The sequence below is a fragment of the Xiphophorus hellerii genome, chromosome 14, assembly GCF_003331165.1.
Source record: "Xiphophorus hellerii strain 12219 chromosome 14, Xiphophorus_hellerii-4.1, whole genome shotgun sequence".
In the NCBI taxonomy this organism is placed as follows: Eukaryota; Metazoa; Chordata; class Actinopteri; order Cyprinodontiformes; family Poeciliidae; genus Xiphophorus; species Xiphophorus hellerii.
Genome location: NC_045685.1, coordinates 5,747,936 through 5,873,403, shown reverse-complemented (window position 1 = coordinate 5,873,403; position 125,468 = coordinate 5,747,936). Strand labels below are relative to the sequence as shown.

Sequence of the window (125,468 nt, the reverse complement as noted above, 5' to 3'; positions counted from 1 at the left end):
TGAAACCTTTGAGTCACTGCGGGAGGTTTATAAACCCTTCTGATGTACGGGGAATCTTTTTGAACAAACACAACTCTTTGATTTCATTAGTTCTTTGAAATATGATGCTTAAAACAGCCAACACAGTATTGGGTTGAATATGGATCTACCCTGTTGTTGAGTCACACTAGTGTTAGGTTTTCTCACCCAAAAGTGGATTTAATGCTCCTGCGGTCTTAGCACGATACTCAGGTGGAGTGTGGCAGATGTTGCAGTCGGACAGCTGGGAAGTGGCGGGGGTGGGAACGGGGGTGCGTGCGTGATCAATGCGACCCCAGCAGACCACGCACAGGGTAAAAAGCTTGTGGGGTCCAATTGACCCCATCTCTTAAGACAGTGGGCGGGTTACGTGTCTAATGTCCACTGTTAGCATGCAAATCAGCTAGCTTATAATCATCGTTGAGCGTAGGGAGGGGGTTGAACAAAACAGCACGGAGATGTACAGTATGGAAACGACCTGTACTTGTATAGAGCTTCATTAAGTCACAAAGGACTTCAAAGTGCTTCAATAACAAACTGTGAGTCGTTTCTTATGACTGCAAGTTTTAAGCTCATCATTACTAGCTGCTCTGACACTGTGACTTTATCCATGATAAAGGATAAATACTGTATAAAGGATCAGCTTTACGGGCCAAGTTTGTGTGCACAGAGTTTCTTGCACAGCATAAAAATTTCAAGTATGAATACGTAAACTAGGAAGTTAAAAGGGATACAAAGAACAATATGTAAATATATGTGTATACATTCAATAATTTTTCGTTTTTCTTTTTAAAGACAAGTTGCGACAGTACAACTATGCTTTGTTTTTTGCTGAGATGTTTGTAACCTGTTTCTTGATCTCAGACCTGTGAAAGTATTGGATGGAGAAAAAATCAAGCCTGGTAATTTTGTTTGCAGTCTTGATATTATGAAGCCCTGATCTTTAAATTTGTTTATTGTTATTATTATTATTATTATTATTTCTGTTTGGTTCATTTATTTCTAGATTTTCAACTCAGCACATCTAGTTTTAACATCTTTTAATTGAATAGCATACTGTGAAATTATACATTTTCTCCAATAATTCGAGCTACAGGTGAAAGAATAGCTGGGGGGAAAAAATGGCTATTGATTTGTAAAATGTATTTCTATCACTCAAAGACGGTGACTTAACAGCCTTAACAAATCCACCAAATTACTGTTTCTTCCTCTTATTTATGAGATGCAGAGCTATTCTGCTGACTGAAAGCCTTTGAGCGCTCCTACCAACGCTGTATTAAACATTTTGAAACGTGAGGACGGAAGACAGTAGAAGACGGGCTGCGGGATTTGTCAAAGCCTCATCAGGGAACATTCTAGCAGATTTTGACAAGCATTTCGCTCCCAATTCTTTAACAGTCAGCTTCCATCCTCAGTGTATCATCAGTGAGAATGGCTTCATTAGACCGCCGCTGTCACTCACAGCTGCTTTTTTTCCTCTCTCTCTCTCCGTCTCTCTCCTGAACTGCAACAGGCAGGAAGTATCAAAATGCTTTCTTCTGCAGTTGCCCCTCTATGGTGAACAGCTCCCCCCTCTGGCAGAAGCTCCAATTGACCCACATTCGCCCAATTACAGCTCCTTCTTCGTCTCCTCTCCGTGCGTTTTGAAACTCAAGAAGCAAGGTGAGTCTTAATAACATCTGTGTGGTTTTATGTACAGGTCATTAAACGGTGTCTGCTGTTGCTACGGCAACTGGGTCTTGAGTTGTAAGGTAAGAAGAGAAGCAGGGATAAGCACACACTGACTTAAACCGCTGTTTAAGTTGTCTGTGAAAGTTTTGTTCTTTGGCATTTGTCGTAAAAAAATATATAATACAGTATTGAAATTATTATTGCAATGTACATGAAAACTGTCGGAAATTCATCGGCTTTTGGGTTATTAGGCTCACGTGAGTTTTCAGCACTTAATTCGGTCAAACCGCGTTTGAAACAAGGTCGTCCTCCACACCTCCTCTCTCATTTCAGAGTGTGAAAGTGCGACATGCGGCGTCTGGACGCTAACGAGATCTAAAGTCTCTCTCACAGGGACAAAGAGCTGTGGGGGGAGGTGGAAGGTGTCGTGGAAAAAAAAGGAGGAAGAAATATAGTGAGAGAGAATGAAAGGAATGCTAAAAATGATGGTGAACGAGAAATAACAGCCGACTGAAAAATGAAAACAGCTCACCCAATATCCAATTAATTAATTGACAGCATTAGAGAAACACACAGAAACATACGTCATGCACAAAACCATAATGCAGTTAGAAAGTGTTCAAACTTATTCATTTATTAGTACTTTAAAAATGAGGTTAAGTTTTTTTTCTTATCCAAGATATAAATTAAAACTTCACTTAACACAGGTGTTTGCTTCAGAAAACGAAAAAGCCTTAAAATCTCTCCAGCGTTAATGGATTGATAAAAATGAACTAATTAATTGCAAATCTGCTAAAAAAAAAAAAAAAAAGCAATTAATAAAGGTGGATGCAAGCATCAGCTAAACAATGACACGAGGGACTTTTATTGTTTTGTTTTTTTCTCAGACACACTGTTTAAAAGTTTTAAAATAAATTTAGTATGAAAAATATACAGAATGTAACTTAGCGAAAGTGCATAATATATATTCATTTTTTGGCTTGGGACATTCAAAATTACTGTGCGTTTTATTTTGAGATGTTGATTTTTACCCATTGATAGTTTGAATGAGCAAGCAAAAGTGAGATACGGCAACACGGAGGGGACGCCTTTTAAAATAATCGTTGAGTATAACTTATTTCATTGCATCAAAGTAGAAAAAAAATAAATACTACGTAATAACTCAAATGGTGAATATGATCATTTTAACAGCCCTAGTCTTAGCATATTGTCATTTGTTGATGCCTACGAAAAGCATTTGTAATCTTTGAACGTTTTTGTATTTTGTCACGTCATAACCATGAATAATAATCGATTTTCTGTGGTAAATCAACACAAAGCTGTGGATAATTAGGAGGTAGAACAAGAAGTTGATGCATGACATGAACAAGCTCATTGATAACCGAGTCAAAAACCTTTCGTCTCACGTCTCGAGGTATATCTCTGTCAGCTTTCCACGACTTAAGACGTTTTTCTCAACGAATCTCTCAGATTGGACGGCGAGCATCTGCAAACAGAAATATTCAAGTCTTATCACAGATTTTGAGTGGAAATAGGTCTAGAATTTGACTAATCCTTTCTAACACACGAATATGCTCCGATCCAAACCATTGCATTGTAGCTCCAGCTTTATTTTCTGGGTCGTCCACCAGGATATTCGAGTTAATATCCTGAGTTGGTTTTTCTCCACAAACTGTTTTGCCCGGAGACCGAAACGTTTTGATCTCATCGGACCAGAGCTCCAGTTTCCTACGTGTTTGCCATGGAAACAACGTGGCTTGTGGCATACAGGATTTCATTTGGTTTTCTTTCAACAATGTTTTTATCCTGCCTCCCTTTCATAAGGACCAGATTTGAAGTAAATACTAATCTCATTATTTTTGAAGGTTTTACATTACTTTTTTTCTTTAGAATTTCAGAAGACAGACTGAACTGACCTAATGACATGCTGAAAGGTTGAGACGTGTTAAACTCTAACTCTGTTAAACTTTTTCTAAAACCTTTTCCCTGCCTGCTGCCTTCCTTCAATAATCAATTGACTACATTTATTTAAGAATACTGGAGTAAATGGGCATGCACATCCCACTTTTCAGACTTTTATTTGTGAAAAATTACAATTTTTCTTGCACTTCAAAATTATGCACTGCGTTGTGTGGATTGTGTGGCTGTATGTGATGTAAGAAAATGAAAAAATGTTCAAATATAGTGTGAGTAGTTTTGAGACTTTTTTTTACTTTGGTTTGGGGAGAAACAAAATGGAAAAACGACAGAAAGATAAACATACATCTCAACTGCATACATACTTGTTTTTGCTTCCAATTTACAAAGAGAAGATGTAACATGTTCGCTAAAATGTTTACTTGACTCACACTTTTATCAGATCTGAATAATCAGCCAGATCAGGGCTGAAGTCAGTGACCCCCTCCCCCCCCCCACACACACGCACTCCCACCTCCCACTGCGACCGGTCTGGCCTTGGTTGTCGCACCCTCGCTGTCCTACGCCCACGCTCCGTATGCTGTCAGAAATGTTGCTAAGTGTCTCAAGTCACACAGAGCTAACACTGTCATCAGCGCTGACACATGCAAACACAGTAGCCTGTGTCAAAAGTTTGGGAAATTCAAAAACAAGGCAGACGGTTGCTCTAATGTTCATATGTGCATCCATAAAAACAGACACCTAAACATTTGGAGATAATTGCTGCACATCCATTTAGAAATCATGTTCAAGCCACCAAAGAAGGAGGAAGAACACAACAGCAGACTAAAAATTAGTTTCTGTGATATGTCAGTTTGGCCATGACATTTTCTGAAAAGTAATTTTATTTTTTGCAGTGGCTCTGAGTGAGTCAAAAGTCACATTGTTTCTTTAAAAACATAGAATAGGAAAAGAATAGTTTATATTTCCTGACATGGCATATGACCCTCACATATCAATCAATCAATCAATCAATCAATCAATCAATCAATCAATCAATCAATCAATCAATCAATCATTCAAGTTTATTTGTATAGCACATTTTAGCATCAAGGCAGTTCAAAGCTCTTTATATCATAAACACACATAAAGACAGTCATACAGTCACCAATAAAGAAACCAGTAACAAACCTTACAATTTAATGAGTTCCATCGTCAAAATCATCAATACAAATAATATGCTGGTCAATGTTTCATTTATTATGATTCAAAAGCAACTCTGAATACCTTTCAAAGACATAAAAACTGACAAAAGTGACTCAGTTCAGTCCATGCAGCCCTTTGCTATAGTGATGTTGCTCCTTTTTGATTCTGATTAGCTCAAACCTGAGTGTACACGTTACAGGCCTGGGCAATAAAACAATAACGATATCTATCGCAATAGACGTGTGATCAATATCAGTAGGTAATACGGCTGATAGAATGTTTTTCACTGAACTGCTATCCAGAACCGCATGGCATTCTGGGGAATGTAGGCGGGGGAATAGCTTTAGCCGATCGACCTCTTGAGGTCTTGGAAAGGATGACCAGAATCCTGACCAGTGACCTGGAGGTGGCATGTCAAGACTTAGCAAAAAAAATAATAATTCTGGTTGCAGTTAGTGTTTGTGCTGCTGGGTTCAAATTCCCACCTGTCGTTCTTCTCACTGCATATCTATCAGTCCTTAGCGTTAAGCCCCCTTACTCTGGTGAAGATTCATTGCAAAGTGCAAGGAGCCAAAACCTTCGAACTTGGACTTTCGACCAAGGCTAGCTTCTTCAGTTGTGATAAATACCAAGTCGGTGCCATATGGTGCCAATATTTCCGACACAATTTTAATGCAGAATAAACTTTCTGCATACTTTTTCAGTCTTGTCAAAATAAAAATCATACATTGACTGATGCTGAAACTTTAGTGATTATTTATTGTTTATATTCTTGTTTTCTTTCACATATCAAATCTAGAAAACAAATGCCTCCCGAGGAACTGCAGCTGTGCGTTGCCAAGACATCCAACTACTTCAGGCTGCCGACTTTTTCTAAAAAAGCGCATTATTTTTCACAAAAGGCAGCGGTGAAAGGAATCCCTAGTGTCACTTCACCCACACTGGCTCACACTATTTGAATTCACGGGGACCTAGAGAAGGCATGCACATAATTAGAGCCACTGTCGGTTCTGCTCATTTTAAGGACGTTTGATGGCAGATGTCTCTGAACAGAAGAAAGTGGTTCATTTTCTGTTGCAGACGATATGCTCGATTCAGCAGTCTGACAGAATTTACGCTCTGCAAAGAAATGTCAATATGAAGAGACTCTTTGACAGTTGGTCGGCGACTGGAATATGAGATGTTGCTAAGTAACCGAAACGCTGACAGACCGAGGGATAAAGCTTCAGACCGAACAGTTGGTGAGTGTAGGACGTGTATACATGCCGTAGTAAGTGTGTGACTAAAAAAGGTGCGAGTTGACTTGAACCAGAAAGAAAAATGCTGACGTTTAAGTCATGGCCTAATGGCTTTTGGAACCAGGGTGTGTAAAAAAAACACACACACACAGAAAAAAAGAGTCTTAATATGGATAATGATTGTATGTTCTCAGTCGAGGAAGAATACATTGTGGAATAATTTTGCAGTTTTATACTAACACACATAAAAGGTAAAATATCATGTAGAGCCTGTGGTTTAGTAGACTGTAGAACCTTTAGTTAGAAATACTTACTGATGTGGTATTATGCATTTTATGATGTTATTCCCCCATCCAAACTATACCTGGAGTTTTGCTTTGAATCTTTCATAGATGTTTGAGGAATCCTTAAATCTCCTGTGGAGACCATTCTGGGGTACCTAAACACTTGCTCTCGCAAAACTCTGCCTACTTTCATTAATGTCCGCCTCAAAGCTGCAGTCTCCACGCTTAAGCTTCCAATGGCCAGTCTGCCACAACCAGTATCGATATGCTTTACTGAGTCAGTCAGGATCATTTTTAAACTACTGTGAGACATACAAAACGCAGGAACATACATTCTTCGAAGCGTCAGCACAGCTGATGTAAAGTCTGATGGTTTTGATGAGCGTGACCTGAACTGAACTTTGGTTCCCCATAGTGATCCTGAGCGGACCAGTGCATCCATGAATCTGAGGAATCAAAGGTCTAAAGGTCAAAAATGAGGAGCAGTTGATTTTGTAAAATGGTTCAAAAACCAAGCGAACAAGTTATCTAGATGAGTTAGGGGAGACTGGAGTAAGATGAAATGTTTTTCATAATTAGGATCACTACATCAAAGCAACTTTAGTTTGGTCGCTAACTAATATATCTGCATATTTGTCCATTGGCTGTAATAAAGTTGACTTGATCTGTTGTGTTTTAGAGCAGGAAGAAAGAAGCATGAGGGTTATCAAAGTTTTACCGCCTGCAGAACAGAGTAGAGCTGAATATCTAACCTTTGTCTCCTCATTTACAATCAAGAGTTACATATTTACTGATTTTATTCTATGTAATTCTTTCCATATCACATCTTGAAGAAAGCCTCAAACTTCACATTGATCAGTTAATTATTCTGACTTTTAATATTTTCAACATAAATCATGAACTAAATCGGAACAAAAAACATGACCCACATACCTATGGATTAAAAATCCCTGATTGAATTCATATTTGTTTGTATTGACAGATGGACTGATCAGTTCCTGTAATAAATGTTTCTTTCTGTAATCTCTCTGCAGCGGAGCTGGAAGCAGAGTGTTCTTGATGAATATCTGATCTTCTCCAGCATCATGTTAAACACGCTGAAGAAAAATTTGTTAGGAAATTACAATTTATTGGAATAATGAAGAGAAAACTTGACATATTTCTCTGTAATCATTGTGTTTTATTGAAGAAAGGTGAAAAGACAGAACAGGAGACATTTATTTATCTGACCTAAATCTAAAGAATAGAGAAGAAAACATCAGTTCTATGTTGATGTTAGTTCCAGCGTGTCCTGGGTCTTCCCCGGGGCCTCCTCCCGGTGGGACGTGCCCGGAACACCTCACCAGTGAGGCGTCCAGGAGGCATCCTGACCAGATGCCCGAGCCACCTCAACTGGCTCCTCTCGATGTGAAGGAGCAGCGGCTCTACTCTGAGTCCCTCCCGGATGACTGAGCTTCTCACCCTTTCTCTAAGGGAGAGCCCAGACACCCTGCAGAGAAAACCCATTTCGACTGCTTGTATCCTTTTTTTTTCGGTCATGACCCAAAGCTCATGACCATAGATGAGGGTGAGAACGTAGATCGACCGGTAAATCGAGAGCTTCGCTTTTTGAGTCAGCTCTCTCTTCACCACGATGGACCAGTACAGCGCCCACTTGATGGCAGACGTTGCGCCTATCCGCCTGTCGATCTCCCGCTCCCTTCTTCCCTCATTCGTGAACAAAATCCCGAGATACTTGAACTCCTCCACTTGGTTCCACCCAGCTAAAAGGCGAGTTTAAGAGCAGGGAGAGGAGGGAGGAATATCAGACTTTGGTTCCATGAAGAGGAGAGCTGTTAAAGTAATAAAGTTGATCCGTCTTTACAACAGTTTTCTGTTCAGAACAGCTGATTGAGTCACCAAATCTCTGTACTCCAACATCTGATCTCTCCACAGCATCAGATAATGAAATAAGAATCATTGCTGCTAAAGAAACTGGATGTGTTTGGTTGCTCAGAGAAACCTGTTGCCTGTTTTCTTACTGCACTCTAATATCAACAGGACACAGAGAGTCCAATGTTTGCATCATATACTAGTTTGAATATGATGCAGTTTGTTGTTGCTGGTGATGCATCTTTTTAAAAATCTGTAAAACCTTTACTGGACTCTCACCAGACAGAGGCGCTGCAACCAAACATACCTGACAGAGGTCAGAGTCCTTTAACTCCAAACTTCAGCAGAACTTTTCCAGTACGTCTGATTTTAGGTAGAAAACTCTGATTCAACACCAGACTAACCATAAAACCTTCTCAGTTTTAACTTGTGGAACATATTAATATTTCTATTTTGGGGCTTCAAAAAACTCTTGAGTTCTTTTAGAAGTTGTATTTTCTGTGTAAAAACAAAATTAAACAGCAGTTTTATTGTATTTTAAGTAGAGCTGTGTGTCATCTGCATAGGTAGGTGGCTAATGTTGTTACTTGTTGTAGTCTGAGGTAGGAAGAGCATGTAGACATTAAGAGTTAATTAAGAGGAGCCTTAATGAAAAGTTACCTATTGACACAAAGAAGCTCGTGTTCCTTAGGTAAGATTTTAACAATTCAAGAACGGTCCCAGAGAGTTCAACCCAGTCCCGTCAACATTTCATGGTCAACAGTGTCCAATGCTTCACTGAGGTCCAACAGTACCAGCATTATGGTTCATCTACACATTTATGTGGATGTCTCTGAACACTTTGATAAAGGGTCATTTAAATAATGTGAGCACAGAAACCAGACTGAAAGACAACAATCAAAGGCGGTTGGTCATTGTTAGGTAGGTATGCATAGACAGTTAGTGGACCCATGCATAGTTAATTAACTTCTAAGACTTGTGTTATACTAAGAAAATCATGCTTCACTGCTTGTAGTACTGAGCTTTGGTTACCCATTTTTGCCAAAAATCCCTAAATGTCCCAAAACAAGTACCGTATTTTCCGCACTATAAGGTTCACCTAAAAACCTTCAGTTTTCTCAAAAGCATAGAGTGCGCCTTATAATCCGGTGCGCCTTATATATGGACCAATATTGAGCCACAACAGGTCTCGCAACTACGGTAAGCAGCCGCCGACTTCATTTTCCCCGGTAGAAGAAGAAGCGCACGGTGAACGCTGGGTTTTGTGTAAAGACCCCAAATAGACACGCTTACAACGCAGAGTTTAAGCTCAAGGCGATCAGTCACGCAGTAGAACACGGGAATAGAGCAGCAGCGAGAGAATTTAACATGAACGAATCAATGGTGTAGAAGTGGATATATATTGTGATTGCACTAACGTTTGATTTACCGTAACAGTATGAGACTGTTTTTTACGTGTTTATTGAATCAAGGAAAAGTTCCCCCCTCCACTATATGTTATACCTTGCTGTTGTTAAAAGATAAACTGTGTCACGAAAATACCACGTCACTGACTTTACCTCGGGGAAAATAATCAAACAGCTGTTTATTCATTTTGGGAATGAACGGAGTTGTCAGAACGCTGGTTTGTAATCTATTAATAAAGTTTGACTGACCTATCTGACTATTTTGTTGACATTCCCTTTAGCGCAGTTCCATCTAATGGATGCATAACGTAACCCCAGCCTCTACTGTAGAGTCTATTCTATGCGCCTCATAATGCGGTGCGCCTTATATATGAAAAAAGTTTTAAAATAGGCCATTCATTGAAGGTGCGCCTTATAATGTGGTGTGCCTTGTAGTGCGGAAAATACTGTAACTCCATGTCAAAGTAAAGATTTACCCATGTAATCACTGAACAAAGACAGAGCTCATCGCCTGTTCACGTTGAATTTCTGGGTGAATTCAATTCATAGCTTTTAATTTTGTTGTGAAATGATGAACTTAGCATATTTTTCCCCCTGTGTTCATATACCATATATCACTATAAATTGCACTATATTAAGTTTTTGAAGGATTTCTTCTCCTTGCCCTTTTTTAAGCTGTTTTAATATTTTTGGATTTTCCTTGATTTAATGAACAAGAGAGAACGTCATCCTCTATTTGATAGTATGAGATACATTTTGAGAGTAAAACCCAAGTCCCAGACTCCAAGGCCAAGTCAAGTCTTCAGTAGTTAGTCTCAGTAACGAACTTTCGAGACCTCTTTTCCCTTAAGACGCAGCAACTAATTTTGTGCAATGAAAGAAAAACCCCAGAGCATTTCTCCTTTTCAGATTATTGCGTTTCTCACACACCATCTAATATAGCATCTTCTGTCTGTATGACAATTATAAGAACGCATTGGTTTATTCAGTCATTACTCATCACACCGCTCGGCGAAATGCAATAAGCAGACCGTGCGGAGCAGTCACGACCATCTGCAGCGGGATGCATTCAGGCGTCAGGAAACGGCCAAAGTGTTTCATCTGGGGAGCAAACAAAGCCATGAATGAATCACATCAGCCAGAGGAAACCTGGAGCCTGACTCATTTGTTCAAAATGTAAAAAGTACACTTATTAGAAAAAAACCCTTTCTGTTTAGAGAGAGAACTGAGTAACATGAAAGAGGCATAAAATTTCAACGTGAGGTCAAAATGACAGAATGTTTTTTAAGTAAAGACAAGTTGTAAGCAGCAGAGGATCTCAGAGAATTTTTAAATAACCAACTCAATACATGGATAATCGCATCTCTCGTTCCCTTTCTCTCTTGCTCTCGGCAAAGGCGGACGCTTTTTTCCTCTGCTCCCTCCCTGCCCTTACCTGTCCTGCTTGCTCTGTTTTTGTCCTGTCTTTTTCTGTATCTTTGGAGCCTTTCTTTGCACATCCTCCAAATCCACTAATTATGGATCTGGTCAACCGGTCTCTCAATGCAATTGATAAAATTCTCGACGAGAAGTCTGAGCACAGCAGAGCCCTCTTGTCCTGCGGGGACACACCCGGCGGGAGACACCCTGGATTTACTCTTGATAACAGGATTTCTGCTGTTTGGAGCTTGCGTCTTCTTGCCCATCGACAAATTTGTGATGGACTTGGCCGAACTAGCAAACACTCAGACTGTTGGTGTGGACAGAGACGCAAGTTGGATGCGATTCTTGCTGAGACTCGCTGCCCGGCTGAGGACTCTAAAACTCACTAACGGAATGGAATCAATCTTGGACAAGTTGCTAGTTTCGGCTCAGTGGAACGACCAAACTATTTTGGATAATTGGGATGAACTGAGATGTATCAGAGAGACTTTAGGGAAGATTGAAATTTATAACCTACCCGACCTAAGCCGTTCTATATCTGAATTGGCTTTCCCCGTGTTGCTTTGGAATATTTCCAATCTCCTTGAAGATATGTAGACATAACGCTCCTTCCCACCTCAACCCCTCCTGTTATCCTCTAACTTCTGTATCGGACTTCTGCCGGGAGGCTGAGCAACGTGGTTTCATGGCCCTGTGATGTCACCGCCTTCACTCATGTCTTTATTTTATCTGAATGTTGCCATTTGCCCTAATGTGTCCTTCCCTCTTTTTTTAATTTTATTTTGTTAGAAACTGTGTAGTACTCCCTATTTAACCCAGAAAAGGATTATTTTAGTTTATTAGTAATATTAGAAATCGTGGAGTACGCACTATTTAGATCAATATTATACAGCCCAGAAATGGAATCAGAATTAGAATAACTACGAACTTAGAATCCAGAAATACTGAATAGGAACAGTCACTACTTAGTTACTTTTATACTACTACTTTTTAGAAACTGTGACTACTCACTTTTAACCTAGAAAAGGATTTAGAACAAACTTAGAATTTAGCTCATATTTTAGAAACTGCGGAGTATTCACTATCTAGACCAATACTACATCATTATTTAGAAACCATGGAGTACTCACCTTTAACCCAGAAAAGGAATTAGATTAGTCACTCTTTAGTTTATTTTATCAGAAACTGTAGAGTACTCACTATTTAGATGCAGAGACCAGAAGCCCAGAGGACACTTTTGGATCAACATTGTTAGACTATTTTTTTAGACTCCTGTTCTCCCAACCCAGAAACGTAATTAGACCAGAGGATATTTAGTAACTCTGAACAGGAGCACCAGCTTACATACTTTAGATCAACTTTAGATTCTTTTTCTTCTTTTGCTCTTTCCTTTGGTTTGTTATTTTGTTTGTATTTCCTTTTAAATCCTGTAAAGCACTTTGTATTGCCTTGTTGCTGAAAATGTGCTATATAAATAAAATTACCTTTACCTTTATCTTCCGTTTCAGACAGATAGATGATCCACGTAAAGGTATCTTGAAGTGAGTCATAAAATTTATAGAGAATAGACGGCTTGTTTTATTGAGATGCACATGCTAACAGATGATTTCACCTGTAGTTCAAACTTTTGTGGGGCTCTAACTTTAACACTTCAATTCTACCAAAAAAATGTTATTCTTCCACCAGATGGGATTTGATTCTTGATCTTCTGAATCTGCTTACTTTTTAAATTTAAACACAACTCCTGTCTAGGTAAGTCAGTTGGCATGTAAGCTACTTATGTTCGCAAAACAGGCAAATGCTACCCAAATCCTATTTATTTTGCCCATTTCCGACCCATATCCGACTTTTTGATGGCAATCTCAATTACCCAGCTCCAATGTTTTCATCCCCAAAATATTGGTGGAAGTGGCACAAATCGAATTTTCCCCAACCTTTATCTCATTAATCTGAGACCTCCATCGTAATTCTGCATCAGAAGAAGCCAATGCTCAGCAAAAGGTCATTGCTACTAGTTATGCCTTCGTCTTACTGAGCTTCCTTTGTCTTTTTATGATCTTGTGACAAGACTGTTGGCTCCCGTTGCTCAACAACTTTCAAATTAATCCATAGACAGCGACATGACATCCATTTTTACTTTTGTAAACAATGCGCTGTTGAGTGATGTCTATGTTGTTCTTCAAGTTGGTCGCTTCGGAGTCCTAAACTTTTTAGGAATTAAATGCAGTCACATTTAATTTTTTGGTACTAACTACCTAAATAGGTAGGATTTGAACAAAAATAGTACATACATTTCAAATGTTTGTAATATATATATATTTTTTTTACAAAATAAAGAGAAATTTTGAAGTGGTTTGAAGTGCATTAATAATGTGGCTTGTCATTCTTACTTTCTCTCATAAATGATTTGCCTCCAAATATGGTTTAACCAACTTCCGGTTGTGATATCTTTAAAGCTACCATGATGATAACCATTTTTGTATTCTCTATGCTAATGGACACGGTGTTTGTAATGTTACTATTCAGCACAGTAGCACATGACATTAAATGGCAGGCGAGGTGCCTGAGATTGTCTGTCATCAGCGAGCAGATGTGAACCATTTGTCATGTATCGCTCTGAGCTGTCTGTGTCTGGGTTCAAAATGATGTCGGGCGCCCTGGTCTGCTGTAATGACAGTGATTAAAGCTCCGCTCTTCTTTTCCGCTGCCGAGGTCATTCAAAGGCACCAGGTAGGAGACAAAGGAGCTGTAAATTATCTGACACAAAGAGTTGCACATTTAGCCAAAGACATGTTTGACTGTTACCGCGCCATAAAAACTTGTTTCTAAGGGAATATATTGGTAAAATACTAACGAATATGTTTAATATGAGTGGGTTCTCTCACTTAAAATGCTGGAAAATTCCCTGTTCAGTTTCTGTGATCAACGCTACCAATATACTAGTGTAGTCAGAAAAGGTCAGTTTTCATAAATTTTAGACTTTTGAAAGTTTATTTGATGCCATAAATATATCACAGAAACACCTTGTGTACATTAGCAATATGTGGTCATTTCAGATGTTCTAATCAGTCAAAATGGCTTCTCATACACTGTTTTGCCCAGTCTTCACATTAGAGCTAATGCTAGCTGCTTAAGCAACCCAACAGGAGATATTGGCAACATTTGAGGTTTTTTTCCCTCCCAGTGCTAAAAAGTGAGTCATTTACCAAGTTAGCCAGTTCTTTAGCTAGCTGATAAGCTAGCTAGTTAGAATTCCAACAGGACATGTTGGAAACATTTGTCCTTTTTTCCTTCCAGTCTCACAGCTGCTGAAAAATTTGCTAGTTAGCTAGCACTTTACAATTCCATTAAATTCTTCTACCAATAATAATTATTACACATTCCCACATCACGCGTTAGTCGTGACATTATCCTATAGACTGTGTGCTCAGCTACATGCTAGCTCTTCACATTTCTCTGCTTCGTTTCTACTTTCACACACAGAAAACTTTAAAGTTGGGTTTTTACTATGTGGAAATCAAAATATCTGTAAGGCAAGGTAAAGAGTATTTATGGTGAAAAATGATTGCAATACATTTGCCTTTTTTGAAGCTATTAATTGACATTGACAACTGGACATATTTTCAGCTCAACCTAAGTGGCAGTGAGACGTAAGGAAACTCCACAAGCTAATATATTAGTTTTAAGAGAATAAAAGCTTCCAAACAATCAATTCAGTGATTCCTTGTTTTCATTGTTTCCTTTTCCCCCTGATTCATGCCTGTGAATAAGCACATTCACTCACCCTGACACAACAATCCTTGTCTGTCGCCGGAGCGGCTGATCTTTCTCTCTCCTCCTTAACCTCTTCCATCTATTTCTCTACCAATTTCCTCCATCTTTCTCCTCCTTGCCTGCTACTTTTTGTTTTCCTTCTCGGGGCCTGAATCCTCCGACTTGTTTTTGCTCGGAGGGGCTTCCTCTCTGTAGTCCTTTTCATCTCCCCACCAATAAACACACCAGTCTTGTGACGGGAAAACAAGAACTCGCCTATTTTAGACTGCTCTTGGGAAATCAGGAAGACACACAGTGCGATGCTGCATGCACACAAAATCTCACACAAAAACAAAACCGACTTTTTTTTTTTTTTTAAGTATTAAAGTTAGCTGTTTTCTTCCTGCCTCAGAAGTACACAAGCACACTTCCACACCCTCAAGAAGGAAATAGAAATGAACTCCAACGGTGTTTCAATGCGGAAAGCAGACATGATATAGCAAAGTGACATCTGATCAGTAAAATTCCAACATTTCATCATTTTTACACTGAATCTTCACTGAAAACCTTTTGACTGTGATTGAATTTTTGATCGACTCTCAGTTACACAGATAATTTGGTGGGTTGCCATGGTAATGTAGCTATTAATCCAAGTGAACTTTATTACCCAGTTAATCCTTGTTCACATTACAGCTCTTGGGGGAAAAAAAAGGGTGGATTACTTCTTCTGTTGGAAACAGAGAGAGGACTTCGTTTCTTTGTTAGCCTTGATTAAATTAATTATATTAGGGTTGTCAGCGCAGCCTTTCAATCATATATTTTTCCAGTTAATTAGTATGAAAGTATTTTGTTTGTTGTCTCGATGCTGTTTTGAGGATTAAGACAAAAATAAGGTGGGAAATGATGAGGGGAAAAAGGAGAAAAGGTATCTCAACATTAAAGTTGAAATGATTCTGTGAGTAAAGACAACAGCTTTGTGTAAATGAGCAAGGGAACTTTATATTTTAGAAGAATAATTTAAAATAAATATATGGAAAGCATTGGCAAATTGTTTAAGGTTTTATTTCCAATTTGTTCTCTTTTTTTTTTTACTTCAGTCATGAAACAAAATTTTGACTTTTTTCTTAACATTTCAATTTTACTTGACTTTATTCCTAATACTTCAGTTTTATTATCTGACATAAAAACAAAACAAAAAAAATCCACAAAAAATATCCACCATTTTTCTTTCTTGCTTGCTCTTATATGTCAACAAATATCTGCTCTACTGCCAAATTCCCATTAAGCTGGTACTTCTTGGTCACAAAAGACCAATTCTGTTGGTCTAGTACATAAAATTCCAGTATTTGAGGTTTGTGGTTGTAAAATGACCAAATGTGGAACCACGGGTTGTGAATACTGCCATTTGAACTTATTTGTGAGAAGTCCGGGTCTTGATTCTTCTAATAATCGTTCAAAGAAACGATGACTGGACTAATTTTCCCAGAAACGTAACATATTTCACAGATTAGAGAAATGGCTGGAGTTTTTGAGATCTGCAGCAAAGCAGAGTTTGGAATCATTTTTTCTTTTCAGTCATGCTGACTTTTATCTCCACAAATTACAGAACGATAAACAACATATGGCTTCCAAAGATCACCGTCTTTCTCATCCATTTCCCACTGAGAGCTATTTAAACCTCTGACGTGTTCATTTTTATTTTTATCAAGCCGTTTCTGTCAACTTTTGAGAAACGATATGTTAACTTTAGATAGCTTGCTATTTACCAATGCCCAGTGTTACAGGACAAGCAGGAAGAAGGATGTGCGGGAAGGTGAGTTTGCATCTCTGTCAGTCCAAAGAGTTCTTTTGTCTCGTTTGCAAATGACTGCATGTGCATTTGCATGCAATGACAACAGTCTGCCTATTGTACCAGTGAAAGCAGCCAATGAGAAGGCTCTGTTTTAGTTTTTGTAGTGGTAGGTAAAGGAAAGGGTGTGTACGGAAGAGGATTAGAGCCACCGAAAAAAAAGAATTTTGACTTTAAAGTCAGAATTATTTTTTTATTTTTTTTCGGTGGCTCTAATCCTCTTCCGTAGGTGTGCTTTTATTTTATTTGTTCCCATACAAAAAGAGGTTTGCTGATTTCTGGTGATTTTGTTGTTAAATCTGGACCGACAGGTGAGTTACGGTAAACTGGATGGACAATTGGTATCAACAGTGGACAGGAAGTGGGAGGCTCTACAGTGAGGTTTGAAGTACGTTTTGGAAGGTGTTCTAGTACACAAGGAGGCAAAGGTAAGTACAACAAATGACAAGTAGTATATAAAAGTCGCACAATGTGGCAGCACAAAGGAGTGCTGCTGATCATCTCAACCTGTAACGGTTAAGCTTGAAGTGATGGTATTTTACCGGAACGTTTTTTAAAAAGTTTATATTTGGGGGTCTTAAAATGTTTCTATGGTGATGCAAGGTCAAAATGACAACAAAAAAAAATACTCATGAGTATTACATAAAACAATTACCGTGTAGTCAGAGCCTCAGTTAAATCTGCAGTATGTAACTTCTATAAATAAAAAAACTAAAATGTTTCTATATTTGTTAAAACTGTCACCATGTCGTGACACTATGCATCAGATAATCTGTGAAAAAATGAAGCTCCTCCACCTGCTCCTACAGATACTATTGCAATTTGAAGAAACGCACCGCTCCCGGTCTAAAACAACCAATCAGAGCCAGGAGGCGGGTCTTAGCACTGTCAATCATGCTCGTGTACGCACTGCTAAATGTGCTAACGGAAGAGAAATAACCATTTTAGAAAAATTGTTTCTCCACTGTCATCGGTGGCCATGCTATCTAGTGTTAGCCTTCTTAGCAGGCTCTGCTATCAGGAAGAAGCTGTAGCATAGCAGGGAATCATGCTTACGCACATCCCTGCGTATTGACACCGCTAAGACCTTTCTATCTTAACCCGATTCGGGCTACCAGATCGCCGGCGATCTGAGATGCATACATATTTTTCAAATGCCGGTAGAATTCGAACCACGTAAGGTAGAGCAATTTTTTTTTTTTGCATATTAAACTGTAAGAATTGCGCTTCCTTTTCCGACCCTAAACATCCCCACCGAGTTGCTGTGCGCGCGCAGACGAGTTCACAGATTTATAGTAAAAAGGATGGGTCCACAAACATGATGTGGCATCCATCCCTATATTTGTAGATCAGCTCGGGTCTGGCCAATCACTTCCTGTGTTGTTCTGACGTTGACAGAATGAAATACTACGAGATTTCATGAAATGTCACATGACTTCAGGTGAGATTTCATGAAAGTCATTTCCGTTTCCTGCACGTGCTATTTGGCTCTGCTCTTGCAAGGCAAACACCCAAAAAAAAAAAATTATGGAAAGACACGGAGTAAGAAGATTTTACTCTGCGTCCGAAGTCTTGGAGCTCGTCACCGCTCAAGATGGCCAAAATGAGGAGAGGTATTCTTCAGACCCTGATACTGCAGACACTGATGAGGAAGAGGACTTCATCGAAGGGATCGATAAACTTCATGATATGTAAGTGGGCTCTTTTTCGCTCATATATATATATATGTAAAAAATATATAATTTTTTATTTTTTTATTTTTTTTTTACGTAACACAGAACGTGTGATTGAAAACTCTAACTAATCTGTAATGTTACGTCTGTGTGAAGTACAGGCAATATCGTGGAGGAGAAAGATGGCGATCTGAATGAGGATGATGAAGAGGACAATAACGGTGTGGTGGCAGGTGCAAGTAGAGGAAGAAAAAGAAGTCGGGAGGGTCCAGCTAGTAAAAGGAGAGGCAAAAGGTCAGAAACTCATGTGGACACTCAAGTCAAGTGGAAAACAGAGAAGGAGACTGATCATTTGCTGCACCCCCCACTCCATTTCCGTCCAAAGAGGACACCAGGTGTTCAGCTGCCCCTTTCCAATACTGAGATTCCGTCACCTTCAGAGCTATTCAAATTATTTTTTGACCAGGCTACCATAAAGACATTATGTGAAAACACTAACAAAAATGCAGCCAAAAATTTAGCTGCTGGAAAAAAATTTCGTTGGACTGATGTCACAGCTAATGAAATGTATGCATATATTGGACTTACTTTGTACATGGGACTAATGAAACGACCACAATTGAAGGATTTTTGGAGAACCACAACTGCATTTCAGGTTTCATATCCAGGGAAAGTAATGTCCAGAGATCGTTTCCTCAACATCCATACCAATGTCCACATGAGTAACCCAGAGGATGACGCAGTGAACGACCAAAAAAAAGGGACACCTGATTATGACCCACTGCACAGACTGCGCCCCCTGTACGACAGCTTGAGGGTTGCCTGTAAGGCTTTGTACCACCCCCGGAAAAATCTTTCTGTGGATGAAAGAATGGTAGCCACTAAAGCCAAGATTGGGCTAAAACAATATATCAAAAGTAAGCCGACAAAGTGGGGGATCAAACTTTTTGTGTTGTCCGACACCACGGGCTACACTACAGACTTTCACATTTACACTGGAAGGTCCACTCAAAAAACTGGAAAGGGGCTGTCGTTTGACGCTGTAATGTCACTCATAAACAAAGACTATCTTGGCTCTGGATATCACATATACTGTGATAACTTTTATACCAGCCCCGCACTGTTTTGCCACCTTCACAAGCTTGGGTTTGGAGCATGTGGGACGTTCAGAAATTCAAGAGTTGGTGTCCCAAAGACGACCAAGAATGCCCTGACCAAAAAATCACCGCGAGGGTCCATCAGATGGCTCAGAGAGGGACCTCTCATTTTTGTCAAGTGGATGGACACGAGGGAGGTCAGTGTGTGTTCCACCGTGCACACGGCCTTCAAAGGAGATGCAGTCAGACGAGTGGTAAAGGCTGGAGGACAGCATCAAGTCTTGTATGTTCCAGTGCCATCAGCTGTGAGGGATTACAACTGCTTCATGGGGGGAGTGGACTTATCCGACCAGTTGATTGGCTCCTACACTTCATGGCGGAAGTGCAAAAAGTGGTACAAGACGGTCCTGCACCATTTCATAGATATAGCTGTGACAAACAGCTATCTGATTCACAAAGAGATGTGTGCACAGCTGGAGCAGAAGGCTCCAAAACACCAGGCTTTCCAGGAGCAACTGACAGTAGCGCTTTGTGGAGTAGAGCCACAAGCAGCTCCGACTACCAGCTATCGGCACCTGCCTGTTGCAATTTTTGAAGGGGCATCCGTTGAAGACAAAGCAACAAAGGGAAGGAGAAAGTGCAAGCTTTGTGGAAAATGCACTCCATTCATGTGTGAAGCTTGCAAACTTCCTCTCTGTGTTATTGTGGACAGGAACTGCCACAAGGACTTCCACAGCTCCAGTGGGCATGCTAAAAAATAAAGTCCTTGCTCTCATCATGACATTTTGTCATGTGGACAGACATTTTCTCATGTGAATACACAAAGACTGACACACTTTCATTTAAATGTTTGTATTTTATTGTTGATGTACAATGTGCAATGTATCTTCTGCACTTCTTTTTTCTGATTGCACTGATAAAAGCATTTTTTTTATTTTCCCTCGTTTTATTGTTTTTAGAAAATTGGCTGTAACTTTGAAACGAAGCTTTGAAAAAACTCCAAATAAATTGTGTTTGGTTTAGAAGGCTTGTGTGCAACTTTTTTGTATTGGGAACTTTGGTAAATAAAGTTAGGAAACTCTTCATATTTACAAAAATATGTCAAAAAAATTATAAACGGATGGAGTTCTTGTTATTGTTTTGCAAATTTTCTATTTTTAATCAGTTATTATTGATAAATGGCATACAAACTTGGAAAGGAGGACTTATAAGGATTTTATAGATGTAAAGAACATTGGAGTGCTCCTAATAATGACTCTGCAGCATCCAAAAATGTAAAAAGATGCTCATGCGGACTTTTATAATGGTAGTCCTAAAGAGGTTAAACATGTGATGCATAGAAGCAGGATTCAGATTCTATGCAATATGTCATGTATGTTACTGGTTTTCTCGAATCCTGGTTTCGTGGTGTTTTTATGACTTAGTTTGTTTGTGTTTTTATGATGTATAGCACTTTGAACTGCCTTGTTGCTGAAATGTGCTATACAAATAAACTTTATTGAACGATTGACTAAAGACTAAAAGAAAGACGGATGTAAAAAAGAAATGTAGCTTATTTGGATGTTCTTTTGTCAAAAACTTCAAAGCACACCACTAGCTGCACAGTCCGAGATCGAGTCCTTGCCACAACCTTCTTTCTCTTCTTTTTTTTTTTTTTTGGTATATCTAGCAGTTCACATATATGGGTTCAACACATTTTACAATCTTAAATGAAAGACAAATGGCAAACCATGAAATTAATTTTGAGTTTATTTGAAAAAAAAAAAAAGTCAACATTCTCAGAGTTCAAATGCGGTCCAAGTAGAGCTTAGCAAATGCCAAGACCATGTTATGTGTAGATACTTTCCAATGGTTGTTATGGTGGGCTGGTGACCCATAGATGCCACTATTTGCTGCAGAAATCTAACTGCTTAATGTTGTCAGTGATGGCTAGTTGAATTATCCTTAAATTATTTAGAATATTGTATTTAAGGACTTAATCCTGCCAGAAGCGTTGACGATTGAGCAAGATCATAAGACCCACCATAACTCAACCATGAAACCACTTAGAAAAACTCTTCGGTTTCTACTTTATGAAGTCCCAAACAGTCGTTTCTGAAAATATAAACTGCATTTATGTAACTTTATTGTTGTCGTATAGCTTTTTGGCATTAGCTTGTCCTTTTAGAACGTCTCCAAAACATGGATGCAACGTTTAAAAAGTCTAAATATTTGGAACGTTTCCCAATAAGCAGAGTGTGTGGTGCCTGTGTGTGCTTTTGGCAAAAAGGGGGGATTTCATTGTCGCCTCGGGTCAAATGCGTTACAACAAAAGGTTTATTCATGGTCAGAGATTAGATGATCGTCTTTATCACGAGTCACCAACCCAGAGCAGAGTCACAACTCTTTCACTTACCAGGAATAAATGCATTTTTAAAAGACTGACGGTCATGAGACGTAGTGTTTTGGAAATTTCTTGCTCATAAAATTGGACAAACAGTGGCTCTTTCATCTTGCATTAGCGGATCTGCAAACAAAGCAACAGGAAACATTCATCAAAAAGGGGTATCTGATTTGATATGTTTGCTCATCTCTTTGTATTTTATGAATCAACTCTCATAGTGATGCAAACCTACAACTGCTGTATTGTTCTTATCGAGTCTCTTAACTCCTTTGGTATTTTCAGTGGTTCACCAATAAAGTCTTTAAAAGGATACTTTCCTTTCAATATGCTCATAATTTAGTCACAGTTTTTACACAACCAGTAGAGCGCATGCTCTCTTGAAATATTTCTATATGGACATAACTGGTCTATTAGCAGTGTTAACAAAAACACATCAAGCGCATTGCAACTGTCTTGATGTGATTGTCATTATATGAAGTAATCCAATATCGTCCGACGACAATCTTAAAATCGCCTCTCCTATGCTATCTCTATATCTATATCTTCTCTTACAATAATTCTTCTCAGAGCTGCAGTTTCCAAGCTTCACAGAGAACCCATTCACCCTGAAGCCCCCATTCAGCTCCTTCAGACTAGCAGTTAGCTAGTCTGCTAACTGCTAGTTAGCAGACTAGCAGTTAGCAAACACCTGGTGGAACTGCGCACTGGCAGAGCTCATTATACAAGCTACTTCTCAGTGAAATGCTGTTAAAATTTTTTGTTAAAGGGTTAATAGAGGAGCCATGTGGTGATGACTTCCTGAAGGCAGAGTTTCAGAAAGAGTCTGAGTTTTTAAAGAGACAGAGAGAGAGGCCCAATTTGAAGCCATTAAATTGCAAAGTCCTATTTCTTTCAAGTCATATTTGACATATGTAGCATTTTTGTAGCAGCTGAAGTAGTTGATTAATTGTGCTGTAAAATGGCAAACTGTGCCTGAAAAGTACATAACGCTGCCCCTTTAAATAGACACAAATCTGAGTCACATGCGTTATCCTACATGCAAATTGTGCTGCTGCGAGGTGTAGCTCAAACGTTTTTGCGAGCTCTGCTATTAGGATGCGAATAAAAGATTTAAAAAATGTGATGACTTTATATTAACTTCAAATAGTAAACTTGTGGTTGCTTCTATGTCTTTCAAACCACAGGCGTCCTGTTTTCAGTCACACATCTAAATTACGATAATCTTTTTCTAGATATGTAGCTAGAAAGAGATAGTTGACATACGTATTAATTGTGCCACGTGGTGATCTTTCTTCCTGGACGCCAGGGGAGGGAAACCAATGAATGACTTAACCACATTTTGAAGGGATCAACTCCCAGCCGCACAATTCCTGCTGTCTGGCTCTCACTTTTCAAAGAATGGAGTTTGTGTTGACTGATGGAGACGCGATGGAGAGAAAAAGAAACAGGAGGAGGGACTGGCCTGGCCCGGGCAGCGCAGTGACATCAGCTTTGAAAAATGTGTATGCGTGATGGTGTGTGTGTGAAACCAGACAGATGCAAACTGAGAGAGGGCTCACTCTGCTGCTTTTTATTAAAACCTGAAAACTGGACAGAAATGACAATGAAATAAAACACATGAATTAATTTTTATGACATTTAGAGCAGAAAATGCAGCTCTCATAGTTGATTTACAAGTTCATTGTTTCATGTTTTGGATTTTCATCCATCCATCCATCCATCCATTCATTCATTCATTCATTCATTTATTTTCTAGGCGGGGTTCACCCTGGACAGGTTGCCAGTCTGTCGCAGGGCTACAGTGAAACAAATATACCCAAATATTATGCTGGGGGAAAAAAAACAATATATTATACACATGTTTAAGCTGGCTCAGCCAACACTTTAGCAGAGAAAAAAAGAAGTTGAAAACTGGGTTTTGGCTGTTTTTTTTTCTGTCTTCTTCGGTAACAGTGATAAAAATTTTTAAGAGTCCTTTTCCATGACTACACAGTGTTATTGTCTTTAGTTTTAAGGCGTAGAGTTTCTGTTGAGTTGATGTACTCTTTCATAGTTTGAAAAGTTTAGAACATTCAGAAATATTCCTTCTACAAAGGAAAAGTACTGCATTTACTTTAGAAATGTGAATGTGTGAAAAAGTGCTCTTCATCGTGCATACATAAAGTGGAATACCATAAAGTGATGCATTGACATTACTTTACAACATTATAATCATAATTTACTCTAATCCACAATGTAACTTAACCAAGTAATTTTATTGTCAAAACAGTGAAAGGGCAAACATCAAAGCTAAGTTGGCACAATTTTAAACTCCATATTTGTTCATAAAGTCGATATTTTACAGTGTTACAGCTGCATTCAGAATATAATTGAATCAAATTATTTATCCCCCAAACCAATTAAAGAAGTAAAAAAAACCTATATTACATAGATTTATCACATTTTTCATGTTTAATTTTTATGATTATAAAAAGTCAAAAACCACAATAAATGTTAATGTTACTGTAACATTGTTATAGTAACATTAAAATAATATTAATAATAGTAGTTGTAATTATTATTATTAGTCTTATTTACGCGTCTAATAGATATTTTTTCCATCGACAAAGTGAAAAATGACACTTTATCCCTCAGAGTGAACCGTCTCTCTGGATAGACAATCTCCGAATGAATCTAGACAGCGTGTTTAGCCGTGACCGAAAGAAAGAGAGAGAGAGAGAGAGAGAGAGAGAGAGAGAGAGAGAGAGAGAGAGAGAGAGAGAGAGAGGAAAAGGCGTTTCCACGTTTCAGCAGCCGGTCACACAGTACCAGACTTCAGCGCGCGCAGATTCTCCGAGAGATCACGACCAAATCCGAACCCAACATTCCTCCGTTATCACCCACCAGCTCAGACTGACAGCTGACCTGACCCGTGTCCCCTTCACGGCAGCGGCTCCCTCTGACTAAAAAAAAAAAAAAAAAAACAAGAACATTGACCCATCACTCGAAGCCGTAAAACTGAACCAGACGAGGTGTGCTTAATTCCCCCCACCTTCCCCCAGCACCACGTCCGTGCTCTCTGAGGCCGACACCGACACCGACACATTCCGAGGAAAGATTTTCGTCCCGCTGCTCCCCGTCATCTCTGCCTTGTCTGTAGCCGACTCATTTTGCTGCGCCCGGGGTGAGTACGTCTCCGTTCTTTCTGCTTTTATTCCCGCTTCGGGGTTGTTACTTTAAAACGCAGCTCCCTGGAGCGTCCTTCATTCATTTGTCTGAGCTGGGAGTCGAACCGGCTCCTTCATTCATGGACACGGTTCGCCTCTCCGCGTGCATACCATTGCATGATGTCGATGGGGAAGAGTACTTCACATTCATTCTGGAAAATGTAGTTTTCAGTGTGTTTTTTGCCAAATATAAGACATGTGTCATATAATTTAGATTAAGGACATTTCTTTTCCCCAGTATACAGTTGATCTTTACAATTGCGTGGCAAATTGGGTTTTCCCCCCACATTCCCTTGGGGGCTTTTAGTCCATCATTAGTTAAAGTAATTGCATTGGAATAGTTGAGGCTGCTAGTTCACATGTATCCAGTGTCCTTTCATTTCCCAGCGTCCTCATGGTGCTGTTATTCTGACTTTACCCAGCCACAGCACTCATGTTCTACAGCGGAACCACAACAGGTTACAATATTACATAACCCTTATAAGTTGGTGTTTAATTTGTTTATGGTATCTCCAGTCGCTTCTAAAGTATTGCGACTGTAATAATAAGCCTCTGGTGGCTGGCAATTTGAGTTTGAGTGGAAGGAGATGGATTTTTTTCTTCTTTTTTTTATGAATGGATGGGAGAGCACAGCCAATAGGGAATGATGGGAATTATTCTCCCCAGCTGAAGCTACACTTTATGAGCCTGTGTTACATCCATATATATTTTAACGTGCGTCTGTAGGATAGTGAGCTAACATGGAGTAAAAATGTGGTAGTTTTACAATATCTCACCGTTTAAACCAAAATGTATAACTTTTGTTTTATACAAAACAAAAAAAGCAACAATTATTCCTACTGCTGCTAAAACAATTCAACGTGTTAATTGTTGAATTTTTATATAGTGTAATGTAAGTGTAATTGTTAGTTTCGGCTGTTACAACTATGAAATTATATAAATTATGTTATCTGTTTTTGCTCTTTAGACTGTAACAGGTTTTTAGTCCGGCTACTTGCGCAGGTACCCAACCAGCAGTAAGCTATTTTAACAGAGCTTCTATCTTTCTAAGGGCATTCTGAGTAAATATAACCAAACAAACATATATATATATATATATATATATATATATATATATATATATATATATATATATACTTAAAAAAAGAATTGACTTATTTGCTTATTTCTATCATTTAATTTATGTCTAGTACTGCGTAGAAAAGGCTTTCGTACTTTAAAGAAAAATTTGCAGAATGTGCCAATTTTTTTTCATCCGATTAACCAATGAATTGTTGATAGATTAATTGAATACTAAAATAATTGTTAGTTGCAGCCTTACCCGGCTGTTGATTGCAGTGGAGGTGAACAATTCGGAGGCAAGTCTTCCTCCTTCGCTATTCTGTCCACTTTGGATTCAATGGGATTGAAACAAGCCCGCAGCATGTTGGTGCAACCACCGTGCTTGATAGTTGGCGCAAAGTTTCTAGCTTCCAGTGCCTCACCTCGACCACACCAAATGTACTTAGCGGTCCAATAGATCTTAAATTTTCGTCATGTTTAAGCTCTGCCTCGTACATGTGACCAGCTGCAATTTTCAGTTGCGCGATCTTAGGGTTTCCCTTCTACAAAAACAGAACCTTCGATTTTCTAAAGAAAAAAAAAAGACATTAATTACCACGAAAACGAACACTGCTAATATACTGTATTTTTGCGTACGTCGTACCTCAAAACCATTTGAATGTGTTGGGAGTTTTTTTTAGGGGTGTTTAAGAAAGGGTCTCAACAAGCTTTTTGAACTTTGCATCAGAAGTTCATCAGGATGAAGCTGGGTTATAGATCCAACGGACCAAGTCTCGATCCTTTCAGAAATGTGTTTGCCATTTTGTGTGTGTGAGCCTTGACTCAGCTTTTTGGGAGCTTGTCTCCTCTCTGTGATATTCATCGATCCGTCTGCTTAAACAGAGGGGGGAGAAAAAAAATCTGGGCAGCACAGCAGAAATGTGCTTCCTCTCTCGGGTTCACTTCCTCTGTGTGTGTGTGTGTGTGTATGTGCGTGTGGGGGTGGGTGTGTGTGTGTGGTTTCGGATGTCCCCCCCCGCCCCCATCCTCTTCTCTTCCCTCCCACCACCGCCGCCGCGGCCGCCGGGGGAATGTTTGTGGTTGACTGTTTGCAGGCTCAGAGTCAAACACAGATTTCGGGAAGATCAGTGTTAAACTGGTGGAGCTCGAAACAGTCAAAACAAAAGAGGAAATGCGTCAGTCATTTTTTTTCTTTTTGTTTTTTTTGTGACTTGGACTTCAAGTGCCTGGTCTGCAAGCTGCTTGTCGACACACATTTAGACTTAAGAAAACTTCACCATAACCACAAGACAAGGAAATAAAACAAACTTTGTTGGCATCCTTCCTCGTATTATTTATACCTTTAAAGGAAGACGTCGCTCACAGTAAGCTGAAACCCATTTAGTTACTGCATTTTTTTTTTTACCAAAGCTGACTCACCAAAGATAATTAGGGTCACTTCTGCAACCACAGGAAATGAGGAATTGAAAGGTGGGTTAGTAAAAAAAGCAACCAAAAAAAAGCCTGTACTTTAAATTTAAAAAGAAAATGTACCATTTCCTCTCGGAGTTCAGTGCATTACCAACACCAAATAATAACTTGTATTCTTAGAACTGAAATAAAATAGGTTACCTGTGTATAACTACAACTAGATCCTATCATCATGTCAAAGCATAATGCATCGGGAACTGGTCAAAAAGGAATATTAAAGGGAGGCGCCGTCAAAGTCAACTGACTTTATTGAAGCTCTGTTAAGAAAAATGTACTTAAGTATTGAAAGAAAACAGTGACTGAATATGACCAGTCATACCTTGAACACCATGCTAGTCCATCCTGCAGAGTAAAGACTGTTAGTAAAGATTAGGGTTGGGTGTTGCTAAGAACCTCACAATTCAGTTGCAGATTTTTAGGCCACAGTTCGATTCAATAACAATTATATCAATATTGATTTAAATACTTTGCGAAACACGTTGATCGTTGATTTAACCATTAAAGATATGAGGTAATGATGACTAAAACTTTCACACAAACATGTTGTAGTTGTACAATTGATTTGTATAATCTATCTATATCTAGGCATTTATATGTCTTTTACTTTTGTCTAGACCCTATTTGAGTTTTGGAAATGTAATAAACTGTTTTCCGTGCTCTACATGCTCTGGGTTATGAGATTGACAAAGTTTAACAAAATCTTGCGCTTGTTTTCCACCCAATCACTTTGAGCTCAGCACATTGGTAATGATAACTCTCAACATTTTGTCAGAGAGGTTCAATTCCTCCAGGAAAGGGACATTTACTTTGGGACAAATTACGACCACTGATTGGTCAGTTGCTGGCAAACCCACTGGATTGATTTGACAGGTGGGTGTCAAGTCAATTCCACTCATGAAAGTTGGACGTAGGAATAAATAACTTCTAAACACATCTCTGTGCATTAGTGACGAAAAAGAGAAAGATATTGATGAGGCACTGGCAGCAAAGGATTCACTTGCGCGTTAATCAAAGTGGACATGCAGTTGTAAATATGCACCATCAACGCCTTCATGATAATGGCAAAAAATATGTCCATCTTGTGGCCTTTTTTCTAGATATTTGGATACGTCGGTTCATCTATGGAGTGTGGACCTACTGTACTCTATTCTCCGGTTTTTAGGTTGCTTAGATTGAATCTAAAAATGTCTCCAGTCTCCAATTTATAATTTGAGTGTCAGGAGAGCCTGATATTTGGAAAAGCCTTCACATCACCATGGGATCTGCCATGCGATATTCAGTGAAACCTAGCCTCCGCCGGATTCAACAACAAAGGATGTCATCACAGAACACAAGGTAATTACGGTCACATCATTAATGAAGACCCACAGAGATCTTTGTGATCTTAAAGGATGTTCTTGGATATCATGGATCGTCTAACAGGTCCACTGATGTGCAGCCTGGTCTCCCAGGAAGATATGAATTACAGAGTCACCGTCTTTGTGGGGTGTTACATTCCTACCTGGAGTCTGTTTCCATGATCTGCTCTGAACTATGTTTCTCTTTGCTGTATAGCATGCAGAGATGACAACATGTTTCACCATATCATAATCAAAATATATTGGCAAATATTATTATAGCCAATATATTGTGTTCCTACAAAGTGATGCTGTATGCATATATTGCTGAATAGTGCTGAATAGTGTGCATATATTGGGATAAAGGATGTACAATTCACAGTGGTAAAGGTACATTAGTTTTAGTAAAGGAATTAAACTATCTTAAGATTTTTTGCTACACAAAATGGAGATCACAAATATGTTCTTTGTATTAGTCATAAAACAACATCAAAACACACTTAAGTTTGTGTTTTCAGTACAACAAGGGGTATGAATACCTTTGCAAGGCACTGTGCAGATAAAGAGAGCGGTGACTTCTGCTCGTGGTAGAGCTGAGCTCCATGGGTCTGATGTCCCAGTCATTTGGGTCACTGGAAGTGATACCGCCTGCAGGACAGAGTCTGTGTGGACAAGAGTGAGAACCAGCACTAAGAGCCAGGCTCACGCCCCCACTGAAGTAAAAATGTCTATAGCCAACTCTTATTTGTTGTGTTTAAGCATATCCAGAGGAGTGGACATTCTCCTTGTGGCCAAACAGGAAGTGATCCCCCCCTCCCCACCTCCCTGTTACATCACAGCTTGGTTGCAGTTTTTGAGTACCTGCCATATTTGATGTTTTCCCACTTGCAATGAACAAGAATCTAAATTTATCATTTATGTGAGCTAAAAATAAAGATTCACCTTGATTCAGTGTGTATCTGAAACATGTGCAGTGATTTATTGTAAACCGCCACAGAGGTTAAGCCTCTCCCTCTGATGCTTGTGCAGATTTAATCCCTCTGGCAACTGCTCATGATCTCTCGTCGTCTGCATGTTTTTGTTTCTTCTGCTGTTGTAGAGCTCCGGTTTGTTGACTAGGTTTGGAAAAGTTCTGCATTGTTTATATATACTGTATATTTATTTATTTATTTTTTTGTGATTGTTTTTTCATGTACTGCGTGAGGAGCAAATGTGCAGCGATGATTGCATGAGCCCAGCTGTGGAATCATTCCATAAATCCAATCTGTCTGTATTTCACAGTGGCCAAAATAGTGGATAAAATGACCCAAACACGCAGGCTGGCTGAACAACACAAACAGCATTGAAAATTCACTGTACTTTCACACACACACACACACGTACACACACAACGATTGCACAATTTGATTTAGGACACTCATCTTTCCCCCCGGTGGGCATAATCTGCTCTGCAGCTTGCCTCTGAATGAAACGCCTCGGTGGGCCTGATTGGATTTGATAAGACCTGATTCAACTGAGGCAGGAGGGAAAGGACGCAAATGCATGCTTGCATTGTGCTTGCAGGCGTGCGTGTGTGTGTGTGTCTCTTTTAGATGCTACAGGATATTATCAGGGGTCAGCTCAAGGTGTTAGCCGCTTGTCTGTCTTTCACACACACACACACACACCCTCAAATACATTCTGCACGTTAATGTCTGACAGCATGCACCAAAAGCTCCAAATCAGCAATGCTGCAAACTAAATGCAAATAACAATAATAATGTTTTTAAAAAGTTGGTTTTGTTCAGCTGTCAGCCCCAGTTCAACAAAAGTGCCGGCATCCCTCTTAGTGCTGGTTATATAATGGATTTCACATCTGCTACTGACTTTTTTTTTTTTTCCCCCTCACTGACCTGCATGTTGCTCTCCATTCACTTAGCTACGTTGAGGTATTAATATCAACAGGAAAACAGTCACCAGGGAGCCTCGTCTTCTATTTTTAACAGGCTGGAAGCAAAACACAATGACTTCCACTGCATACCTTTTCTATCATGTCTTGCGCTGACAGGAGGTGCCTTTACTTTACGTTCCAGTGGCGAGGTGAAGTCATTGAAACAGAACTGTGAAAAGCGCAGGTGCAGAAGAACATGAGTGATAAAAGATTTTGCTGTAATTATATGGTATCTATTAGCAGAAATGACATTGGCTAAAAAGCTAACATTGCTAACATGAGGTTTAGCATTGCTAACCTCATGCTGTGCTAATCATGACATGCTTAAAACTACAGTACTTTACCATCGATTTTGTTAATAATTATAAACATTTGGATGAAGTTAAAACACTAATTCATTCCCAGATGAAAATGATTTTCTTTTTTCCATTTTCTGCTGGGTGCCATTTTAATTTATTCTCCCTTAGTAACATGACACAGTAACATTAGATACCACATTTCAAATACACTTTGTACTTCCTAAGATGTATTAAGTTAATTTCAAATATGTCTCTCATAGAGAGGCAAAGGGTTCAAGAGGTTAAATATGATTAATTTTCTTTTACACATATTAAAGGGTAAACTCACATTATGACAAAACTACTACTATTGTTTTGCAGAACACTTCCACACCATTGATCCCAAAAACCACACACTATTCAGAATGGTAGCCCATCTAAAATCACATATGCTTGAAAAATGTGACAGGACTTGATTTTCCAGAGAAATTGCTTACTTCCATGGCATTTAGACTGGTATAACATTCATTTTCAATATGCAAGATATTAAACTAGAGTTTAAAGCAGCTTAAAGTTAGGTAATTATTCAGGTTTTGGTCTATAAGGTTGCATACATACTTGACAAACTTAGTTGTAGATTTAAAACAATAACATCGCACCGTTATTTCTGTTGACCTACAATGACTTTATGCGATAAGTAAAGTAAGGAAGCTATTGCAATGTATTAATGTATCTAAAATCAAGGCCTTAAAATGTCTTAAATTCATAAACAAATGTAGGTTGGCCTTAGGTCTGTTAACCACATACACATCATGTTTTTTTTTCTTGCAGGATGAGCTGCTAACATACCCTTGCTAGCTACCTATATAGCAAGTTTTTGTTTACATCTATCATCGGTAAGTGGAAATTTATTGCCATTTAGCTGGATGATGCTCATTTTCACCACTTGCTCACTTCTGTTGCCAACCCATATGAGGCTAAGTTCATTTGGTGCAAAAAACTTTGGACACTATGGAGGTTAAAGAGAGCATTCAGAGAGCCATATACAGTGTGAGAAGCACAAAGCTACTGCCAAGAGCAGCAAGCAGACCCCAGAAATTTCACAGTGTTTGCTATGCCTGATTGTTAACAGCAGGTTACCCTCCATCCCTATCTTAAAGAGTCTTAAATTTGACTTGCTAAAACATGCAGGTGCACTTACAGATGTTTTTAGCTGCCTCATTGCGTCGTGTTAGCCACTTCTCTAATAATCTTATCTCTGGTCATAATATTTATTCCATGATCCATCATCTGCCCTTTGTAGAGCGCCCACTCTAATTCTTATCAACAACGCTTTACAAGCTTGACATTTTTTTGCAGTTCATTAGCAATTTATGCTAATGGTTCCTTAACCATTGATGTTTCAATGCTTTAACCAACATTATTAATACCACAATAAACTACAACAGCCTCACTAAATGCGTGCACAAGCGTGTGTGTGTGTGTGTGTTTTAGACAACTTTTTGGCCAGTCTTTGTCATCGTAACAGATGACGAGCCAGCATGCGGCACAGTGGAGAATCTTGCAGTGCCCATAGAGGTGGGGGGGCTGTGTCTTTGCGCTTCTTCATCTGCTCGTTGGATGATGATGTTGGATCTTTGTGTCTGTATTTGTGTGTGCCAGTGTGTGTGTGATTGTGAGTGAAGGTTGGGGTGTGGGCGGAAAGCATGGCTTTGGAACAGTTGGACTTGATGAGCAATGCATGCACTGATGGGACTCTTTGTGTTGGTGAGGTGATTCAGAGCTGTGGCCGCTTATTTCTGGTGCTCTGAATTGGACGTGACCTGCACCAAATGTTTGCATGGTTTCACTAACGGCATTTGTTTTCTGCTCCACGCAGCTGTCTCAGCTAGGAGCGACCATCCATGTCGACGGGGAACATTTGCTTTCTGAAATAACGTGTTAAAAGTCCGTATGTGTGAGTTCATTTCTGGTATGGGTTGGAAACAAGACATGCAATGAAACACACCAGCATCTAAACACGCATACACACACATGCTCGCAACGTCTCCTCGCTTCAGAACAAATTCAGGCGTCAAACTTGTTTGACGTTGTTTATATAACCCTCAGGGGACCCGAGTACCCATATAGCAGTCGAGGTACGGCGACTTGCACTAATGCATTGTACCGTCACACAAAGGCCCGCCTGGAAGCTTTTATGTAACACCTCGCGCCAAGATTTCTGAGAATTTAAATGCAAGGTGGACAGCAAGCAGCAACCCTAACCACATCTGCTCTTGTTGTTCTCTTACATGCAGTCTGAACCCGTCTTTTAGAGCATCTGGGCGTCAATGGGTTATGTGAGATTCTCTGAAAGCATCAAAAGAAAATCATTCAGTAAGTGCACAGAGCCTCTCTGTTCGTAGAAAACATGTCTCTAAATCAGACTTAGTCTAGTTTTCATCTAGACATATGAATGTAGACACACTCAGTCACTAATTATGGCGTTTTGGGCTTTGGGTGCAAACCACGGGATCTGGTATGTCACACATCCACGGAGATAACATGTAAACTCACCTGAGATAGGATAGAAACTATTCAATTGTTACACGTTTAAATATGAAAATGAAATTAATGTTTGTTTTTGATGTTTATGCAGACCTATAAACTCATAAAAAATGACACATTAGAAGCCCTGGTTGCAAAAATCAGTGGAAAATCAGTGGAAATCTGAATCAGTGCAACAGGTTCTCCTGCTGCACTGATTCTATTCTTTGACTAATAACTTACAAATAAATCTTTGCTAACCATGCTAAATGGAAAGCGTCACTCAGTTTCCATACAAAAGAAGCATTTCTCAGATTTGTTCAACAGTTTAAGTGTCCTTCCAGCAGTAAAATATTTAAGACTTTATTGTGTGCACACCATTACTGCTAAAACCCTTCCAGTCATCACAGCCATGCGTCACTGCTTTATGCTGCACACTTTACCACAGAGGTTTAGACAAAATAAATATTGAGAGGCTGTCCATGTTAGGAGAAAAAACCAGCGCTCATCCAGAATGAGAAGAAAATGGTCAATACTTCCACTGTTTCCCTTGTTCCGTAGCTCCTGGGCTGACATCAGGGAGCCGTGTAGCTAAAACAAATAGGAGTTCAAGGCTTGTATTACATGAGCAGTAATTGAATTTGTGCAATTGTGGTGATGAAAGTTGCTTTTTACCCATGCTGGTAATTACTGCTGGGAGACAGAGCATAGAGCTTTGCTGGTTGCTAAGGCAGGTTTGGTTACTAAGAAACTAATTAGAAATGTGTCAAATTATTGCTGCTGGTGCTTTCCAGCGTTACCATGATACAGTGGGGACGATAAAGTGAAAAGAACGGCAAAATGCCTTAAGGTTTTGCTCTGCGTGTTTATCCCCAGAGCGATGGACTTTGTTGGTTCATTTGTCTCTTGCTCAGGGTCAGAATCTAGATCTTCATCACATCCTTGTCAATCAACAAGTCGCCTGCACATTAGGCCAGAAATGTTGTTCTGCCAACAGAAGCAGTCGTTTAACTGAGTTATTACCACGGCAACATCAAGGATAGCAGCCTGGACTGTCTCGCAGGGAATTCATCTGAAGTTGGGTTGTTACAGAAATCCATAAAGAGAGGCTGTGATGTGCATATGAAGTGCGGCTGCTACCTGATGCAGGATGATGGACGGAGTTTCATTTCCTGTGAACAGTACCTACCTTCCTCCCCCGGTGCTGGTGCGCTCAATCCGCTAATGGAGCAACAGGGAGGACTCAGTGACGGCGGCAAGAGAGCTAGAGTGTAATAAAGGAGAGCAGGTTTTTAAGTCTTGCCTGGAGTCTAACACAGACTGAACAAGTTGTTTAATCTCTAATGGACTCTTAGGGGGTCTGTGAATGTGTGTGCGTGTTGGGCCGCTTCCCCTTACAGTCCCTGATCGTTTGACTCCACTCCGCTGCAAGTGTGTCTGCGCTCCTTTCCCTCTCCCCATTCAGCAACCAATGATGACTCATACTAGCACCCCTCCGCCCCACATCCTTCTCTTCTTCCTCGCCGTCCTGTTTTTGTCGCCGCCTCTTCCTCTCTTCCTTGTTCCCGTCCCTCCTCTTTCAGAGGCTCAGAGCAGCAGATGTGCCTTGGGCTGGTAACCGTAGATGAAAACTTCGGGTGTGGAGGTAGTAACGGCCCACGTCCTTTAGATTTTGTTAGTCACTGACAAATAAGTGGTTATTATTGTGCAATTAATAACTGTTTACAGTGTTAAAGGTCTTCATTTTGGTGCTGGCTCAATAGAAACAAATAATAAAACAAATGAAGACACAATGTGGAGATTGTGTTTTGCAACAGGGATTTGAACTCAGGACAAAGACAGGCAGTCGTGGCCTGCCTTCACTAGGCCTGTCACGATACAAAATTTTGTTGGATGATAAATTGTCCAGGAAATTATTGCGATAAATTTTTTATTTTGAGACCATTTTCAACTAATATAATAGTAATAGTAAAGGCTTATTAACCCTCCCACCATGCTCAGGAGGAGCGCGGTAGATGTTACTGTCAAACGGTGGGGAGGTGAGGAGGTTGTCCCGTCAGACCATCAGTTCCCGAAACCACACATTTTCAAAAAAAATTGTAAAAATGCACGTGGCGTCAAAGTGACTCCAAGGGAACGCACACAAGGTAAAAAGCTTGTGGGGTCCAAATGACCCTGTTTCTTGAGAATATGAGAGCAAGAAAGCAAGAATATTCACCGAAAGATTAAAAAAAAACCTTTAATTTCGAAAGTTTTTTAGAAATGAATCGATTTCATTCAACACTGGAACTGAAAAACATTTTACATGTCCAAAATAAAACAAACAACCGAAACAACTATTAAAATTAATTATGACATCTCTGTAACAAAATGATAATCATTCAGTTTAGGCAAGGAAAATATTCAAACGTGGCAGGTAGTGCAAAGTAACTACTTTGTCTTGGGTGTCATATGTTTGCAAGATTTTTCAAAATGCTGCTTTTTTTCAACTATATTAAAAGACAGCGTCTCTTTCATGACTTGTCCAAATGAAAGTTATTGCGCTCATTTTAATTTCATGTTAATTGATTTCTTGGTTGTGACTCTTATTAAGCTAGTTTAAAAACTACAGCTCGTTAAACACTCAACCTATAGCTCTACTGTACTAGCAGATAGCGGGACTATTTTTCCAACTATTCTTTGCTTGTATATTTAGTTGGTGCGTTTTGTAATGTTTTGCTTAAATGTTTAACATAATGACTAAATATACAGTATAGATAACATGATAAACATTTTTGAAAAAGTAGGAATTACTGTTGTATCTCTGTTTTAAATCAAAGCGGTTAGGTCATGTTACACGTTTTTGTTTTCAGTTATTCTGTGGTGGTTTTATGGAAGGGTAGGGTATCGTTATATCGTGAGTTTCATTCTCCAAAACAACTTTTTTCCCCTGTTTTTAAAGGCGCGGCTCAAAGCTCTTGGTAAAATATCAATGGTTGTATCCTGTGTTTGCAAAAGAGTTAACCAGCAGATACAGTCCAAACACGAAGACGTTGGGAAAGAAAATCTTGGCTCCCTTCGCCTCTCTTCTTGCAGAGATGGAAAGTACAACAAAGGCAGCTTTTCCTCCTCCCAGTTCTGTGCTGCTTCCAACTCCTCCACCTCCTCTACTAACTCCTTCTTGTCTCGCAGCAGAGCTGCACGGCTGCAGACGGCACTCTTTTTCAGCTTTCCGTAGGGGATGCAAATCTGTGTTCAACGAGTTCATTTCTGCTGTTTTCATGATGTGTTACTGCACATCGAACAGTAGTGCTGATATTTGTGTACGGCTTAAGTTATGTGTGGGTGTGTTATCCGTGCATCTCTGCAATCTGTCATGTAGAATGTTACAGGCATGGATGCGTGGCCTATTTCCCTACGTGTGTGTGTGTGAATTGTGTATATGCGTGTGTGTGTGTGTGTGTGTCTACAGCTGTGGCCTCTGCCCTCTATGTAAAGCGAGGTTATGGCATCCTGTTCCTCTTCCTCGCTGCCTCCATCTGGAGTTGATCCAGGCTCAGTAAACTCTGCTTTACAGTGGGATACAGCTCCATTATCTCAGTGGAGAGCGTGGGCATCCGGACCAAGGCTTGCTGTGTTAGTGCATGGATGTGTGTGTGTGTGTCTTCTTGTTAGTGCTGTTTAATTTAACAAACTGGCATAACTTATTTTTCTGTTAACAATTTTGCTATTGTATTTTATTTGTTTATTTTTTTTAAAAAGCTACAAAATAAAATAAAACGTTGAGCCGCCATGTTGGACGGCGGATGACCTACCTGCTTTTTCGGGCCTAGTAGACTCTCATCAAAATTTACAATAAAATGACAAGTTTGCTTAGCGTCGTTGTCCATTTATGCAACCAACCGCACAGCATCTATGTCTATGTCAGTAAATTTAGCTAAATAAGAACAATTCTAGGTGACCAACTGCTTTACAGGAGTTGGCGTGCTGCGTCCATCATGGTGGAGTGCACCGCTTTCCGAAGAGCGTAAAGTCTCGTTTAAAGCGTCAATACAAAGTGCCAAATTCAGAATAAACACTTCTGAAAACTAACCATACATGAATGCAGCAACAAAAACAGGACCAGTCACGTCAGAGAGGATGTGATTTACCATTAAGCTGCTGTCATATCCTATTTTGCCATGTATGCTAGTATATTGGGGAGAAAAAGATGTTATTTGGCTCTCAACAAGACGAAATGATGCGTATTTACCGGAACATCAGCCCTTGTCATGTATGTAAAGCACAGTTTTGATGTGTTTATGTTCTGAATAGTTCATGTATATTAGTATCAATGCTGTGGAAGAGTTGAGGTACAGATGTGGTGGAATTTCAAAACATTTAAAAAGAAATCTTGTGGCAGTTCAGCCAACATGATGATTAAGCTTCATTTTTCGCTACAGTTTCAAAAACATTGTAATGCGGGCGTTTTTCTCTGTCATTATGTCTTCCTTTGGCATAGAAATACTTTATGGCTTTAGGATCATTTATTACCTTTAGCTAGCTAACTGGCTGCTTGCAGCTAAAATTTGGTATTGAATTTGTCATTTTGTTTTAAAAAGTAGTGGAACTTGTAGTTATCTACTCAGATAATATGCTTGTATAAAAAGGTTTGTTTTGTGGCAGTGTCCTGTTAGTTGCAGTAACAAGGGACTTCATCTTTATTTTTCTGCTAAAGAGGAAGCAACTGCGGCTAAAAATCATGCAGATTATACGTCGTTTGAAATTTCTTATGAGGCACAGTGAACATATTTGGGTCCGTTTCCATCTCGGTTCTGGCAACCAAAACAGCAGCTGCCTTAAAGGCGCCGATTCGCGGCCGGAACGAACCCTGGGATAGCAGGCTAACACCCGTGCTAACGCGACACATATGCCTCAGGTTTGTCAATACTACCTGCCAGCAGTGTTCTATCGAAGGCGAAATGTTCACACGTCGATGTTGGCGCGCAGGCAGCGACAACGTGGGCTTGTGCAGGTACAGATGTGAGCCTGACAATGAAAACACAGACGTGGGAGCGAGAGGGGGAGGAGGCGGTTTGGTTATGAGGAGAACAAAGTACAAGTTGGGATAAATAATCTCGATTCTGCCACAGCACCTTTCCATGAACAAAATGAGACGAAGGAACAGAGCTCATCGATTTGTGAATTAAATTATGTTTTTTGGCAAAGTATAGAGTGAGCACACTCTGCAAACAGCAAAAGTGGGTGTAATAAAGCATTGTTTTGCATGTCTATAAAAGTGATTTTGACTCTGTGTGTGTGTTTGGCTTGGCTCAGCATTCATTTCTTTGTCTTTGCATATTGCTGAGGGAAGAAGAGGAAGTACAGAGTACAGAGGTGCTGCTGTTGTTTTTTTTTTTAACAGAGCACAAGAAGCCATGTTACTTACAGAGAAGGCTTCGGTCTCTTCGGTCAGCCATACTTTGATTGTTTCCTGCTGCTGAAAAGGTCAACACATTCGTTACAAGAGGCAGCGATCTTGTTCGGCTTTTATTTCAAAGGTTCCAGCTGAAAACCTTTGAGCTGTTACAACCACATGGCTCAGACAGGAGTCAATTTAAACGAACAGAGCTGGGAACTGAGCATTCGCGCTTTTGTGGTCAACCTCATGCAAAAAGTAACGTTTTTGTTGTATTTTTTCAACTCTAAAACGTAAAAATGAGTAATTTCAAATTTTTTTTTTCTGCAAGATTTGTTTGTTTCAAACAGACACCAGAGTTCCTAGTTCGAAAATCAGTCTTCTCTAAACATAAATTGGCGAGATCACGTGAGTATCACTATGTAGGGGAAAATAAAAACTAAAAAATGACGGAGTGAATGAGAAGGAAGGGCGAGAGAAGGTGTTAAAGAAGTTTGAGGCGGAGGAAGGCAAGTGCCAAAAATGAATTGGGTTGTTGAGAAGAGGCGTTGGAAAGGATGTGGAAAGAGAAAATGGTGCAACATGTTTTTTTCCTTTTATCCTCGTCTTTCGTGTAGGATGATCTCACCTGAACACATTTAACAATTTTTTTCCTCATCCAATCCCTATCAGGAAATAACAGTTGTTCACTCTCTTGAACATATTTTAAAAACCGAGATATGGTTGTCATTTTCAAGCTAATGTCCCTTCATCTTATTTGGCTCTTTAATATTCAAATTGGGCAAACTGTTAACTACATGAATTATATTAGAGATTTTTTTTATTTTCTGAAAGACCAACAGTGCATCTAACAGAAGCAGCTGGTATGTCATTGAAATAAGAATTTTTTTTATAGGAATTCATCAGAATTAAGAACATGCATACATGTTTCTGTACATGTATGCACTTCTGTCTTATTTTCTGATACTCGGCTTGTAAAACTACACTTTCATGAACCCTCATATTAAACCCAGCGAAGCCTTCAACTCCATAATTAGGTTCTGCAGTGGAAAAGGCAGCTCCTGCTCAGCTTCCTGGACATGATTTAGCTCGTCTTCAACCGTTTCCTCTTCGGCGGATGAATCCATGCTGTGAACTTTGACCCCTTGAGGAAATGAACCAGTGTTAGAATGACATGCTCTCTCATCTGGAGCTCATCTCCTCGTTAGGAGAGTGCCGTAGACGCGCCTCAAACCCAAGTCACAGCTCTGTACCGGTGAGACAATCCTCTACTACACCTCGGTACTGATCGTTTTTTGTTTTTTTTTCTTTCCCAACTTTCTAACACACCTGTTGTCACACCGATGCACACACACGCCCACACACACACACCTAGCCCGACTGTCATCAGATGACCTTCAGAATTCAGCTTGATTTTTCTGATTTCTGGGCGTCCTGCCAAGGCGTCTGACAGCGTTTCACCGCAGGCTCGCTGTGTCCCAACATTTTGCAGCTCTTAATTAGATTTACTGCATGACTACCTGACCACCTGTTTTTTGGCTCTTTTTCTGGCTAAGAGAAACACATTAAGCGGCACAATTCTCAGTAGCTATTTATTCGTGTCAGAGTTATGTTTTCTTTGCAGCTTCAAAGCAAAAGCAAAATAAATCTTAATAAACTTGAAGCGACAAAACTTGGCAACTAAAACACATATTCCTCTTGATATATTAAACACTGCCATTTGTTTTCATTAAATGGATTATTCTGCCGTTGTTTTTTCCCCCCCTGCTGATTAAATGTAAAAGTAAGACTTGCCTGAAAGAGTCTGCTATATTTGAGCTAGGACTAATCATGGTAAAATAAAAATCAAAATCGGTGAGTTCAAAAACAAAACAACTTAATCTGAATATATTTAAAAGTTTCTGTTTGTCTGATAGTTCTGATATCTAGAGAAAATGTCAAAGATTAGAACATGGCATTTCTTAATTACATATTTAAAGAGAATAAATAGGGGGAAAAAATGACTGGTAGTGTATTGCACAAAATAACTTTAATAAAATAAAGTTTCACCGTATGAAACGGCAAATCAAAATTAAGTCTTTTCAACCCTAACCCTTTATCGGATAAAATAATTGTAGGCTAGTATTAAAAAAGAGAAGTGGTTTCATGCTAGCTTTGGATAAAACGTTTGGCTCCTTTTTTCTCTTTTAATTTTGCCCGGGATCGGCGAGTGACGTTCTCCGTGGGCGACGTGCAGCGACGGCGTGCCGCTAAAACGAAACAACAACAAAGCGTGTTGACGTCACAGATCACAGAGTTTAATCTCATACAAAGCAATCGACAACAAAGCTGCAGAGGAACAGAGATATGCACTTTTCATAAAAATAAAAACACACAAAGGGGAAGACAGACGAACACAAAGACAGACAAAGGCGCCCACGTGGAGAAAAGATGGAAAAAAACTCTCTGGGGGCTTGCTGACCTGTACTTTTAAATGAAAGAGGTGTTTCCCTATTTAATGTATGCAAAGAAGGCGTTCTGTTGTTCGACCACTCAGAGACCTGTTCGGCCCCCCAAAGAAACTTGGAAACTCCCCTCATTACAGCTCAGATGTCTGGTTTTTATCTGAGTAAGAGGGCGGACCACTTCGTGCCCATCGCTGCCTGATACGGAAGATCCCTGGCGCCAAACGTCCTAAGATGAGATTTCACAGACACCTCCGAAGTCCCTTCTCCCATTGGAATTTAAATTTTATTGCTGTGGTGTCAGCGGGGAGGAAAAAGGGCCCTGCTTTGTCTGCTTACCGCATCTCAGACGAGACCTGTTCCAAATAAGAGTATTATACATAACTGTTACACATGTCGTAGATTAACTGTATTTAAGCAGTAAAATTAATCCTTTTTCTTAACACTAGCTACCAAAAAAAGCTAACTCAGGTCTGCCTGCAGACCTACGTTCTGGTTTGGTTGAAGTGAACTCTGGCGCAGTTTGAATGCCAAGTGGACCAGAGACCGTTCCAAAAGCAGAACGTGGATGATAGAGGACGGCATTCTGGGTAAATACACACAAAACAAACACGGGAGTTTAGCGCTAGCTGGAGAAATGGCTTGTGGTCTTTAGGAAATCCTACAACTGCTAAAATATCACGCCACTCCATTTTTGTCTACATTTTGTGAAGAAGTGAAATTGCATTACAGCCTTTGCCATGAGTCTCCTCTTGATATATATTTGACAAGTAAAAAAGAGAAAGAAGCTTAGACAGGACACCAGTCAACACCCGTGAAGTCTGCCTCTACACCTGCAGAAAGGGCGAAAAATAAAACCGAAAAAGCACAGCAGCAATTAACTTATGCATATATTACAATTGTAACATACATCACTGACAGTTTAATACAAGATGTATTTAGTGGCCCAGCGTAGAGTGAAAATCATCTAAATCCAAACACCTAAACATTCCTTTTTTGTAATTCAAAACTGTACACATTTTATGGCATTTTTACACATCAATTGGTCATGACTTTCAATTTTAGAGACATTTTAATCATTCTCTCTTAAATCTTGGTAACCAACTTCTCCGCTACTGTATACGTTACACAGGCGTTCAACTGTGAGGGATTCGGGAATCTGGATTCTGCTCGGCCTTTTGGTATCAGGGGTCCAAAGAGTTCAATACTTTGAACCAACCGTTTTAATCACAAATGCTTCAGTATTCGAAGCCCCCCTCATTTTCTGCAGTATAATTTCCCCGCTGCCCACAGCATAATGTTTGCATTTTGACATAAATGCTGCCTGGTGTGGTTATTTATTTAGGCCTAACAGGTGCTCAGCCGGCTGCCATTTGTGGCATATTACTCTTGATTGGACTCTGAAAGGCGCAGAGGTGAGAATGTGCGTCCAACAATGGCTTCCCATTTTCTTTGTGGCGTTCCCACTCACCGCCACGTGCTAATCACAGCTGCACGCCTGCTGAAAAAGCCTGCAGTTCACTTTGTGATTAAAGCAGAGGTAAAGAAGAGTTGAGGAGAAGATATTTTTGACCTAACTTTTAAGAAGACTCAATTCTAACATTTTTTCCGTGTTTTTCTATGTTTTTTTTGTTTGTTTTTTTACCTAATTTGATGCAATCTGTGTGCTTTCGCCTCAGTGCTCATCAAGAAATCAGAAATTTTCAGCTTCAAAAAATAAAAGTTCTAATTTTGTCTCCACACACCATGCCCCTCCCCTCCTCAAACTCTCTCCTCCCAGAGGCGCAGAGATATTTTTATCCTCCATAAAGCTCAAACGCTAATGAAGCATTGACGACACAAATTCATTTCCATGATTTTTTTTCTCCCCCCCCGCATCTGGCTTCTCCTTCTCTAACTTTTTTTTTTTTTTATGTTTGCATTATTTAAGACTTTTTAGTTGGGCTTTCAGATATGAATCTTCCATTCTTCCAATAACACATAATTATCAAGTGATATTTTCAATTTTCTGTCAATTTTAAACATTTTTTAAGTCAAAAACACGACGGGCAGCTGGATGAATGACTGCCGAGCGCCCCAACCACCAGGGCTTAGCAAGTTTTGTAGCACATCTTCAGCGTTTTACGCAAAACGTCTGGGTGTAAATAATAACGTTCAACATGCCTATAGCTGCATTTCCCTAAAACAGCCCCTCCAACTCCGACTGTTCTTATTTTCTTTGAATTTGTGTAAAATAGGATCACTTGGTGGACGTGGAACTACTTTGAAGCGTAAAATGGTCCTGATTGACTGCGCTGCGTTATGAGGTTGGTAACTGAGCGAGATCTTAGCCGCCTGAAAACAGGATTAGGGTGGATTAGGGAATTAGACCTGACAGTTGTTAACCTGCTTTAGGCTGACCAGTGCCACAGACGGGTCACCAAGTCATGAGGATTGTTCTAAATAAACTTTGAATAGGGGAAGAACTGTGTCAGACGTGTGAGGAGCTCGGGATTTGGCTCCTGAAATCATAAAGATTAAATGGCTTCTCTTCCGTTTATGAGTTGAGTTTTTCTTCCAGCATCTATACGCCACATCTGGACTCCCACTTTCTGCCCCTGGCTTTAGTCGTCCAGGCCATCTGGGGTTTTGTAATTCCAACAGCGTTTTTTTTTTTTTTTTTTTTTTAAGGGTTTAGATTAATGAGAATGCAGCCTCTGTGACAGGCGTATCGCTCTCCACTTTCTGCCTTTTCAGCTTTTGGCCCTCACACACAGCAGCTGTTCACATTCACTCAGCCTACAGGCAATCAGAAGAAGGCAACCGAACTTATACCTTTGATAAAATATGAAAGAAACATTAAGAAATGCAGAATTTCAACTAATTGTGATAGTTTCAGTTATCTACAGGTGCATCGCAATTTGTCGCTTCCATTACCATTTATCGTGAAAAATATATCATGAGAATTTTGTATTATCGTTGTGTCGACAAATTTCAATTTGATGTTTTTAATGACAAACAGAACCGACAGTTTTATTGGAAATTATTTGTACTATTTTCTCCACAGTTTGTCCACAAAAGCATCGATAAATATCAGCAACTTTGAAAATAGGATTAAATACAGTTACTGTGCAGTCAAGTGATATAAATCAAGCATATTTTGATTTAATTTGTTTTCACATTTTCTGAAATACAGAACTGTTTTCATTTTGTTCTGTTAGAACTTCATCTGCTCAAGTTTTTTTTTTGTTTTTTTTTCAACCTTCGCATTAGATTAACAGAACCTTAATAGCACAAGTGGATTAGGTTTCTGGGCTGATTACAGTCTTTGTGTTTGTAATTAGTCTGTGTAATTAGTTATGTAATGTAATGAGAATGAAAACCGTGAGATGGAGTTTAATTGATAACATCCGGTGTCTCATAGAAAGATCCAGACTTTAATTTGCCCAATCAGTAGGGGGGATTATATTTTAACACACTGAATGATTTCCAAGAGAATTTATTGCTTTTTTTACTTTCCACTCTATGGTTCTCTATTTTTTTCTACATATACAAAAAGCTGAATTTGTCTTTTTTTTTTTGAAAGTAAAAGAAAAGTGTAATAGTCTTCTTTCAGCCAGCTGACCTGTAGTGCGCAGCAACAAGTATGGGAGGTATAATTATACCTTATGCTCAACACAACAACAACAAAAAAACAGGCGTTTTTTCTGGCATGTCATTATAAGACCTTTAATCTGTCAGAACGGTGTGATGGATTATTCAGCAGTTTTAAAACCTTTGTGAAATTTTACTTTAAATATCTCAAGTATTAAATTTTGAATACTTTAGTCGTACTGAACTTATCCCTGCATCTTTTGTTTCACTCATTCTATCCCACTCACATGGCTGTTTTTCTCGCAGCCTTAAACCTGAGGCCAGGAAGTGTGTCCATGGTAACGTCAGGAAGTAAAAAAAAAAAAGGAACCTCGGCTTGTTTAGCCTCGGCTCGGCCTCTGTGGAAGTTCTCACTGAATATGTTGTTTTCCTCCTCATCTAAAACACTCGGATGTCTCAACCTGCCATGTTCGTCACTGGTAGTTTTTGACTCAAAGTTGCAAACAAACCTGCTGTTTGCGTCGCATATTGGTTGACGAATTATGCTAACAAATTGCAGTTTGGGCAGAATCAGGACAAGTCCCAGAAACTGGACAGAAAACTTTGATTATTCTGGTAGCTTTTCTTTTTTCATTGACCCTTAACCTCTTGCTTTTCCAAAGCTGTTGACCACCCCCTCCCCCCCCAAACAAAAAAAGAATAAAAAAATAAGGAACATCTGTATGCAGGACACATCCACACAGTGTTCACAGTGTTGGTGTGTGACTGCCTGTTGTGTTTGTGTGCCGCTTGGAAGGATTGATTGTTGGCCCTGCCTACACAAACTCCTCGGCAATGCCGTTTTTCTTCAGCTCCGGGGAAAATAGGAGGGCGTTAAAATACGAAAACGTGCATGTAAACACATAAATTTACACATGCAGCTGCGAGTCAGTATATAAAAGAGATTGCCGAGCATTAAAAGGATGTCAGGTTTAGATTCTCAGTATACTGCCGTGTGCGTTCTTGTCTGCGTTTGTGCAGACGCAGCAGTAAATCAGCTGATAGATTAGGAAACAAAACAAAAATCTGATTCCATGGTGGCAGCTGCAGGATTGAAGGATTGGTTTATGGAATAAATACCAATAATCGTTCAGTGATATATTTGGTTTGGTTTAAGTTTAAATGAAAGAAAATATTCAGGCCGTCAAGTTTGCAGCAAATCGAGATATAAATGTGGCAGGAAGCATGAAAATCTTCAAGCTATGTTGCTGTGTACCTCATAATTTAAGACCAAAATCGTATTAAAAGAGCCTCATTTTCGACGATTTCTGAGCACTGCCTGAACTTTGTCCTCAAGCCCCTTCAGTAATCTTTAATCAGCATCACATTCAGCTACTGATCAAGTTTCATTGTGGCTGAATTTGGGGTTGTGTGAGGCTGTAACTGACCAACATGGCCGATCAGAAAACATGTTGTTAAATTGTTCGCTTCATTGTGTGACCCATCGACGTTAAACCTAGTCTGGTAGTTATAGCCTTCATTGGTCTACATATTAGCACAGAATAAAACCAGTGGGGTTGTCGATTTACTCCTGATGGTTCCCACATGAAAGAAAGAACGGGATTGTCATTTCAACTTTGTTTTATGGTAGTTTTTGATTACACATAAAATGTTGCTCATGAAGTTGGAATGATTTTGTTTTCATCGCTACACATTTCTCTTGTTGAAGCCAATATTATGTGAAATCTTTTGAAGATATTGATCAATCTAATATCAAGACCAAAAAAAACCCATATTTTTAAGTGAATTAAATTCATGGACAGCTGTGTATGTCAGTAAATTACATTCTGCATACTCACTGTTGCTAAGATTGTTAAGGCTAGCTAAATATTTGGTGAATGCTAACTTGTAAATACCAATATGAAAGAAAGTTTTGACATAAGAGGAAAAATGGTTTGACAATTATTATAAAAGTTGACTTAATAACTCTTGGCCATTACCTACTATCTTGTACCCACAACTAAATATCTTGTTCCCATGAGTTATTAAGTCAAAGCCACACGTTCTTTTTCTTGTGTCTCTCTCCTGTCACTAGATGGGCCAGTGCCACAGATTTCTGTAGTTTTCCTTTGTGTACAAAGAAGACAAATTTGGTTTTGAAGATGTTTCCGATTGCAAAAAAAAAAAAAAACATGGACAGTGACAGTCTAGTGACAGAAGGAGGTTTACCCCTCCCATTAAATACAGTGACACTGTTTTAAAGCTACAGCTGGCATCAGGTAAGCATCCAAATGCACATTTCACCAAAGCCTTCACTGATTAGACATCAGCTCCCAAAAGAGAAGGGTGGCAGAAACGTTTAATATTCTGAGCATCTGAAAATCTATTACTATATCTAGAGGGTGTTTCTGTTGGAGTCTGTTCATCCAAATCAAAACAAGAAAGAAATGTTTTAGTGTATATCTATATAGCCGGATAGATAGATAGATAGATAGATAGATAGATAGATAGATAGATAGATAGATAGATAGATAGATAGATAGATAGATAGATAGATAGATAGATAGATAGATAGATAGATAGATTTAGCAGCAAGTGAAAAAAACTGTTGCTTTCCTGCTTGAAATAAAAGCAGTTAGGTTATGTCGTTTGCTAATACACGCCAATGTATTTTTACTTGATAATCCATATTTGTACAAAACACTGCATACAGCTCACATAATTGCTATTATTTATACATAATGTCATATAATTGTGAAAGGCCTCCTTGTGATGGAGCTATCGCATTGCTTGGTCTTGACCCAGAAATCTTACTTTTCTGAGTTACATGTAAGAGTTTCATGGTTTTGTCTCGTTTGTCTCCTGCTGTTCGCAAGGTTTTAATGCTCGTTTGGTTTCTCGTCTTTCAAGCCCTCTTCGCTCCGTCGTTCTATTTATGCCTCAAACTGCAAACTTCAAAGTTTTCCTTCAACAAAGGAGCAAAACAGACGTTTGCGTCGTGACTTTTCCTTTACCGATTGGTGAGACGAGGCTCCGAGGCGACGGCGTTCGGCCCAATAAAGGAGACGAGTGAAACATTTTCAAGTTGGTGGATAATATAATAAAAATAAAAAAAAATACAAACCAAAAAAAGTCTGAATCAAATGCTCTATTTATATACATGGCAAATCTTCTTTTCTCTTCAGCGGAAAATGGGCCAGTGGCCTATATTCTCCGGTGCTTCGCTGCTTCTCGTCAGATTAGCGCTTAGCGCTTCCTCCTTCCCTCTGTTTTTCTCCTTGTCTTTCTCCTGCGCTCTCGCTCTGGGCTTTTGAACTGATAAGTGCTGGCAGCCCTTGCTGCCTCATTGGACACGAGGCCCTCTTTAAGCACTTTTTCTTTCTCCTTTTTCTTTTTTTTTTTTTTTTTTCTCCACCCCCTCCCCACTCCTCACCCTCTCGTGATGTAATCCAGCGCTCAATATCTCCGCTTTGGCTCTTCCTCTCATCCCTCTCTTTTCGCCGTCCGGGGCCGCTGGCGTAAACGGCGACGGTTTGCGGCGAGTTAATCCTCTGCTGAAGTGCAGGGAATGTGTGCAAAAACAATCAGGACATTTGAGGAAGACGCACACGGAGAGGATGTGGCGAACAAAAAAACAAAAAAAAAGCCAGCACAAGTATTTGGATGAGAGGGAAAACAGAAGTGGTGGCGTTTTATCAGGTGTTCCGATCTGTAGCGCGGCTTTGTCGCCGAGAGAGACATAAAAATACGACTAATGGTTAAAAAAACTATTCTAATGTCTCATCCTGGTAATGTGATCCCAGGGTGACGGTCCGATTCTGTCTGTGCAGGACGCTTTGTGGGAGAAAATCGTCATGTTCGTGGTGAAAATGGCAGCTGCTAAGAATCCATCCTGGCCGTAATCTCTAGGCTTTGCATTTGACCTTCCAGTGACGGTGGGATGTTTTAATTTGTGGTGCGCGTAAACTGCCGTACCAGATGGCAGCGCTCTGCCGAGCCCCCGGAACGTGACATCTTGAATAAACGAGCAGCAGAAATGTCATGAAAATCCGCATTAGTCGAGTTTTACAGAAAAGAGATTTCTGCTTTTATCGAAAAGCAAGTGCTTAAATACTGCCTGAATAAAAAAATAAAATAAAAAAAGTTTCTCCTGTGAATTAGAGGTAGGACAGAAAATTTGAATTGAGGATGTGGCAAAATATTAGAAGCAGTTAAAAGGGAAGTATTGACGTGTTTGAGCTTTAATGTTATTCCCTCATCAAAAACATACCTGGAGTGTTTCCTTGAGTCTTTCGTGGATGTTTGAGAAATCCTTTAATCTCCCAGTTATCGATTGGGGGATGAGATCAGCTTCATGTGTAAGTATCAACCAATCACCGATTTCCCAAAATTAAGAAAATTGGCACCAATAAATCGGCTGGCCAGTAAAACAAATCGGTGCAGCCCTAGTTTTTAAAGAGACAGAGGTGTTAAATTAAGATAGGGGCATCAAACTTTGTTTCATTTTGGATCATATCGAAAATCTGAACGTTCTTAAAGGGCCGGTTGTGCCAGAATGTAATGATAAAACCCAACAGACTGTTAAAATATTAATAAGTAAATATTAATAAATACTACAAGATTTTGCTATTGTCTTTGTGGGGTTTTTGTAATGTCTAATTGATCAAGTAGTGCTAATTTAGAAATATTTGTAAGGAATTTTTATGATACTTGTGCTAATGTATGACCTTAAATGTGACTTTTTATTCCTCCCTGCATCGGTCATGGACTATAACTTGAGATCAAGTTAAGTTAGTTAAATTAGATTGAACTAATTGCTGAGGCAGCAATTAGTTAATTCCAGTGTTTTTGACTGATTTTGAGAAAATTTAAATAAAATCAGTAAAAATTTGGGTATCTGTTGATTTTGTGTGAATGTTGCAGATTTGTGAAAATCCAGATTTGGCCCCCGGGCCTTGAGCTTGACACATGGGATTTAAGAAGTCATATTTCTCTTAAGTCATTTTTGAGTTATTTAGCATTCTCATAACTGAAGTTAACAAAGTTACTTTATTGTGCTTTAAAGTTGTGTCCTGTATCTGCTGATGACCATGTAATTTATCTGATCTATTTTGCCGTCACCTTTGGTTAACTTAGTTCTAGTTTTAGGTTGAGACAAAGGTTTAAAAAGAACTGCAGGACCTCTTAAAACCGAAACAGGAACCAAAACAAACCCAGAAGGAGACTGAAAACGAAGCTTTCTCTCTTCTGTTAAAGGAAGAAAGGATATACAACTGCTCGCTGATGCCATGCTGTCTTTCCGTAGCTCAGAGGGACGCCACTTTTGGACAAAGCTCTTCCACAACAATGCGCAGCAAAGGCTAGTCAGGCCCCACAGTGACTGGGACTGTACTTCCTCTACTTTAGCTCCCGCTGCCTGCAGGAGGTATGGGCTTGTTTGATGTTTTACAGGAGACACACAGAGAAGCAGGGGGGCTCGGTCCAGCGTCAGAAACAGATCGATGTCTGAACACCAGCTTGGTCGGTCGGGTTTTTCAGTGGTTCACACGTAGCTGGTGGAAGCCGTGCAGCGTGGGGCTTTTAGTACGTGATGAGACATTACTTGTAACCCTGTGAGGCGTGAAAGCAGGAGGTGAGCACATGGCGTAAACATGGTTGTTAAATGAGCAACGCGGCGGCAGAGGGGTCAGGAAGTTTCCCATTACTTTAATGACAGTGGCTCTGAAATCTCTGCATCCTTTTGTGTCCCGTCAGAGCATATAGTATAAAGTGCCAGGAAGAAATATGAGACCAGTTATCTTTATCTGACTCTTTGTTTCTCATGAGAGAGATATTGCTGACAGCAGGAGGAGTTCAGATAGGTTTCAGTAAGGACACTTTATCTCCTTGAACCAATGAACAGCAAGTCCTCACTTTATAGTGCTTCTTTTCATTTGAGGGATTATTATTTTAATGGTGGGTTTTTTGGGGGGAGGAACTTCACATTGGTATTGAGTGACCTTGTTCAATGTTTGGCATATGAGCAAAAACAACTGTTCCAGGTTATTATGGTACAAGTGTACAACTGTAATATCAAAAGACTCTGAATAATTAAAAATTTCTCTTAATCCCAAAAGGAAATTAAATATTGCTGTAGTTAACGTCACCCAAGTTTCTTCAGAGAGTTGTAGAAAATTATGGCTGTAAGTGGGAAGGATCTCCTGTAGCAGTCAGTGTTACAGCACATCTTAAAAAGCCTCTGAATGAAGATACTGTTGCAATTGACAGCCACATGACTTTAGAGGAGACTATATCTGCGTCGTAATCTAATGACTTTGAAATGGTGTCAGCTATAGAAATCTTTAAAATCACGAGTCAGATCTTAGTTTAATGTCAGATATTGAGATAAAATTCAGAACCAGGATCTTTAAACCAAACAAGTAAAATGGAAATTTCCAAACTCGGCACAACTTGATTTCAGTGTCTGTTTTTTATTATAAACAAAATGACAAGAAACAACTTCTTACCCATTACGTGAGTTCAGAAACATTGATTGGTCGGCCAGGAAAATTATGGCCAACTGCCCAAAACTTAGTGGGTCCGGCGGAGCAGCGCTGACAAGCTGCTGCACATAAACATAACATCTGATGGTGTCCATGGTCAGGGAAGGTTATCAGTAAATGTTGGTGTGTGGCTGGATGGCAGCGTGGGACCTTTGTGGAAAAGCCTGTACAGTAGTCATGTGCCACTAGCAAGTGTCACATGTGAATGCATGTTGTCACATGAGCAGATGAAGTTCTGCTACATTAGGCTGCAGTGAACAGCAAAAAAAAAAAAAAGGTAGGCGGAATCAATTTGAACATCAATTTTAACTTTAAGCACAAATGACTGCAAGTAAGTCAGTTCAGTAACGCTCCTTTTGCTTGTAATTCTTCCTTGCAGCGGGTTTTATAATCAGGAAGATTTAAAAGAAAAGCATGTGGCCTCATTTAAAAACAGTTATTATTTTCAGCAATCTGTTTTATTGGGTTGGGTAAGACTAAGAGATGGATGTGGAGAGAGATTTTTACAGTAGATATTTGGTTCCTTCTGCCGCTGTGAGCTCCTGGTCCTCCTACTACGTTCTCTGAGAAACTCGCTTCGCTTTTTTGTCATCAAAATGACAGATTTGGCAGAAAGAGACGTATTTCGACAGGGGGTAAGATGACTCAAACAGTGGTTTTTAAGTGGCGAGGCCTGAATTAATAAACACGATTACGTCAAGTTATTATGTAACGGCTGGAATAAAAAGCTGGGCCGTTTCAGGAGAGCCACCGCCACACTTAGAGGACTCGTTCGACGCAGTTCATGGGTGTTGTGAAGATTGAGAGTGGGTGGGACTCCCACTCGCTGCCTCTCCGCTCATTAAAATAAAAACCAGAGAAGTGAGCAGAAAGGGAAAAGAGACAATGTGAGGTTCTCAAAGGCCAGGATAGATTTAATGAGCATGATGGAAACTAACGGCTCTGTGTTGAGGAAAACGTGAAGGGAGAACAGAGAGCAAGGTAGGAGAGAGAGAGGAGCCAGTGTCCTTTATTACAAGTCTTTACTTTGGGTTTGTTCCAGGGATGTTAGAATATCTTTGCTTCCATTTTAACGAGTCTGTTTGGTGCAAAATAAAGCGTCGAACTTTGGTCAATAATGATGAGTATTTAAAATAGGAAAGTTTAAAGAAGAAAAATGTCACCAAAATGAATAATTTTTAGGGTGATGGTTTATAGGTAATGAAAGTCCAAATTGAGTTTCTGTGGAAATTAGAATATGGCATTGGACTAATAAAAGAGGGCTTTATTAGTGAACTATTGATGTGCTGAAAGGTAAACTGTTAAGTTTATTGGTGGTTCAGTATTTGCAGATTTCTCTGTGAAACGAGACTATAAAATGAAGCTTGGGAAGCTTAAATATTTTGCCGCGATCCGACTTGACATGCCACAGATTGGGATTGGCAAAAAGCAGTCAATACAGGAATACCTTTTTGTTTCTTGGCATTTATTGGCTGTACCTCTTTTTTTTTAAATTTTTTTAAAGTCCACATTTCCCTGGAAAGTAAATTCCAGCAGCTGAATACACTAAGGAGCCTTAGGAAGATGAGCGAGAGAGCCGACAGCTGAAGTAGACAAAAACACAGTGTGTGAACGAAGAAGCAAGAGAATGGAGATCAATAGATCTGGAGAGCTGGCGAAGGGAACCCAGACGCTCTGTTCGGTTGTTTTGTTTGGAGAACAGTAAAGACGAGGCTGTGTCTCTTTCCCTGATCGCCGTCAGAGATTTTTCGAGCTGCTTTCCCGGTGGTTTGGTTGCTATGGTAAAAATCTAAAGGCTCGTCTCCATGCTGAAAGTCCAGCGCAGTTGGCCAGAGTGTTTGAAGAAGGGGGTGTGTGTTTCTTTTTTTTTGTCTTTCCATCTCTGTGTGAGATCATATGGTCGTTACATCGTGTCAGTCCCTTGATGGCCACTTTTAAAATACCTCTCTGTCCTCGCTTGTGTGTTCTTGTTTTGACAGTTTTCTGGTTTTAATTCCAAATCATTATTTTTCTTTTTTAAGCCAAGCACATGCATGAATCTGAAAAGAGGTTACACTTCCTGAACTCGGAAGGACACGCTTCTTTTAACGCGTTAGTCGTGTTAGTGCGGGAGCTTTTACTCTTCAAGTAATGAAGAAGGTGCAAGGTGAAGTAAATAATGGGAATATAGTGAATGGGGGGGGGGGGGGGTATCCTTTGCCCTGTCGCTAGGTAACAGTCTCGAGGCCCAAAGGCAAAGCCAGCCCTGGTCTCCATGGCAACATCATTGGTGTGCAGAGTAAATGGAGTTTTCATGGTTGTTGTCTGAACTGTATAGTGTTTTGTACACATTACTACAGAGAGACAGGCGATCAGATCGACTTTGGAACCGACTGGATGAAGCAAGTGAGCGAGGTCACATTATGTGTTCACACTCTGCCTCATGTGTTTAATTAAAAACACAGATATTTATTTATCTTCTGATTTTCTATTCCCAAAGCCCATTAGAGGCGATCACAAAGAAGAAGAAAAAAAGGGATCATAAGGTGGCAAACATGAGATGTTTGTGTGTGAAGATCTTATGTTGGAAAGCAGCAGATCATTAAAGGTGGTTTAGTCAATTCAGCGACGGCGTGGAAGAGAGCTGCTTTACTCCTCAGTCATCGAAGCTCTTGGACTCAGAGAAGGGGGGCAATAAGTGCACTTCCATCAAATGAAAAGATAAAACATGCTTTGAAACATGAGCCATTTTTACCTTACACTTTGTTAGTGACTGAAAAGTAGTAGTGAAGAAAACGGTGGTGTCAACATCATCCCCACGCATGGATAATCTAAAAAGCAGTTTTTAATGTCTCAGCTAAATGGAACGAATTAATAAAGTGATTTTCTAGACTTGCTGAACAGGACCTAGGAGGGCAGTTGCCCAGGGCTCCCAGGTTTGGGGCGGGGCTGTAGATTTTGAATGTTTTTATAATGAATGCATGTTTTACATTGTAGCTGACTATAAGACTAATAGATGTGCGTTCATTTAATAATGTTATATTTTTATTAATGCATATGATACTCAAATATAAAAAAATTCTGAACTTATAAAACATATTTTTGGACTAACATTGTGCCATCTTCCATGGGATGCTTTAAACCTGTGAATGTGTTGGCCTTCCTATTAATGTTTTGTAATTTGCATGAAAGTTCAAATTACAAAACATTCTTATTTTAAATGTTTAATTTTTTTTGGGTAGGGCACCAAAACTGGCTTTAGCCCAGGTCTCCTTATCCGTCTAAATCCGGCCCTGATTGTCAGCATCAGCCTGATCTTGGTTTGGATATAGATTCTCTGGGGAATACACACAAGATGGCTGCTTCATTAAGGCTAATTGATCTGTTTGCTAATATAAGATACTAAAGACATTTACAAATGTTAACTCCAAATCATTTGAATTACAATAGCTGAATTTGAATGATTTTTTTGGGGGTGGGGGGCAATAAGCTACCTCCATACCTGGAACTTCCTGAAAATGAGTCAGCTGTCACAGCTATTTCACTTTGTAATTGTAATTTCACTGACAGTCCTCTGCTCTATCACACACACAAGGCAGGCAGGCAGGCAGCATAGACAGCGCAGCAAGCAGGCAGACAAAAGCATGTTTGTGTTCAGGAGAATTTCAAGCACAGTGGGTCTCTATGTATGGAAGCAGTGTCAGGCTCGTCCCAGAGAGGCCGGGGAGGATGGTGAGGGTGATAGCTGGAGGGGATTTCACAGACTCTGTTCCTTCCAGCAAGACTACAACAATCATTTAAAATGTGCATTGATCCTCTTACTTTATTTTTATTTATTTGTTTTTTAACGTTGTTCTCACATATGCAATGAAATCTCAAGAGAATATGATCTTTATCAGTGAGAGCGAGGATGTTTTTCTCTTGTCTCCTTGGGAGTTTATTCCGTCATCCATTATCCACATTGTCATCTTTAACAACAAGTTTGAATGTTTTGAAATGTTTTATTATATTGCTTAGTATAAGATTTCATCATACAAGAGATTGCTTTTTATTAAAGTATGGCAACCTTTTTATTACAAGCTATTGTCAGGCACCAGCATGCCAGAGGCGTCCGATCGATTACCGAATGTTTGCTGTGGCAAAATTGAGTTCACGGGAAAAACACTTATATTTAAAAAAACAAAAAAAACATTCAAGATTACGAAAATATGTCATGCAATCTAATATACAGATGGTGGAGATGCTCATTCACTTCCCCCCCCCCCCCATTATTTATACATCTAGCATTTTTATAGGAATGACTCATAAGTTTTTATTGTATCGTTTATCGGTACAGTGAAAATGTATGATTGTGATCACAATTTAAATATATTGTTTTGCTAAATTGCAATTATTGTCTGAAAACTCTGAAACCTGACAATATTGTCGGAGTTGTTACTTATACAATATGTTTCCATTGTTGGGTCCATCAATAAATATTACATCTTAAAATAAAATTAAAGGCATGTGCTGTGTGCAGTTTAGGAGGTACAAAACATACTTTTTTATGCAACTACTAAAAATATGTGGGGTTTTTTTTTAGCAGTATTTATATTTGCCATGTTTGTGGAACTGCTGAGAAGTTGTCAATACCTTTCTACCATCACTTTTTATCATCATCACAATAACTACCACATCATATCGTGAAAAATTTTAACATAAAATGACACTTTGAGTGCTGTGGGCATCAATTTCCAACATAGCAATGAATCTGAATTAAATTTGTATTCAGTGGTTCTACTATATGCAAAAACAGTGGAATAAACCTACATGCCTCACTGTTTAAAATCTCTTTAAAACATCAATGCTGTAGCAGATTCTTGATTCTTATGCCACAGTTCTGGGGGCTCTGACTTTAACGGAAGAAATAAGACCCAAACGGTGTGTGTGAAGTGAAAGAATATAAATCTCTGCAGTTTTCTCATAACTGCAAAGCTCAGCAGGAAACTTTAAATTTAGATTGCTTCACCTCACACCAGCCACTCCTGCAGGGCATCCTGGTTTAAGGCCTGGCTCATACTGGTGCGCAGGGATCAGAAGAAGAGGCAGGTTGCAAATTTAAAGAGAGCAACCAGTCGAAAACTACTTTTAGTTGGTCCCCTCTAACGACACTGACCACAGCATCTGCCTCAATTTCACCACATTATGTCATCCCAGGATGATGATTCTTTATTTATTTCTGGGCCACTCTAAGACTTTCATTAGCCTGGTGCCAGGCCCCCTGCTATGAAAGTTTTCTGGGCACGCCACTTCTTGAAGCATTGCAACATTTGTTTGATATGGCAGCTGGCAAAAAGACAAAGTTATGAAATGTACACTGATGTAGAAGTAAAATCTGTGATAAACATTGGAAAAAGTGGAAAAAAAGAGCAAGTCTTTTATTATTAAATAACATAAACCTGGTTAATTCAAGGCAGAGAAAGAGTTAGAGCAGCATGATGTGTCTGCACAGTGAAGTAGGTAGATAGATGAAAACCCAAAGTGTAGCCACTTCATGCGTCGATGCGCTTCCCACATACTCGTTAAAAGTACACAAAAGGTACATAAAAGCAGTGGCAGTCCATTATGGTGCAAAGTAGGGAGCGCTCTTGGCGACCTGAGACGAGAGTAGAGGCCTGAGGACCCAACACACACACACACACACACACCTTCTGTCATCGAACGCAACAATTGCCGAGCGTGTGTCTGTACACACAAAGGGACGCAAGCCCCCTGTTGTACTAAGTGAACGACACCAGCCTGTCCCAAGCAGATGAATGTAGTGTCCAAAGCAAGGACAAACACACACACACACGCCCAGTATAAAATGCAGCCTCATCACAGAGCTCTCACCCCGAGGCTGGGACCGTGGGTCAACCAAACTAATCAGTTGCTTTAGCCACTATGTTCTGATTCTGCTGGTTAGCTTAGCACAGTGTTTCTCAATTCCGGTCCTCACACCCCCCCTGCCCTGCATATTTTAGGTGTTTTCCTTCTGCCACACACCTGGATTGAATATTTTGGTGATTAACAGGCTTCTGCAGCACTTGATGTTCATGCAATCGTTTGAATCAGCTGTTCTGGAATAGAGGCACATCTAAAACATGCAGAGCAGGGGGGCCTGAGGACTGGATTTGAGAAGCACTGGCTTAGCAGCTAATTAGCAGCTATTTTGTTAAGAAAAAAAAGTGCCACAGGTGGCCCTCTTGTGGCAGCAGTAGGGAGCTTCGTTTTTATGTAGGTCACACTACTCGTCACGCGTCTTGTGGGCTTTCTGTACATTTTCTCTATTCGTGACGAGACCGAGTGGATCAGCAGCAGACTGAGCTGAATGCCATTGCCCATGATGCACCACTGCCGCTGCTCGCCAGCTGCATGGATGCCAGAGAACGAGGAGGAAGAGGGGGGATTGGTTGGAGTCGAGCCGTTTGTGACGAGTGACATGGGAAATTTGTTTAAACGAGGAGGCATATGGGAAATTTAGAGGACCGGATTGGTTCTGATCTAAGATCATGGTTATGCTAGCCTAAAAGCAGCTGTTCCGCTCTGACCTTAGGCACTTCCACAAAACTAATCTGCCGCCTCATTAGGCCCACCAGGGGCCGGAGGACTGAGTTGCTGAAGCAGCCGTGGGCCGTGCTGTTTTTGTGTCTTTTCTTTTGTGCAGACAGTGTGCCGGTTCCTAGCAAAGGTTGGTGTGTGACAACAGAGTCAAAGACTTGAGCAAGAGATTCTCACAAGTAGAAACATTAAGGTTTCCAGGACCTAAAAGCAACAATTATTTCAAAGATGGACAACACAGTTATGTAATTTATTGCATTTGTTAAACTATAGCAGAAATTTGAATTAAATACCTCTGTAATTTTCTATTCTTTGTGTAGCTATAAAGGGATTAAATTTGCGGGTTACTTAGGAAGGCCATCTTGGCATTGGTGTTCCCAAACACTTGTTGATGGTCCATTAATCAAGGGTATCCAATAAGCATATTGGGTTCATTCCTTTTTAAATTATGTGGAATTATCAAGGATCCTTTTTCAAAAAATACTGACATGGTGTCTCTGTATTCACATAACAATGTTTACATCTTTATATTATCTTATGGACAATCTTTTAAATTTCACATATTCACTTTGCCCATGAGAAGGAGATAGAGTACAGCAAAGGTTTCACTAAAGTTTGGGATGTTGTGAGGAAAACAAAATAACATTATTGTCTCTTGCTGGTTGCGGTCAGAGGGCAGTGAAGAGATTCTCAACCTTGATATTACTGTCAAAGTCGTCTTTATGTGTTTTTTTAGAGTTTTGGATTTAACGTCTAGTAAAAGGTGTCAATAATTTGTTGTTTTTTCTGGCAATAAAACTAAAGGAATTGTAGAATCTTGCCAGTTTAATTGAACAAACCTAGAACACTGAAGCCTTCCTTTGTTGTTGAGTACAATCGATCTGCCCCTTGGGTCTTTCTTAATTAAAGTTCCAACCTTTGTTTTGCTGTGGTTGGTCTGTTGGATCAATCTTTTTCTTTCAGCTGCCTTTTAAGAAAAACATTGAGCAGGTCCACATAAGAGAAGGCATTTGTGTTTTGGCTTTTCAGGGCCCACCCTGGTAGTATGCTATTGCCATTAGCAAAGACTGTTTTCCACTGTGGAATCTGGGAAGTCGGTGGGCTGTGGCATACGTTTCAATCTGCCTAACAATCTCTCTTCTTCTCTCTTCTGCTATCTGTTGACTTTGAGCAGATCATGGCGGAGTACACCTCTTTGCTCAGCGACCTGTCTGAAAACATAACCAACGAGGACTTGGAGCAGCTCAAGTCAGCCTGCAAGGAGGACATCCCTGAAGACCAGAGCAACAACATCACCTCCTCCAAGGAGTGGTTCAGCTACCTGGAGAAGAACGACAAGCTTGCCCAAGGTGAAAAAGCTCAAGTTCCAGAATTCTTACAGTGCCTGCCTTGTTTCTGTGATTTACCTTCAATCCGTCTTTGTTAAACCAAACCCTTCCTCATGCAGATAACCTGTCTTACATCGAGCACATCTTCGAGATCTCTCGGCGGCCGGACCTGCTGACCAGGGTGATAGAGTACCGCACCACTGTGCTGAAGATCTCCGAGGACGACGAGATTGACACCAAGCTCACACGTATCCCCTCAGCCAAGAAATACAAAGGTAAGCACATTCTGGAAGCGTGGATTCAACAATGTGAGAAACAAGTTAGACGTTTCTGGGACTGGTTTCTTGAGACTTGCCCTGTTTTTGATTTTTATTTTTTCCCACCTTCTTTCCTCCTTTGTCCTTCTGCACGGGATCCGCAAATTGATTCCAGCAAAGCACCTTGAAGGGCATCTCTGTTCCTGAAATACACACAGAGGAGGGACAGGCAGGGAGGCGGCTTAGGAACGAGAATCTGTGGCACAAGCCTGTTCCAAACGCACAACACCTAAGGGTGGCGTGGCAAAAAAAAAAATCCTGGCTTGTAAATTAGATTTAAAGTCGATGTGTAAAGTAAATCAGTCGCCTCGGTGTCAGGCATAATGAAATACAGAGGCAGGCTGTAAGTGGCCAGTTAAAGGTGTTGCAGCTGTGTCCCAAATATCAAACTGGCTTTTATTTGAAATGATGAGCTTTCTACAAAAGATTTCATTTATTTAAGCACCTGTTACCCTTGCCTCCTCCGCTTGTATCTCTGTCCAGGTGGACAAAGATGCAAAGAGCAAAGTTGAGAATTATCAAACTGAGAACTCTTCCAAACAAGGCCACTGTCTGCCCTCTAGTGGTTAAACAAAGCAATCGCAAGAATGAATTTGTGGTTTTTGTTCCAGCCTTTCTGACAAGTTTTTGTTTTTTGTCTAATAAGTTTCTAATAAGTAAACTGTCTGTCGTGTGTTTACCTGGAATAAGCTGCTTATCAGACCAACAGAGATTCTAACTTTCATAGCTTTGTTGAAAACCTATGAAAACTTTTCACCTTAAGACATGTAGTTTGGAAAATGTTAGAGCTCTATGTAACTGTGACTTTTTAAAATCATTGCATTCCTTATTAACAAAATCTGGCCCATCAGTCAAAAGCTTTTTCACTAAAAGTAGAGCACTTAACGCCACAATATGTTATAATGTGATTAAATCAGGCTTTGAATTTTAATAAAACATCATTAAAAGCTCATTTTGCAATAGTCGTTGCAAAATTTAATAAAACCCTTGAGCACATCTTAAATAATTTTGCCTTGAACAACATGTAGGTTAATACTGAGGATGAAAAGACAACTAACTGACCAGAAATTCATCATTTATTGTCCAGAGTTTTGATTTAAATGCACATAGGATCTTCAGCATGATAGAAGTATAATGATTAAAATGAACACAAACTGTTTATGATTTTTCTATGGCATAATGCACCACAAAATTACATTATTTCTTAAAAAAAAAAAAAAATGAACGAGTTTTGCATTTTGTAATCAACGGCACAAAATGTAATGTTATTATGGATTTTATTACATTTTGCGTCCATTATTACATAATTTGGTTTTAATGATTACATTTTGAAGCACATTTTATATTACATTATGACATAATGCAGCGATAAAGAGTTATTACATGAAGTAGTGACTTTGGAAGGAAGAGAAAGATTGAAGGAAAGTGTTGACTTGTTTATTGTTTATATTGACGACTTTCTTTCTCTGTCTCCTGCTCTCTCCAACACACTCACATCTGGAAAAACAAAGACATCATCCGCCAGCCCTCTGAAGATGAGATCATCAAGTTGGCGCCGCCTCCTAAAAAGGCATGAGGTCAATGTCCAGAGTCCCAATCTTGGCACCTTGATTTCTCCACCTCCGGCACTCAGATCGTCCAACCAAACATTTCCCATCAGCCCTGTTAACCACTCCCACCTCAGTCTCCCCGACACCACCTCCAGACATACACACACACACACACACCCTCCCCTACCATCCCCTGCTGCACCCTTGCCTCCTTAAGTACCACAAATGACACGGGACCACGCAAGACGCTGTCTACAACGTCGACCAATCAGATCGTAGCGACGCAGCCCCTTCCCCAGCTGAGGGGGGGATGGGAAGTTGCGGGGGGGGGGAAAAGACACTTAAAGATAAAATTTGGAGATGGACCAACGTAGTATGTGTGTGATGAGAACACTGAAGTCTGTCCTGGATGTTGAGTGGGTCAGTTCTGAATGAGTGTTTCGTGACGTTGCGTGTTCATGTCGTTTAAGTGGTTTGGTTAAGTATGAAACAAAAGCTAGGCTAACCCATGATGAAGCAGAAATTACAGATCCTGCGTTTGAGTAAAATGAAAAAATTACAAGGCTATATTTTATTCTGAAATTCTGGAAAAGCCTACAGAACTTAAGATATGAAATTATATTTGTGGGAATAAGTGCAGTGACACTTCACTGCAACTCATATTTTGTCTTTGCTAAAGCTAATTTATCGAAATTTAACTTGATTGTACAACATAGCCAAACTTTTAAGACCATATTAATATTTGAGCACTAAAACAACTAGATGATGGAAAACGGTTTCAGAAGATAACCACCCGGTAAGGTTCAATGGTTAAAAAAATAAAAATAAATCTTACGCATTGTTGTTTTTTTCTGTGAAGGTGCTTGTGTTAGCTTGTAGCTAGCTGAATAAATATTTGAGCGTGTTTGTGTTAAGAGGAGTAGTCTAGATGCCAACCTCACATCTGTCGATTAGCCAAGAGTTAGCATTAGTGCTAAACTTGAACAAAGATCAAGTCGTTTTTGCCTCCCTGTTTCAATACAGTAAGCTGAGCTAAGCTATCTTCTTCAAGCTAGCTACAAGGGAGCGTCGGTTTCCTAATATCAGAGCGTGACTCGTGGGAAAACATGTCTCAGCAAATCTAGCTGTTCCTTACTACGTCATTAGACTGGTTACTTGAAGCTAAATGCTAATGTCAAATTTTATCAATGGAAGAGTCTCTGTTCCCCCAAGGCTCTATGAGCATTCCCTTCACTCTAACATGATTAACGAGAAACAAGAAACATGTCGAACATTTTAGTGAAACATATTTAAAATTGCCGATATTTGCCTTTAGCTTGTAGTCACTTCAAAGAGTTATTTACAGCAGATATTTAGTTATAGCATTTATGTCTTCGCAATGGAAGATCCTTTTTTGTAGGGACCTTTCCATTATTGGAACCAGTCAGAGTGAATGTTCTTTTTAGGGACAGGTTAGAGATGTAAATAAATAATATATTACAAGAACGTATAGTAGAAGTAATATAATGATCCACAATTTATGCTCTTTTGGGCAAACTCTAGCTCTAGCAAGAACCACCTATAGGTTCAGTTAGTGTTGCTAGTTTCAATAAAAGTTCAGCTAATCCCAAACCATCTAACATCTCTTTGTAAGCAAAGGGAAGTTGGACTACATCATCCATACGTACATTTTGGGAGAGTTATTGTATGTAGCCTGTTTTAAGTATCTTCGTTGTCATTGTATTTGTCGCTCATAAAATAATTGACCAGTGTATTTTGAAAGACTACTCAAGGCTTCTGAGAGGAAAAAGGAAAAAAAAAGAAAAATCAGTTTTACGTGATCGTTCAAATTCCTAACTTAAACGTCAACGGTCCCTATAATGCACTCATTATCGGACTGCGCCATTACCGCCATGCACCGACGCGAAAAGAAAAGCTAGCAGACTGTTGAATCTAAACTTTAATGACCACTCTTCTGAACACTGTGTATCTTTCTCTCCCCACGACGAAGCCTTAGCAGAGTTTTTGCGTTTACGTCCCCTGAATTTTTATTCTCTTTTTTTTTTCTTTCTTTCTCCACAACTCTGAGCGTTCAGGCGTGTGAAAAGCAGCGACGGGCGTCGGCGGCACACGCGTTCGGTCAATCAAAGCAGCTCTCCATTTTAAAGAGAGCTGTGTGATCTTTCTTTTTCTTTTTAAAGATTTGCTAAGGACTTCAGTGTTGGTGAGTACAGAATGTGTGTGGTCTACTTTCTTTGTCGTCCTCAAAGCTGTGGGATTTGAAACTGAGGCATCGCGATCTTTCAGTTGTAATGACTAGTTACTTACCCGAGCACTGACTCTGTTCTCGCTTGTACTCCTTTGCCACTATGCTCCAATTCAGCCCTAGTGCCAACGATCGAGACGTTTCGTTTGGATCACGGTTTGTGTGGTCTGTTTTGTTTTTACTTTATATAGCTTGACTTGTATTGTATTGCTGGACAGATTTGTATCCTATGCATCAATGTCTGTAAGAAAAAAACCTTCACAAACTGCAATTTTACAGAATGGAATTCTGTGTTTGTCCTTCGCCCGGGTCTTTGACAGGACCGTGGCTTGTTTTATATTAAATTTGCATGATCTCTTTGCAAAGTAGATTTGACTTTTGGTCGTAGAAACTTGACAGTACGCACCTTTAGAAAGAGGAAGGGGGGGGAAATAGCTGGAAACTGGGGTAAAAACAAACTTTTTAATGTTTTGGCACTGCATATTACTTTTGCTGCATTCCTGCATCCGTTTAATTTTCACATTTTAATATCCGACTCAATTGTTAGTAATATATTTTAGCTGTTTATACCTATTATTAAGTATCTAATTTGGTGTATTGGCATTAAATTGAGAAAATGTATTTTTTCACTTTGCCTGTTGAGTAAAACATTGCATAATTTAGATATTAACGTTTTTTTGGGGGCGGGGGACTTTTGGGTAAATTAATTGTCACTAGTTTGTATCTCTGTGTTGTTGCCGCTCTTCTCGTATTCACAAATAACCACGTCATACCTTTGTGTAACAAAAGCTTGTCAGTATATTTGTCTTGGTATTGTAAAAAATCCAGAATAATAATAATTATCAAACGGCTCAACTCTCCCCTGCAATTTAATTTGACTGTGTTTTCCTCTCTAACGATTTGATATTACATCACACAGCCAAGCATTGGTAAATAATTGGTAAATAATTGGCTCGGCTTTATTTCAGCGGTTGTTGAAAAAGCCTGGCGTTGGGTACAATTAGAATCTTGGTTGTTGAGATACAACTGGTGGTCTTTTTTTTTTTTTCAGAACCAAAAATCCTACTGGTATGAAGGGACCAAATTTATTAAGTGGTGAATGGGGGAAAATAACATTCAAGTCTTGAATCTTCTTGAAATGTGAGGCAGAGGCTACTTTTTGAATATTTAATTTAACAAGTAATAGTCAAATATCCCAAATGTGGATTATGTGTTAAAAATAGCATGTTGAACATCTGAGGTGTCAAATTATTGATTCCCCCCCCCCCCCCCCCCCCAGTTTCCAGGCTTGCCCTTGCTTGACCAAACACTAGGTGAATTGGTGTTAGCTCTTCTTTGGATTGGAGCTGTTGAACACAAAGTGACTCCATCTCGCAGCGTGGCGATGGCCTCTGCGTAACGCAGTGTTACAATGCACGCCGCCTTGGCTAAATGTCGAACTGCCATTTAACAGTTCTGTTGAACAAGTTTGGCTATTTGTACAAACCATACCAAAAGACAGATGTTTCTTTGCCTGTGTTTCCAATATTTGACACAATATCACTAAAAGGGGTCAGGGGCCAATGATTTTACCTTCTTTTATGCAAAGTAGGTTTTGAATACCAGCTTGTGAATTTCAATGTGTGATTTTTCTTTTTCCTTCCCCGTCTCTCCCCAATAGAATTTCAGTTAGCCGTGGACTAAACAACTGTTTTGTTTTTTGGGGTTTTTTTGCATAGATTTTTGATTTATCCTGATGAACGCTTTGGTTTGAACATGTTTTGAAACCGCGTTTCCGTCAAAATGTGGCTCTGCCGAGCCTTTTGTTGTTTTTCCCGAAGATTACTTACACCAAGTTGTGCTCCTTAAAGTCAGCTCCCATAAATAGCACAGTCCCTCCGACTTTTAACACAACGCAAGTCACATTTTTGACGTAGCTTAGCTTATTTTCTGTGTAGCCATTGGCGCATAATATCAACATATCAGCCTCAGATGATGTCAAATTTGGATTTCCATGTACAAAGTACATATCAGCTCGGTACATGCTGCAAAAGTATAAGCCTATTGTGTTTAAGGTGAATACATAATTAGAACCAATGTGTGAGGCAAACATGCTTTGGACGTACTTAGCATGTGATGCTAACAGTCGACTAAAATCCATTCCAATATTTTCCCTTAAAAAATGAGACTGTGTTTTTTTCTTCTTTACATCTTAATTGGTTGTAAATATGTATTTTGGATGTAAGTCGCAGTGTTTGTTTTTAAACTGATTAATTTATTTAATGCCTCTATATTGTTGGTTTTACATGTCTTGATTTTGTTTTACTAACTGGAAACATGTCAAAGGGTTGGTTAAAAACCATGTAGACCTTGTATTAATTTCTATTACTTTCTTCATTTATGATTTGCTGTTTCAGCATTGGGTGATGGTTTTTCAAAGGTTTTTTTTTTTTAAAAAAAGAAGAAATAAGTGGTCATTTATTTGTATTTTCCAATATGTAACTTTATGTTCAAACTGTGTTGTATTTTGATGAGATGTGTCGTGGTCACTGCTTGTACAACAATTTTCCTTTATTCAGAGTTTCCAAATCATGACAAAAATATGAAGGTTTTGGCAAAAGTTACTACTTTGGTCGTTGCTAGCATGTTAGCTCTGAAAAAGGGGGAAGAAGTCTCAAACTGTTGAAACTAAACTATCCAAATCTTTCCTATTAATATCACAGGATAAAACTATTGAGCTGGAAATGAGCATAATGGATTTTAATTGAAGTAAACTCAAAACTAAATATGCTACACCTCTAGCTAGCAACATATTTTATAGCTAGCTAGCTTGATAAAATCGTTGAGTAGGCTAGGTGAGCTAAATCTTTTAAATCAAGTATTTAAGCAACAAAAATAACAAATGCTAACAAGGTTGTCTTTTTATTACCCTTTTCTATTACTTACAAATTACTAGTTCATTTGTTAATAATGTTTTTTTACAATGTGCTGTTCAGGGTGTTTTTTATTTGCTGCTTTATAGTTCAAGGTAAATGTTAGTGACTAGTCGAAGGGCGTAAAGAGGAGGTAGCTTTAAGCTGAAATGAGTTGAGTAAGTGGTTAGTAAGCGTTGTGGGGGAAAAATATTTAAGATGTAAGCTGAGCAAAATATGAAGATTTTTAACATGGAAGGCATCAATTGGTGCAAATTCACAGTTGGCACAGTATGAAATGAAAATGTCACAATGCAACCTTTGTAGATGTATAATTTATTCCTTAACCCAACTATCACTGTAATGAGTGCCGGTTGAAGTTGCACAGCAACAAACTAGTGGTTTTTTTTTATTATTCTTTCTTTTCAAAGCAGTAGAATTGAGTCTCGTATTACCTGCACACGTTGCAACTCGGTGGAGTCGCAGGCAGCTGGGCTGAACGGACGGAGACGCACGTGGCCGACATTTAGCAAAACGTCATGGTGTTCCGGGAAAACCACCTTGGTTTCCGGTAAGAGTTTGTGGCTGAATCTGAGATTATCTGCGGGGTGCGCGAGCGAGTGTCTTGTGTTTTTGCGATAGACATAAGAAATAAGAAGAAGCTACACGGAAGTGACGCAGTTTAAGCGCTTTTCGTTTTAAGTTTGTCAGACTGTGTCGGGATGGGAGGTTTCACTTAAGGCTGGAAACATTCCTGTGGCGGGATTCAGGACTTGATGGCAATCTTAATGTTTTTTTAAATGTGAGTTTTTGTGTGTGGACAGAACCAGTGTGTCAGCATCACTTATGCATATTTTTGTTGTACTCGAGAAAATACGAAACGTTTTGGGTTGAGCAAGTTTTTTTTGTTGTTGTTTTAATTTCTCTAATTATTCAGTTTGCTGATTTCTCTCATTTCCTGCTTGCCCGTTTCGTGAATTGCATCGCCCTCTAGTGGTGTAGCAAGCGACAGCCCGTCTTGTCCTCTTATGTTAGAACTTAACATTCCTAAAAATAAAAGTTATTGTGTAAATGTGCTGTTGTGCAATGTTGTTACACAATTGATTTGGTTTGAGACAATAAAGTGACCCGGCTCTTTCCCAGCGTTATTAACGCAGCTGTGCTTAATTTACGAGGTAACGAGGAGCGATACTGCATCGATTATTCGCTCACGTTCCGCTTACATAACCGCGATAGACGCCGTCGGCTCAATGCTGTTACAAGTTGTCTGTAAGAGCGCCCTCTGCTGGGGGTGAGAAGTACTTCAGGATCATTTTGCAGTGATTGTAATAGATAAGAGGGAAAAATAATCACGTGGCTTTTTTTTTTTTGTCATGATTTATGAGACTGAACTGAAATTATGCCATTTTTGTCATTGTGCTAAAATGAATATAAATATTATATATTAAAATATATTTGCTAACCAAAGTTGCTCTGTCTGGGTCTTTTATTATTAATGTAGCTGAGAGGAGACCGTATGTAACGATAACTGATTAATTTAGAGACCTGATGAAATGAGACATCCAAAGTTTCTTTAGGATTGACTTGCATTGAGAAAAATCTTTATTATTAGTAAAGATCTATATTGTTTCACGGATGTAACGTCGATTTCCCAGTCCAAGATTCATGACATGAACCAATCAAGTAAAGTTTATTTGTATAGCACATGTCGGTAACAATGGCGTTCACAGTGATTTGCTGTATTATATTTATGGTATAACCAATTATGAAACAAGCACATATTTGTCAAATGCAATCAAAATCATCAATAGTCAATATATTTAAAAAGTATTTAAAATATATTGATCTATGTTCCAGTTGCTATTAATCAAATTGAAGCTTTGGTTAATAGGAGCTCAGTATGTCAGCATCTTTGCAGTTTTCTGGAAGTTTCTCCCATTTCTTTGGTGCATAGGCCTAGAAGCTGAATGCACATATGGACTTGATATCTTCCATTGATTGTAACATAAAATAAAAATACATCGTCATAAAAGTGTTATATTTTTTACAGGAACACAAAACTGCATAAATCGATACAGAACGACAGTTTTTTACTGGATTATGATCATTAGGATGTGACTTTTAGGAAATACGAACGTTTAAAAACTGCAGCTGTGTTAGCAAACAAACAAGCTCTACTACACTAAGAAAAAAGTAAATTGTTCATCTTGGATTCACAATGTTTTCATTAAGCTCTTGCCAGCTGGAGTAGAAACTTATGAATCACAAGTGGATCTGTTTAAAAGTTAATTCTGTATTACAAGTAAGCATTAGTATCAGCATTATGTCAAAAAAAAAATTCCCATCCTTACGAAACCTCTTAGTAACCATAGCTACCAAACCCTACGGAAGAAGATTAGGGCCACTGGAAAAAAAACACCAAAAAAATTCGGACTTTAATCTCAGAATTTACCCTAACATAAAAAAAAAATGTAGAACAGTAAAAAAAATGTTATGATTGACCTGCATTTCTCTTCAGCAAGCAGATTTTGTTGTGTAAAAATATTAAGAATTTCTTTTCATAGACATGCAAAAACCAAAGGGTATAAAAGGACTATTTAAAAACGAAACAATACTCAAGTATTGCATTGAGAAAAATCTTTATTTTATTTTATTTTATAATATTTATTTTACTTATTTGACTTTATTTTACAATACTCAAGTACTGTTTCGTTTTTGCGCTTGAGATTAGCTTTTTATCTAAATTTATATTTTGGTACATTTTTCTAACATTCGTGAAGAATAACAAAAAACAAAAATGCAACTATTTGCAGGGCACCACTCCACCTTTAATCAACGTTTGTTGAAATTTTAAAGATTATGAATATGAGATAAGAAGTGAAACTGATTATGGTCGACACTAAACGCGATCAGAACGCCTTTTCCACAGAACATGCGTGTGTCTGGTGCAGCTGAAGGAAAACCAGTTGGTTCGCCACAGTTGGCTCCAGGCAACAGTTGCGGGTTAATTAACTGCAATTAATAAACGGCAACCAACAGAACGTACATTTTGCAAGTCTCAACATTCAACTACAACAAAAGATCTAATGCAGAGCCGAGCGCGGAAGATGGTGAAAAATGTCATTTTTAGAAACTGTTCAGACATGAAACCAGGAAAACAGGAGAATCTGATGATGTGTGTTAGAAACCGAGGAGTATATGGTGTATATATTGTCTCTGTCGTTTGCTGGTCTGTAATGTTGGTTTCTTATCTACTAATAGATGAATTAAGGAAAAAAAAACAAGTAAATCTGAGGGACACTGACGATTCAAGTGAGGATGATCATCCCATCATATTAAACACACTGTTGGGTTCTTCGTTATTGTGCCAGAAAGGTCTTGCCATATTAGGTTTAGTTCTTTATTTCTTGTCTTGTGTATTTAGTCCAGTGTTAGTTCTTCCTCTTTGGTTTGTAGTTTCCTTTCTGTGTTAGTCTCCTTCCCTCAGTTCACCTGCTCGCCCCTCGCAGCTGTTCCACGTTCCCCTTGTAAAGTTACCTTTGCTCATTTTAGCTATTGTCAAGATTACATTCTTTTATTTTGGTGACTTTCTTGTCAAGGTATCTGTGGTAACTGAATGCAGTTCAACCTGAAAAGGGTAACCGCAATAAGCAGAAAAGTTTAGCAGGAAAACAGACAAATGGATAAATATCAGTTAAATTTCAAGGGAACGAGGTCAGTAACTGGGATGGAAGTTTATTTGAGAACCTGAAAATATTTATGGAAAAATCTGTGATTGATTGTATTAATGACAGGAATTGTACTGACATATAATGAGTTGGTGAATGACAAGGATGGCTTTAATGCATCATCATTTAATCATCTGTTCTGACCTTGTAAAAATCGACTGGATGCTACATCCACGATTAACTCAACTGGATCCAACGTCATAGTCCACTTCTCCCAGTGTCCATGAATCCATGAAGGCCGGATGTCTGTAGTTTTTGACCCGATTCTGGGGAACGTTTTGAAGGCGGGGCTAAATTCTGACGGGTTGGGGGAAATCCAGGAGGGATAATGCTGCATGAACTGAGGAAAGTTTCCTCTTTAAGTGAAACAAAAGCGAAAGTGTAGACAAGATGGGAGTGGAAAAAACAACTGAGTGTCAGATTCAGTTTGATATTTACAAAACCAAATCTTAATATTTAAAATCTTGAGTTAAAAAGAGTCAGACTGTTGGCATTGACTAATGCTAATCCATCCTGAACTCTCACCAGACAATGAGGTAAATCTAGATTAATTTAGTTATTTGAATTCGGCTTCTCTGACTGAAGTTGTCCTTAATTGTTTTTTTTGCAGACATTAAATATTTCATAAGCTGATCAAGCCTCTTTTACAGAACAATAATCTTGATGCCTTAGTAATAAGTAATGACAGCCCCACAGCTAACCTAACGGTTTAGTTAAAGATAATTGAAAAGTGAGTTGGTGTCTGGTCTGTCTTGGTAATCTGGATCTCAGCGCCGCATTTAGATATAGTAGATTATAACATCATAATTGACAGAATGGAAAAGCAGACAGGATTTAGCTGATGCTGTGCTAAACTGATAATTATAAATTAAAGCAAACAAAACCGCCCTTGGGGTACCTCAGGGCTCCGTTCTCAGACCACTTTTATTTAACATCTACGTGATATTATTACATTACATTATGGAGCACTATGGTATCTCTATGGTAATATCTTAGACCAGAGTTCCTGAAATCCATTCGTCGAGGGTCGGTGTCCGGCAACGTTTGGACGCTCCCCTGGTCCAACACACCTGAATCAACTGGCTTAATTACACCCTCAGTGTAGGTCAAGTTCTCCTGCTAATTACCTTATTATTGGACTCAGGTGTGTCAATGCTGAGACACACTGAGACTGAGCTACACCAGTCATTACCGACACCCTGTTTCCTAATAAACATGATTAAAAAAAGAAAACAATTGGTGTTCTGTAAATCCCTGAATGACCTTGTGTCTAAAAACCTTTCAGCTGCTCAAATCCCAAAGCATTAAGAGGCTTTTCTGTACATATACTATCGCCCCCAAAAATTTACTATACCTTCATAATTTTCATATACTTGAATATTGTGTCACAAAAATCCCCAAATAGAAGTGTAATTCATGATCTGAGCTTATTGTTTTAATAATATATAAAGTGCAATGCAAGACATGTATTATAGAAACAAATGGAGAAAAAGTATTTGCCGCCGCCCCAACTCCCTCAAAATTGCTGCCCTGGGCTACTGCCCCTGTCAGCCCTGACTCAGACAATGAATGAATTCATACAAGTTGTAACGTCTTTCTATGTGTCCTATGAGGGACAAATGCATACTTTTCTGCCATAAACACCAATGAAAGCAAAACACTTCCTGTTAGCAAAAGAGGAACAGCCACAAGAATTTGTTTAGCAAATATGCTGCATTCAAAGCATGTACGAACTAATCTAACCGTGGATGCTGACTCACTAACCTGCGCCACTTGTTGTTTTGTTGATTATGGGTTTCCCTAGAAATGAAAGTGGAATAATTCAGTTATTTTTTTCTTTTAAAAAAGAAGTAGAAGCCCAGCTTCGTAATACAAATATAACTCAGCTTTCCCCAACATAACGTGGAGGTGATTCGATTGTTGTGCTGATTTCGTTTTTCCTGAAATGATGGTCGTCCAAGTGGCTGACACTCCCTGTGCATACCAGCCGTGTCAGACAGGCAGCAGTACCTTCCCCAAGTGGTTTCTAGTTTCATTTCTGCTCTGCTGTCAGAGGGAAGAGGCACCGACTTCACGGAGGCAGACAGAGCCTGAGAGACTACTCTGACAAGGTAAAAACAACTTGATACATTTTTTACACCTTATAAAATACAACCTCCGATTATTTCTAATGAGCCTGGCAGCAGAGTGTATATTACATTTCTCTATTTAAAAGGCTTGCCTTGGTAACAGATCAGTACAGGATTTAACTCAGGATCATGTAGTCTGGCAGTAATCACAGCTCAGTGTTAGACTTAAAGCATCAAAGGCCTTACCTCTTTTATCTGATGTAGTTAGACTGGACTCTGTTTACTTAACCATATTGTACTACAGTTACTATTATCCCTCGTTTGGTGTGTGGTATATCTTTATTTATTTTTATTGTAATCTGGGCTTACAGCCAAAATAAGCGCAATCCAAAACGCAAGTACAATAAAAAAACCAGGCTAAACAGAGTCACAGGAAAAGAAAGTCAAACATTTACTACTTCTAGTATCATTAACACAAAACATAAAGGCTCTAGCTTTTACCAGGATTCAAAATAATCTAAATCTAACCCACAAGGGACGAAATCCATAGTTTAAAAATATCAATTATAGCCTAATATCTGTTCCGGGCAGAGAGCCTGCTAGCTTAAATAGCTAGCAGACACTTAGCTAAGAAAAACATCCATCTATGCACCGTTTGTCCGCCAGGGCTGTGGGGTAGCTGGTGCGTGTCTCCAGCGGTCATTGGGTTTCAGGTGGGGTCAGTTCTGGACAGATGGCCAGTCCACCACAGGGCAACACAGAGGTCTGTTAAAAGGCACCTGGTAATAAATATTAAAAGATTGATAATTATCGATTATGTTCACGTTGTATTTTAGGCCTAGAAATAAACGGCCCAATGAATGAGTCACAGATGTGATCTACATGTTGCGGATTTGATGACAAAATGTTTATTTGTGACTGCAGAGTCTCTCTGCCTCATTCATTAATTATTTAATCCTAAATGGGTTGGACAGAAACTTTCCTCCAATTCGGAAGTGGGGCAGCTATTCAATTCCCTAATCAGGGTAATAGGGTACCAGAGCTCATTTTAGCTTCCATACAGTCTGAAGTGAAGCAAAGTTGCCTAAAAGTTGGCATTCAGTAAAATACATTATGTTCAATAATTCAGGATCTGCCAGTATTCAGTGTTCTTCATTTTGAATATGCTTCTAAGGTTTTGTACACAGATAACCGGGTCTTTATAAAAACAAATATCTCCGTCACATTGATTTAAAAAGTAACATTGTACACAGGATCGCTTTTCAGAAAAGTTTATATCCACAGGAACTCGCACAAATCCACCCTTCAGTGTTGCTTTAAACATGCCAAACCCATAGAGGGCAGTGTAGTGCCAAACTAAAACCTATGTCAGTCAATCAGATTGCTTCAAAAGAACCACAACTTCTTGTTAGAGATTAAATGTAGTGCCAGGTGCATTTGTGTGGACAGATATATAAGTTTAACTACTTTTAATTAGCATATTAGAATCTAAAATAATAATAATAATAATAAAATACAAGATAATGTCGATTGGGAATCATATCAAATTAAGTATGTGGCTGTATTAGCGCATTATTTATCCCAGACTAATGTGCGGGATCCTGATTGTTTGTACACATGCAAACACAATTAGAGAGTTTTCTCAAATCTTCATTTTGGTTGGAGTTTTCATAAGTCATCGTTTTCAGTGATATAAAACAGTTTTCACGTGGACGAAAGGCCAAAACGCATAAAAATGCATTCTTTCCCCCAGGTGTCTGGCTATGTGTGGACTAGGCCCGAGTCATGATGTTTTACTTTGCAGTTTCACAAATCTTGCATGTCTTTCATCTGCAGGTGAACAAGGCAAAAATGTCCAGAAAAACAGCACTGCCCACATCTGCAGGCAAAAAGCTTGTTTCGGAAGAAATCAGAGATTACTTTACTGTTTTGGATGTCATTTACGCAGATCAGTTTGTAGAAGAGACCATAGACCAAGAAACTGCTGAACAAGCAGAAGAGAAGTTTCTCAGAGGAGCACCACCTGAATGGTTAAACTTTCACATCAGTGATCTGGCTGAGTCAAATGGCACGGGATCTTCATTCATCAAAAGAGATGGGTATAAGAGACTTGTGCAGCAGATTCACAAACGGAGAAACTACATCGGAACACCAACGGTTAAACTGCTTCACCAGCAAGGATGTGGGGGAACCACACTGGCCATGCAAGTATTATGGGACATGAGAAAAACCCTCAGATGTGCTGTCTTAATGGGTTCCCCTCTAGAGTGCACAAAGATTGCAAAGGAAGTTGTTCACCTTTTTACAGGAGGCAGCAAAGATGACCTCAACACTGTGCTGCTCTTGATAAATGAGGAGTTCATTTTGGAGCATCTTCAAGACAGCATCATGACAGAGATTGAAGAACAGCAGATAGACGTTGATATTCCTGTGGTAATTTTATTCATCTGTGTGAGAAGTGACCACGCCGTCCTCAAAACCGAACACTACAGAGAACAAGAGGGGTTCATGAAGGCTCATGACACTGACTACGTCACCCTCAAAAGGACCCTCTCAGATTCTGAAAAGGAAGAGCTGGATACCAAAAAGGAAGAGCTCAGCCAAAAATATGGAGCCAAAGCCACCCAGTTCCATGGTTTCAACATACTGCATAGTAATTTCTCACAGGATTATATACAAGAAGCATGTGCTGTCCTTAACATGGTTGAAAGGAAAAAGAAACCCTTGAAGACCCAACTTTTGTCCTTCCTGTCCTTGCTGAATGCCTATGTACCAGGCTCTTACCTACTAGAGTCTGACTGCTTAGACTTCCTCAGACATGACAACTCCCTGCAGGGTGACCTTTCAGTGGTGACCCAAAAGCAGCCTTTCAGTCATCTCATTATCTCTTTTCAACATGACAAAAGGTGTGAGAAAAGAATCCGGATGGCTCATCCAATGATTGCAAAGCATTGCACTGAACTACTGGCTATTGCAGGAGTGGCCAGAAGTGACACGGCAAGAGACTCCTTGCTCCAATTTTGTCCAGATGAGGTCTCTCCATGTTTGCTTGGCTTCATCAAGGACTTGCTGACAAAACGAGAGCATAAAAAGGATGGGTCGATCGAAGATTCGGATCTGGAGAAATTTTCTACTCTGATTTTACACATTAACGAGGTAGAAGACAAAAACCAGAGTGCATTGGTTCTCAAGGTGGCATCAGAGAAGTTTGATAAGAACTCTTTGTTCCCCCAGGCACATGCTAGGCTTTGTTATGGAGAACTTGAAGACTTCAAAGAGGCTGAATTTTGGGCAAAAAAGGCAATAGAACGAGACCCCAAAAAATCCTTTATTGCCGACACGTTGGGCCAAGTTCATAAAAACCATCTGAGGAACAAAAGGCTTTCAATTGAACCAAGAGAACTGTTGCAGTTGGCCCAGAAGGCCATTGAAGCTTTTGAGCATGAAGAAAAACTTGCTGAAGAAGAACACAGGAAAAGTTTGACAGAAGATGAGAAATCTAAAGTCCTGTGGGGTTTAAACACCAGAGGGCAGTTTGGTTTCCTGCAGGTCTGTAACATTCTCTTTGACCTACTCGTCTTCCAAAATGAGACGTGGAAGGAAGTGCTTACAAAGAGTGTGCCGATGGGCTCAGTCCTGGAATCACTTGGAGATACCAAACTCTTTAGGTTCAGGGACCTCGTAGAGAATCTCAGGGAGAAAGTTGAGAAAAAAATGGAATTCTTTGACAACTTTCTCACTTATTCACAGTCTGTCCTGAGAAAAGACAAAGCTTATGTTTCTAGAGAAGCTTCAGCATGCTACAAAAAGTATGTTGGAGACTCTGTCCCTGAACACAATGACAGACTCCAACAGACTTTCCAAAAACTGAAACAGAAACTGGCCATCACCTCTGCTGGGGTCCTCTCATGTCTAGACCGAACATGCACATCACACATTGAATATATCATAGAGTGGTGGAGGGAAATTTCACAAGGAAATAATTCCACTACTGAGGCTTTTGTCAACTTTATCCTTGCGCAGATCATGCTTTCAAACAAAAACAAGGCTATATCCAGTTCTGATTATAAAAATGCTTTAAAACTAAAAAAGCCACCGTCCTCTGTCACACAAGCAGAGTATCACCTTCTATCTCTGCTTCTGTCTTGGCCTACAAATGATGAAGACAAACCAGTTCCCCATTTCTATCAGTTAATAAAAAATGCAAGTCATGCTTATGAGCGAGAATACAAGACGATGTTTCGATCAAGATATCTCCGACCTCTGTTTTTTCTTGGACCAGGCATAAGCTTGAAGAGATTTGTTCACCGACGGGTTCTTGAGATCTTGTGGACCAAAGATGCACTACAAGAATCAAACACAAACTGGAAGAATGAGAGTATCTTCAGGGATTCCATAGTTGAAGAACATCTTCTCAAAGTTGAAGGAGTGGTGCGAAACTACAGAGTCTATGCAAGATTCAGAGGCACTGAAGTTGAGGTAGATGCAAACCGAAGGGACTGTCTCTGTAGATCAAGTCATGTCTCCTTCTACCTGGGATTTACCATCAAAGGTCCAGTAGCCTTCAGCATTCGGAGAAAATTACTGGTCACCGAGGGTAAGAAAGCTACTCACTACAAGAAAAAGAAATACTACATATTTCTTTACATTATAATGTGATGGGATTTACAAGACCTACATACATTAGTTAAAAATTGTTCAACGCAGATAAGTAACTCTGGTACTTAGTTTTTGGCCAGGGTTCCACGCAATACCAACAGAACAAATGATATAGACGCAACTTTTGTTTAGTTTGGGGAAACTAATTGCCATCTCATCTTGTTTAGTTTCTGGAGTAAAAGCAGGCCTCCGAAGACCCGAGAGGTCTAGATGATTCTGACAAGGAACTCAGAAATGCATTTAGACTCAAAACAGTTTGCAGCTTTAAAGTCAAATAGAAGAGTTTCTAAATCAATTCTCTGATAAAGTACTAGTGTGATGTGATCCACGTTCCTAGTGTTGGTCAGGATAAATATTTTACTTTACAGACATCTTCATAGAAAGTATTACAACATACTAAAAATAAGAGCATCTGATTTTCTTTGTCTTATATCTCATATCATGAGACATAAATCTCATGATCTGTGGTGGTTAGCCCTATTGAGTTTATTTGACCCCTCCCACTTTTGGGACAAAAAATGATGGTTTTTCTACCATTTCTATCAGACTATGTGGAAAGTCTGAACCACTGTTACCATGGACACACTGACCCATTGAGTTTAATGGACTAGGTTTATATGTTGGTATATAAAATTGTGTCGTCAGCATACATTTGGAAGTAAAGCCAGGACACTGACTGCAGCTGAAGGTGGTGGGTCAGGGGTCACCACACCACATATACAAATATGGACTGACCAAGAAACATGCCTCACCTAAGCTCCATAGAGAATCTATGGAGAATCAGTGAGAGACACAAGACCCAACAATCCATAAGAGATGGAGGCTGCGATTAATTCAAGAGAAAAACAGGCTGATGCAGTGATTCATGCACAAGGAGACTCAACCAGCCAACACTGTTCAACACATGGACATACAGTATTTTACAGAAGGCCAAATACTTGGTTTTGTTGAAAATTTGTTAATTCAATGTATGCAATATTGATAGTATCTGAGAAAATTGAATGTAGGTCTTCATTCAAGACCTACATTGAATGAAGGTCTTGAAACATAGTTTGTTTCAAACTATATTTGAAACAAAAATGTTTCAAATATATTACCGTGCTTTTAATAAAGCTATTTAAAATTGAATTTTCTTTTTGAACAGTTACTAAAAAGTTAACTTTTTGATATTTGAATTTACTGAGATCCAGCTGTATGTTCTGTTCTGAGTTTTCCCTTGTTCTTCATTTCAGGGGCCCAAAAAATTAAAACCCCTGATCACGCAGAAGGTAAGAAAATATCATTTGTTCCGACTGTAACAGCTTGTTCAAGTGCATTTGTGATGCTAAGACTGCAATAATCACTTACATTTGCTCTCCTTATAATTGTGACGGTCCTTCTGAACAAGTGTTTATACTGTTGTATAATTGTAGCAAGCAGCAATGGAATGACAGAAACAGGAAAGAAGCAAGGTGCTGATGTGGCCTAGTTAAAGACCAGAGATGAGACTGAAAGAACTGCTGCGGGGACAAAGTCCAAGATCTGCGGTTGAATGGACACAAAGTTAGAGAGAAGAGCGTGAATACATTTCACCATTACTTTACATGGCACTACGATGATGTCTCTTGTATGTGGTTATGTAATTGCACTGAGTTTTGTATTGTTTGTGATTTGTGTTTTTGTGAAAATTACACTACATGTCATGATTTAGCTTCAATGAAAAACTTTAAAAAATGTTATTAAATGTATTTTTTATCACCATAGGGTAAAAAGGGGTACTTGCTTTTTGTCTTAAGTTTATTTCCTGTGCACAACTGCCGTTTCATCAAATGTTCAGTATTAATCATTTATTTTAATGTTTTGTATTTAGTTTTTTTTTTTTTTTACAAAATCAATGTGAATTTTTGTTAAATTTGTTTTACTCGTTTAAAATAGTTTTTCACACAAAGTAAAAAAAAAAAAAAACAATGTATAAGAATGAAAGCAGGCATTGTAATAATTTAAACAGTATTCATTTCTTCTGTGAAAAAGGAAAGTTTTCACCAGCCACTAGAGCAGCAGGTCAGATTTGCTGCTACCGTTACCGTAGCAACCTGCGCTCCGCTCCGTAATGAGCTGCTACCGTTACCGCTCATTCAAACTTAAGATTCATTTCTCCAGAAAAGCGAGTGAATTGAAAACACTCATTTTATGTACGCTGTAACCTCCATGTCTTTAATATGTGATAGAGTACACTAATAAAAGTGTGAAAGATAAATGATGTTTAACATGCAAATGTGTGATAAAACAGCATGGACTTATTTTTTTTGGTTCACTTAAACATAACATCAATCCTTGAGTTACAGAAATGTTCCAAAGTACAAACAGCGACAGTTCGCCATCACTGTTAGACGCCATCATTAACCATCTCAGTTTGTTGAGTGCACATGGACCAGAGAAAACAAATGTAAAAACTGTCTGAGGAGCTTAGAGACAAGACGGCTACAGCACCATCACAGAGGCTCTTGTAAATTCTGAAGTTACTGGGACTGTAGCCAACCTGGAGGAATACGGAAGCAGAATAAAATGTAACCCAAGTTGGGGGAATTTGCTGCATTACAATCAAGGATAGTACAAACTGTGAACCTGGCTTGATGTTTTTTCCACACTGCATGTGGATCTCTACAGCATAAACCCCCCATTGTGCCAAGCTTAAAAGTTGTTGTTTTTTTTTAAAACCAGCCTCGTAGCAGAAGTCAGACGAACGTCGTCCAGCAAACTGGTGCCCATAACGGAGGCAACAAAGCCAGCAAGAATATATTACTTGTTAGCTTGAGGTGATTTGAGTTAGCCACCTCAAGACATGCAACAAAATGGAGATATTTGCATGCGACTCAAACTTTTACCTGACATTAAATAGTTCTGCCACGACAAAATTTATTTCCTGTGATTAACGTATTTAAGGCCAACTTACTTTTTGATTCCATCATCCTGCTGCCACATGAGGATGTGTTCTTGTAAAGAGATTTAACCCCAGGTTGCCTGCATGTGATGGTGCCGTTGACTGAACGTTGCGCTGGTGTAAAGCAATTTAAGCGGTCAGTATGACCAGAATAAAAAAAAAAAGGTAATAAATTCAGCTAATTTAAAATGCTTGTTTCTGACTGACACATTCATATCTACTGTAAGCAAGCAAAACCTCTGACCATTTACAGCCACATTGAACTGATGAAAAATAATAATAGGAACACATAAAACTGCAGCACAACATCTTCATCTTGGTCTGTTCCCAAACAGTTTTATTTCTAAAAGACGCACAAAAAAACAAAAACAACATTTCTCTACAGCTTCTCTGCTCATATGTATGACAATACAGGTTGCAGGAATCTTGAGAGCATCTCATTGGTTGATCTGAGCGATGAGCCCCTCCAGTTCTGGACGTGCCTTAAAGCGCGCCTGATAATCTGCCTCTGTGTGCTGAGAGAGGGGAAAAAACAGAAGTGGAATGTTACAAATAATTTTTGTTTTACAGTTGTTGCATTCATTGCTGTCGATTTCTATTACTCAAGGGAAAATTCTAAAAACAAATCTCTGCATCTCACCGTCAGAGAAGCGCAGAAAAGACTTTCACGTTCATAAAAAAACTGAAATGCATATCAATAATGCAACAAATGTCTCACTTTGGTGATTCTGCTTATTCAGTTCAGCTTATTTATAAAGTACCAAGTCAAATGTTATCTAAACACACTTTACAGGACGTATGCAGCTATATGGAATGATATGAACAAACGAATCCCGATCATACCAACACCATGTAAGATCCAGGATCAGATCTGACTCACCTCCTGCACCGAGAGCTGAACTCCCTCCGGTTGGTTCTTCAGAATAACGTCCACGAAGACGGGACACAGCGAGGCGTTCAAACTACTCAACTAAACACAGAAACAACACGTTCCATCAACTTCCACAATGTTAACCGGGATCTAATCAAACCCGCAGCTTAGGAGGCTTTTAGAAAGACCTGGACGACGCGCTGGTGGGTCTTCAGGACGCCGTCCACGTACGTTTTGTTGCCTTGTTCGTGCATTAGCAACACTTCTGTGCTCTTGGTCGGCAAAGCATAGCTGTGAGTCGAGGACATAAAAGGAAAATATTACTGTGTTTATGTTTGGTACATTATTTGAGATATACACAACAACTTATTTAGCAGTTTAACTCATTGCTCCACATTCAGCCAATTTATTTGGATTGAACATAAACTTTCGATGGACATCTGTTCACTGCTTTTGGTGGTTTCATATATACAACATCTACCTGATGTTTCAGCAACATATCGATCTCTTTAAATAGCCTGATTTGGCACTTATATTTGATAACTTTTCTTGACAGAAATGATTGAGTTCTTTTAAATGTGGTGATTTGAGACATATCCCATACATTTTCAATCGGCTTTTTAGTTTTTATAGTTCTAGAAAACCCGTCAGCTCAAATGTCTCTGACCACTTCTGGTTACAGCAGTGGTCAAATATCCGGTCAGAACTTGACCTTCTTGTTCAACAGGTCATGGAGTTGACCATTGTTGACAAATCAACATGTTTTTAAGGGTGTGCATACACACTCCGCTCTGCTTCACGGATGAGGTTGTGCATTTCAGATCATTTCGTTAAGACTTTGCATCGCTTAGGTTTACACAGCGGACCGTGATAGCCTCACTACCGCCCTCTGGAGGTTGTTTTCGGGTCAGCTTTGAGTAAAAACTGCTGCTTCTGTTGAATTTGGTATTCTTTTATAAATAATGCCATCTTCTGAGGCATTATTCTACATATAGAAATAAAAGCAAAAAGTTGCTCTATTTTTATTTATTTTGTCAAACCCAACATGTTGGGGACTGGAGGGGACTGTACAAGTGCTGTATAAAACTTCTGGTTCATGGGAGGAAATCCATGCTCAACTCAAACTTATGTTTTTTGAGATGGCTCTCATATCCGTGATGATCTATATCAGGGGTCTCAAACTCCAGTCCTCAAGGGCCGCTGTCCTACAGTTTTTAGATGTGCCACAGGTACAAAACACTGGAATGAAATGGCTTAATTACCTCCTCCTTGTGTAGATCAGTTCTCGAGCCTTGCTAATGACCTAGTTATTCTATTCAGGTGTGGTGCAGCAGAGGCACATCTAAAAGTTGCAGGACTGCGGCCCTCGAGGACTGGAGTTTGAGACCCCTGATCTATATGAACTTCTGACTGAGGCTGTAGCTGCACCGCAGCGTTCTCCTGCTGACCGTCACCTTTCTGCCACTTTGATGTTGAGCCGGTTGCAGAGGTTGTGGATGTACTGGGAGTAATGCTCCACCACGGTCATGTCGTAACCGGACACCTTCACGTTCAGAGTCCCGTACGCCGTGTCGGTCGCTGAAACCAGCTCCTTTTGCTGGTTTCTGTCTTTCTTCTTCTTGGCCTGAACAAAAACACAAAACGGCTTCATGAATTAAAGCATATCAGGTGTTTTATAATGACACATGGTGTGGCTTAAGAAGATCAATAGCCAACATCGAGATATGCTTCGGCACCTTCTACTCTTCAGGAAGAATTTGAGAGAGACGAATTTGGTCTAAAAAGTGTGAAAGGTGCTGATACACTGATTTCCTTTAAATCAAGGCTACAAACCCACCTATTGAGAGTAGCCTTTGATTAGTAGTGAAAACATTGATCAACGTATTTGGTGACATTTGACTAAATGTAATATTTATTACTTTTTGTCATACAGCCATCAATTTGTGAGTGTATGGTGTTTTTATGATTCCTTGTTGCTGTAAATTGCTACACAAATAAGCTTGACTTTTAGGTCAAGTCACATTGGACTTGGACTTGACACATGTTGAGATGAGAAAACATTAATCCTAATGTCTACCCAATGACTGTAGACTATGTGTCAAAGAAAGCTAAAACCTCACTCTGACCGCAGAGATAAATCCTCAAATCTTGCCTGATGAATGCTAAAACACAGTATATGATTGTATTTTAATACGCTTGACTTTGTGTCAAAGCAGAGTTTTGGAGACTTACTGCCTGTTTGGGTAACAAATGCCTCCACCTTCCAATCCCGTGAGTCGGCATGTCTCTGTATTGTCTTTCATTTATAGATGCAGTACCTGAAACAAAACAAAAACTCAAAAACATATCGACACGAACAGTGTGGAGAAGCAATGCTTCTAAGGTTTTGTACTCACACCACATCGGATGCTGAATGGATGGTGTGGCTCTGCAAAGATTACAGGATAAAAATCAATCAGAAACATGATAGCTGCTGGTTAAGTTGCAGCTTTCAACCACCAGAGGGAGTCAGCCATTAGATCAAATGATAACATTAAAAGGCAACGTAAAGACATACCTGCATAACGACTGATTCAGGATGGATGCCTGCTGTGGGAAAGTCACTTGCAACTGGGTATAATGAAAAACGAGGGTTTTCACACACCTTATACCAACCTTAGAAATGTTGGTGATATATTTAAATATATAAACTACATTTTTTTTTAAATACAAAAAGACCAAGCGTTACATTAGTATACTCAGAACATAAAAGAGCAACATATGTGCCCAAAAATAATTTTTGGTATTAAACAGCAGAGCTCCGCTAGGTTATGACCTCTGGTTAAAAGCTAACAGCTAGCACGAAAAGCTCCCATTTAGCCTTACCTTTCGGAATATGTGATTCATTTTGTCTCCACTGTGTTGAAAACACACTGCGCGAGTCACAGTAAAACTGACAACTTCAGCTCAACCACCAAAAACACAAAAATACTCCTAAACACGCATTTTTACTACACTTGATGAAAACGGAAGCACACACAGGAAGTCGGAACGTCGTATTTTCGGTCCGTCGAATAGAGTAATAATTAAAAGGGTTCCGGTGTGGTACGTTCCTCCGTCAGTGTTTTCTCCATAGACAGGAATTCATACGAATAATAATAATATGTTCGTTAATAATTAATATAATAACGTATTCATGTCTATGGTGTTTCTCCCCCAGCTGCGCCTTCTCACAGCCCCATGGTGCATTCAAGTCAAGCCTTCAATATATATATAAATATCTCTAACAAAATATATTTTCTTGAATAATTACAGGTTACAAATCTCTTATTCAACCCTTCCTGAAATACCATCATTCATCAAATTAAATTAGAAAATGTCAGTTCAGTCTTGATTGAAGGCTTCGTTAAAGCAAAACCAGACATGGTTCATCTCAGAACGGATTCTTGGTGAAATGTTTCCCTCTTCTGAAAGGAATCAACTCAGCAGTCTCCATGACGACTCCAAACTAATATTTCTGTAGACAGACATTTTGGGGTTCCGTTAAAAGGAAGCCACAGTTTATTTACCATTTATTTGTGTGTCGGTGATCTAGATGACTTCCCCTTTTTAAGTGAATTACTGTGTTTAATGACTGATTTATTGCAATGCACTTATAGTGCAGACTGGACTGGGTTGCTCCTGACCATCATACTGGACAGTCAGATCCGAATAAATAAATATTTAATAATGTCCTAAATAAAACATATGCTCTCATTCAGTTATTAATGGACTATGCTGATGTTTTCTGATGACAATCTATTGTTAGCTGCTAGCATTTGAAAAAAAAAAAAAAAAAGACATTCTTGTTGTGGAGTGAACTTGATGCTCCGTGTCAGACAAGCAACATCATTTGAAATATTAAATTCAGACTTTATTAAGAATATGTACATCTTATCTTAATTTGGCCCCTTACAATCACAATCAGGAAAAAAAAAACCTTTAGTACAAAGATGTTCTGATCAGCCTGGAATATTTGACTGTTAAAGTGCAAAATTTGATACGATCTAAAACTGCTCCTTTAAAATTCACGTATGAAGTGTGCATAGAAACATTTGACAATTATTTATACAATGCAAGCGCTGCTTTTAAAGCCTTACTTTTTCCGCCATCTATGTAAACTTATCACATTGCAATACTTCCCCTCGCTGCCACACACACACTTTAACTTGTAATGCATAAAACGGCACCACACACACACACACACACACCCACACACACAGCTTGTTCAAACACCAGGCCAGAGGTTTTGTGTTCACTTTTCCTTGAGAAACCAAATATGCTGACAAAGTGAACTGAAAGGAAGCAATTAAATGCCTTTTCTTCAAATGAATAAACATTAATTTCTTATCAGGCAAGTCTACGGTTGCCTTTCAGGGAAATCTATTGGATTTAGTAAAATATTTATCAACGCGATAGAAAATGGAGCAGTGCAGCCATGCAAAGGTTTAGTACATATTCTGTCATGGTACATTCATGTTTTTGATGTGAGCCAGGTTTTTATTTACAGTGAATCTCTGATATAAAGCACTTTGATGTAGCTTAGCGGTAGCATCACAGTTTAGCATTGGGTTGTCAGTGCAGTTAGCTTCAAGTGGACCCAGTGGGAGGAAACGTTCAAACATCTGGTCCTACCACGGCTAATCGCTTCACTTAAACCCCTCGCTCTTCCTCATCGTCCTCCTCCTCTTCCTCTACATCCTCATTGTCTTCATCTTCATCCTCATCCTCCTCCCCTTCCTCCTCCTCTCCATCCTCCTCCTCCTCCCCTTCATCGTCCTCCCATAGGTTTATGTGGTCGTCGTGCACTTCTTCTTCCTCTTCGTCGCTCCTCATTTCCTCTTCGCTGCTGTCCTCCAGTTCGTCTTCATCGTCGTCGTCCTCATCCTCGGCCGCCTCTTCCTCGTTGTCCTCGTGTTCCTCCTCCTCCTCGTGGTCAGAAAGACTACCTGAGGGTCGGTCGGGTTCAAAGCAAAGTGATTTTCTACACGTTTGGAATGTATTGAACGTCTAAAAAAATAAAATAAAAACTCACATAAGGAGTTGATGGCAGTGACGATGTGACAAGGTAGATCGTCGAGAAATTTGGTCATTTCCTCCTCCATCCTTATTCCGAGGATCTCCGTGTCCATTTCGACGTACTCGGGGTAGAACATATTTTTCCTTAGCTGTCTACGGCACCTATCATAAAGAAAATAGTTACAGTAAGGAGACATTTCAATGATTCGCAAGTATGAGGTAGAGCCTGTTTAAAGGTGATTTATAGATCTTGTGTAACGTGGTGGCAACAATATACAGACTCATAAACAATTCAAGTCGAACATACACGCCACCATTATCCTGATTAACTTGAGTCCTGTCAGGTTCATAAAGTATTCCTGTTTTGGAGAGGACGTCCGTGGGACTGTGATTCAACTCGAAGTCTAAAGTCTTGTTTAGACCGCAATACAAGTCTGAACCTTTGAGTGTTTTCACACCAGACTCTGTTGGACTGGGGACCAAAGTTGTAACATCTGTTACATTTTCAGCTGGTGTGGGTTCTCTTTCACACTGCAACGTCAAACGAACTAAAGCAATTGAAAATCTTTTTCCTATTCTCGAAACAACACAAACATGTCTAAATACGACACTGAATGCACACATGTGCAGGATATGTCAACACTGAAGAGTTACAATTCTACTGCCTTGGAATTTTGACACGTCCAGAAAATATCCTTGGCAGCCAACAACAGCTAGAGATGAAACTGTAAAAGCTACAGCATCAGATCTGTAGAAAGAGCTGCAGGAGCATAATGACACTATTGAGACTCAAGACAGATACACACTTTTGTAATGGAGATATTAAGTTTCACTGTTTTAATTCAAGATTCCCAAGCTTAACTTGAAATATTGGTCTTTTTATCACTCTTTAATTTTCTTGTAGAGAACTGATTTTTATCTGGAAGATGTTTTAGAAATAAAACATGTTTACTGGTATTTAATGAAGACATCGATAAGTCTACACATTAACTCGTCAACGGCACAAAATGAGTCAAATCAGGTTGTGAAAGGAATAAAGAAAGTGTTTGGAGTGATAGACAAAGTCCATCACTACACTGAATTTATGAAGACCAAAGCTACGACATAGATAGCTCCTTGTATTTAGTTTGAAAGTACAAAAACAATTCCATTGTATGACATCAAACAGATCAAATTAAAGATCCACCAATAAATAATAAAGATGAAATTGGTACTTACTGTTTTCCTGTGGTTTTATATGCCTAAAATCAAGACAAAACATTCAGAAACACAGAACATGAACAAAGTTAGACACAAGTTATGCATATCAACAGAAAATTAATTCAAATGGGTCTCAACTTTTCGTTATAGTTTCTTTTTTTAATTCAAATAAAGATCCCTTTTTTTTCTCCAAGCCAACTGTTTTAACATTAGTACGTTCAAATTTAAAATCATTACCAGCAGGTGTTGCGTTGGAACAAGCTAGGGTACAAAGCGCCATAAGCAGCGATGTCTTTGTGAGAAGTGCTTACCTCCACAAAGCGGAAGGGGTCGCTCTCCTGCACGAGGCTTTCGATGCTGCAGCGCACCTCGTCGAGGCGCACCTGGTCCTGACAGATCCTGGAGATGTTCTTCTGAATGGCCGAGCTGTTGATCTCGCACTGGGTGCGAGTGAATTCTCTCAGTGTGACGATGAAGCGCTGCACTCTGGTCTTCATCTCGTCCTCCAGGAGCGTCAGGCACTGCTCTGCGTCCTCCCTGAACTTCTGGATGAGACACCAGACGGGAAGGACAGAGGTACAAACTCAGTTTCAGAGGAAAAATGTACAAAATACTGTCATTATGGACGTCACTCTGATGTTACAGAACACAAAATTCCATGATAAAAGTTACTAAATCAAGCCCATGTTTGATCTAATTGAAGGTACATCGGAGGCAGAGCTAGACTTTATTTTCTGATGGACAGCATAAAAATAAAAAAAAAATCCGTCATGAACGATTTTTTTTGCATCACATTATAATCATGTTAAAGTCTGTTCACCTGAATTTTTTATGCAGTTTAGTTAATATTCACCTAGTTGAACAGTGAATCCAGGTCCCATCACACATAGGGCAGATAAATGCATCTTTTTCTCCATAGTGACAAAAACCACTGACTGTGACCCCAATCATTTATAATAAATGACTCCACTTAAGGTGAAGTGCTTAAGTGCCTCACCTGTGCCAGTTCAGTCAATCAATTGAATCCTACGTGCTTTTTACCCTGTGCGCGGTCCGGACGTTGCGCTTCTACAGGGATTTATTTTGTGTGGTTTTGCTTCCCCAAAACAGATCTTGCATTTACAGCGTTCCTCCTGAGCGCCGCTCTCCTTCTAGGTGCGAGAGGGTAACATCTTCCAGCTTCATTTGTTAAAACCTTGCAGCGGCAGAGCCGCGTCCTCATTGGTTGTGTAGCAACCAATGAAACTTGCTATTTAACTTCTGCATCTTTATTTCTTCAAGATAAACTGTCAGCTCCTCTGTTTAGAATATAAATGGATTAACACAACCTGGCATTCTCTTTAATGTTTTCTGTTCTGTATGTATTGGAGATGGTTTGGAATGAGCTTCTGAACCAGACGCGCTCCAAAGTGTCCTGTCCATAGCTCCAGAAAAATGCTCACCACAAAAGAGATGCTTGCAGTCTGGCTTTAAAAAAAACAACAAAAAAACAACAACAATAACAAAAACAAAATCATACAATGGGGGAAACCCTGTTATGGCTTAATACGTTTGTGTTTTTACGATCCAAAGCACTTTGTACTGCCTTGTTGCTGAAATGTGCTATAGAAATAAACTTGATTGATTAACTGATATAGGTTAATGGTTTGGCCTGGAGAATTTCTTAATATTAGGAAACCATTTTCTAAAGGTACATTTAAAAGCAGCTATTGATTCTAAATGAACAGATTTCCCAATTTGATGTATATGTTACAACAAATTGAACGCGGCACAGTGAAGTAAAAAAAAAAAAAAGCTTTTATTTTGATGTTTTCAGATGGAAGAATTTTTGTAATGGTTCAGGTAGTTTAACACGGAAAATGTCAAATGTAAGGCGACTTGATTTTGTTTCTGTGACCCAAAGTCATATCAGAGAACATAATCCCAACCCAGGGGTGTCATGAAAACAGCAGTTAAATCCAGCTGAACAGGTCGGATTGTTGCGTTTTACCTTATTTTGTCTCTCCTTCTCTTTCTGCTCCTGCAGCTTCCTCTCTGCCAGGCTGTTCTTCCTCTCCAGCCTGTACAGCTGTTTGTCCATCACGCTCTAGAGGACAGCAACATGGAGGGGTTCAATTCAAGTTATACTGCAGAAATTACTGGCATGTTGTGCAAGCAGCAAGATGACAATACCTACATAAAGAAAATAATAATAATTAGAATTCAATTTGGTCTCTGGAGCTCCTAAAACATTCATGTGACGCAACTAATAAAAAAAAAAATGGTGTCCATAACAAAACTATATTCTGAAATAATAGTACATGTATTCAATGTTTGGAACAAGGCCATGTCTGCAGGTTTTTGGTGGCTTATTAAGCTACATTTTTAAGTGAATTTGTGACATTTCTGCTTCTTGTTGTCTCCACAGCAGTAGACTGGAAGCATCTCCTCTCTATGTGGCATTGTTAATAGGAAACAAAGAACAGGAAGTGGCTTTAACACCCAGAGAAGCCAGACAAAGTCACATGACTGTCCTTTCATTCTCTAACTATACTTATTATTCATTCATGTGGATTCTATACATTTGCCTTGGTTGAAGTAAATCTGAAAGAAAATTGATTCTGGCTGCTTATAAACAGATTTCTAGTTTGTCACAGCTCTTCTATGCATTTTTGTTTTTAATTTCAAAATCTGACACATTTTCCACACTCAGCCTTCTATGTTTTTTCTGGAGATTGTGTAACATCCAGTACATTTGACTTCAAAATTTTAACCTAAAACTGATTAGTAATTGAATCTTATAATTTGAGGCTCCACTAATCAGAAACCAACTAAGTGCAGAAACTGGCTTCCAGTTTTCAGAGAAGATCTAGATCACTCTACTCGTCGTGATGATGGTTCGTCTTCTACACTTGGATTCCTTAAAGCATTGTTATCGTTGGCTTTTCAAAATCAGACAGAATAAGAACCAAAAGTTCCATTATGACTGAATTTAATGTGAAACTTTCCTTCCTTGAAATATTTGAATAAGTCTGAAAGACAATAACTAAAATGTGGTTAAGTAAATTACTCAAACTGAGGCATTTAATCACAAACTAAACAAAGAAAAAGGCACTGAATTTATTGAGCATCAACAGGTTAATGTCCTGTAGAGATAAAGGGGGAAAAAACACACCTAAAAACAAACTAGCTACTTTCCTAGACAATATAAACCTTTACATTAATGTAATCAAATGTTAAAATATGACCAAATGTGACAGACATTGTGTTAGAAGTTTTTTTTTCATATTTTCTACATTTCAGGAAACTCCAGCTGAAAGAGTGAGAGGAGGAAGTGTGCAGCACTAAATAAAACTGATCAGACAGTTTTCCTCATTTTTGGGTGGCTTAGAAACAGCGACTCAGCGCCACTGCACTGCTGGTCACATGTGTAAACCAGCCGATCGGTTTCAGTGGTTAGAGCCGACATAAGTGGTCAATTATTTGATAAATATGTTTAACGGTTTATTTTCTTCTGAAACAAAATCTTAAAGCAGTCAGTAGATTTTAATTCTGACTTTTTGTTATTATTACTGTTGTACTGGAAACAGCATGAAGTGATTGTGGTGGACTTGAAGTCAGCAGAAGGGATAAAACTAGAAGGTTCTGTTGGTACCTTCTGATCCTTCATGGTGTTCTTCAGGGTCTTGATGGTGTGTCCTGAGTGTCCTCCCTCTATGGTGCAGGCGTTGCAAACACACATCTTGTCATCCATGCAATAATATCTGGAGAATGACAGGAAATAAAATATATATAATCTGATTACTGTGAGGGGAGAAGCAACATTTCTGTAGAAAAGCTGAGGAAATAAGGAGGAAAAACAGAGTTGGGGAAGAAAATGTGACATTTCTTTCTCGTCATTAAAAAAAATATTTCCTTAAATTGAAAAACGTATATACAGAAATTTCAAGAGAAATCTTTGAACACCACGTTTTAACTTCACAATATCCGACTACAGTTTCCAAACAAATGTTAATTTCACAAAAGCAAACAATTGTGGCAAAAACCTTTGAAATCCATTTCAATCACAACGACCAACAAAACGTGCTGCAATCATAGATGAAACATTAAGAATCGTAACATGTGACAGTATTATTCTGATGCTTATGTGAAACTATGCCATTATTGAACCATTAGTAACTTTCTTGAGACCGGAAAACATGAAATCCTTCTGATTCCGTTTCGCAGTAGATATGTTTGCTGTGATTGTAAAAGTGAGAATTTGCAGCAGGTTGTCTGTTTACTTGTCAGAAGACCTGTGGGTTTAGGTGCGACAGTAACACAAAACAACTTTGTTCTGGACACCGCCCGGCACTCTGAGAAAGCGTTTTCTCAAATAACAACATGGCACCAACCATGACATTACAGATGATCCGCTGTTTAACAGAAAACTCAACTTTAAAAATGAGAATATCAGCAAATGCTTCACAAACGCGCCGAACTCAATCCTCATCTGGTTGAACCCACTTCATATTGAATTATCCATTGAACTGAAGGTCATGTCCAATATCATCATTTATCTACTGCCGCCAAACTAAATATTGAAAACCTGAAACATACAAGTAGTTTCCCATGGTTACATAAGACGTAACCATGGGAAACGGCTCATATGTTGGAGAACGTTCCTCCTAAGGAATGTGTTAAAATTAGAGCTGGGTGATATGGCTCAAAAATAAAATCTACAATTTTTTTCCTCATACTGATTCACCTTCTTTGCTAAAAAAAAACAAAACAAAAACAACAGAAGAATGTCTGAAAATTACGAGAAAAGTGCTTGGATAACTATTTTTTTGTGTTGAGTTCTCATAAAATTACTTCTCGATTCTCGTAAATGTTAAGACTTTAATCTTGTATTATTTCAACTGTATTTTATTGTAACATTGACTATTCTAGGGGGGAAAAAAAAGTTAGAGTAAGCCTTATATTCCAAATAAATGGAAGCTGTATAACACGTTCGTCAAACAAGATGGTGATGTGGATGTCACTGAGAAGTATGAAAATACTAGGAAACCATTTGTGGTAAAAAAAAAAAAATTCTACAAAAAAGAAATATTCAAAACACCCAAAATTCAATTCATGGATAAAATCCAGTGTTTTCCCCAAGTGTATTATAAGCCTGGCGGGCCACCAGGCTTTGCTTGCCCCACCCCCAGACTAAGCATTGTTTGTTTGTGACAGTCACATAAAAAACCTTACTTAAACATAAAGATGGACTAAGCTAGGTTTATGGTTGACACATTGAACTGAGTGTGGGGGGTCCACAGCAACTGCGCTGTTCCTGCACCTTGCAAGCCGTCATTTCTAAATTATACATGTTCGTGAAATCAATTTATTGCCCAGCTCTACTTCAAATACACTCTTTTCGTTTTATGATTAGAAGGGAATGGATTACAGTTTTTTTGCAGTTTCATTCTAAAATTAAGAACTTAAAAAAAGAAGAAGAGAGCACTGACTGTAACATCCGACTCCTACCTGTAGACTTCGTCGTGATCCAGGCACTTCCTCTTCCAGAAGTCCAGCATTGGGTCTGCGAGAACATGCTCCCGGAACGCCGGCAGCTCCAGGTGCGGCTTCAGGTGCTCCTGGCACATGGACACCTCGCACTTCAGGCACGTCTTGACCGCCAGCGTTGACGAAGCGGAGTCCTGCTTGTCTTTGCCTTCCTGAGAAAGACCAGCACTAGTAGAGGACTTGTCCCCAAAGGAGCTGAATCCTGAGGCGCCGGCGGCTGCTGCGGGGCAGTAGTCGCACTGAACGGCGAAGATGGTCTTGGCTAGCTGTGCTGCGGAGAACGAAAGCGGTTCCTGGGACTTTAAAGCGGAGGAGGCCGCTGCCATGGCCCTCCGCCTGCGGAGGTAGTCGTCGGCGATGTTGGCTAGCTTGAAGTTTTTCTGGAAGTTGGTGCCGCACTGGTGGTTTTCCCGGCACTCCGGACAGCGGACGCGGCCTCGCTCCGCCTGCCGCCTCAGCCGGTCGAGGCAGATCTTGCAGAAGTTGTGTCCGCAAGGGAGCAGGCGCGGGTCCCGGTATACTTCGAGGCACACCGGGCAGGTGAGCTCGTCCTGCAGGACGCTGCACTGCTCCGAGTCGGCGGAGGCCATGGCGTTTTTCAGGCAGCGGACCCCCCGAGGAGAGACCTGCAGGCAGAAGAAGGAGTAGGATGAGGGAAGGGTTCAAAGAAAGATTCAGAAGACGTGGAAAGAGGAATTCAGATCATGGAGACCATGGATTGCAATGACCTACTCTGATTACAGATTCTTCAAAAGGCATCGACATTTTTTAACCTTTTACTCTGATTTTTTCTTTTTAAGATTTCCCTCAAGATATCGTCAACTCCACCATCTCTCTGCTCTGCTCCTTTAAAAAGGAGCGGCAAAAGCAAATAACTCTTTGAGGATACTTAGACGAGACCTTTAAGTTTCCGTACGGGATAAACAAAGTATTGTTGAACTGAAAGTTATTAAACACCTCCCTCGTCTTGCTTTAGCGAGTTTCTGTTGATTTCTCAATGCCTTCCAAACTCCAAGAACTTTCATAGCAAGGAAAAACAATCCAACTACACGTAGTTTCCAAGACCACCTGCTGATTCTACTGTAAATAAAGTGAGTACATTTTGGTCATGTGGGTTGGTGATTTAATGGTATTAAAACAACATTTAACTCCAGTCAGAGAGTCTGCAGCAGCCATTTTGCTTGATTCGGAGTCGGTGTTTCAGGATTTCCTGTTGATATTACAAACAATCCCAGGATTTCTCTTCTATCATTTTTTTTTTCTTATCCCTGCTGATGACAGAGCCTTGGTTTCATCTTAAACTTTCGGGCCACTGAAACGGTGTTTAATGTCCACCTGCACCTGAAAATCAGCCACACACTTTCTTTTTAAGCATTCATCCACCACTTTGTGGATAACGATACATTTTAACCACCAGGAGATAAACCATGAAGTGACCGAGATCAAATGGGATTTAAAAATGTAATAAACTTTTTAAAAATAATAATAATTTAGGTTAATAACTTGTTTGCACAATTAAACAAACGTAGTGGTTCAACCAAAAGTGATGAACAAAAAGACCTTATGATTTCCCTTGACTTAAAATAAATGGATTTAATCATAAATCTGAGTTTAACCTGAAGTTTTAGTTGTTCATCCAATAAAAAAAAAAAATAGAATTTTCACTTTCTTTGGGAAAAAAAAAGGAGAAAAATTAAAAAACACATATGATCAAATAAATCCTGTTTTTAAGCTTTATTTTGCCGTCAGCTGAGATGGCTTTAGTGTAAACAGCCGCCGCCATGCCTGAAGTATGACCTGGAGATAAGCTGGGACCTGCTGGTTGTTTTTCACTCTAGCTAAAAACTGATTGCTGTTCTCTGGCATATTTCTACATTAGTTGGTGATTCTCCACCTGGCGACGCAGGCCATGGCGTTATTTAGTCGAAACCAACCCGTTAAAACCTGTCAGATTTGAGTCGTAACGACCCTGTTGGAGTCAACCGATAATTAGCCAACTCTCTGCACCTGCTCCACTAATCCTCCATTAGTGCCGCTGTTGAGACCCGAGATAAGCTAAAGCGAAACAAGTCAAAAACAAGCATTCCCGGCTTCATACCTCTACAGTGTAGGCTGTTTAAGCAGCCTGGCGTCCAAGCAAAGCTGAACTCCCGGTTTCCAGAGCGATAAATGTCTGTTTCTCGGCAAGGCTAACGTCTGAAATCCGAAAGCCGCGGTTCACCTGTCGTGCTGTGGCTAACACGTCAACGCCAAAACTCGATTCTTCCCCCTTTCCTCTCACAGAAAGTCTCCAAAACACTACAGTATTATCCCAGTAAAAGCTCCGGCCACTGGATGGTCAGCTTTCCCATCTGGAGTTTTCGGTATTTAACGGGAAACGGCGAGTCCACGCGCACACCTGCACACGGACAAACGGACGGACGTCGAACTGAAACTAAAGCAGAGAACAGGGTGATGCGGGGAAAAGGACGCATTCAGTGTCCCTCGGAAATCTAAACAACAAACCGTCAGTTGATTCGTTTTTACCATTTTTTTTTTCCAGAAATCTAAATAGGTAGGTCGTTTTAACTTTTTAAAACTTTGTAATAATAATCAGAATCAAATGACTTCGTATGTTTTGTTGAACAAGTTCAGTGTTGAGGTTTTTTTTTTTCCAACTGTAAAATTTGCGTGTCATATTTTTTTCCCCCTTAAGCAAGTGTTTTAACAGACTGATAATGGTAAGAAAACAGTAGAACATATGACTAAAGAAGTTTTTTTTGAATTCAAAAGAACCTGTGTAGTTATACTTTACTTCGTTTGGATCAAATATAGCGTAATTTCCAACGGTCACAAAATGTGCCTGGTACTCAAGGTACAAAAAAGCTTTTATATTGTTTCATTTCTCAGAGTCTGTCCTGCATGTTTTAACAAATCAGGATCAAATGATGGCTCATTAGAAGGCCTAAGAACATTGACATAAGGTTGTTACTAAATCATGCAGGACGCAGGTAACTATCTGTGCTACTCAGAACACCGACTTTGGACACCACTAGTCTACCATCTAATTTGTACTTTAATGGAGTGGTTCAAAAGATTGGTCCAAGCAAGTGAAAGTAACAAATGCACACTAACAAGGGTTGTCACAATCGCAAAATGTCAGCTCGACACTGAATGGCATTTTCTTCGCCTTAGTAAATTTCAAAGAAGAAGAAAATTTTCACATCATTTTTGACGGGGCTATCCAAGAAACCAATGAAATTTCATTTTAAACCACCACGCAGACTGGCTTAAAACAAAACACCAGCAATTCACATCTAGAACATGCGAGCAGAAACTGAAACGGCATCTTCAGGGAAACGTTTGGATTGACAAATGTTGAAATGAATGCAGTGATTCACGTACTTCAGAACTCCATAAGAGACCTTAACAGCCCCATTAGTGTTTTTATTCAGATTAGTGTTTTATTCAGACTAGGAGAAGTTCTTACAAGGCAATTAAAGTTTGTACTCAGCAAAAAATTGCATTACTTCAACCCATTTTTGCTCAAAGAGTAGTCATTCAAATTTAAAAAAAATAAATAAATAAAATTAGGATAGCAAAGAGGAGAAAGGCACGCTTGATTTTTCCCACACTTCATTTTCCTTTTAAATGCTTATTCAAAGCTACAACATACAATAATGCTGATTCTCATTGTAATGTCAGAGTGTGCAACATCATCACTTAAAAGTAATATTTGGTTGTGATGTTGCAATTCAAGTGTCATGGAGTTACTGGATGACCAGTTGGACTGACCTCTCCTCCCCCAACTACTAGTTGTGTCCTTATTGGCAGAGATGTTCAAGTTCACAGAAAGTAGTGGGGACATTTTTGCAAAAGTCAGAAAAATGTGGGTTAAATGAGGTCAAAGTTTTTAGTAATAGTATTACAATTATATATGTTCTTGATATTCTGAGGTAATATTTCTGTAATAGTGTAAACAAGCATCTGTTCTATGCAGATCTAATCAGCAGCAGTTTTACTGAGGCTCTGCGTGTCTGGAAGTTTTGGTGATAAACCACAGTTAGGAGGGAGGATCTCTCTGACATATTTAAAACTCTAGTCGTTATGGTAACCTTACTGACCTGACCTTTGTTAAGACCTCGTAGACCACACTGTTGCCAAGTTTGTAGTGCTAATCAGCTAGCTTAAACCATCCTTCGACTTTTTCCAAAATGACTCAAAACAGCCATTATCACATTTTACCTATTCCACTAAAAAATCTATTTTTCTTGAGATATTTGTCTTGCACTGAGGTTTCAACCCAGCCGCAGCATGTTTGACTGTCCGCCATTGAACAAGTGGGCTGTTGCAAGAAAAAGGAAGGCGTCAAGTGTCCGGAGTGTTATTCTGTGAAATGGTTTGAGCTGTTTTTATCTCCCTCAAGTCGACAGTTTCTGTAAACTCTAAGGCAAAAGCTGTGTCGACAGTACTGCATTACACTAAAAAAATATCGAAAGTGTCAACAAGCGCGACACAAATGAAGCTCTTCACAGAGAGGCCAGCCACTCCTCTGGGCCCTTTCCATTGGCTGCCACAGGACAATAGCTCAGCCTCTTCCCATTGGCAGCTCTTGTGACCCTGTATCCCAAATTTTCCGTTTCCCACAGCTTGTGCAAGATTTGAAACAAACAGCTCTCTGTTTTGGAGTACACCTAGTTTTCGGTGGAACCTCCACCTGCTGTTGATCCAAAAAAAATACCTTTTTAAAGTGCAACTATGAAGAAAAGTGTACAATAACAAACCTTTTTTTTTTTTTGAGTCAGCCATCTTCTATGGCATTGGTCTGCAACCTAAATCAATCGATCAATCAATTTTATTTATAAAGCACCCTTCATACTGACAGCAGCTCAAAGTGCTATACAAATCAATAATAAAAAAAAAAATAATAATAATAATTACCCACCCCAACCCCACATGGAAAAATACACAACTGCATGGAAAATGCACAAACTAAGCAGAAATGACTCAATTAAGGAGATAAAAAAGATGGGTCTTGCTCTTAAACACGACCATTTTGCTCAGGACAGCCAAATTAAACTCGTTTCTGAGCCGCAAAGGTCACATGACTTTTGAAATCTCTTATTTTTAGGATGCAAAGTGGAGGTAAACATAAAAGAATATGTTTTTTTTTTTTTAAAGCACATAGATTCCATCTTAATGACGAGGAAAATATATCTGGAACATATTACTTTTAGTGTCAATATCTGCAAATGCTGCTAGAAAAAAAAAAAAAAGAATTGGACAAAACTGTTAAAAACATTTATGTTTAATTCCATCTGTACTTGAAAAGCTTTAACTGGTTCCTTTTAATTTTCGGGCAAAGCTGTTGGCAGCAATTGTAGAAGAGCCACAAGTTGCAGAGCTATATGAGGGGAAGGGGTTGGATGTGCTCACTAGGAAGGCAAGTAGTGTCCGGTGGGAATCTCAGAGTTTGGAAAAGCCGGTTCACGCCTAACTCCGTTGGCAAAACGTATCGTTTAAAAAAGACCACACACTCACACAATTTTCACTAAGCGAAAAAGTGAAACAACCGACGACTGTTCCAAAGACATTTTCCCAGAAACTTCGGCTAATGCTTTTGAGAGAAACGCAAAAAGAAGTATGATTTTTTTTTGGGTGAAAATTACCCCAAAAAAAAAAAAAACTACTCACTGCTCAGTCCATTTTTAGCAACATGAAATAAAGTTTCACAATGTACACCAAAAACTAACTTGTGTTAAAGTCTCCCAAGCTATTTAAATTCCTGTCAAAACTATATAATCAATAAATGAAGGACTGTATTAGTGGATTTTATTACATATTATTTTCTTATTATTTGGTGGAAGCTTTACATAAGCCCATTGGGCGTTGGCATCTTCCTGCATTGTTTTTTTCTTTTTTCTTCATAAAATTAAAAACTAAAAACTGCAGCTTTCCCATTCATTTCCAATCCACCAGCAACTTCTGTCTAGAGTCCATGGAATAGTCGTTCAAAATACCAATAAAACAAATTACATGGTTTATGACAAACTAGAACTGGAACTTTTATGTCTTTTTCTCTGACCGTTCCCCGCCGTGTTCCTTGGGATTCATGAAGATCTTTGGTCTCTCCATTCTCTGAAAATCCTCTGATTCAGTTATGAAACAAATGGATTGATGCTGACATTACAGACAATACAACTATTTCCATATAAAATGGCCTCAATTTGTTTCAACTAGATGTGATTATTTGGTGTCAGAGCCAAGGGACCAGGATCACCTGAAACTAAAAAAGTAAGAGCAAAAAAAAATAACCATGAACTAAAATGTATTTATTCTACAGAAAGAATAAATCAGTCACCCCAACACTGTATAACTGAGGAGGCTGGTTGGGCAGTGTGGTAGATTTCTCAAACACTGGCATCATCATCACTCCAAAGATGAAGGAAAACTCTGTGATGTCACAATCAATCAATCAATCAATCAACTTTTATTTGTATAGCACATTTCAGCAGCAAGGCATTTCAAAGTGCTTTACATCATTACAAACACAGAAACACAAAGCAACATAGAATCAATCATTAAGTCAAGTTCCAGCAATAAATTTGTAATTGATTACATTTCAAATACAATCCTAAACAGGTGGGTTTTTAGTTGACATTTAAAGGAAGTCAGTGTTTCAGCTGTTTTACAGTTTTCTGGAAGTTTGTTCCAGATTTGTGGTGCATAGAAGCTGAAAGCTGCTTCTCCTCGTTTGGTTCTGGTTCTGGGGATGCAGAGCAGAACCAGAACCGGAAGACCTGAGAGGTTCTGGAAGGTTGATACAACAACAGCAGATCTTTAATGTATTGTGGTGCTAAGCCGTTCAGTGATTTATAAACTAACAACAGTATTTTAAAGTCTATTCTTTGAGCTACAGGGAGCCAGTGGAGGGACTTTAGAACTGGTGTTATGTGCTCTATCTTCCTGGTTTTAGTGAGAACGCCAGCAGCAGCATTCTGGATCAGCTGCAGCTGTTTGATTGATTTGTTGGACAGACCTGTGAAGACGCTGTTGCAATAATCAATACGACTGAAGATGAACGCATGGATGAGTTTCTCTAGATCTGGCTGAGACATTAGTCCTTTAATCCTGGAAATGTTCTTCAGGTGTTAGAAGGCCGACTTTGTAACTGTCTTTATGTGGCTCTGGAGGTTCAGGTCAGAGTCCATCACTACTCCCAGGTTTTGGGCTGATGGCTGGTTTTCAGTTGTAATAACTGAAGCTGTGCATTGACTCTAGATCTATAACTCTAGATCTATAACCCTAGATCTATAACTCTAGATTGTTCCTCTTTAGGTCCAAAAATAATAACTTCAGTTTTGTTTCTGTTCAACTGGAGAAAGTTTTGGCACATCCACACATTTATCTGTTCTAAGCATCTGTTCAGTGATTGGATGGGGTCAAAGGTCACCTGGTGACATCGTAATGTAGAGCTGTGTGTCATCTGCATAGTTATGGTAGCTAATATTATTTCCTGTTATAACCTGAGCTAGTGGGAGCATATAATATAATAATATAATATAATTGAATAAAAGGGGTCCTAGGATTGAACCTTGGGGTACAACTAGAGTCATGCTTGTGATGTCATCAGCACTGTATGTATGTAACAAACTGCTACCTTCTTGTCATTGCTTCCTGCACTACTGACGAGTTCAGACGTACGCAAAGCGCTTTTTGAAATGGAGAGAGAGAGAATGTTTGAATTGACCCAAAAGCTGGCCTCCACCCAGAAAGAACTGGAGGAAACAAAAAATGAGCTGCAGACGCAGAAAACTATTAAGGGGATTTTCATGAAAATGAACAGAGACTTAAAGACAGAACTAGAGGCAGTAAAGAAGTTTAGCAGTCCAGAAGCTGTAACTAGTTCTGACAAGATGCAGCTGAACTACAATGATGACAAGGAGAAACGTCTGCAGAGAGAGTTGGAGCAGGTGAAAACTTACCAACACCTGAAATGGACGTATGAAGCAGATGTTTCTGCCTTAAGACAGGAAATCAAAGATTACCAGCTAGAAATGACTCGTATGAAAGAAGCTCATCTAGAGAAAGCAAAGAACGACCTTGTACTCATCGACACACTGAGAGCTGAAAAGGAAGATATGGACCAGAGAAGGAGAGAAGAGTTTTCTGTCCTGCAACAACAATCAAATCAGACAATAAGACATCTAAAAAGTATTCTGGATCTGGCTACAATTGCATTCGAAGGACTTAAAGCCAGACATGAAGAAGAAGTTTCTGGCCTGATGCAGCAGGCAGACATTTTGAAGCAGGACGGAGCTAAAGAGAGGGAAGCTTCCTCTCTAAAAATCAATAAGCTTGAAGATGAGAAGCAAAACCTTCTAAAAGAGCTGACTGACTTCCAGCAACTGCACTCTGGCTGTGAACTTAGTTTCAAAACGGAGAAGGAAAAAATTAAATCAGACCTTCAAGACAGAAATGAAAAAGACACGACCAACAATTCTGACTCTGCAGCCATTCATCAGGAACATCACTTGGAGGAAACCATGCCAGAGGACAGTGATGTTCCTGATACATCGAACAAGGAGGCAAATGATTTTGTGGTAGAGAGAGAACCTGAGGCCACAGAAATGAGAGACAGCTGTGTGGAAAATCGGTCAGAGGAACCAGTGGAGGCAGCCGGAAAAAAAACCTCCGTGTGGAAAAGGATTCAAGACAGTTTTAGGCTGAAGAAATCACAGCAGAAAAAAACCAAGAAAAAGTCTTAATAGAGCAACTAGGAGAAAATGTCTAGTGAATTTCTGAACCGTTTGCAAAACCCCAAAATAAATCTCTTATTTTAGACCAGAAATAAAAAATGGCCGTGGGTTTTCTCCGGGTGCTCCGGTTTCCCCCAGATTTCTAAAAACCATGTAAATGTTGATGATTGCCCAATGTAACGTGTCCTCAAGAAAGGTCGTATTAATTTCTATCAAATTTAATTTGCAAACGGTTCAGATTGGAGAAACATTTGTGGAGAGAAAAGAAAACCTCTAAAACAAGCAACTAGTTAAAAGAGTCCAGGTCAGAACCATTTTCAAAACCCCAAATTACATCTCATATTTTCGACAAAAAAAAAGGTCACCACGGTGATGCAGTGGTTAACACGACATCTTCACAGAAAAGAGGCCTTTGTTCTCAACCAGGCGCCTCTTTCTGTGGGAGTTTGTCTGTTCTCCCCGTGTTAGTGGAGGGTTTTCTCCGGGTGCTCCGGTTTCCCCCAGATTTCAAAAATGATGTAAATTGGGGTGATTGACTATAATGAACATTGTCCTCAAGAAACGTAGTATTAATTTCTAGAAAACTGAATTTGCAAACGGTTCAGATTAGAGAAACATAATGTCAGGTGAGAGTTGCTCTCCACAAGTTGCTCTCCACACGTTGCTCTCCACAAGTTGCTCTCCACACGTTGCTCTCCACAAGTTGCTCTCCACAAGTTGCTCTCCACAAGTTGCTCTCCACAGGTTGCTCTCCACACGTTGCTTTCCACAGGTTGCTCTCCACAAGTTGCTCTCCACAGGTTGCTTTCCACACGTTGCTTTCCACAGGTTGCTCTCCACAGGTTGCCCTTTGTCACCAGTGTCTAGATGCAGTCAAGGTTTTGATGGGATCCGTTTTAGTGGCCTTAGCGTTGCGTCTCTGCTTTTTGCAGATGTGATGAGGTCCTATTGGCTTCAACAGCTGTGAGCAAATAAACTTTGTTGTCGGCCTAACAAGGCGAATGCCTGAACTGGAAAAGGAGTGGCCCTTGGTGGCCCTGCCCATTCCGATTTCTGGCTCCCCACAAGACAGACTATGAAGATACTTTGAACTAACCAATAGCATACAAAGCTAATGCTGATGTTACACCAGTGAGTCACTAAGGAGAGTCTTGAAGCTCAGCACAGATGGACAGAGTACAGAAAAGATGTTGCAGTTTTTTTCCAAATAATCATGTAAGTTGACTAATGTTGTTGTATCCACAAAATGTTGGCTAGATGATGACTAGTTAATTCATACCAATATATCATGAAGTGCCTGTTAACATGAATATTAATGTTGCTGTTAACTCATGTAATATTCCTTGATAGATAGTTGTTGCCAGGAATAAACCCAGTTCTCTTTATTTTCTTTGCAAAAGTTGTTCTCACTGTTGCTTTTGATATATTTCAAAGAAATGTTTATTGTCACAACAGAAGGAGCAAAGAATCGGAGAGGAGACAACAGACCAGAGGTCAGCAGCAGGACCATGATGTAGGATCTTCTGTTACCTGAGAATAATTTGCTTAAGACGAGCAAATTATTACTTATTAATAATTTGTTTATTATTAAGATAAGTAATAAGCAAATTATTACTTATTAATCATTTGTTTATTACTAAGATGAGTGATAAGCAAATTATTACTTACCTTAGTAATAATCTGCTTATTACTAAAATAAGTAATAAGCAAATTATTACTTATCATGCAGATAAGTAATAATTTGCCTTTGCCCTAATTTCCACCCATACAAACACAAAACCAACACAATGCTTATGACCCACACAAATACAGGCTACAAGCACACAAATGTAGACACGTTGTGTGTCTGACCCACACAAAGCCAAACACACACAATGCGACACAGCCACACACACAAACATATATTCCTACATAGTCTATTTCTTACAAATTACACTAAGCATGGGCGTAGGCTTGGGTATGGACGGTCGTGACATGTCACGACCAATATTCAAGGGATATAAAATAGTCCCGACCAATTTTTGCCATATAAATTAAAAAAAAACAAAAAACATATTTTTTAACAAAAACAAAATAAATAAACGAAAATCTACATTGATTAGTTTAATATTTCAATATACTACGCAGTGGTAGCATTCATTTTATATGCTGGTGAGTTGGTGAGTAAGTTGTAAGATCCCACCAAAACTTAGACCAAACCTACGCCCTTGACACTAAGTTATAAAAATAGTCAAATAAACCTTACCTAGTAGATATGAACTCTCCTCTTGCCGGTTCTCAGGCTCAGATTCTGTCTGTGACACCCAGAGGAGGTGAAATGATCTGTTACGCAAATTCTTTGTTTAATTTTTAGCTTCACATTTAGATATGGAAAAAGTTTGAGTCACAAAAAAACCCCAAGCAGTTTTGAATCTGAACTCAGATCCAGAACCGCACAGCATTCTGGGAGATGTAGACAGAGGAATGACTTTAGCAGTTCTTCCTAGCTCTCTCTCTTTGGTTACATAGCAACTTAGTCATTCTTTGGTTACCTAGCAACGACCTTTTGCGTAACTTGCGCAGCAGCAGTTTCAGGTTTGGCCACTGTGCCTCATAACTGGAAAAAAAAAATTAAAAAAACTGTAGCTCCAAAGTGACAACTCTGGCACGGCTTCCTTAAGACGGGCTCTTTATCAAATGCCGTGAAAACTACAGAAATAAAACACAAAGCTTTAGACATAGATACATTTACAAACAGACAGGTGACACGTGCTTTGACAAAAAAAAGTTACCTCGTGGCCGCCTGCCACTTCGGAGGTCTTTAACCGAATGATTCGTCGTTGTTCACTCTTAACCAAATATTAAGTAATTAAAACACCATAACCAATAAATTCACAAAACATTACAAACATAACTACAAAATACCTCGATGACAGGACATGAGGCTGCTACACATAGCTCTGGCACGAGCTTCTGCTTCTTCTATGCTTACTTAAGCCTCGCAGCCTCACACATGTACACAAATCTCGCGATACCTTTCGACAAAAAATAATTTGACACGAAATAAAATACAAATCATTTAACACAAATCTTAAAACGTGAACCAAACAACTTAAAATACATTATTCTATCTTTTAGAAATAAACATACATTTTTTCAAGAAATAAACTATTTTATTGACACTTACAAAAACAAACACGTGGCGTGAAAACTGGATAAAATAGGACATTTCACGCCACCAGTTTATAGTATTTTGGATAATTAAAACAAAAGACTAATAAATAATGATCAATATTAACAATTCTTGACAGACTTTTACTGCTATGAGTTTTTCAGCTTTATTGTCCAGCTTACATTCAATAGAGATCTAAAAAACTCGTTTCCTTCCCTTGTGAAGTGACGTTTACATATTTAGCCTGGGAATCATTTAGCCTCACAGGACACAATAACTGGGGTCCTTAATGTGCAGAATATTTTATTTCCAGTTGAGAAAGATTAAACAAAGCTGTCTTATTTCCTTACTTTTGTTCAGAAATCAGAACATATGCGTACCAAACATTAGGTAGCTACTGCTGAAATGTGGCAATCTCGAAAAAGCACAGTAAAAGCACAAAAAGGAAAACACAACGTATAAATAGCAAGAAAAGAAATACAGCAGTTTCCTCTGGCTGCACAAACTAAATACTGAGAGCTGCATGACACCACACTGATTTAGAGCACGTGATTTTGATAGGACTTATTTTATTAACACTTACATTAAACAGTAACGTCTCAGTTCACTCTTAATACTGGAGCCATCGATGATCAGACATCTTGTCATCACGTGCAGGAAATGGCGGCCCTGCACCGCATGCAGGTTCCCTGAACCATCCGTTCCACAAACACACCATCTCATTGAAATACTGACTGCTTATCGCATAAATGAGAATGTACCGACATATTTCAACAAGTGATGTATATATTTACCGATGTTCTGCCAAATCTGTCTCCCGCAGATGAAACACTCACAGTTCACATCCACGTTCGGCACGTAGCTTAGCAACACAGGAAGACAACAAGATGCATTTCCTGCCCCGTCTTGGGAAACAGCAATCACATTGAAACACTGCTCTCTGGTGGTCAAAATGTGCAGCACCCGAGACCAACTACCTACACATATTTAAATATAAAGAACAAATAAAATTACATAACTGAACCAAAATAATTCAATATCATTGTTACTGTAATATAAAAGAAAACCAACACTTTGAAACAGTACAAGCATTCAACCAAACTTTACCACCCGGCTACACAAACGTCGCTCTTGTTTATAGTCTGATTTAATGTCACACAGAGAGGAAATGCTTGTTTCATTTTATGTAATATCGTCAAAATACAATATGTCCTTGGAATTCATGCGACATAATTGAACACTGTAAGCCTTCCTTACGGTGTACATGGTACTTTCTGCTATAATGTAAGGCACATGTGTCAAACTCCAGTCCTCGAGGGCCGCTGTCCTGCAACTTTTAGATGTGCCTCTGCTGCACCACACCTGAATAGAATAATTAGGTCATTAGCAAGGCTGTGGAGAACTGATCTACACAAGGAGGAGGTAATTAAGCCATTTCCTTCCAGCATTTCGTACCTGTGGCACATCTAAAAACTGCAGGACAGCGGCCCTTGAGGACTGGAGTTTGACACCCCTGATGTAAGGCCTTCGTGAGGTTTTTCTATGTATGCTATATCTCATTGTGAAATATCTGAAGTGTTATATATATTTTTCTTTAGGACAGAAAAGCGCCACAGACCTATGATATAAACAGAAACTTTCCGTAAGTAGGAACGAAAGAAAACATGCATCCAAGTTATTTGGACTATTTCTGAGTTATGATGGCGTGGTGAGTCATCTGACAGGTTTGATTGTGTCTCTTTTGTGTTGGTTTTCTGGACGGTGCAGGATTGTTTTCATGTGCAGCTCCATCTCAACCTTACACAGACAGACGTAGACATGCAGCGTATAAATCGATTTTCAATAAAACGTTTTGCACCAAAGAGTTGAGAATAAACACTGAGGCTCTTTACTGTATTTGAAATGTTAAATTGACATTTGTGACTGTATACGATACAGACCAGCAAATATTGCAGTAAGCATATTGCGAGGGAACACGAAAATGGAGATGTTAAAGTCCATTTCATTTGTTGGTTTATTTTTGTTAGAGACATTTTTTGATGTCTAGTTCCTAGTTGGGTAATTGGATCACATATTTTCTTTTTTCAATGTGCATTTTCTTATTCTAAAAAAAGATGCCACACTTAATCACCCTGTTTCAATTTTCTAGTAAAATCCACCAGATTTCTAGTGGGCTCTTTGCACCTCAGCTTCCGCCTTCGGGGAAAAGCGGCTCAATCTTTTCCGATCTATTGAAAAAGTCTCTATACACTGGGTGTTTGCAGGGTTTGTCCAAGGTAACAATTAATGATGAACATCGATATGAAGCCCCAACAAGTAGCTGGAGAAAGGTTTTAAGATGTTCGCCTCGTTATACGCAGATACGAAGGTGAGTTTTACTTTCTTTAAACTTTGTGGCTAACATTAGCTTTAGCTTATGCTAGACATTTTTCTTGTAAAAATGTGCTATTTAAGTATCTAAACATTTTTCATCCATTCTAACGGACAATGTTTTTACCTTGTTTTCAAGTATATTACGTGGGTTTATTGTCGTTAGTGTCAGAGACCAAGTAACGGGGATTTTACGGTTCAGGCTTTTTGCTTCTGAAGCCTGAGGAACAACAAGCCCATAGCTTAACAGTAGAGCAGCTCTGGTGTTGGAGTTCTAGTTCAGCTGACGGTTCAGGTTCAAAGTTGTTGCTTTTAGAAAAATATGGCCGTGTTCTTTAAGGTCTCCGTGTTACTTCGCTTTATTAGTTTTGCATGCTTCTTGTAAAGCAGGACGGTGTTTACAGCGGTTTGTACAGGCGGATCAGTAGCTCGGCTGTCTGGCTCTGGTCTGCTCTTTCGTTCCCATAAACTCTTTCAGGCTGAATACAGAAGTGATTCCATGGAAATAACACAGGAGGCTCCTTTACCTTCTTCTTTAGGCTGAAGAAGTTGATCCGGAGTGAAGTGAAGGCTATAAACTTTGCTGTGCGGCATTAGCTTTAACTGGTAGCGACGAATATTTACAAGCCACCGTCTTCTTAATTCAGGACCGCTTGGAAATCCATGAAACCTTAAAAGCCCATTATATTAGGAAGACAGCAATGTTCATAGTATTGTTTTATTTGCGTCTGAAATAAGACTTTGTCTTTTCTAGCTGCGGTTGTGACGTCAGCGCGGCAGGTGCAAAGAGCCCATTAAAATGTAGGCTCATTTCAGAGTTCTTGAGACACTGCCCCCTAGTGTGCTGGGAGAGAAACTGGCATCATGCTAAACAGTGGATATGAGGTGATTTCCCACATTATCCATTATTAGTCGTTATCGTGAGTTAAAATTTTCACGAAAATAAAATGTTTGTTCTTTGTGGCGCATCTGTGTCTTATTTTGAAGGGATGTGTAAACGTTAGCATAGCGAACGCGCTGGTGTTAGGGCAGCGGTCGCCACGAGATGAGTGGAGTTGTAAGTCTTAAGTCTGGTTCACACGATTTAAGGATTGTAGGCCGATTTTCCAAACTTCTGTGACCACGCAGGACACGATGCGATGTTTCCACGTTTCTTGTGGAGGACTCCACTTTCAGACGACAAGGATTCATTCACAGAGAAGGCGAGCAACACCTCGTCACACCGAACAAATGTTAAGAGTTTTAACACGAAGTGAGTTTTAACTTCGTGCATTTTAGAGGGTCAACAAACTTGTAACATGGTTGAGAGAAATTCAACAAGCTCAAACCCTCTTTCTACTTCTTTGTCATTTTTACCGGCGGGTGACATCTAACGGTAAGATGTATTATCGCCATCTGAACCAGAGGATCTCCCTTTAATCTAAATTCTTATAATCCTGTTTCCTTCAAAAATTTAATAACTGCTTTAGTTATTTTATGTTTAATTAATATCCTATTAGGTTTTAATGTCTCTATATCATATTTCTTAACTTCTTGTTTTAGCTTCTCTCTACTTAATATTTACTTTTCACAATGAATTATTACATGTGCTACTGTTTCCATATCCATATCCACACTCACAACTACCTGTTGGATGTTTACCTATCAAGTGTAAAGTTTTATTTAATCCAGTATGTCCGAGCCGCAATCTTGTCATTCCTGCTTGTTCTTTTCTAACTTCACAACCTAATGCTGTTCTAAACATGTACCTCGCTCCGCTGTCCAAGGGCTGCAAAGTTTATGGCGGTAAAGTCCGTGCAGTGCTGCTTTTAGCCTTTTCTGAAGAAAGTGCGCTAACCCAGAGTCATAAAGATGAAGAATAAAGAGGAAGGAATATCCTTCCTCTTGTCCGTGGGATATTTCCGCTCAAAGTTCTGACTGACAGGAAACTAGCAACACTTCCTCTTATTTTTCACTTTAAATGAAGGTACTAACTTAGAGTGAACCAAACTACAGCGCCCCTAGTGGGTACTATGGGTAGCAACCTACAAACAGCATAAATAATGGAATGGGCATTTACACATATTCCTTACTGTCTTTTGTCTATGAAATAAATGACGACCTTTAGTTCCTTCCTCCCACAATTGTTGTCATTCAGATTTCATTTTGCCCGTAGTAATTGATTTTATTTCAGATTTACAATACACTATTTCCATACTTCTACTTTGTTTTAAAGACACCTGCCATATCATTCCCTTCTATATCTTTATGAGCAGGAATCCGCATAAACTTAATCTTGATTTGAGTTTGTGTCATTCTAAATAGAACTTCATACATTTCATATACCAACTCCATGACACATTTATAATAGACATTAGTGATGATACTGAATCTGAACATATAAGAACTTTTTCAATGTAATTTTGCTCTACCCACTGTAAGGCCATCAGTATTGTTTACACAGCTACATGGTCAGATGTTCTTTGTTTCATAAATATATCTAGTTCAGGAATAGCAAAAGCAAATCCGGTTTTATTGGAAACTAAATCTTTTGAACCATCTGTATATATAATAACATTTATTTCTGTCCAGAGTTGCAAAATCCTAAATGTTCTTCATAGAGTGAAGCTCTGGATTGTGTAGTGACTAAACCATGTTTTTTAAAAAAAAGATCTCCCACACTCACTTTGTACAAATTTCAGACAGACAAATCCTGACATACTTGTGTGACAAATACATGACTGTATTTTCAATTTCATAGATCAACCACTCAACCGTAATCAGTCATTTTTAGACATTCCTAAGTTCTCAAGTCCAGTACAAGAAATCTGGACTTCTTTTGTTGCTTCTTCAGGACGTTTTTCAGCAATTCGCACCTTGATAAAGGAGACCAGATCACCTCACGTGACGTCGTCAGGGACAACAAAGACCCAAACACTGAGCTGAATAGCCGATAGGACTGCACCATTATTAACTTTATGGCCCTATTACAATCAGAATACAGTCTGACTCTACTGGCCATGTTTGTGGACACAAACAATGCAGATGGGCAGAAGATTAAAATGCTGCAAATGTGTCTAAGTTGTTTCTCAGTAGAGTAGCTACTCGAGTTATAATGTGCATCTATTATGTTCCTTGAGGAGACAGCCTGGGGGAAGGAGGTGAAGTTTCTACGGCTACTGAATAGAAACTCAGGGGCCACACTACAGAAACAAGCTCAGTGGTTATGTTGGTTGTAAAAGCCTTCCAGAAAAACAGTGAGGGGGGAAATGTAGGAAAATCTGCAACATGATGTTCTGGGATCTGTCACACACACAGAGACATAAAATAGGGGAGGTGGTCAGATTTGAACATGGGAACATTCTGGTGATTTAATTTTTATGAACTATCATTACTTTTAATTGCTTTAATGCTGTGAAAAAGTTACATTGGTGGAATAAGGCCTTGAGAGATTATGAGGAAAGTTTCTGTTTTTCTCCTAACAGAGAGGTTCATCCTCTCCACATGCGACCAGCATCAGTATCACTTTGTCAGTGGATTTTTCACCTGGAGCGAAGCTCAGGCCTACTGCAGACAGAAACACACAGACCTGGCCACCATCCAGAGTTTCACAGAAGTGGAGCGAGTTTTGGAAACGCTTTCATCTGCTAATCACACATCGGAGGTCTGGATCGGTTTGTACAGTGAGATCGACTGGAGGTGGTCTGATGGTTTCACAGGGAGCGGGGCTGAATACAGGGACTGGGAAACCTCTGACTATGAACCAGATTTTTATTATGCCAACCAGTTCTGTGTGTTGATTGCTAACAATGGCAAATATTGGGATGATTCCTGCAGCATCTCGTACCCATTTATCTGCTACAACGGTGATGAGAAGCAACTACTACATTCAGTTCTAACAAAGACTTGATCATAAAATGTACAAATGCTGCTCGTTTTCATTCTCTACTGCAGGCGCACAGGAGAATCCTGAATATGTTCTGGTCAATGAACCCAGATCCTGGTCCGATGCTCAGACGTACTGCAGGCAGAACTTCAGAGACCTGGCTACCATCAGGAACCACACAGAAAACCAGAGAGCTCAAAGTTTGCTTCCTAGTCCGGCCTTTGTATGGATTGGTCTGTTTAGAGATCCAAACTTTCACTGGTCTGATGGGAGCAGATTTGTCTACAGAAACTGGGCAAAAGTTTTCAACATAATAGGCTCCAACAGAATCATTTGTGGAGTCACATGGAGTCCAGGGCAATGGAGGTTTCGCTCATGTGAAACAAAAAGGTCATTTGTTTGCCACAGCCTCCCAGGCAAGTGTTTAAATGGTATTCACTTATTGATGTGCATGTAGGAGAACATGAGCTGCAGTTTTAAGTGTAGCTTCATTTTTCTTGTTTAAAACGTAGAAATGAAACGGCTTGTGAAGCTGAGACTGAAGACTGAGGACTCTGTCAATCTGAACGATCCGCTTGTGATGGCAAACATCCTGAAAAAGGTAAAGTTTGAAGATTAAAAAAAAAAAGTACAGTCCTTTGGAGCACTAATCAATCTAATCAACCCATCCCCCAAACCCATACTTCGCTCACCAGCTGCAGGACAGACTGAATGAGAATGGAACGAGTGGAACCACCTTGAAATGGAGAGAGCAGCCTGACGGAGACGTCTTTAAGAAAAAGAAGGCCGAACTCTGAGTTATTAATCTCAACTTAGTACGATATAAATCTGGTTATAACTCTGGTCACTGGCAGTTCAAATGTAATCATATAGCCACAATCTGTAATGTGTGTTTTTTTTTATGATTTTGTAATAATGAAAAATTAGCTTTAGAATTTTAATATTTTATTTTATATATTTTGGATCACAGTCTTGACTTGAATCTGACGTAGAATTTATAGAAGTAGGTAAAGATTGACGGGTTGAGGCAAGAAACTCATCACCAAAGATTAATGATTCAATCAAAGGTCTGTTTTGCTGCTTTGAACTAATCTGAGCTTCTTTTGATTCGATCCACTGGATTGGATCACACTGTCTGACTTTTGTCAAACTTTTACTCTACGTGTGAATATTAATAATAAACTTATTTTGTCCCAAGTCTTTGTAATGTTATATGTCACTGGAGGAAAAAGGCAGAGAGGAAAATGACTGCATTATTCTGATTATGAGTTCAGTTGAACTGCAGCAGCTCTGGAGCCAAAATAGATTAAAAAAATGTGAAAAAATCAGGAAGCAGCAATGAGACCTTTTGTATAGAAGAATAGTTTGAACTGTATTTAATAATCTAAGTTAAGTTGCATGGACATATGGTGCTTAATTTAACACTTGTTTTAGTACTTTGTGATACTAAAGCTAGTAAATTGTTTAACTACAAAATTTAGTTATGGGGAACATAAAATGAGGAAGAGGAGCAAAAATATAAACTGAAGTGATGTTTCCTTCATATGGTGATGGAGGTTCAGATGTGACCTTAAACTGAAAGGAAATAAAACCACCTTATTTCTATAGACATAAAAATCAGATTCAGGCTTGAAGTTATGGATCAACATTCAGTTTTTATGGACAATGGTGGTGATATAAGATAAAACGGCTTATTTCATTTAGGAAAAAAGTAAACTTGTAGATCTGTATGAACAGAAAAAAAAAATTCTCCAGATTTGTCTGTATAAAGCAGGAAAGTTTAAGATGCAACAGGAAGAGCTGTTAAACTGGGTGTGTGTGGCTCTTAAAAGAGCCGTTGTGTGTTTGTTGGAGCTGCAGCCTCTAAGCTCTCTCTCCGCGGATGCGGCGGGCCAGCTGGATGTCTTTGGGCATGATGGTGACCCTCTTGGCGTGGATGGCGCACAGGTTGGTGTCCTCGAACAGACCCACCAGGTAGGCCTCGCTGGCCTCCTGCAGAGCCATGACGGCGGAGCTCTGGAAGCGCAGGTCGGTCTTGAAGTCCTGAGCGATCTCTCGGACCAGACGCTGGAAGGGCAGCTTGCGGATCAGCAGCTCCGTCGACTTCTGGTAGCGACGGATCTCCCTCAGAGCCACGGTACCGGGCCTGTAGCGGTGAGGCTTCTTCACGCCGCCGGTAGCCGGAGCGCTCTTCCTGGCTGCCTTGGTGGCCAGCTGCTTCCTGGGGGCTTTGCCTCCGGTGGATTTACGGGCGGTCTGCTTGGTTCTGGCCATGATTCTGCTTCTCTGCTCGGGATCAGGAGAGAAATGTGGCGAACCGCCGAGGCTCCGCTGCTCTTAAGCTGCGGCTCTGGGCGTCTCTCTGTGACGCTGCAGCTCCGCTCCGGATCCTGGTTGGTTAGCGGCTCCTCCTGGAGCTCAGCGCCGCCCAGAGGCGTCGCCTCCCGGCTTAATGTCCGCCGCTCATTGGAGGAAGCTGCGTTCAAAAAGTCCGCCTCTCCGTCCCGCTCTGCTGGGAGCTTTTCTGGTTGGTCGCCAGCATCGTCCCGCTCCTCTCCGCGGACATATAAAGCAGCTTTCAGCCGCTGCTGGTCACATTTTCTCGAGTCTCGTCTCCAGAAACAAGCAGCAACGAAATGAGTGGCCGCGGAAAGACCGGAGGAAAAACCCGAGCGAAGGCCAAGACCCGCTCCTCTAGAGCCGGACTCCAGTTCCCGGTGGGCCGCGTTCACAGGCTGCTGCGCAAAGGCAACTATGCGGAGCGGGTCGGTGCCGGAGCCCCCGTCTACCTGGCCGCTGTGCTCGAGTATCTGACCGCTGAGATCCTGGAGCTGGCTGGGAACGCCGCCCGCGACAACAAGAAGACCCGCATCATCCCCCGTCACCTGCAGCTGGCCGTCCGCAACGACGAGGAGCTCAACAAGCTGCTGGGTGGAGTCACCATCGCTCAGGGTGGAGTGCTGCCCAACATCCAGGCGGTGCTGCTGCCCAAGAAGACCGAGAAGGCCGCCAAGGCCAAGTAAACCTGCTGCTGCTCAGCAACAAACACACAACGGCTCTTTTAAGAGCCACACACTCCTTCATCATGAGAGTTTTGCTTCCAACCAAAAACACTAAAAACTCTGTTTATATTCTTCACTATTTTAATGTTTAATTGTTGCTCATTTCATAAACTTGCTGATCTTAGACCTGAAATCAGAGACACGTTTTATGTCAAACTTTTAAATCATCAAAGCAAAAACTGTAGATCATCATAAAATAGTTTAATCTGCTCAACAAAACTTGACCTCTAGTTGAACATCAGCAGTTCTCTTAACTTTTATTTCACTCTGTAATATAACAGTTATTACACATTTTCCTAATTTAAACTTTCAGTCCTTTGCAAAATGTTTTTTATATTAAATTTCATCTAATAACATTTATAAGGATTTGATTTGATTAGGATTTTAATAATTGTTTTGCCCTTTTTTCTCCAAAACATATCAATTCACTTCAGAGAATGTCTGTAAATATATTTCTCTAAACTTTTGCCACAGATAGTTTGGATTCAGATCTGGGCTTTGACTGGGCCATTCCAACATATTTAGCGATTGTGTTATACGGGCCTGAATGTCTGGAAGTTTAACTCTGTATTCCTGGCTGCCAAAAAACAATCCAAGCAAATCAGAGAAAAAGTTCTAGAGAACTAAAAGTCGGTGGATTTAATGAGCTGATTTGTCTTCATGTGTTGCTTTTATTTTGCTTTTTCTTCACAATTCATGACGTCTTTGTTTTTCTTCTAAATTCATCCTGAAATAAACCAAAGGACAAAATGAACAAGAGCAACATAGAATGAACAGTCAATGTGGTTGATTAGAGATTGATCTTGTTTCACATGTGATTTATTTCATATGCATAAACTATGATGTTATATTCAAGTGAATCTGATAAAATCCATCTTGATTGGATTTGATGCTAAAAGCAGAAAAACTTTCTGAAAGGGTTTTTGGCAACAAGAGCCTCATTTGATCAAATCCTAGCAAAGAAATAACTATAAACAATCAATCAATCAATCAAATTTGATTTGTATATCACATTTCAGCAGCAAGGCATTTCAAAGTGCTTTACGTCATAAAGACACAGAAACACAATGCAATATAGAATCAATCATTAAGTCAAGTTCCATCAATAAATTTGTAATTGATTACATTTCAAATACAATTCTAAACAGGTGGGTTTTTAGTTGAGATTTAAAAGAAGTCAGTGTTTCAGCTGTTTTACAGTTTTCTGGAAGTTTGTTCCAAATTTGTGGTGCATAGATACTGAAAGCTGCTTCTCCTCGTTTGGTTCTGGTTCTGGGGATGCAGAGCAGAACCAGAACCGGAAGACCTGAGAGGTTCTGGAAGGTTGTTACAACAACAGCAGATCTTTAATGTATTGTGGTGCTAAGCCGTTCAGTGATTTATAAACTAACAACAGTTTTTTAAAGTCTATTCTTTGAGCTACAGGGAGCCAGTGGAGGGACTTTAAAACTGGTGTTATGTGCTCTATCTTCCTGGTTTTAGTGAGAACGCCAGCAGCAGCATTCTGGATCAGCTGCAGCTGTTTGATTGATTTGTTGGACAGACCTGTGAAGACGCTGTTGCAATAATCAATACGACTGAAGATGAACGCATGGACGAGTTTCTCTAGATCTGGCTGAGACATTAGTCCTTTAATCCTGGAAATGTTCTTCAGGTGATAGAAGGCCGACTTTGTAACTGTCTTTATGTGGCTCTGGAGGTTCAGGTCAGAGTCCATCACTACTCCCAGGTTTCGGGCTGATCGCTGTAATAACTGAAGCTGTGCATTGACTCTAGATCTATAACTCTAGATCTATAACCCTAGATCTAGAACTCTAGATCTATAACTCTAGATGGTTCCTCTTTAGGTCCAAAATAATAACTTCAGTTTTGTTTCTGTTCAGCTGGAGAAAGTTTTGGCACATCCACACATTTATCTGTTCTAAGCATCTGTTCAGTGATTGGATGGGGTCAAAGGTCACCTGGTGACATCGTAATGTAGAGCTGTGTGTCATCTGCATAGTTATGGTAGCTAATATTATTTCCTGTTATAACCTGAGCTAGTGGGAGCATATAAATATGAAATAAAAGGGGTCCTAGGATTGAACCTTGGGGTACCCCACATGTGACCTTTGACCTCTTTGATGAGAAGTTTCCAATTGAAACAAAGAAATCCCTGTTCTCTATGTAGGATTCAAACCAGTTAAGCACTGGACCGGAGAGTCCGACCCAACTCTCCAGTCGATTCAGTAATATGTCAAGGTCAACACTGAGGTCCAACAGAACCAGCACTGTGGTTCTGCCACAGTCCGTATTTATATGGATGTCATTGAACACTTTTACGAGGGCGGTCTCTGTGCTGTGGTGACCATGGAAACCAGACTGGCAGGAGTCGAAGCGGTTGGTTATAGTTAGGAAGCTAGTTAATTGTTTACACACAGCTTTTTCAATAACTTTGCTGATGAATGGGAGGTCAAAGGTCGGCCTGTAATTCTGCATTAGTGATTTGTCCAGATTGTTCTTTTTTATCAGTGGTTTGATTACTGCTGTTTTCAAAGCCTGGGGGAAAACGCCTGATGAGAGCGAAGAGTTTAATATCTGGATCAGATCAGCAGCAACAACAGGAAGAACTTTCTTAAAGAAATGTGAGGATAAAACATCCAGACAGCAGGAACTGGAGCTTATTGACTTATAACTTCCTGTAGGGTTTTATAATTAAGTAGCTGGAATTGGGTCATTTTTCCTGTATTTGTTTTGTTTGGGCTCAGCATTGGTACTGACTTTATAGTGGATGTGCACTATAAAAGTAAAAGTAAATGAAAGTAATAAAATGAGAAATGATTTAATAATGATTGTAGAATCTGTCTCATGTTTCCTGTAACATAATATGAAGATCATTGAGAAAAATGAAATAGTTCCTGGCAGGAGAATCACAATGAACCAGAAATCTGTGTGTGTGTGTGTGTGTGTGTTTTTGGTGTTTATCATGTCTACAGATTATTTCATGTATGAAGGAATTATTTTTTTCTAGGTTGGTGTGGAAAAACTCTTCATACCTACAAGTCAGAAAGAAGATGGAGTTTTAATAAACTGAATGTTTTAGAAATCATCCAGTTTTGACTGTGATAAAGTAAAAATATGTAAATCCCTGCATAAGCTCCTTAGATACAATAAAAAAATAAAAAATAAAACATTTTCTGACGAAATCTGGATATTGAGGTGATTTTCAGACCAGCTGCTGTTGAATCTTCATTTACTGCAGACAGGAAGTTTATGCCAGAGGATCAACAGTTTGTCTCACGCAGGATCCTGAGGGTGTGTTTACATCCGCTGAAAAATGTCTCCTTTTATCTCCACAAATCACTTCACCGCTGCCATTTTCCTCTAATTCTGTCCTCAGGTGTCTTTGCTAACAGAAACATGTTTGTTACTTTTAGTATAATTTGGTTTTAGATGTTTTCGGAGGCGAAATTCTAGGAAAACTCCCCGCAAGCGGCGCAAACAGACCGAGAATCTGGCCGCTTTAAAGGCTCCTGGGACGAAGGAGAAACTTGTCGGACATCAAACATGAGCTCAGCGTGGAGGAGAGAGACTTTTCTACCTGCTTCAGTAACTTTGGTCTTGTAAGATGTTTGTTTTCGGAGTGTTTCGAGGCTCAATGTCGGCGGAGAAAACACAAAGTGGAGCCGCTTTTCGAGGCGGCAGCAGAGCAGCGGGCTGCGTTGTCTCTTCACGGTTCTCATGTGTGTTATAAGTCCCGCCTCCCGCTCTGAGCTCCACAAGTTCCGAGGAACGAAACAGCCCGACAGACATGGCAGAGGAAGCTCCAGCAGCCGCGCCGGCTAAGGCTCCGGCCAAAGCCCCGAAGAAGAAGTCCGCTCCCCGGGCCAAGCAGGACGGACCCAGCCTCCCGAAACTCATCGTGGCCGCCGTGGCCGAGTCCAAGGAGCGCAAGGGGATGTCCCTGGCGGCCCTCAAGAAGGTGCTGGCCGGGAAAGGAGTGGACGTGAGCAAGGCCAACAAGCGCATCAACACCGCCGTCACCAAGCTGGTCACCAAAGGGACCCTGAGCCAGACTAAGGGCACGGGGGCCTCCGGCTCCTTCAAGCTCGCCAAGGAGCCCAAAGCCGCTAAACCGGAAAAGAAGGTGGTGAAGAAGAAGGCTCCCGTCAAGGCCAAGAAGCCCGCCGCCAAGAAGAGCGCAGCGGCCAAGAAACCCGCCGCCAAGAAACCCGCAGCGGCGGCAGCAGCAGCCAAGAAGTCCCCGAAGAAGGCTCCGGCCAAGAAAGCGGCCAAGAAGCCCGCCAAGAGCCCCAAGAAGGCCGCGGCCAAGAAACCCAAGGCCGCCGCCGTCAAGAAGCCCAAGGCCGCAGCCAAGAAAAGTCCAGCAAAGAAACCTGCAGCCAAGAAGGCCGCAGCGAAGAAGGCCAAGAAATAAACAGCAGCTTCAGCTTTTTACTCACCAAAGGCTCTTTTAAGAGCCAACACACATTCTGCTGAAGAGCTCGTCCTTTACTTTGACTGACCCACATTCTGCTTCATACACGCAACTTCAACACTTTTACACCAATTTATAACTATATGGCTTATTAATTAATTAATGTAGCTGCCACATGTTGTACAGTAGTTTAACAGTCATGGGACTTCCACTTCTCAGAAAGGATTCACCTCATTTGGCTGGATACCAGTATATGTGGAAGACATCAACTTTCACTCTTTTTCTTCTCATCTAGTGTCTTTATGCTACACGAGTCTTTGGCCGTTGCTTATTACTTCACTGTTCACAAATGAATAGATGGAAAGCCAGCAAAAGGCTCACACAGCGCTCACTTCCTGTCACCATGAATCAGGAAAGTCACAATGTTTAAACAGCCACATCATATATAAAATGAACTTTTCATGTCGATCAGTCACAAGTTAAATGGAGTGAAAGTTGGTTCAGAAATCCCTCACATGTTCCTCAGCTGCACAAAAGCATCAACACAAACTTCACATGACAGCCAGTAGAACTACATTGATTTGATGTTTGTTCCTTTCAGACTCTGTTGAGCGGAGTTTGAGTCACCCAATAATTTCATTTCATCAAAGTTCAATTATTGCTTTAAAAAGAACGTTCTCAATCTGGCTTGTAGGAGGAGCTGCTGAGCTCGGCTCCTCATAGGTCCGCAGCTCACACATAAAAAGCGACGCTCCGCAGCTCGCGCTCACATTCGTCTTTGTGTTTCCACAGAAGAAGAAAACAAAATGAGCGGCAGAGGAAAAGGAGGCAAAGGTCTCGGTAAAGGAGGCGCCAAGCGGCACCGTAAAGTTCTCCGCGATAACATCCAGGGAATCACCAAGCCCGCTATCCGCCGTCTGGCTCGCCGCGGGGGAGTCAAGCGGATCTCCGGTCTCATCTACGAGGAGACCCGCGGTGTGCTCAAGGTCTTCCTGGAGAACGTCATCCGTGACGCCGTCACGTACACCGAGCACGCCAAGAGGAAGACCGTCACCGCCATGGACGTGGTGTACGCTCTGAAGAGGCAGGGCCGCACTCTGTACGGCTTCGGGGGTTAAACCGACAACTTTGCTCACTCGACCAAACAAAGGCCCTTTTCAGGGCCAAACACTGATCGGCTCATGAGCTGAATTTCTGTCTGATGCAACCAAATCTCTCCATAAGCGACCTATGAGTGTAAAAATGTATCTATATTAATATTAATCTGACAAAACAAAGAATTATAGCTGCTTGTTCACACAAAATGTAAAGTTTTGTTTCCACTGATTTTTCTTACTGAAGGTTTGATGGTTAAACTGGCAATACATGAACTCATTAGACTATTCTGCTGTATCAGTGAATCCACAGGGAGATATTTAAACTAAAATATCAAAAGTGAATTTAAATGTAAATGTATTCTCATGAAATGTAGAGGAAGAACTTTACACTGTGTGATGTAGAGAGACTACAAGTTCAGTCTTAAAGAAAAACAACAGAATTGTTACAAGTTAGTTTCTTATGGAATTTTAATTTTCAATTATATTTCTTTTGGAAGAACCCTAAAAAATTCTATTGAAAGAATAAATTAATCACATGCAGATTAAGACATGATGAAAGATTAACTTTTATCTTTTATCCAGGGTAAAGTCTTTTTCTTTTGTAGGCCAAACATTTTATGTTTTGTTTTAAATTTGAAAAAAAGATGAAGTGAAATTAGGAGGTTCTACTCACCGTTTCTGAACAAAAAACAAAAGATTATGTGTATGTTTTATTTTCAAATGAGTTTTCAGTGGTTTTAGCTCTCTGTGGCTTTTAATAAGAATTTATTAAATCAGTTTATTTTGGTAAAAGTGAAGCATAACAGCATTTCTTGCTGTTTATGAGAAATACAGAATTTTTATAGAATTTGTTTCTACATAAATCTTGAAAAAGTTTCTGTATCTCAACAAACGCGCACAGAACAAGCAACAAAATAACCTGAAAAGCAGTGAAAATTTGAAGTGTTTGCTTTTATGGTTTCACTTTTCTGGAGAACGTTCTCGATTCCCGCCCTTTCTTTGTCATCACGTGGCTTCAATTCAAATACTTCCTGATCCACTGGGCCGTCCAATCACAGCCAGGCGACGCTGCAGCTCAATTTCCATACAGCATGTATAATATCAGCTGTTTCCTCTCCAGCAGCTCATTCGTCTGCTGTAAGTTTCCAGAGACAACATGCCCGAACCCGCCAAGTCCGCGCCCAAGAAGGGCTCCAAGAAAGCGGTCACCAAGACGGCCGGCAAAGGAGGCAAGAAGAAGAGAAGGACCAGGAAGGAGAGCTACGCCATCTACGTGTACAAGGTGCTGAAGCAGGTCCACCCCGACACCGGGATCTCCTCCAAGGCCATGAGCATCATGAACTCCTTCGTCAACGACATCTTTGAGCGCATCGCCTCCGAGGCCTCCCGTCTGGCTCACTACAACAAGCGATCCACCATCACCTCCAGGGAGATCCAGACCGCTGTGCGCCTCCTGCTGCCCGGTGAGCTGGCCAAGCACGCCGTGTCCGAGGGAACCAAGGCTGTGACCAAATACACCAGCTCCAAGTAACCAGCTCTGCTGCTGATGCTCCAACCCAACGGCTCTTTTAAGAGCCACTCACTGCATCTGGAGAGCTCTGATCATGACTGATATATTTTTACAGAACAAAGAAATAGTGGAAATTTTGGAGGTGAAGGTTTAATTCTTTTTTATTTAAGAATCTTGTGAATGATCATCTCAAAGTATTAGATGTCAGATTTTTTCTTCTCGCTGGCTCCTTTTCAATCAAGTTCATTTGTGCAGCACATTTCAACAACATTGCGGTTTCAAAGCTTTACATAATAAAAACACAAATATAATGTCATAAAATATACCATAATCAACCATTGAGAAAATTAATAACAAACATTACACTTTGATGAGTGCCATCATCAAAATCATTAATGCACATGAACTAGAAAAGGTTCCTTTTATTTCGGCCACTGCTGAAGACAAATCCTCCCCTGATGCGATCAAATACAATAACCAGCGGCTCATCACGCCTTTATTTTGAAAACCGACACGCAAAATGAAGCAGTCACGTGACCCATGCACTGCGAGGCCTCGTTTGTTGCCAGTCACGTGGTTTTCAACAAGACGACACAAGCCTGAAGCGGGGCTTCAGAGGGCCAATCACTACTGACCTCTACCAGAGTCAGCAGAAGGACCAGTATTGGTGTATTGGCCATCCTAAAATTTCTCACTGGCCCAAATCTGATCATCACTATGAAAAGTGTCCGGCATTATTTCAGCTTTTGTTGTATAACACCTTTTTTTCTGCATATGACAGTAATAAATGTAACAGCATTTTCTTTCCACTGTACAGAAGCTGCAGTCAGAGTCCAAAATAAAAAAAATAAAGCACTGCTGTTGTCAGAAAAATCAAAATAAAACGTTTTTGATTGGTATGTGTTTAAAATGCCCATAATGAGCTGTAAGAGAAGAACATCTGGCTGAAGATTAAATATATACTGCTCAAAAAAATAAAGGGAACACTTTAAGTGTTAAACACCTGTTTAAGTGTTCCCTTTATTTTTTTGAGCAGTGTAATTTAGAAGATTGAATAACTATGGGTCTGATTTCTTTGCACTATTCTGTTCATTTGTTTTTGTTAAAGATATAAAGATTCATTAAAAATGGTACACAAACATAATGTCTGCTTTCATAACATAATGCATAAAATTAAGGTTGTATAACACTGAATGAAAGAGGATTTATTATGAAACATTCCTATTTACAAATATTGTATATGGAACTGGAGATGAGAATTTATTAAGGGCAGTTTGGGAGCCGAAAGAACCGGCTCTCTAGAAAGAGTCGAAATTCCCATCACCACAAAGTAGTTTGACTTTCCATTGTAAATGACTTTAAGACACCGCTGGACGAAATGATGTACAACTTAAACCTATTAGAACAACAAACAATGTGCTAAAGAGGATTTGATGCTCTCATGATGAAGGAGTGTGTGGCTCTTAAAAGAGCCGTTGTGTGTTTGTTGCTGGGCAACAGCAGCAGCAGCAGGTTTACTTGGGAGCTAGGGAGCTCCCTAGCGTTCCCTCCGAGCTCCCAGCGTCTCCTCCAAGCTCCCTAGTGTTCCCAATGTTTCCTCGTCGCCCCCTAGTGCTCCTCCCGAGAACCAGCCTCCTAGTGCTCCTCCAGATTCTCCCAGAGACTCCTTGTCGCCGCCTCCTGTGGCCCGGTCCCTGCGCCGACGTCGCCTGGCGGACCCGCGTCCCGCAGCCTGGCCTCTGTGCTGATGTCGACCTCCGGACCAGCCTCCAGGGGCCCGGCCCCAGCACCGACTTTGCCCGCCGGACCCACATTCGGCTCCTTCCTGTGTCTCCGCCCACCCTGCTGGGTTGTTTTTTGTTGTTATTTGGACTCTGGCCCCCCGTCCTGCGCCCCTCCACCCACCCTTGTCAGGTCCTCGTCTCATTTGGTGTCATCGTGCTGTCTCTGTCTTTACGCCGCACCTCCTGGTTCCCGTCCCCAGTGGATGTCCTCCGGACCTTCTCCGGTGCCATGGACGCCTGCCGGACCTCCCACGCGATGGACGCCCGCCGGACTTTTCCCACGGGTTCCATCTCCTGTGCCTCTGCCCACCCTGATGGTTTGTTTTCTGTTGTTTTTGGACTCTTGGCTCCTTCCTGTGTGTCCGCCCACCCTGTTGGGTTGTTTTTTGGACTCTGGCCCCCCGTCCTGCGCCCCTCCACCCACCCTTGTTGTGTTTCGTTTTTCAGACTTGTTTTGGGCATCTGAAGCACTATCTTTGTTATTGGTCAGTTGTCACTTTGAGCCCTACACTGTATTCATCCTGTCCTTCTGTGGCTTTTTCGTAGATGTAGATGTATCCATTGCTGCAAACGTCAGCTCCACAGTCGATCTTTTCCAGTGATACCCGCTCATCCTCTGCCTTAAACACCAGTTCTCCACACATCAGATATGTGTAAAAGCTGCTGGTATCAGAAGTAGTTGAATGTCTCCAGCAAATGATGGAGGACAGATGATATAGCTGAGTTCCATTTTTTACAGGGACTTCAAGGGCTGGGTCAGGTATCACAGGATGTCTGCTATCATCTGGACTGTCCGGCCATGGCAGTATCAGAGTCATCACATCAGTGTCATTAAAAAAGCAATTCCTCTTTTTGCTGAACCTGCAGGTGTTGCAACTTTCTGAAATTCCACTCCAATAATCCTCCAGAAGAGTTGATGTGGTGTCATTTTCTTGTTCTTTTGGCAGAGGAATGACAGGACCAAGGTCACGAATAATTCGTGAACACTTCTGACATTGTTCACAGTAGTCAGTTGTATATAGCTTAGCGTTTGTGTAGATGCCACACTCCGCCAGATAGTGCAACATGTAAAACAAAAGGACTCCAGGCCTGTCCTGATGTTTTACATCTTTAATCTTCAGAATATCAATGAGTTCATTCTGAACAGCAAAGATTTCATGTGGAGGAAAGTCTCGTCCTGGATGGCACATTGCTGTGAAGAAACATCTCGCAAACAATGGTGTCGCTGAAAAAAGTTCAGAAATCTCCTCAGGATGTTGAGCCACAAACCTTCTTACAACAGTCAAGTTCATGATGCTTTGCATTGTGGCATTCATCCAGCTGTTAAAAAAGGAGTTGGAGAATTTGCAAAAGTACATTCCTGGGTAAATATTTACATCCATGGCGTCGAAATCATTGGTGTCATTCTGATTTCCATCTTCTGAGTTTTCTTCTTCAGAAGACGATTCCTCTGATGAAGAAAACTTGTACACTTCTCCAAAATCTGTCCACATATCCTCAGCATTTGGGCTTCCAGCAGGAACTTCCTCATCCTTAGAGGTAGCATCAATGTTCTTAGTATAAATTCTGTCGTTATGGTCAGGGTCAAATTCAACATCATCTTCAGAGCTTTCTTCATCTGAAGACCATTCTTCTGATGAAGAAAGCTCAGACACTTCATCAAAATGTGGCACAACATTTGCATCATTTCTGCTTCCAGACTCAACTTCCTTTGGTGAATCATCCGTATCTTTAGTGTCCAGGTTCTCAAAATGGTCTGTGTATTTTTTAATTTCTGTGTCCCCAGAGAAGGTTTCAAATTCCAGCTCCATTTTGTTTTCAGGAAGACCGATGCTTTCCAAAGCAGCAGTGTCTCCAGATGTCTTTACTGTCAAACATGTGTTGGTGGTAACTTCCTCAACTTTAGAGGAAGCATCGATGTCCTTCTGATCTTCAGGAAAAATGTCAAAACCCAAGTACTTCCCTGTCATATCCTCTTCGAATTCTCCTGAAGTTCCATCATCGTCTTTTACGTTGTCTTTGGCGACAATGTCAAAATCAGAGTACTCAAATATTCCATCTTCAGATGAGCTTTCTGAAGAACCATCACTGTGTTTTTCGTCTTCGGAGACAATGTCAAAACCTGAGTACTCAAATATTCCATCTTCAGATGAGCTCTCTGCAGAAAGCTCCTTGTGTTTTACACATTCTTCAAAGAAATCTTCAAATCCGAAGTACTTATGTTGTTCATCTTCAGATGAGCTCTTTGCAGAAACATCCTTGTGTTTTACACAGTCTTCAACGAAATCTTCAAATCCGAAGTACTTATATCGTTCATCTTCAGATGAGCTCTCCTTTGAAACACCACTGTGTTTTACATCGTCTTCGGCGACGACGTCAAAATCAAAGTGTTCTGAACTTTTGTCAGTTGAGCTCTCTGCTGAAAGGTCTTCATCTTTTGTCCGATATCCCAGGAACTTCTCTACTCCCTTCGTGACAAGATACCCAAGGCCCCAACCGATAGTAAAAATCATCTTGACTGCAGTTGAAATGGTTTCTAAAATCACCGTCCGAAATCGTCTCTCTATCAAAGTGTTGTACCTCCAACGCCGTTGAAAAGCAAACTGAGAATTCTTGTATTGCAAATGATAATAATAATCGCTTGAACCTTTATGACATCATCGATGAGAACACCGATGACATGATGATGTCACACGACCTGTGTCAGGTTCTTGTTTGTTTTAGTTGCTATTAAAAAATGAGGATCATTATATGCTAGCTTTGGACAAAACGTTTGGCTCTTTTCCTCTTTAATCTTGCCCGGGATCTTCCGAGTCCTTGGCGAGTGACGCTCTCCGTGCAGCGACGTGCAGCGACCGCGTGCTGGTAAAACGAAACAACAACAAAACGTGTTGACGTCACAGATCACGGAGTTTAATCTCATACAAAGCAATCGACAACAAAGCTGCAGAGGTACAGAGATATACATTTTATACAGACAAGAGAACAGACAACACGAAACACAAAAGACAGACAAAGGCGCCCAAAATGTGGAGGAAAAGATGAAAAAACCTCTCTTGCTGGCTTGCTGACCTGTACTT

The 125,468-nt window shown here is 39.8% G+C and overlaps 10 protein-coding genes and 1 long non-coding RNA gene across 15 annotated transcripts; 7 read left to right on the top strand and 4 right to left on the bottom strand.

Moving 5' to 3' along the window:
- The first annotated feature begins 18,123 nt into the window (after positions 1-18,123).
- Positions 18,124-20,410, top strand: LOC116732891 (piggyBac transposable element-derived protein 4). Of its 2 annotated transcripts, none has more exons than XM_032583470.1 (2): positions 18,124-18,306; positions 18,450-20,410. In XM_032583470.1, exons 1-2 carry the CDS (start codon positions 18,210-18,212, stop codon positions 20,144-20,146), a joined length of 1,794 nt encoding a protein of 597 aa, XP_032439361.1. In that variant the 5' UTR covers positions 18,124-18,209; the 3' UTR covers positions 20,147-20,410. The 2 variants fall into 2 exon arrangements, with proteins under 2 accessions (XP_032439361.1, XP_032439359.1); XM_032583468.1 differs by having other exon boundaries at positions 18,445-20,410.
- Positions 20,411-24,553: 4,143 nt separating this feature from the next.
- pea15 (proliferation and apoptosis adaptor protein 15) lies at positions 24,554-65,914 on the top strand. 2 transcript variants are annotated; one of them, XM_032583472.1, is made up of 4 exons: positions 24,554-24,931; positions 59,225-59,399; positions 59,498-59,653; positions 61,207-65,914. In XM_032583472.1, exons 2-4 carry the CDS (start codon positions 59,228-59,230, stop codon positions 61,269-61,271), a joined length of 393 nt encoding a protein of 130 aa, XP_032439363.1. In that variant the 5' UTR covers positions 24,554-24,931; positions 59,225-59,227; the 3' UTR covers positions 61,272-65,914. The 2 variants fall into 2 exon arrangements, with proteins under 2 accessions (XP_032439363.1, XP_032439364.1); XM_032583473.1 differs by lacking the exon at positions 24,554-24,931 and adding an exon at positions 52,358-52,473.
- A 187-nt stretch (positions 65,915-66,101) lies between these two features.
- Positions 66,102-79,103, top strand: LOC116732890 (sterile alpha motif domain-containing protein 9-like). 2 transcript variants are annotated; one of them, XM_032583467.1, is made up of 4 exons: positions 66,102-72,220; positions 74,015-76,775; positions 78,070-78,105; positions 78,250-79,103. In XM_032583467.1, exons 2-4 carry the CDS (start codon positions 74,030-74,032, stop codon positions 78,303-78,305), a joined length of 2,838 nt encoding a protein of 945 aa, XP_032439358.1. In that variant the 5' UTR covers positions 66,102-72,220; positions 74,015-74,029; the 3' UTR covers positions 78,306-79,103. The 2 variants fall into 2 exon arrangements, with proteins under 2 accessions (XP_032439358.1, XP_032439357.1); XM_032583466.1 differs by having other exon boundaries at positions 66,102-76,775.
- Positions 79,104-79,530: 427 nt separating this feature from the next.
- On the bottom strand, positions 79,531-83,677 carry mrpl48 (mitochondrial ribosomal protein L48). The gene is made up of 8 exons (XM_032583471.1): positions 83,494-83,677; positions 83,186-83,238; positions 83,025-83,056; positions 82,861-82,946; positions 82,083-82,252; positions 80,817-80,919; positions 80,638-80,727; positions 79,531-80,272 (listed from the first exon to the last, which is right to left on the bottom strand). The coding sequence occupies exons 1-8, from the start codon at positions 83,512-83,514 to the stop codon at positions 80,195-80,197; spliced, it is 633 nt and encodes a 210-aa protein (XP_032439362.1). The 5' UTR covers positions 83,515-83,677; the 3' UTR covers positions 79,531-80,194.
- Positions 83,678-84,498: 821 nt separating this feature from the next.
- On the bottom strand, positions 84,499-94,844 carry LOC116733370 (E3 ubiquitin/ISG15 ligase TRIM25). 2 transcript variants are annotated; one of them, XM_032584193.1, is made up of 8 exons: positions 94,493-94,844; positions 92,356-93,020; positions 90,500-90,608; positions 88,856-88,951; positions 87,177-87,410; positions 86,884-86,906; positions 85,682-85,827; positions 84,499-85,595 (listed from the first exon to the last, which is right to left on the bottom strand). In XM_032584193.1, the coding sequence occupies exons 2-8, from the start codon at positions 92,982-92,984 to the stop codon at positions 85,300-85,302; spliced, it is 1,533 nt and encodes a 510-aa protein (XP_032440084.1). In that variant the 5' UTR covers positions 92,985-93,020; positions 94,493-94,844; the 3' UTR covers positions 84,499-85,299. The 2 variants fall into 2 exon arrangements, with proteins under 2 accessions (XP_032440084.1, XP_032440085.1); XM_032584194.1 differs by having other exon boundaries at positions 94,616-94,844.
- Positions 94,845-103,174: 8,330 nt separating this feature from the next.
- LOC116732996 (uncharacterized) lies at positions 103,175-108,726 on the bottom strand. The gene is made up of 3 exons (XR_004341926.1): positions 108,715-108,726; positions 104,421-104,423; positions 103,175-103,345 (listed from the first exon to the last, which is right to left on the bottom strand). It is a non-coding gene; the product is annotated as an uncharacterized LOC116732996 (long non-coding RNA).
- A 3,368-nt stretch (positions 108,727-112,094) lies between these two features.
- LOC116733460 (histone H3) lies at positions 112,095-112,914 on the bottom strand. Its single transcript, XM_032584317.1, has one exon. The coding sequence runs from the start codon at positions 112,790-112,792 to the stop codon at positions 112,382-112,384; it is 411 nt and encodes a 136-aa protein (XP_032440208.1). The 5' UTR covers positions 112,793-112,914; the 3' UTR covers positions 112,095-112,381.
- A 75-nt stretch (positions 112,915-112,989) lies between these two features.
- On the top strand, positions 112,990-113,893 carry LOC116733464 (histone H2A-like). The gene has a single exon (XM_032584321.1). It carries the CDS (start codon positions 113,155-113,157, stop codon positions 113,539-113,541), a length of 387 nt encoding a protein of 128 aa, XP_032440212.1. The 5' UTR covers positions 112,990-113,154; the 3' UTR covers positions 113,542-113,893.
- Positions 113,894-117,086: 3,193 nt separating this feature from the next.
- Positions 117,087-118,046, top strand: LOC116733472 (histone H1-like). Its single transcript, XM_032584329.1, has one exon. The coding sequence runs from the start codon at positions 117,371-117,373 to the stop codon at positions 117,995-117,997; it is 627 nt and encodes a 208-aa protein (XP_032440220.1). The 5' UTR covers positions 117,087-117,370; the 3' UTR covers positions 117,998-118,046.
- A 92-nt stretch (positions 118,047-118,138) lies between these two features.
- On the top strand, positions 118,139-119,640 carry LOC116733469 (histone H4). The gene has a single exon (XM_032584325.1). The coding sequence runs from the start codon at positions 118,804-118,806 to the stop codon at positions 119,113-119,115; it is 312 nt and encodes a 103-aa protein (XP_032440216.1). The 5' UTR covers positions 118,139-118,803; the 3' UTR covers positions 119,116-119,640.
- Positions 119,641-119,753: 113 nt separating this feature from the next.
- LOC116733465 (histone H2B 1/2-like) lies at positions 119,754-120,912 on the top strand. Its single transcript, XM_032584322.1, has one exon. The coding sequence runs from the start codon at positions 120,251-120,253 to the stop codon at positions 120,623-120,625; it is 375 nt and encodes a 124-aa protein (XP_032440213.1). The 5' UTR covers positions 119,754-120,250; the 3' UTR covers positions 120,626-120,912.
- The last annotated feature ends 4,556 nt before the right edge of the window (positions 120,913-125,468 follow it).

Excerpts from the sequence above, each read along its gene's own strand:
- LOC116733469 (XM_032584325.1), top strand. The coding sequence starts at position 118,804 with ATGAGCGGCAGAGGAAAAGGAGGCAAAGGTCTCGGTAAAGGAGGCGCC.
- LOC116733460 (XM_032584317.1), bottom strand. The coding sequence starts at position 112,792 with ATGGCCAGAACCAAGCAGACCGCCCGTAAATCCACCGGAGGCAAAGCC.
- LOC116733472 (XM_032584329.1), top strand. The coding sequence starts at position 117,371 with ATGGCAGAGGAAGCTCCAGCAGCCGCGCCGGCTAAGGCTCCGGCCAAA.
- LOC116732890 (XM_032583466.1), top strand. The coding sequence starts at position 73,964 with ATGATGTTTTACTTTGCAGTTTCACAAATCTTGCATGTCTTTCATCTG. Across the intron at positions 76,776-78,069 it reads AAAATTACTGGTCACCGAGG|GGGCCCAAAAAATTAAAACC; the intron begins GTAAGAAAGCTA and ends TCTTCATTTCAG. Across the intron at positions 78,106-78,249 it reads AACCCCTGATCACGCAGAAG|CAAGCAGCAATGGAATGACA; the intron begins GTAAGAAAATAT and ends GTATAATTGTAG.
- LOC116732891 (XM_032583468.1), top strand. The coding sequence starts at position 18,143 with ATGGAAAGACACGGAGTAAGAAGATTTTACTCTGCGTCCGAAGTCTTG. Across the intron at positions 18,307-18,444 it reads ATCGATAAACTTCATGATAT|TACAGGCAATATCGTGGAGG; the intron begins GTAAGTGGGCTC and ends GTCTGTGTGAAG.
- LOC116733370 (XM_032584193.1), bottom strand. The coding sequence starts at position 92,984 with ATGGCCTCCGCCGACTCGGAGCAGTGCAGCGTCCTGCAGGACGAGCTC. Across the intron at positions 88,952-90,499 it reads ACACCATGAAGGATCAGAAG|AGCGTGATGGACAAACAGCT; the intron begins GTACCAACAGAA and ends GCTGTCCTCTAG. Across the intron at positions 86,907-87,176 it reads ACCCCTTCCGCTTTGTGGAG|GCATATAAAACCACAGGAAA; the intron begins GTAAGCACTTCT and ends TCTTGATTTTAG.
- pea15 (XM_032583472.1), top strand. The coding sequence starts at position 59,228 with ATGGCGGAGTACACCTCTTTGCTCAGCGACCTGTCTGAAAACATAACC. Across the intron at positions 59,400-59,497 it reads GAACGACAAGCTTGCCCAAG|ATAACCTGTCTTACATCGAG; the intron begins GTGAAAAAGCTC and ends TTCCTCATGCAG. Across the intron at positions 59,654-61,206 it reads CTCAGCCAAGAAATACAAAG|ACATCATCCGCCAGCCCTCT; the intron begins GTAAGCACATTC and ends GGAAAAACAAAG.
- LOC116733464 (XM_032584321.1), top strand. The coding sequence starts at position 113,155 with ATGAGTGGCCGCGGAAAGACCGGAGGAAAAACCCGAGCGAAGGCCAAG.
- mrpl48 (XM_032583471.1), bottom strand. The coding sequence starts at position 83,514 with ATGAATCACATATTCCGAAAG. Across the intron at positions 80,920-82,082 it reads AACATCAAAGTGGCAGAAAG|CTATGCTTTGCCGACCAAGA; the intron begins GTGACGGTCAGC and ends CTCGACTCACAG. Across the intron at positions 80,728-80,816 it reads CCCACCAGCGCGTCGTCCAG|TTGAGTAGTTTGAACGCCTC; the intron begins GTCTTTCTAAAA and ends TTCTGTGTTTAG.
- LOC116733465 (XM_032584322.1), top strand. The coding sequence starts at position 120,251 with ATGCCCGAACCCGCCAAGTCCGCGCCCAAGAAGGGCTCCAAGAAAGCG.